The sequence below is a fragment of the Chenopodium quinoa genome, unplaced genomic scaffold (genome assembly GCF_001683475.1).
Source record: "Chenopodium quinoa cultivar QQ74 unplaced genomic scaffold, ASM168347v1, whole genome shotgun sequence".
Classification (NCBI taxonomy): Eukaryota; Viridiplantae; Streptophyta; class Magnoliopsida; order Caryophyllales; family Amaranthaceae; genus Chenopodium; species Chenopodium quinoa.
In genome coordinates, this window is record NW_018742244.1 from 1,247,941 (window position 1) to 1,388,373 (window position 140,433).

At 34.8% G+C, this 140,433-nt stretch overlaps 17 protein-coding genes and 1 pseudogene across 23 annotated transcripts; 11 read left to right on the top strand and 7 right to left on the bottom strand.

Moving 5' to 3' along the window:
* Positions 1 to 291: 291 nt before the first annotated feature.
* LOC110739055 (annexin D5-like) lies at positions 292 to 2,670 on the bottom strand. 2 transcript variants are annotated; one of them, XM_021919517.1, is made up of 5 exons: positions 2,399 to 2,670; positions 1,505 to 1,717; positions 1,172 to 1,387; positions 891 to 980; positions 292 to 730 (listed from the first exon to the last, which is right to left on the bottom strand). In XM_021919517.1, exons 1-5 carry the CDS (start codon positions 2,429 to 2,431, stop codon positions 527 to 529), a joined length of 756 nt encoding a protein of 251 aa, XP_021775209.1. In that variant the 5' UTR covers positions 2,432 to 2,670; the 3' UTR covers positions 292 to 526. The 2 variants fall into 2 exon arrangements, with proteins under 2 accessions (XP_021775209.1, XP_021775204.1); XM_021919512.1 differs by having other exon boundaries at positions 1,993 to 2,670.
* Positions 2,671 to 2,852: 182 nt separating this feature from the next.
* LOC110739047 (annexin D5-like) lies at positions 2,853 to 6,086 on the bottom strand. Its single transcript, XM_021919501.1, has 6 exons — positions 5,899 to 6,086; positions 4,976 to 5,121; positions 4,446 to 4,658; positions 4,147 to 4,362; positions 3,981 to 4,070; positions 2,853 to 3,239 (listed from the first exon to the last, which is right to left on the bottom strand). The coding sequence occupies exons 1-6, from the start codon at positions 5,972 to 5,974 to the stop codon at positions 3,042 to 3,044; spliced, it is 939 nt and encodes a 312-aa protein (XP_021775193.1). The 5' UTR covers positions 5,975 to 6,086; the 3' UTR covers positions 2,853 to 3,041.
* Positions 6,087 to 9,354: 3,268 nt separating this feature from the next.
* Positions 9,355 to 15,249, top strand: LOC110739072 (translation initiation factor IF3-1, mitochondrial-like). Its single transcript, XM_021919527.1, has 8 exons — positions 9,355 to 9,794; positions 9,910 to 10,000; positions 10,580 to 10,647; positions 12,644 to 12,742; positions 12,946 to 13,002; positions 13,324 to 13,392; positions 13,731 to 13,793; positions 13,889 to 15,249. The coding sequence occupies exons 1-8, from the start codon at positions 9,564 to 9,566 to the stop codon at positions 15,071 to 15,073; spliced, it is 1,863 nt and encodes a 620-aa protein (XP_021775219.1). The 5' UTR covers positions 9,355 to 9,563; the 3' UTR covers positions 15,074 to 15,249.
* Positions 15,250 to 18,859: 3,610 nt separating this feature from the next.
* LOC110739080 (RNA-binding protein 39-like) lies at positions 18,860 to 28,841 on the top strand. The gene is made up of 14 exons (XM_021919534.1): positions 18,860 to 19,036; positions 19,631 to 20,306; positions 22,232 to 22,313; positions 22,415 to 22,471; positions 22,584 to 22,639; positions 23,280 to 23,499; positions 24,388 to 24,471; positions 24,896 to 24,970; positions 25,924 to 26,007; positions 27,161 to 27,225; positions 27,409 to 27,646; positions 27,727 to 27,815; positions 28,228 to 28,342; positions 28,438 to 28,841. Exons 2-14 carry the CDS (start codon positions 19,651 to 19,653, stop codon positions 28,477 to 28,479), a joined length of 1,863 nt encoding a protein of 620 aa, XP_021775226.1. The 5' UTR covers positions 18,860 to 19,036; positions 19,631 to 19,650; the 3' UTR covers positions 28,480 to 28,841.
* Positions 28,842 to 29,485: 644 nt separating this feature from the next.
* Positions 29,486 to 31,646, top strand: LOC110737739 (FAD-dependent urate hydroxylase-like). Its single transcript, XM_021918080.1, has 6 exons — positions 29,486 to 29,577; positions 29,692 to 29,838; positions 30,052 to 30,102; positions 30,217 to 30,382; positions 30,480 to 30,708; positions 30,815 to 31,646. The coding sequence occupies exons 1-6, from the start codon at positions 29,504 to 29,506 to the stop codon at positions 31,351 to 31,353; spliced, it is 1,206 nt and encodes a 401-aa protein (XP_021773772.1). The 5' UTR covers positions 29,486 to 29,503; the 3' UTR covers positions 31,354 to 31,646.
* Positions 31,647 to 32,174: 528 nt separating this feature from the next.
* LOC110739090 (FAD-dependent urate hydroxylase-like) lies at positions 32,175 to 34,504 on the top strand. Its single transcript, XM_021919546.1, has 6 exons — positions 32,175 to 32,318; positions 32,523 to 32,669; positions 32,753 to 32,821; positions 32,913 to 33,078; positions 33,395 to 33,623; positions 33,781 to 34,504. Exons 1-6 carry the CDS (start codon positions 32,245 to 32,247, stop codon positions 34,314 to 34,316), a joined length of 1,221 nt encoding a protein of 406 aa, XP_021775238.1. The 5' UTR covers positions 32,175 to 32,244; the 3' UTR covers positions 34,317 to 34,504.
* Positions 34,505 to 34,613: 109 nt separating this feature from the next.
* On the top strand, positions 34,614 to 37,527 carry LOC110739083 (FAD-dependent urate hydroxylase-like). Its single transcript, XM_021919536.1, has 6 exons — positions 34,614 to 35,275; positions 35,368 to 35,514; positions 35,665 to 35,733; positions 35,849 to 36,014; positions 36,265 to 36,493; positions 36,715 to 37,527. Exons 1-6 carry the CDS (start codon positions 35,202 to 35,204, stop codon positions 37,278 to 37,280), a joined length of 1,251 nt encoding a protein of 416 aa, XP_021775228.1. The 5' UTR covers positions 34,614 to 35,201; the 3' UTR covers positions 37,281 to 37,527.
* Positions 37,528 to 38,515: 988 nt separating this feature from the next.
* Positions 38,516 to 41,069, top strand: LOC110739100 (6-hydroxynicotinate 3-monooxygenase-like). Its single transcript, XM_021919555.1, has 6 exons — positions 38,516 to 38,640; positions 38,819 to 38,947; positions 39,269 to 39,337; positions 39,413 to 39,578; positions 39,887 to 40,115; positions 40,359 to 41,069. Exons 1-5 carry the CDS (start codon positions 38,567 to 38,569, stop codon positions 39,989 to 39,991), a joined length of 543 nt encoding a protein of 180 aa, XP_021775247.1. The 5' UTR covers positions 38,516 to 38,566; the 3' UTR covers positions 39,992 to 40,115; positions 40,359 to 41,069.
* LOC110737063 (6-hydroxynicotinate 3-monooxygenase-like) lies at positions 40,038 to 40,915 on the top strand. The gene is made up of 2 exons (XM_021917432.1): positions 40,038 to 40,115; positions 40,343 to 40,915. Exons 1-2 carry the CDS (start codon positions 40,038 to 40,040, stop codon positions 40,913 to 40,915), a joined length of 651 nt encoding a protein of 216 aa, XP_021773124.1.
* Positions 41,070 to 41,247: 178 nt separating the features above from the next.
* LOC110739110 (trafficking protein particle complex subunit 2-like protein) lies at positions 41,248 to 43,720 on the bottom strand. The gene is made up of 5 exons (XM_021919565.1): positions 43,546 to 43,720; positions 43,288 to 43,384; positions 42,556 to 42,634; positions 42,373 to 42,454; positions 41,248 to 41,758 (listed from the first exon to the last, which is right to left on the bottom strand). Exons 1-5 carry the CDS (start codon positions 43,576 to 43,578, stop codon positions 41,618 to 41,620), a joined length of 432 nt encoding a protein of 143 aa, XP_021775257.1. The 5' UTR covers positions 43,579 to 43,720; the 3' UTR covers positions 41,248 to 41,617.
* A 1,632-nt stretch (positions 43,721 to 45,352) lies between these two features.
* Positions 45,353 to 54,144, top strand: LOC110739125 (splicing factor U2af large subunit B-like). 4 transcript variants are annotated; one of them, XM_021919584.1, is made up of 14 exons: positions 45,354 to 45,556; positions 46,029 to 46,154; positions 46,441 to 46,763; positions 47,991 to 48,098; positions 50,611 to 50,672; positions 51,384 to 51,463; positions 51,566 to 51,613; positions 51,706 to 51,765; positions 52,196 to 52,256; positions 52,367 to 52,479; positions 52,684 to 53,130; positions 53,227 to 53,362; positions 53,663 to 53,730; positions 53,815 to 54,144. In XM_021919584.1, exons 2-14 carry the CDS (start codon positions 46,053 to 46,055, stop codon positions 53,950 to 53,952), a joined length of 1,746 nt encoding a protein of 581 aa, XP_021775276.1. In that variant the 5' UTR covers positions 45,354 to 45,556; positions 46,029 to 46,052; the 3' UTR covers positions 53,953 to 54,144. The 4 variants fall into 4 exon arrangements, with proteins under 4 accessions (XP_021775293.1, XP_021775276.1, XP_021775284.1 ...); XM_021919592.1 differs by having other exon boundaries at positions 51,393 to 51,463; XM_021919601.1 differs by lacking the exons at positions 53,663 to 53,730; positions 53,815 to 54,144 and adding an exon at positions 53,460 to 53,656 and having other exon boundaries at positions 45,353 to 45,556.
* A 1,747-nt stretch (positions 54,145 to 55,891) lies between these two features.
* Positions 55,892 to 63,542, top strand: LOC110739116 (probable ubiquitin-conjugating enzyme E2 23). The gene is made up of 9 exons (XM_021919573.1): positions 55,892 to 56,312; positions 56,800 to 58,827; positions 58,958 to 59,095; positions 60,204 to 60,686; positions 61,078 to 61,147; positions 61,235 to 61,374; positions 61,495 to 61,806; positions 62,621 to 62,919; positions 63,047 to 63,542. The coding sequence occupies exons 2-8, from the start codon at positions 56,800 to 56,802 to the stop codon at positions 62,870 to 62,872; spliced, it is 3,423 nt and encodes a 1,140-aa protein (XP_021775265.1). The 5' UTR covers positions 55,892 to 56,312; the 3' UTR covers positions 62,873 to 62,919; positions 63,047 to 63,542.
* Positions 63,543 to 82,307: 18,765 nt separating this feature from the next.
* On the bottom strand, positions 82,308 to 83,222 carry LOC110739151. Its single transcript, XM_021919617.1, has one exon. The coding sequence runs from the start codon at positions 82,908 to 82,910 to the stop codon at positions 82,491 to 82,493; it is 420 nt and encodes a 139-aa protein (XP_021775309.1). The 5' UTR covers positions 82,911 to 83,222; the 3' UTR covers positions 82,308 to 82,490.
* A 927-nt stretch (positions 83,223 to 84,149) lies between these two features.
* Positions 84,150 to 85,941, top strand: LOC110737748 (mavicyanin-like). The gene is made up of 2 exons (XM_021918092.1): positions 84,150 to 85,233; positions 85,452 to 85,941. The coding sequence occupies exons 1-2, from the start codon at positions 85,038 to 85,040 to the stop codon at positions 85,769 to 85,771; spliced, it is 516 nt and encodes a 171-aa protein (XP_021773784.1). The 5' UTR covers positions 84,150 to 85,037; the 3' UTR covers positions 85,772 to 85,941.
* Positions 85,942 to 86,471: 530 nt separating this feature from the next.
* LOC110737756 (transcription factor ABORTED MICROSPORES-like) lies at positions 86,472 to 90,356 on the bottom strand. 2 transcript variants are annotated; one of them, XM_021918112.1, is made up of 9 exons: positions 89,845 to 90,356; positions 89,271 to 89,373; positions 89,013 to 89,186; positions 88,840 to 88,918; positions 88,598 to 88,666; positions 87,840 to 88,475; positions 87,387 to 87,719; positions 87,129 to 87,305; positions 86,472 to 86,860 (listed from the first exon to the last, which is right to left on the bottom strand). In XM_021918112.1, exons 1-9 carry the CDS (start codon positions 89,978 to 89,980, stop codon positions 86,642 to 86,644), a joined length of 1,926 nt encoding a protein of 641 aa, XP_021773804.1. In that variant the 5' UTR covers positions 89,981 to 90,356; the 3' UTR covers positions 86,472 to 86,641. The 2 variants fall into 2 exon arrangements, with proteins under 2 accessions (XP_021773804.1, XP_021773797.1); XM_021918105.1 differs by having other exon boundaries at positions 86,472 to 86,863.
* A 1,779-nt stretch (positions 90,357 to 92,135) lies between these two features.
* Positions 92,136 to 97,574, top strand: LOC110739159 (pre-mRNA-splicing factor syf2-like). Of its 2 annotated transcripts, none has more exons than XM_021919630.1 (7): positions 92,136 to 92,355; positions 92,500 to 92,643; positions 94,388 to 94,578; positions 94,717 to 94,957; positions 95,576 to 95,712; positions 95,817 to 96,045; positions 97,110 to 97,574. In XM_021919630.1, the coding sequence occupies exons 2-6, from the start codon at positions 92,520 to 92,522 to the stop codon at positions 96,042 to 96,044; spliced, it is 921 nt and encodes a 306-aa protein (XP_021775322.1). In that variant the 5' UTR covers positions 92,136 to 92,355; positions 92,500 to 92,519; the 3' UTR covers position 96,045; positions 97,110 to 97,574. The 2 variants fall into 2 exon arrangements, with proteins under 2 accessions (XP_021775322.1, XP_021775318.1); XM_021919626.1 differs by having other exon boundaries at positions 97,113 to 97,574.
* A 3,835-nt stretch (positions 97,575 to 101,409) lies between these two features.
* Positions 101,410 to 121,968, bottom strand: LOC110739172 (annotated as a pseudogene).
* A 16,889-nt stretch (positions 121,969 to 138,857) lies between these two features.
* On the bottom strand, positions 138,858 to 140,222 carry LOC110737072 (zinc finger MYM-type protein 1-like). Its single transcript, XM_021917444.1, has one exon. The coding sequence runs from the start codon at positions 140,220 to 140,222 to the stop codon at positions 138,858 to 138,860; it is 1,365 nt and encodes a 454-aa protein (XP_021773136.1).
* Between the last annotated feature and the right edge of the window lie 211 nt (positions 140,223 to 140,433).

The following is a 140,433-nucleotide window of genomic DNA, read 5'->3' on the forward strand; positions in this document are numbered from 1 at the left end:
GGTCATTAATAAATATATTTATTCTGTAAATTATTAATTTTGGTAAAGGCATTGGACTTTATTATTGACTTGAATCTTAGATCCGAATCATCACCAGTCACCACCTTTAAATACGGGTACTTAGTTCTTATTTTTGCTTGTTTATTTATGTTCTTCCCCCCTAAATAAAAATACTTAACATTATGATTATAAATCTAACTTTATACTTCTTGTATTCTTATGATCTTATCTACTCTGTATATACGAAGTACTTTGTATATAATATGAGACATTACTGGGACAACGCCCGTGTTCAAGAAGGAAATTTGACATTAAATAAGAAACAAAGGATTTAAGAGTGCTACATGTTATCTCGTCGAGCTTGAAATTCAAAAATGGCTCAATTTGCATAAATAATACTCGTATAAGACTGAAAATTTCAATGTTGTGAATAAGCTGAATGGAATTATATATATAGTTTTACTGCATATGCTTTTGTGAATAAGCTTAATGCGCGCTATACAGGCACGCGTGCAAACATGTATCCTCAATGCTTCGGACCCAGGAGAGCAAGAAGAAAACTTCTGTAATCGCCTGATGTTTCTGAGTAGACTGCATCAACCAGTGACTTCTTATACTTCTTCTCATACTCGGCCTTTATGTACTGCAAATCAAGCTCCACCCTTGTTATGATAACCCTGATGAGTGTTGTGTCATCAGTTCCCAAGCCCTTCATTGCTTCTCGTAGTACCTGTATTGCAGCAAGGGTTGCTTAAGACATAATAAATTGGGATAGTAATCATTTGTAATGTTTAACATTTTCCAATCAAAATTTGTATCAAAATTTGTCCAATAGTTTAAAGTTGATACAAGTAGAGACTTCATCTTGGCTAGGGACTAAATTAAGTTACCTTCGCAAAGTATTTTGCTGGGTTTTCTGCACATCTTAGACTTGTCAAAAGAGCGTATGCAAAGAGCCCGGATGTTTCTTTCTTTATAGCCTGCAAGAACAGCGAAAAACTCTCAAGTGAGACTGGTGTATGGTAAGACAAGGATCATTTATGTTAACATAGAGATTAAGGGGGTGAAATGTTACATTTCCATCTGTTTCTTTCTAGAATTTGCCTGAAAAAAACTAGTAGAGCACCTCAAACACTTGTTCAGGAAGATGCATAGAAAAGGAAAAATGTACCTTTCTAATTGAATGTCCATACATACTATTGTAGGCTGAATCTGCAGCAGCTAATTGTGCCCTGCTTCTCTCACTAAAAATTTTAATGAACATGTCCTCATCAGTTCCGAGTTTCTTCTCCCCAGCTTTATAGAGGGTTGTTGCATCGTTATCAGCAAGCATTCTATCAACTTCGAAACCTTCATAACGTTGCACGCTTACATATGCTAGCAAAAGCTGCAGCAGAGGTAATGTTTTGCCTCGTCAGCTTCTTACATATTATATGACTAGGACTCACATCATAAGGTATTGAAAATCACCAGAACGTTAAATACGTAGTAAGAGAAATGTTACCTTCTGGTGATCTCCAGAGGTATAATATTTTAGATCATGCTCTAGGTTGACCCCATACTCAGCATTGTAGGTCTGCTTGAAGATCTGTATTTGGGAAGGTGTACGAGAACAAATAACTTCAGTGGCACCTATGAGATCATCTGCAACCAATGCCTCCCTCACACTAACAGCATCGCGTGTTGCTGGATCTTCCCTCCAGAGCAAAACTGCATCCTGAAAAAAGATATAAATGTTGCAGTTACTCCGTATTAGACTTGTTTTACAACCGATGAAGCTGGGAATAGAAAAAAAGGAGGGTTGGGGAAAGGAAGAGCAAATCGCCACAAGCAGCCATTTAATCACTCAATTCAACTTACTCTTCGTATCAAAAAATGAATATAGGAAAGGAAATGGACTAAACACAGGCATAAAAATTCAGCTATAAGTACTATGAAAAAGTCTTTAATTCAAAAGAGCGAATCATGAGTGACATAATAACTCTAGTTTACCACTGAGCTCCTTTGACAACCGATGGAGAAGCTCTTCAGAGTACAAAGGTTCATATTCCTGCTTAATAGCTGCTCACTGTGAAGCATCACGATGAGCAAGAATATCGATCACTGCTGAAGTATCACAACCAAATCCTGGGGGGAAGGGTACTCAAGATAAGAGTCAGATTTCTTTCAGTTAAAAATGACAGTCATATGATATTTTGAGATCCTGCTGAAGTAAAGTTTAGAGTTAAAGATTCACAGAGTGCAGGCGCTGATATGAAAATTCTAACGCATACAGTTCAGGCACTGATAAGCCATTGTTCTTGAACAATTGAGTACAATCAGCGGGATAAAAACACTGTAAATCAGTGGAAACAGTAAAACGATTGAATAATACTTCGTAAGAGAGATTATTGATTACCTTTGAAAGCCTTGTAAAGTTTAGCAACATCATCACGAGTAGAAACTGGCATTGTAGGAACACTCAGACTTGACATTTTCGTCGCTAACTATTTTCTCAGGGATTGAATTACAAAAGCAAATTTCAATGTTCAAATATTTTTTTCTTTTTGGGTGCAATTTCAATGTTCAAATATGGCTTAATTTTATAATAAGTTCAAATTAGGTTGAGCATACGCTAGATTTTTCAACACACAAATAGATTAAAACTTTAGACTCATGATGGGAGAATTTTCAACTATGAACGCCATAATTCCATAAATATTCTGAAAATCAACTAGGTTTATGAAAGCTATGTTAGTTTTCATTCAATAATGGATAGCATAATTTTCTCCAGAGCACATTTTAATGATTGAAATATACGGAGCACTTCGTATTTATCTAATCACGACAGATACATATTACTCGCAATAAAATGTCCAAGATGCTGACTAAACTCAATAATTCAAAGAAACTCATATAATCTTCACTTATATCACATAGCCAACCTAATTAATGCTGAATAAAGTCTTCAATTCACACAATAATAAGTTCAATGTTGACAATTCTCTAACATAACACACATACATCCAAACACTCGCAACCACACACACACATCCTCAATATTATGGACCGAGGAGAGCAAGAAGAAATTTCCTGTAATTGCCAGAAGTTTCCGAGTGAAGTGCATCAACCAATGACTTCTTATACTTCTTCTGGTACTCGGCTTTGATATACTGCATATCAATCTCCACCCTTGTCACAATAACCCTGATGAGTGTTGTGTCATCAGTTCCCATACCCTTCATTGCTTTTCGTAGTACCTGCAATGCAACAAGGGGGGTCATTAGTTAGAAGCATTATTTATTTGACATATCATGGCAGGAGAAAGTTAAAAACAAAAACTATCATGAACCACCATTAGTAAAAAGTTCAAGCAGAAGGCCTCTATAGTTAACCAAGCAGAACTACATGCATGGGGTGCAGTTATAGAGCAGAGAAAGAATCACTCGATTTAAGTATCCAATTGCTAGAATGCACTTCACTTTGAAAGATGATAACTTGATAAGCTATAATAACAATTAAATAAAAGAGCATATCGCAGAAACAATAATACCACCCCCATGCTTCTCACAAAAGACCACTTAGTACTTCATTTCATTACTAGGATGCACTTAGTTTGAAAGATGAAAAGCTAAAGCGGTAAAGATTTTTTTATTTATTAATTTAAATAAATTTAACACACACAAAGACTGCAGACCCTTGTATCCATTTAATCATTGTAAGAGAATTCAATACAGAATAAGCGTGACTTGACAACTGCAAATACTCCAGAATTTCTATTGTAAAATTTACACAACATACAACAAATCATATGTGTTTCATAATTCATATATGTATAACCATCCAAACAGAATTAATCAACATAAGTCTGTTGGCGCATTTTTGAAACTAGAATCCTAATGTCCTTCCAGTGAACTAGTAAAGCATTGTTCATTGAAGAGCTGATTTCATGATGATTAGTAAAGGAAAAAATAACTAATCATGAAATATTCAAGAGTCACCTTCGCAAAGTACTTTGCTGGGTTTTCCGCACATCTTACGATTGTCAAAAGAGCATATGCAAAGACCCCTGACGTTTCTTTCTTTATAGCCTGCACCAAAAAATGCAAAAAATGATTAGTTGAGCATCTCACAATTTTGCACCAAAAAATCAAACAAAAATAATACCTTCTCAAGATTGTGACCATGCATTCTATTATAGGCTAAATCAGTAGCAGCTAGCTGTGCTCTGCTTCTTTCACTAAAAATTCTTATGAACATGTCCTCATCAGTTCCTAGTCTTTTCTCCCCAGCTCTATAGAGTGTCTTTGCATCGTTCTCAGCCATCATTGCATCTACTTCATAACCTTCATAACGCAGTATGGATATATATGCTAGCAAAAGCTGTGACAACAGTTGGTAATACATCTTGTCAGATCACAAGGTATTGAAATTCGCCATTTTGACAAAGTAAAAAAGAGTGTTACCTTCTTGTGGTCTCCGGAGGTATGCTTTTCTAGATCATGCTCTAGGTAGGTCCCAAATTTTGCATGGTAGATCTGCTTGAAGGTTTGTATCTGGGAAGGTGTACGAGAACATATAACTTCAGTGGCACCCCTGAGGTCATTTGCAGTCAGTGCCTGCCTCAAAACAACAGCATCACGCGATGCTGGATCTTGCATCCAGAGCAATACTGCATCCTGAACACACAGCACGCAGGTTACAATTGTTTGCCATTTACATTCACAAAAGGTGAAGCTTAGATAGAGGGCAAGGAAGACCAAAGAGGGAGGGGGGAGGACAATTCCATGGATCTATTAAAGCTATTCGTCGTATGGAAACATTAGCTATGGTAAGAACGCCAATCAAGTTACATGCATAGAAACTCAGTTAAATATGATTTATATATCAATGCAATCTAGTGGCTGTAACTTTGTAAAAGTAAATAATGGAGTTGAGCATATTAATTTAGAAATGTTAAAGAAAGAAAACCATGCCGAATCTTGGCATCTCATACCTCAAGTTTACCACTGAGCTCCTTAGACAATCGATGCAGAATATCTTCAGAATACAAAGCTCTGTATTCCTGCATGATAAATCCACGCTGTGTAGCATCACGATGAGCAAGAATGTTGATCACCGTTGTAGTGTCACAACCAAAACCTAAAAGAAAAAGTATTCAAGATAAGAAAAGGCTATAAGATCCTGCTACAACAAATCCATAAGTCCATAATTTAGTCTTTTCTCATGACAATTGAATGCAATGAAAATTCCAACATACAGAGTTAAAAGCGTAAACAGGCATAAACGCTGACTCGATATCCTCAGCATATCTTGAGACAAGATTCATAAAAGATCAAAAGCTAATTTTCTACATAATTAGGAAACAAATGATTTTATTTCCAATTTGGGGATTTAAACAAAAGAATTTCCCATTTTTTGCCACTAAACAAAAGAATCCAAGAACCTACTTGGAAAATTTAACCTACCTTTCCATCACCACATCTCATCCTACAACAATTCTTACAACTTTCCATTAATTACTAGGCTAACACACATTAGCGATACGTCGAACAAAGTGTACACGAATGAGGATTACTGTATTTAATCTTTGATCCCAAAATCAAAGCTAAGCTATCAATCAACACTTTGATCACAACACTAAGTTCAACAATTGCATAATTCTGTAAAACATTTCATAAATTCACACGATACCAAATAATATAGCCCTAATTCACATCAAACACTAAAATCCTTCAAATGAAAAACAAAAATTACAAAGAAAATAACGCAAATGTATCATAAAACCCTAACTATCATACATATTACAATTTCAAGAAAATTTAATCAACAATTCAGTCGAAACAGTAAAACGAAATGATTAATCGTCAAACTGGAAAAAAAGGAGTCAAAGGAGAGAGAAAGAAAGAGATAAGTTACCTTTGAAGGCCTTGTGAAGTTGAACGACGTCGTCGCGAGGAGAAAGCGGAACTGGAGGAATATTAACAGTGGACATCTTCGTCTTCTCCGAAGTTTTTTTATTCTCTCTCCTATTTGCGTTTTCTGTTTGTTGAATAATGCAGAGAGATATGATTGCTTGGATGAATTAAAAAATGAATTTATGGATATTCAGTATTTCAACTGTGACATGAATTAACAACACGTATGTAATTTGGTGTCTTTTAGCGAAAATACAGGGGATACATCTCTTTTTTTCAGGTGGTGAACAACACGTATCTCTCTTTTTTTTTATAGACGTTTTTTTTAGGGAACGTTGTAGGCTATCTAACTTGTTAAGTTGTTAAAAGTTTAATGTGTCACGTGGCATGTTATTGATAGCGTATTGAAATAATTATTATAAAAGAAAAAAAAAAAGTTTACTTGTTAACTAAGGTTGTTTTTATTTTTGTTTGAAGAAACTTGTTAACTATGGCTGATAACAGCACTTTGTTTGAGTAATAAAAGCTGTTTGATCGGTTCTCGTCAAAAAATAAAAAAATAAAAAAAATAAGGCTATTCTATAGAGAAAATACAAGTTCATATCAGGTTGTAACGAATTGTGTTTATATCAGGGCATGAAGATCATTTTGCGTGGTTTAATGAGGGGCAAATTCGACCAATCGAAGGTACAAGGCGGATTCCCATTTTTAGTATCCCGTTTGAAAGGGAAGACATGTCAACAGAAATGTTAACATCGTTACCTCTGAGTGATAACCTCGAGAACCGTATTTCGACTCACAAATCAGTCACGAATTTTCTCTCTCAATACCACTTTCAATCAGAACCGTCGGTGGCAGATTTCGCAAAACCCATAGATCTATGTATGTATGGCGGTCCCAGATTAAGTTCATGTCTCTCCAAGCTGCGATGTACACCAAATCACCTCCTCTTTCTTTGATTTCAAACAATTAGGGTTTGATTGTATCATCTAATACTGTTAACAAGGATTTTAAGGACATCATACGCGAGAATGGAAGAGGAGAATTACAGAACAGCAGACGGCGTCCAGGTTTTCGTGAATTAGAGAACCGTTACAAGTTGTCCTACACAATTGACACAAAACGGTTTCCACATCAGCATTCCACCACTAGCTAACACATTACTTCTTAGAAAAGAAAGCCAACTATTTACAACTATGCCATGTTATTAACAAACTTTGTTAATTTTTGTTAAGACTGTTATAAATGGGGACAGACTCTTTTCTATAAGTTCAATAAGATAGGATATAAGAGCAAATAATTAAGTAAGATAAGATAAAATTTAAAATACTAATAATAATAATAATACTATTTATGTTTCATATAATTGACAACGATTTGACATAAAGTATAAAGGAAAAAGGTCTCCTTTTTGCAAATAATACGAGGTAGTAAGTTAGATAAAAATTTAATACACTATCTGAACTATTTTATTCCAAACACACAAAAATAAAAAGAAAGATTATATTAGGCTAATGACAAATTATAAGAAATACAACTAAAAATGATACGAAATACAACCTAGTTAGGGCCTGTTCTCATTGACTGAACTCAACTGAACTGAATTGAGCTGAGCTTAACTGAACTAAATTGAAATGAATATTTTACAAGAGAAGGAAATTAGGAGCTGAACTGAACTGAATTTCAACGTATGAGAACAGACCCTTAGTTCATTGTACTTTCTAAAAAAAAAAAAAAGATTCGTTGCAAATGGTGGAGTGGGGGGAAAGAGATGAATACTTTTTATTAGAAAAAGTAAAGGGACAATGGAAATAATATTATATGAAGAGAATGCTCTTATAGTCTTACTATAAGTGCTTAGATCTACTGGTAAGAGATATTTTCTAAATCAAGGTCTTGAATTTGAGACTTGTGAATACAACAATACTTGTTGGGAAAACTTTCCTCCCAATTAAAACATGATTTGGCTCAAATCCAAATTAGTCAAAATCTGATAAACTTTGGATTATTAGGTTTGCGTGTATTTAAACGGGGACAATACAATTTTTTTTAGAATAAGAGAGAGACAAATTGGAAAAAAAAGTAAAAAAAAAAAAATACTAAGGGTAATTTTGAATTTTCAGGCTAGTAGTTGGGGGTAAAATCGTCTGTATGTGATGTCACATGTAATAGATGGGTTAATGGAGTTTTGTTAACGATGTTAGTAAAGTAACTTTCTTTAAGTCCCAGTTAGTCCCAGTTACTCCAACCTTTGTAGAATCTTTTTTGACGCTCCTCTCCTCTTCGTTCTTCCTCCTATTATCATCCTTTTATTAAACTTATATTTATGGAATCATAGATATAAAAGGTCGTTGGTGTTTGTAACATTAGGTAATTGTTGGTGGTGTTTTCCGAGCACGGCAGTTGAAATTCATGCAACTAAAGGTCTATATTTTTCGTGGATAACACCGTGAATTCGAATAGCATTTTCAGTGGAGTTTCATAAGCTTAAGGGCTACTTTAATGGAGGAACATTACACTTCACCTTTAGGGGTTAATCATATCTATTTTTTTTTCTCTATTTTGTCTTAGGGTTTTTGGAATTGGTGGTGTCGGTGATCGAGGGATGGGTGATGATGAAAGCTCGAGCTCCTTTGATAAGCATTTGATGGGTTTCGAACACTAGATCTCGAGGAATCAATATCTAATTTATTACCATCTTAGTCCATAACAATTCATGCCATCTATGCAAATAAATATAACTATAAATGACACACGCTAATTAAAAGGAAGAACGTGATAAACAGTTTGAAAAATAAATTAAGAGGAATAAAAACAACATTTCTCAAACAACATAGTGTTGAAATTGTCTTTCTATACTCTTTGTTAATTAGTAACATTATGTGTAACATTTATGCATACACATACATAATCGATGACAATATATTTTATAAATAAACAATTTAATCATAGTGGTAGCCCGAACAACCCTATGCAACGCCCAGGCTACACACTAGTTTAGTTCTACAAATGGTGACTGAAGCTAACAACATTAATGACTACTTTTTTGCACTGTTGCACATCGTCAAGTAACAAAATACTTCTCTCACTTGAAATCACAGTAAACAAGTGTAAACAATAAAAACATGTATAAAATATTTTCCCAATACAAATAATAACGAAATTGTCAATTGAAATACGCCATATGTTGATATATTATGAAAAACTAGTGTGTAGCCCAGGCGTTGCACCGGTAGCTACTTTAATTAGACCTTGTGATTATCAATTATATACATTTATTTTCAAGTTTATAACATAGCTTATAATTAGCTTAGATGGTTAAGTAACTATCTTTCTCATAAAAGGGTTGGGTGTTCGAATCCTCTTAGATGTTTTAAGTAACGTCATTTAATAGATTAAGCTCGCCCCTTTAACAAATCAATTACATCAATAAAATTTTTTCAAGTGTTTCCATCATGTTAACAATTTACATGCCAAAATTCACACCCCACACTTCTAAATTAGAGCTTCACTTCTTTCTAGTTTCTTGTCTTTACAACTTTTTTTCACTGCCAATTCTTAAACCTTGCCCCAATAAGCTGCGAACTCAGGAACATATTTTAATGCCGCAAATTATCTTCTAAAATTGCCCCATTTTTCGATCATTTAGCTGAAAATCAATCGAAAATGTCGGCGATTTTCTGTCGAATCAAAGAGACGAAGTTGAACAAATTCATCCACCAATTCAGAAGATATCATTTCCAGATTTCTACACCTCAGTTCGTCAATCAAACAGCAGCTTCGCTAAGATTATCGGATTATTATTTTCTATCAAATTCCTCGAAAATTAGCCCTAATTTTCAACGGCGGGTTGAGTTATTTAATTCTAGGGTTCGATTCTATGCGGCCCCAGTTCAGGTTAATTTCGTGATTCAATTTCGGTTAGTTTTCTGGAAATTTTTTCAGTATTCTCTCTGAGAATTTGGGTTTATTGTGAAATTAATTAATTGTTGTTGAATTTGTATGTTGTTAGATTAAGAAGAAGGAGGAAGTAACTACTCCCAGTCGACCGCGGCTTAATGAAGAGATTAAAGCGGATATTTTAAGAATTGTTACTGATGAAGGTATGATGATTTGGGTACTTAATTATTGTTAAGATTGTAAGACTGAATCAAAATTGTATTGTGCATTGTTTGTTTGATTAGATTTTGAAGATTTTGGTCAATTGAATTATATTGGGCTGCTTTCTACATTGTATAACTGTATAAGTGTGCTGATGTTTAATCTTTGAGGGTTTCGTAAGGATTGTCATGTTTCGTATGTGAGTGATATTGTATTTATGTCTATGGAAGGAAGTTTTTGCTGATGTTGTCCCAAAAAATAATGTTTGATGTTAACTCATGTAGAATGATTGTTGCTTTTCTGATACATAGTAGCATGCTTGTATTCTTTCCAATTACTCTTGTTCGCATATTGCCCTAAGCTCCTAACATCTTTGTATTGCACGTAATTCGTATGTGATAACTGATATTGGACTATTGGTCACCTATTGCCTTCATCTGTCGTGAAAGCACAAAAAGAATTTACCTTAAACATTGTCATGTTATTGGGTGAGGGGAGTGAAATTAGAATTTTTTTGAAGGAAACAAAGAAAGTAATCCAAAGGGGGTTTGGTGGTTGAGATTTCTTGTGTATGCTTGCAGGACATAATATCATCTCAAGACAGGAAGCTCTGAAGCGTGCAAAAAGTCTGAAGCTTGATCTAGTTGAGGTAAATATTCTTAGTATTGCTTCTACAAAATTATGAGGGAGAAGTTATATGAATTTTAAGCTCTAACAAAGTCTATAACATGTTTTGTGGCAAGCATTGTTGACTACCTATATGTTTTCAGTGGGTTCCCCCCCACCCCCCCTTTTTTTTTTAATTATAAATTTTTTAATTTTTATAAATTTGTTTAATTAACTTTTCCTGTTTATGTTTTGACTTGAAAGTTGAAAGAAATTTGCTACCTAAATGCAAATTCATGCTTCAAAATTTACATACTTAGCTTTAGCTTCATCATCATAAGAGCACTAATATATCCGGAGATGAAAGCCATGAACTGTTCAAATTGTTGTAATGATATTAAAGTGGTCGTGGCCTCCAAAAGTTCTTTTGTATCTCCCAAAGTGAAAAAGATAGGGTTTTTCCCCCTTATCATGATCATCACCCAAAGGTCCCACTTACCTTATAGACTCTGCATTATTGTCTCTCTTGGATCCAGTGTTAAACTGTTGATCAGTCTACATCGTTGATCCTTCCTGTCTTTCAGGTATCATTTAGCTAAGAACCATTTTTTTCTCTCTTTATCTCTCATTTCCGTGGCTAAGTTACTGTGTTGACATGTGATGATCCATCCTCGGCACCTTGCAGCCTTGCAGGACTGTAAGTGATAAATAGATTCCCTTGAAGTATCTAGCCCTTGTTGTTCTTGCTTAATACTAAGGTGATTGGACACTAGAATTTTATTGACCAGAATTTAGAACTGCATGGTCTGGCGGCTGTCTCTATGCTTGTTTGGTGGCTGATAAAAGCTTAGTTCACTTCAATTATATGGTTAAACTGTAGTTTAAAGATTGACTTAGAGTTTTTGTATCTTTATACATGTTTAGACCATAGGTAAACCTTATCAATGTCATTCTTCTTTTCTTCGCTCTATTCTCATGTGTTTCTCTTGCTAATGCACACCCAAACACTTTGAAGTCACACTAATGCACACCTTCCATACGAGAAGCACTCTGCCCCCCTGATCCTTGATAATTTATAAGATGTTGGTTTAATGGCCTATTATTTTGCAACTTGTCTCTGGGTGTAAGTTTTCGAATAATCTAGTTGGCGGCAAATTGGTACATTAATTTGTGGATAATGATGTACCCGGCCTTTGATTGTTTGTCTCCAAGCTTCCGTATACCTTGCATTGCCTGCTGATTACTTACCATCTGATTACCTCTGGTTATTGCTTACCATTCAATTACTACCCCCACCTCCACCCTCACTCCCACCTTGCTCAAGCAATTAGAAAAGAGCTTCAGTATCATCCTTGCAAGAGTTACAACCACCAAACATCTTTCGTTTTTAGTTGAACAATCATTGCTTAATGTACAGTGTGCACATCTCTTTGATGAAAAGCTTCCTCGAGTTCCTATCTAAGCCATCCAGCTCCTTATTTGACAATTTCTGTCCAGTTCTGTATGTTTGCATTCTTGGGTCATTGTGCCTTCTAGTATCATGGAAAATCAGCATTAAATGACATTGTTCCCCACGATGATGCTGGAAGAGCATTGAAAGTTCCAATCTTCACTTGTCTGCAAGCTCCCAGTTTTTCACCATCACCTTTTTTTCTGACTTGGTTGGAAGGAGTTAGTAAGGATATGAAATATATGGATTTGCATGAGGATGAGACATTGGATCGTAAGGGATGGTGGCGGAAGATTTTTGTCGATGACTACACGGAATAATCACTTTTGGTTCATTTAGCCGACCCCACTTATGGGATTAAGCTTTGATTGATTGATTGAAGACCTTTATTTAGTCTTACTGAGATTTAATCATTAATTATTAATCATTATAGACCTTGATGGGGTTTTATATATATATTTATTTTTATTTGGGAAGTTTAGTAATATTTTATTTTATTTATTCTATTTTTATCAACTTGGTTGGTTCATGTTTCAATATTCTGATATTGCTGGTGTTATAAAGGTCTGATATGTTTGTGAGTTCACAGGTTGACCGAGTAGCAAAGCCTCCTGTTTGCAAAATCATGGACTATAACCGGGAACGGTACAAGAAACAAGTTAGAGAAAAAGAGCGTGCTAAGATAAAGGTAGGAGATTCTTGTTGAAGGTGGTGTCCCTTAACCCCCCTCCCCCGATTCTTCGTTTTAAATAAATTTATCTTAATTCTTTAATTCCTCTTCTTTATTATAAGAAACTCTGGTGCTGTATATTGTTTTGGACCTTGTTCAATTAATATTTTTTCTAGCAACCAGTGTTATAATATTTGAATGTGCGTGCTTTTCTTCTGCAGTCTGCTGGCAGTCTTAAGAGAGGAGGTTGCAAAGAAATCCGTGTTTCTGCGAAGTCTGTAAGTTTTTGCAATCAAGAAGATTGCTTTATGCTAAAGCACACCACCTACAATTGCTGTGAATGTAACAACTTATCTGAAATCTGTCTATCATAATTTTCACGAATGTAGTATCTAATATTTCTGTATGCGGTAAAAGTGGCTTTGTTTAGATTTAGACTTGTTTGTTGTGTTTAGTAGTTAAACATTTTTTTCCTCTTAAGATTCTTGTCACAATTTATCTGCAATTTTTTTTTTGAGCAATGTGCAATGCTGAAGGTTGACTGTTATGTTCTGATAGATTTGTTATTTGTAATCAGCTTCTTGATTTCCTTGCTCCAGGAATCGAAGGATGTTAAGATGAAAGCAGACACAATTAGGAGATTGATGGAACGTGGATACCGAGTAAAGGTAATTCTTGCAGAAATTTGGAATAAGATACATAAAACCAAACTAGAGTCTAGCTTGCTAAGAAAAAGGCATAGTTGAACCCAGAACTTTGCATAAACAGGAAGCTTTTGATTCCAATGTGATGGCACATCAATATGTTGAAGGTTACCATAGCATGCTGAAACACTCATGATTAGTTGAAACTTGAAATATACTTATAATATTACTGCATGAATGTGAAGTGCTTGGCTTTGCATTATTGATTTTTGATCAATTATTTTCCTGCTATTTTCTATTTGTGCAAACCTTGGCTTTATTTCACTGTCACTAATTGGTTATATTTCTTTGATCCCAATCAGTGCATGGCTACTGGTACTGAAGACCAAGATTTAAGTGGAATTCTTTCTCAAATTTCTGCTTTGGTAGAGACCTTGTACTCTATATTTTACCACTTTTCAGAGCTCTGGTTTACTCCTGTTCTTGTTCTCCCGTTCTTATGCCTTCTGAACTGATGTAGATTGAAGATGATGCGTTTGTTGAAGAAAAAAGACCAGCATATTTAATAGTTAGGCATGTCAAATTTGGTGTGTCAAAGAAAAGGGGCAAGAAGTCTTCCGACAGTTCCAAGGACAAAACTGCTGCCAGTCCAGAGATCCATAATGCTGCTGCTACTTGCAGTGACAGTCCTGCTGATTTGGGAGAAGCATCATCCTGTGAAGAATCTGATATGGACAATGTGGATAATGATGTAGAAGCACCCTTGCAATGTAAAGAACAGCCTGCATGGCCAGCTACTTCAGTTTCTAGTGCAGACCAAAATTTTGCTGAAATGTTTGGTCTCAGCCATAATGTGAAAGGTACTACCAGCATTCAGGAGAAGCAAATCAGGTTTGATGGCAAAGCAGCAGCTGCTACATCCAATAATAATGCTGCAAGATTCGCTCCTTCTGGAGTGCCCAACTTTACTGGTCCAAATGTAAGGCCAGTCGCACAAGAAATTGAAAATAGGTACGCCGGAAGCGCAGCAAAGAGTTCTTCAGCTGTGAGGAATCCTACGACATTCCGTAATAGTGAAACTCAGCGCCAATCTCACCCTCATCCTCACCCTAGTGCTCTTCCACCTAGAGGTCTCAGACAAGGTGGAGTTGAAGGTTCTCCATCTATGAATTTCCGTCTTCCTCCAGATGATATTCCTCAGCCAAGGAGCGAGTTTCAAAGTCAATCAAGTCAGCCTAATAGTAACTCATCGAGCTCCATGGGACACCCACAGCCACCTATTAGTACCGGTAGTTCTAGATCACAATCAACAGGATTTGGTACATTTAGCAGTACAAAGGTAGATGCACCTAAAAGCCCCAGACAAGGTGGACTTGAAGGTTCTCAACCCACAAATTTCCATCTTCCTCCAGATGTGACTCAGCCTAGGGGTGAAATTCATAATCGATCAAGTCAACCTAATAGTAACTCATCGGGCAGCATTGGACACCAGCAGCCACCTAGTAATACTGGCAGCCCTAGATCCCAGTCAATAGGTTTTGGTAAGTTTAACAGTACAACGGGAGATGCTAACCCCAATATTGCTGGCCCTTCAGACGTTACTAGAAATTCTGCTCCTGGTGGTTTGAAGCCACCTATACCAAGATCTGATGGACCTCAGAAATCAGAGTCTACTGATAAGAAATGGGGAATATTTAGTAAATAGAGCTCGGTTCTGTGTCAGGGAGTAATTCACCAGTTGCAAGAAACAACCAATACGGAGTAGAATTATTCATTCCAATTTGGATTAAGTTGGGATCATAAAATTCATATTTTTGTTTTAAATTTTTCCATGTAATAAACCCTTGTTGAGTTGGGTAATTTTTTCGACTAATACTAGTATTTTTTTTTTTTTTTTGAAAGAAAGTTTGGAGATTATATTAAGTCAAGGTCCACCAAAGTGTGTAGGCTTTGGGGAAAGGAGTTCGTACAAATACTCTCCATCTCCGAACTAGTATCCCACCTAGCAACATAATGGGTAACAGTATTCCCATTTCGTTTAATATGATTGCAAGAAAAGGAAGTAAAACTCTCACTTAACCGAATTACATCATCATAAATCAAAAAAATTGGAGCATCTCCACGCTGCTTTGTCTTGATGGCTTGCACAACTACCTGCGAATCACCCTCAAGAATTATCCTGTCAAAGCCCAACTGTCTTGCAACCTCCAACCCATATCTCGCAGCACCAGCTTCAGCAATCACTGGCGTACAGGTTGCTTCTGTTCTCTTTACAGCCGCAGCAAGAAGGCGTCCATTGGAGTCCCTAAAGACAGCACCAAACTGAGCACCACTGCCACTTGGGATATGCGCATCCACATTCACCTTAACCACGCCAGGAGGGGGAGGAGACCACTGTATAGCAGTAGCAGCAATTTGTCGCAAAACAGGCCCCCTCACCTTTGCTTGATAGTTCACATAGTCAGAGCACAATCTGATAAAACCCACAGCCATATCAATTGCATTGACAGACGACCCACCATTAAACATGTGAGAATTGCGACTGTGCCACGCAGCCCAAGCTAGTGCCGCAAAAATTCGCAACTCCTCCTTGCTAACAGTCCTTGCTACCCAACAAAATCTCTCAGCAAAAGATGTGTTCGGACCAGCATCAATCACCTCAGTAAACTCACTGTATCTCCAAATAACAGTCGCATATTTACACTCAAAAATTGAGTGTAAAATCGTTTCCTCAGTTGCTCCACAGATTTGACAGCCTCTATTAGCACTAATGTGGCGTTGGAAGAGCACATCCGAGACTGCCATCTGCCCCTTACACGCCCTCCAAATGAAATGCTTGAGCTTAGGCGGCCCATCCAAATTCCACACCATATTCCAAACTTCATCAGTGTTCAACCCCTGCAGCAGCTCCAACGATCTTATGTACCCAAGTCTTCCCAGCCAATAACCACTTCTAACAGTGTACATACCGCTCGAAGTAGGCCATCAATAGTGACAGTCAGGGGGGAAAGAAATAGACAAAGGAACCTGCATAACAGCTTGTTTATCACTTTCAGAAAAAAGAGAATCCAAAGTCCCTATACACCAGCAACCCTTCTCATAATCAATTAACTCGCAAACTCTAAGATCAAGATTGCTATCAGCCCTAGGAGTTGGAATAAAATGTGACCCATCCCCATGAAGCCAGGCATCATCCCATACACGAATTGAAGTCCCATTTCCAACTCTCCACTTTAATCCATCCAAGAGAAGAGCTTTAGAGCCCCAAATGCTTCTCCAACTATAGCTCGGGTCATGACCTCTTGCTGCATTTAAGAAATCAGAATTCTTAAAATATCGCGCTTTAAGGACACTGTGAAGAAGTGAGTTCGGATTGTTGCATAGGCGCCATCCTTGCTTGGCCAGTAATGCTTGATTAAACACACGAAGATCTCGGAAACCCATCCCTCCCATCGACTTTGGGAGACAAAGATACTCCCATTTTTGCCAGTGCATTTTCCTTGTTGTACCATTAGAACCCCACCAAAACTTTGCCAACAGGGCGTGCATTTCATCAATTAGGCCATCGGGAATCCTAAATATGTTCATCATATACGTAGGAATTGCTTGAGCGACCGCTTTTATTAACACCTCCTTCCCCGGTCTCGAGAGTAATTTCTCTTTCCACCCCTGCAACTTTTTCCACATTCTTTCTTTCAGAATCCCAAAAATAGCTTTCTTTGATTTTCCGATGATAGTAGGCAAACCAAGGTATTTCTCATGCTTATCCACTTCTCGAACTCCAAGAGTATCAATAATTTCCTTCCTCCTCTCCACCGTAACACATTTGCTAAAAGCGACCTCTGTCTTACTAAGATTAATTTTTTGCCCGGAAACCCTTTCATACGTACTGATAATTTCAGCAATTTTAGAGCATTCCTGCAGAGTAGCTTTTGCAAATAAAATACTATCATCCGCGAAGAATAAATGAGAAATTCGCGGAGCACCTCTACAAATTTGAGCCCCATGAATTATTTTATCATTAGCCGCTTTTGATAATAATGTGGAAAAAGCATCGGCACAAATCAAAAATAAATATGGAGATATAGGATCACCTTGTCGAAACCCACGAGTCGGAATCAAAGAACCAGAAATCCCACCATTATACTTGAAAGAGAAAGAAACACTCGACAAGCACTTCATAATACGATCAATCCAAGACTGCGGGAAACCCATTTTTTGCATCACTCTTCCCAAAAAACTCCACTCGACTCTATCATAGGCCTTACTCATATCAAGCTTGAGCGCCACCGACCCCTCTTTTCCCTCTCCTTTTCTCTTCATCGCGTGGAATATTTCAAAGGCAATTAGTGCATTATCTGTAATTAAACGATTAGGGACAAAAGCACTCTGATTTTGGGATATAACCGAACCAAGTATAAATTTCATTTTGTTTGCCATAGTTTTTGATATTATTTTATACAACACATTGCATAAGCTGATAGGTCTAAACTCGGCCATATACTTCGGATCATTGCATTTCGGGATTAACACAATGCAGGTTCGATTCACCTCCTTTAAATCAATATTACCTCGCCACCAATTCTGCACAAACCCAATCACATCATTCCCAACTGTACCCCAAAATTTCTGGAAAAAAAGAGCATGCATCCCATCCGGCCCCGGAGCCTTATTAGGGTGCATTTGAAACAATGCATCCCTAATTTCCTTTATATGTGTTAATATGATCATCTTTATACTAGTATTGTATAAGCACAATACTGCTGTAGGAATTTTTGTATTTTCTCTGCAGAGTTTCGTAATTTGTTCATGTTAATTTACTTTTTTAGAAGTGGTGGTAGTTACTAGTATGAATTATATTTGTTGTTGGTCACCAATTTTTGGTTAGGCTCTAGTGTGAGTTGTGTTGGGTTAACTGTTTCTACCCTAGTATGAATTATACATTTGGGAATATACAGTGAAAATAGGTTTACCATTCCTCATTTTCATATGCTATCATGGTAACACTCAACAAATTGTTGCTATAAGGTTTTGTATCAAATGACGAGATGTCTCAAAAATACCTTTACATATTAACACATTTTGCTTAATTTTTTTATTTTTTAAAAAATTGTGCACACCGAAACCCTAGAACACTCCAATTCAATGATTTCCTTAACATATTAGGGCATATTGCTTAATTTATATATTATACGTACAAACTCTAACCCTCCAACTCTCCAATTCGATTGTTATTTGCGAATTCGTAATGAAGAAGTACCACAAGCTACAAGAGCCACATGCCCACATCAACACATCACCCCCTCCAGCCTTCGTCCATTAAACATTCTTCTAGTTTTAATATCACGTTTTAATAGACTAGATATAACCAATTGTACATAAAAAATTGTGACGGAGAAAGACGTGATACATCGCATACGACTTGCCCTAAAACGATATTATCCGGATACAATTTGTCTTCCAAGTTGTCAAAAACTAGCCAAAGAATAGACATAAAAAATTAGGCGCCCCCGAAAAAAAATCTCTTAAAAATCCCAACAAGTAGAAGTAGCAGTTCTCGTTGTTTCTTTCGTTCGTTCGTTCTTTTTCTCCCTCTTCAAACATAAACAAACACCACTCTCTCTCCTCTGCTTCGTTATCTCCTTGCTCTTCTCCACCATTTTCTCAGGTAATCTTCATTATTATTCCCTCCATTTTCTGGATTCGATTAATTTGTGCATTACATTTCTTCAATTTCCGTTTCAATTGAATTCTTCCGTTGTAATGCTTACCTACTATGTCTCACTTCAATGAATTTTTTTACTTAGGGTTTCCATTTTGTATGTTGAATTTCTACTTTTTGTTCTTGTTATTTGGTTTTAATTTTCTGAAAATCTGTTTTCGTTGGATTCACGGTCTTAAGATGTTAATTTGGGGAAATTTCTGATGTTTTTGATACTTGGTTAGGAATTAGGTTTTCTAGGGTTTACTCAGCTGTGAGTTACCGCTTTATGGTTTTTAAATTTTGACTATAAACTTGGTGTTTAATGTTTGTTTATGGCAACTTATCATTTATGAGAGGAATTACTGTGAATTTTTGGAACTTGTAGTTGTCATTTCCTGATTTTTCGATTTGCACTCAGTTTTACGTCATTTGAGTATTCGTGCTATACCATTAGGAATAATTTGTATTGCTTGGTCGATTTTGTTGTTGTTGAGTTTAATCCTTTTGTGTACTTATAAAGTATATGTTTGTCTCTTGCTGAACAATGTCTTGGTGCAGTGATTTGAAGGGTGAGCATTATGGATTTTGATGAGTATGATTATTTAGAGAAGACGGTAGAAAATCCTGAGCCACCGAAATCGAAAGAAGCTACCAATGGGGGGGATGACCTAGTAAAATCTGGGGAGAAGGAACGTAGCCGGAGTTCTCGGCGTAGGGGTGAGGACAATGAGGATGAAGATCGCAAATCTAAGCGCTCTAGATCTGGGGATGATGCACGTGAGCGTGATCGTGATCAAGACCCAGACCGGAATAGGGAGAAGCGTTCATCCAGGCATCGATCACGATCTAAGGAAAGAGAAAGGAGTGAGAAGGATGGGGATAGGCGTAGAAGTAGCAGGGGAGATAGGGATAAGGATAGAGATAGAGAAGAGAGAAATGGGAGGGACCGTGACCGGGATAGGGATAGGGAAAGAGAACGCGAAAGAGACCGTGATTCTGGTAAAAAGGAACGTGATCGTGAGAAGGAGGGTGAGAGGGACAGAGATGAACGTGATCGACGTAGCAGGAGTCATTCAGTTAGACATCGGGAGGATGGGGAGAGAACTAGGGATAAGGAATACAGAGAGAAAAGCCGGGACAGAGAGAAAAGCCGGGACAGAGAGATTGTTGAGAAGAGCCGGGAAAAAGAAAGAGAAAGAAGTCATGACAGAGATATCCGTGACAAAGAAAGCAGGTAATGTTGTTTTAAAACCTCTCTCTATAAATATCCTGTTATTTTATTTTCTTTCTTTCAGAGGTGGACTTTAATATTTGATTTGATATATGTATGTGCTTTTTCCAGTTTGTAATGGATACTGACTAATTCTGCTTGATTTCCACCAATAATAATTCATCAAACTTATTATTTCTTTAGAATAATGGATCTCTTGCTAACACTTCAATGTGTCATAGCAAGCTGTTAAATCAGTCTCAAATATAGCTTGTTGTTTGTTATGTCAGGCATCAGTGCAATGTTTTTATTTCCTTTTTGTATTGATGTATGCAGCTAATGATGCTGTTTAATATTTTGTTTACCCATCTGTAAAGGTGTAAACTCATCTGTTGGTGAACCAATTTGGAGTTTGTTACATATTTCTAGCAATCACTTATTTTTATTAACTATGTCATTTGGTGAGGATTCTTTTGTTTTTCTTGTAATTGGTTCATAGCTGAATAGCTCTCTCTCTCTCTCTCTGTTTTTGGTTAATTCTGAAAAAGTCAAAAAGTGCCGCATCAATGTTTATGTGAATATACCTATGAATGGACTTTTTGTAATGACTTGTGTTCTTTTTTGTCCTTTTGATGGTAAAAATATTCCAAGTATTGAAAGCTAGATTCTGGGAACTCGCAGATATGCTAGATCAATCTTCAGATGGTCATTCTGGCAAATGAGCCAGGCTCTGGAAATCAAGCTATGGGTTTTAATGTTCTTCCTAAACTCCCCGGGATTTTGAGAGAAGTCTTGCTGTTGGGTTTCAGTATTGGAGGCTAATTAGGATGATGTTTTGTTAAGAATTTTTCTTATCCTCCACCTCTAAGCACAGTGCTTAATTTCATTTATTGTGTTGCAGACATGCTGTTAAGGGAGTGATGGGCTTTGCTTAGGAGAAGCATTTCATCTTCTGATTCCTCTGGGATCAGCTGTGTTCACTTGGCTAACAAGGCTGGCCAAAATAATTTTGCAGGCCAAAATAATTTTGCAGGACTATTATTCTCTATCAAAATGTTTAGCGACTATCCTTAGGGTATTGATTGCATGCTGTTTTCTAATTGTGAGGCTCTCCTAAAATCTTTCTCCCATTAAAGTAGCTCAGAGATACAGTCGGTGCTTTACGAGTCTTTCCACTGTGAGACTTGAAATTCGCATTGCTGTTACTAGCAAGTTATTTCCTGGACGTCTTTCATGATAGGTCTCACCTTATTTTCTGGTTGGATGGCTATATGTGTCTGTTCTACCTCCGGCACCATTTAATCTGCTCAATAAATGTATTGCTTGGAGCTTCTATTTTTCACCCTCTATGTATGATGTTGGCTCAGCTCCTTAGTAAGTGATTTCACTTAGGCTACTTAGCAGATTGAATGGTGCTTGTTTGGATTGTCTGAGGAAATATTTACATTTATATAGTTACACTTAATACAATGCCGATAGCCTCTCAGCCCTCTCATACTCCCTGAATATAATACTTCATGAAAAAAAAAACTGCATGCCTTGTTCTCTAGCAATTTATTTGAAATTTTCCTGCGCTGATGATGTTCCTGTTATTATGTTTCAAAAGGTTTGTCAGATCATCTTCTACTCCTGTGATATTCATAGTTTAATTATTTGTAAAATTTTGTTCTCTTTTAGTAACTTGCTGCAGTTCGCTGCAGGGCTTGGTTCGACTTTAATGCGAGTAGTGGAGCAGATTGCTGCTATTTCAAGATCTCTTAATTGCTATAATAGTTTTAAACATCCATGCTGGTCTGATGAATTACGTTAATATGATGAATTGGATTAGGACTTGACTTTTTCTTCATAGGTTTCTACCCAATGAAGTGGTTGTCTCTGTTTCTGCCTTTTCTCATCTCACTATCCCTGTATTAAGTTATTGGATTTTCTTTTATTTTATTTTACTGCAGACGTCACAAGGAAAAGAAGGACGACACAACAGAACCAGAGGCTGATCCTGAGCGGGATCAGAGAACAGTCTTTGCTTATCAGGTGTGTTTCTGTTCATGTTATCTGTCTGTCTTCACTTTTCATTCTTCAAGTTGCATCTTCCCAAAAATTTATTAGCTGAAACTTCTGTCTGATTATGGCAGCTCCCTCTAAGGGCAGATGAAAGGGACATTTTTGAATTTTTCTCTAGAGCTGGAAAGGTGAGAAATCTATTTAGTGCTATATTTTTCATGAGATTCTTTCTGGATATTTTTAAATAAGTATTTCTTCCCAATATCACACTAATTTGTGAGCTCTGTTGATGATTTGTAGGTTCGAGATGTACGACTCATTATGGACCGTAATTCTAGACGTTCCAAGGGAGTTGGGTAAGCTCTTTAATTATACTTACAGTATAACTTGAAATTATGGATCTTTGTGGAACACTCATTGCCTCATTGGTATTATTTTATTTGATTTTTCATTACTTGGATATTCTAGATTTGTATCCTTCAATCAATCTATCAATTAGTTGTTGAAATTTGGTTTTTACTTAGAATACTCTGAAAGGACAATCTGCAGTTGTGTAAGCTGAATTACTGGAAATCACGTTTGGTTGTGTATGCTTTTTATAATATGAAGGGTGAGAAGGAGTGCTTCATTATTTTTTTGCTGCTAGTGCATCAATTCTCTACTTTAGGAACATCTCTGTGCTATTGGTTCATTTTTTAAAAACTGCTGTGATCTTGAGGTATATAATATTCCTTCTGTTCAAATTTTGTAGAAGTATGTTTTTGCTGTTGAAAAATGATGTACCTGCTAAATTAAAATAGTCTATGAATCTCCCATTTACTAAATAAAAGCACAGCACAATTGTTTGCAGCTTAAAAATGATGTGGCAGTTACTTAGTTGTGCAGGTATATTTAGTTCAAATATGATGTGTTCGTGAGTGTATATTTCTGTATTATTCTGCTTGTTTGGAGTGGGAAGGTGCACAAGGCAATGAACAGTTAATTTCATATGTGCAGCTATATAGAGTTCTACGATGTAATGTCAGTTCCCATGGCTATAGCACTCTCTGGGCAACTTATCCGTGGTCAACCGGTCATGGTTAAACCCTCTGAAGCTGAGAAAAATCTGGTCCAGTCTACATCTACTACAGCAGCAGGTCTTACTGTTTCAGGGGCAGCACGGAGGTTATATGTTGGAAATTTGGTTCCCAACATTACGGAAGAACAACTTCGTGTGGTAATAAATCCCATTTCCTTTTCAGTATTTTGTGGTTCATGTTATTGCAAATTTGCAAGGGTGTGGGTCTGGATCCATGCTTATTTGATTTGTCACTTGTTCTTTGGTGTAATATTTGGTCTCTTCTAATGCTCTGTCTACAAGAAAGATACCACTCATTTAACGATGTAATAAACTGAGTATACACTGTAGTTTGAAAGCTATTCCATGAGTATATATTCACTTTTTTTCTAAATTTCTGAAATTTTTGGAGATAGTTGATTGACAGTAGTTGCTGTAGTAATGAAGAGTAACGAGAAATAAAGATGGTATAACTGTTTGTGATTGAACGGGAAGTTTGGGAGCTTAAGCTGAATCCAGGAAATTTAGCAAGAATGCAGCTATGAAGACACAAAGTTGTACATAGACATAGTATAATGGTTTTATGATTTATTATGCCAATTTTGTAAAACTTGCTCTTTAAGACGACCAGAGAGCTAGGTGATTGGGTTGTGCCAGCTGTATAATAGCTAATTTTACCACCTTATTTGAAACACTGAATACCATCTAGCTAGAAATTACTAGACATTTCAAATAGGTCAGCCAGATCAAGTTGTGGTCAGTGAATTTAAATTTCCTGTTTTGGCATGCTTTTTTACATCATTATCTTACATGTTTTTTTTTTAATGTTTACTTAGGTTTGTCCAGGTTATTCTTGGTTGGGTAGGGTTTGAAATTTAGGTGCAGTTTTGTGCTATGTTTTTTAAATGTACTTGTGAGTTGTCACAAGTTTTTTGTTCGTGTTGTATCTTTTGGTTGCTCTTATAGATTTGAAATTCAGACCTTGTGTTTTCTTGGTTATTGACCATCTATCTATTTTATGATGCGTAACATTTTGGATTTTGCCAGGTTTTTGAATCATTTGGGATTATCGAGTTGGTGCAGTTACCTCGTGATGAAGCAGGTCTTTGTAAGGGTTTTGCTTTTGTCCAGGTGAGCATGTCTTAGTTATTTATAGCAAAGTTGGTCTTTTTTTGATTTATTAAACGATTGACTCAGGCGTGTTACTCGTCATATTGACTGCTTTGAAGGAATGTAAAATGCAGTGGCATGGTAAAGCTTAAAAATGCTAGATAAAAGACAAATGGGGGTGTCATTATTTATGTCCTAGTACTTTTTGTGCGTTTTTACAATTTTATGTTCCTGTTCAAATGATGAAAGTGATCACTATTGCAGTACCTTTTCCCTATCTTCCCTGTTACTTTCTGACAAGATGACATATATTTTCATGCATCAAATTACTCCTCTTGTTGCTTACTACTTGAAGTGATGAATTGCCAAAGGCCTATTTGTTCTTTGTTGATTCTTATTGAGTTTGTTTTCATGTATTAGTTTTGATTTTTGTTATGTTTTGCAGTTTGCACGTCTTGAAGATGCCAAGGCAGCACAAGTTCTGAATGGACAACTGGATATTGGTGGTCGGGTTATGAAGGTAATCTTGACAGCTGTTCTGTAGTTCTGCTGGTTGAAAATGTTATCTTATGTCTTGTTTGTTGAATGGTTTTACTTTATGTTTTCCCAATTTATATGCAGAAACATGCTTATTATCATTAAAAACAAACATTAAATAATGTTTTTGCGGGTCTTTCAAAAGCAGCCTCATGAATAGTGTGGCTGTTTAGCAGTAAGATTGTGTCCATTTGGACTATCCCAAACCTCATCCTAATAAGATTTATACTAAGTTGTTTTTGTTCTTGTTTTAAGCCTTATGTGTTGAGTGACTACAAAGCATTGCAATTGTGGCTGAAGTTGCAAATGGACGACTGTGGTGTTTGGTTTATCTTACTAAAATCCCATTGTTATTCTCATCTTTAAGGGAAGATATATGGAAAGATTCATTCAGTTTAGAGAAACTTGTGCCACATAAATCACATTTTTAGTTTCTTGTTTGGAGCTTTTTCATCTGGCAATGAAGTTTTATGGATTTCCGGCTCATGCTTTGTGAGATATACTTGTATGAAGTTTTGTTATAGAAATTCCTGGATTCTTTGGAGTTCTTTCTGACCTTATTAGATTGATGATAGTATAAGTTTTGAAGTCAAACCAAATTAACCTACATCCTTAATTTGGGTGGTTTGAATTGGGGCATGTATGACTATTGAGTGAAGTTTTGGAAATTGAAGAATGCCCTTTGTGGGAAGTGGAACTAGAAGCAGAAATGTTTTTGAAATTTTCTGATGTTTCTGCATATATGTGTTATTTAACGACCTAGATTTCTGAATCTGTTTTAATTCTGTAAAAATGGGTGGCTGCCAATGCCTCTTGTTCTTTGCATCAGAAAGCAGTGTTAAATGCTAGGCTAAGCAGATACTATGTTTCTTGATGAAGTGACTTATTTGATTACTGCTAGATTTACTTTTTAAATTTTGCTACCTGTTATTTCAGGTTTCAGCTGTCACTGATCAACCTGGAATGCAAGATGCAGGGGCAACTACTGGTGATTTAGATGATGATGAAGGCGGTGGCATGGTGAGTAGTTGTTTTTTTGGTGTTCGGCTCCTGTTTGTTTTTTTGGTTTTTTTGCTAATATAATTTTTTTTTTTTTTTTTTTTTATATGTGAATCTTAGGATGTCTCTTAGAGGTTTTTTTTGCTAATATAATTTTTTTTTTGTTTTTTGTTCGGCTCAATGCTTGTTTAATGTGTTGAACTTGTTCTGTGCGGTTTATGCGTGTAGCTAATACTGGCGAGTAATCTATCTAGCTAGTTCTTGGTTGTGTTTGTTACAGTGAATTTGTTACTGCTGCTGTCTTGACCTCTCTTTTTGCTCTGTCTGCGTTTACAGCATATCCCCTCCCCTCTCTCTCTCTGGTTTTGTTGGTTAGTCTGACTATTATGGTCACCGTTTTAGTGAGTGGATGGTAGGCTGGAGTACTGGAATATATCTGGTTGTGTACTGTTCACTTATCATCGATGTATGAATTTCTTCCCACTGGTGTAATCTACTATCTCCGCTACTTTGTTTGATGTTAGTGGAGCTTGTTTCTGCACTTTAGAGGAATAATGATGAGAGAGCCAAGGGGGTGTTAGAAGTGAGAGGAGCTGATTGTTGCATGCCTAATAGCCTATTGCTAATGAAACAGAGTTGGGCGAACGAAAGTTCTTTTTTGTTAATGAAAGGATACTAGGTAATCTAGGCATATGGTGTACAGTAATATGCAGTAGTTGTTGGACATGTTTTGTGTTAGCTTGAATTGATATGCATTTAGCGTTCAACTTTTTAGTGTTTAGCCGTTGGGATCACTTAACTGCGTATGGTTGTTTAATTTTATACACTTAATCTCACCCCGCCCCTCTCAAAAGACAAAAAAAAAAAAAAAAAAAAAAAAAAACTGCAATTTGACATAATAACTAATAAATCTGAGGCCCTGAAAAAGTGAAATCTTCATACTTGTAAAGCTATAAGCTCCCTCTATAGGGCTAAGTAGTCTTCTGATTTCTTATTCTTTTTTCTCTCCCCCCTAATCTAGTTACTTTATGCCAACCATATTAGCTTACTTATCATTTATGTATTTGTTTGTATGAAATGGGTGTGTATACAGTCAAAATATGTTCTATCTGTTCACCTTATTTTGAAATTAGAACCAAGCATTAATTATTTGGTTTTCCTGCTCTTTTCAAAGGCTTTAAATGCAAGTTCTCGAGCGCTTCTCATGCAAAAGTTGGATCGCAGTGGCAATTCTACCGGGTTAGTATCTTTCAATATAATTGGCTCAAAGTCCAGTTTTTAATAACTGTAGTAATATTTAAGCTTTATTATACACGTGGCAATTTGAGTTGGTGGTATGTTTATTCGTCAATGTTGAGGGAACTAGGTGTCAGAATTCACTGTCCAAATAATAGTCTTCTGAACGATGTTTCTGTGCTGCAGTGTTGGTGGTTCACTTGCCTCTTCAGCTGTTAATACCGGAGCTCTTTCTATGGCTACTGCACCAATGCCCGGGGTTGCTCCTGGAGTTTCTCCTCTCACACAGCCTTCTGTAGCACCTCTTGGAGGATTGCCTGGTGCTGGTCTTTCTGCTCCACTAAGCACTCTTTCAATGGCAGACACTATAGGTGTCCCCAGTGAATGTCTATTGTTGAAAAATATGTTTGATCCAAAGCTAGAGGTTTGTAGCAACTTCATAACAGGTTTCTTGGAATGCTAATATTTTTGTTGCTGATATTTTGCTTTCTTTCTTTCTTTCAGACTGAACCTGATTTTGATCTTGATATAAAGGACGATGTGCAGGATGAATGTGAGAAATTTGGGCCACTGAAACACATCTTTGTAGACAAGTATGAACTTAAAGCTTTTTGAGCATGTCTAATGTCTGGCAGTTTTGGTTCTGTGTCTCTACTGGATAATGTCATTGCCTGTATGCTGTATCAATACTTGGCATGAAATATAGCTGGTGCTGTAAAAGGTCCTAAATTACGGATTGAATGTTTTTAACCTTTGCCAACAATCACAGAATTTATTTATTATGTGAATGTGAGTTCTGACGGTGCTTTCAAAATGCCTTAAAAGTGGCAGTCTTTGCACATTTTTTTTTGTTTTTGCCTTTTGTCTTAGGCATTGTCTGTTTGCAATCCATAATTGGCATCTATATGTTCAGAACAATGGCTTCTTGCAAGTATTTTGAGCGGATTAAGCATTTTGAACTCATCTTTATTCTTTCTCACTTTGTTTAATTTTTCTGGGATTCAGGAATACTGAAGGATTTGTATACTTGAAATTTGACAACACCCAATCAGCAATGAATGCACAACGTGCACTACATGGCAGATGGTTTGCGGGGAAGATGATAAGTGCAACATACATGGTAAGTGTTTTTGTTATCCTTTGATCTTGTTCTAGGTGTAAGGTGTTAATTTATGGAGTCCAATGCTGAAGCGTTGAGTGGTGTTCTTGATGCAGCTACCTCAAGATTATGAGGCTAAATTTCCGGAGAGCAGATGAGAAATTTTGTCGTGGACTTGCAGCTTTGGAAGATTCTTGAAGTTGTATACGGGTACAGAGAGAAGGCCTGGGGGATTTTTAGGATCATTTTCCGTTTTTTTTAGGTAATCTTTGGCTGGTTGGCCTATTGGGTATCATAGCAAGTGCAGGTCCTGCAGGAGTACTTATTTATTCCCAAAATGCAGTGATATTAGATTGATAGGGTTGGATTGTTATAAAAATGTTGTCGATTATTGTTTTCCAAAAAATTTGATTAAGCATTTTTGTAGAATTCTAATACTTGTAACCAAGTCTGTGTTATCCTTAAATTTTGAATTACTGCCTTTTAGGTCTCAAAAACATGCAATGTGTTACTTCGTATATGATACTACCTGTTTACGCTTAATACCTTCCCACAAATCAGCCACATTAGTCATACATATATATATATATAGTTTTGCTCGGTCGTACATACTCCTTGTGAAATGCAGACTATCATAGTACATACGGGTATACAAAAAATTGGATTGGTTTTAACTAGTGAAGTATTTTTCACGAGCTGAATTGTTTGTTGGCTAAGATATTTGGCTTTTTACATCCCCTGATTTACTTTCCTCAAGGCTGTTCTATAAACTGAGTAAACCGACAGTCTGAAAGCATATCAAAGGGTATTACATATTTAAAGTTGCTGATAATAATTAACGGAGGTTGTAGTACATCTAAGAGTACCTAATTTACATGCAATATAATACGTCTCAGAGGTTGTTTTGTTTAATACGAAGTACTTGTATTCAATAATCGATACACCGTACATTTGAATGGATGGGGATGAAACCGATACACCCTAATATCTACACCTTGCCACCCCATCAACTAATCAGACCGTAACTACGCTGTAGACATATAAGGAAATGTGACATCAGCAATGAGATCACCTGTCTCTCAATAATATTATAATAAATGATCAGCTGCTGTCTGAAGGCGTGCTATATAATGAGGTGTTCAGAAAACAAGAAAATACAGGTCTCTGAATTCTGAAACAACAATGGATGTAAATGAAAACATTGTTATTGTTGGAGGTGGCATTGCAGGCCTCTCTTTGGCATTAGCTCTTCACAGGTAAAACATACCCACTTCTCCAATAACAATTTTCAATTCTTTTATTCTTTTTATAATTTAGAAAGACCTTTTTTTTATGATTACATCTTGATTTACATAGTATAACTTTTGAAGGTTGGGATTGAAGAGTTTAGTTCTGGAATCCTCTGATAGTTTGAGATCAAGTGGTGCTGCATTTGTTACATGGACTAATGCTTGGAATGCACTTGATGCACTTGGTATTGCTGACTTGCTTCGTTCACAACACTGCCGGCTCTCCAGGTGAACACTCTGTCTTGCTCTTTTTAAGTGTGTGTACGGAGTCAGATGTACGCAACCTTATACTTTGAAACGGGGCATGGGTTTAATACCATACAAAGATTACATATCCATGTGCATCACTTTTCATAATCAGTAGGTTTTCTTAAGTGAACCATGTATAAGCTTTTCCCAAAAAGAGTTTGAAGTAACTGATTGCTAAATGACATGGTTCAGGATCACTGTAACATCAGCAACATCAGGGATTCCAACAGCACAACTTTCATAGTAAGTACTCAATTTTATTTTTCTGTCTGTATTTAGTCAGTAAAATCATAAATAATTTGCATGCTTCTAATGTAGATTGTATTACATGCTTATAAGAATGATATGTTTTGCCAGCGGAAACCATGAAATAAGGTGTGTGAAAAGAAGAGTCCTGTTAGAAACTCTAGCAAACGAGTTACCAAAGGAAACAATAAGGTACTCGTCTAAGGTGGTTAGCATCCAAACATCAGGCCATTTAAAGCTGCTTCATCTTGCTGATGGCTCAGTCATTACGACGAAGGTATATTTAGAAGCCAGCCTTCTTAAGCTGAACACATAACTTCCTTATTACTTATCAACAATATAAGCATCTTGACAAATGCATCTTTTTCTGGAAGGTGGTGATTGGGTGTGAAGGAGTAAATTCTGTTGTAGCAAGATGGCTTGGGTTCAATGAGCCATCCTTCACCAAGAGGTTCGCTATTAGGGGTTACGTTCATTTACAAGAAAATCATGGCCTAAACCCGGAATTTATGCAGTTCACTGGACATGGTTTTCGATATGGGATCATCCCTTGTGATCCCACTAGCATTTACTGGTTTTTCACTTTCAATTCATCCAACCAAGGTATTCTATTCCACTATAGTAAGCAGTAAGCAAATTGATTTTTCATGTAAGTCTTTTTCCTCGGTAACTATGACACTCACTACTTATTATATGTGCTCTTTAGTAGATGAAGAAATTAAAGAAAATCCCATGAAAATGAAGCAATTTGTGATGAGTAATTTGGGACAAGTACAAGACCAAATAAAGGCTATTATCGAGAAGACTAGAGTGGAGGACATCATATGCTCTCCTCTAAGATTCAGGCTTCCATGGGAGATAATTTGGGGTGATATAAGCAAAGATAATGTTTGTGTTGCAGGGGATGCATTTCACTCGATGACCCCTGACATAGGTCAAGGTGCGTGTGCTACTTTAGAAGACGCGATTATTCTTGCAAGATACCTTGCTGAGGCAATTTCAGTGAGTAAGTCAGTAGAGCAGGAGAATTTGGAAGTAGAAGAATACAAGAAGATTCAGACAAGCTTGATGAAATATGCTAAGGATAGAAAATGGAGAGGTGCTGATCTTGTTACTACAGCATATATAGTAGGTTTCCTACAACAGAGTGATGGGAAATTGGTGAGTTTTTTGAGGGACAAAGTAATGGCATCATTTTTAGCTAATTTGCTGTTGAAGAAGGCTGATTTCAATTGTGGACTGCTCTGAGAATACATAATATAGTTTATCATATGATTTATATGCTCCTTTTGTTTGTTTAGTCTGGTTTTGAAAAATTATATTGAATGGAAGAAGAAATGAGCTTTAATTAACCTCATTTTTTAACAAGTGCACTCTATATTCTGTCTAGCTTCAAGAAATTAGTGGAGGAAAAAAAAAAATTACTGTAAAAGAATGACCATCAAAGTTGAGGCTTTTTGAATGATAATGTTTTGATAGTCTTGTAAACAGTGAATCTGTAAAAACATCAAATGAACTCAAAATTATCTAGTTCTGACCTATGTTACTCGGACTCTTTATTTTATCTAAAGTATTCGTATTGGATTCTCAATAGTCGGACATTAGTATGACACTTGGACACTTCATTTTACTTCAAAATCATAGAATTTTAACAAAATAGCCGAGTCAGACACTTGGACATGTACTCATGTCGGACATGGGTATTTCTGACCATAAATAATTGACACCTATTGATGTTCACTTAACATCACTATCTTAAAGATGCATTGCCTTTTCTTAGTTTAGTGGCTCATCAATCCCATGTTGTTCCCCCCCTGCTTTTTTCTGTATGATGAACCAATTAGATTTCCTTAATACTAAGATTGATATAAACTATAGTATACTAATAAAATGTGATTATTATATGAGATTAAACTATACATAAACATATTAATAAAACGAAAATATGGTCAAAATCAATTCATCTAAGTTGTCATACTTGTCAACAAAAGCATCTTCTCTATATTAAAAAAGTTATTCCTGTATATATAACTGTTCCAGCCATGTGTACGCCGCCCTATACGACGTACCATATCAATATATATATGAATATTGGAATAATGATATGGTCATCTCAAAAATTGCAAAATTTTGTGAAAGATGGAAATAGACGCAAATATTGTGATCGTTGGAGCTGGAATATCTGGTCTTGCTACAGCTTTAGCTCTTCACAGGTATATATTTTGTCTTGTAATAAATCGTGGGAATGGTAATGAATTTTGTGTGACTCGTTGTCACTTTATAGATATATGAGTCGTCTTAAATGTGTAGTTTTTTTATTATTCCTGAAATTTCACCTTTGAGCAAACTGAAGATATGCAGTTATACTAAATTAAGTTGAAAGAGGAGTAACTAAAATACTTGTTCATTTGATGCAGGTTGGGAGTTAAAAGCTTGGTGTTGGAATCATCAGATACACTGCGAGCAGCTGGGATCGCGTTTACAACTTGGACTAATGCTTGGAGGGCTTTGGATGCACTTGGGATCGGCGATCCACTCAGGCAACATCATGGCCCGTTATTTGGGTAACTAAATATACCTGTTTCTATCTGATTTTCTTACATTAACTTCAGACACATATATAATCTCTGCAATAAAATGGTTGCAGGATATATACTTCATCTACTGTTACAGGAGACTTGACTTCTTATGTTTCATACACAAATAAGGGAAAACAGTAAGTTTGAAGTACTTATTTTAGATGTCATCTTTTATTTTCTTTTACAGTTGTTTCACTTTGAATTAAGATGGTCTTACTGAATGTACAGTGGAGATCATGAAGTTCGATGTGTGAGGCGAAAAGCCTTATTAGAAGCACTTGCAAAAGAACTACCTAGTGACACCATAAGATATTCCTCCAAGGTGGATTCTATAGAAGAATCAGGCTTATTAAAACTAGTGCACCTTGCAGATGGATCCACCCTAAATGCCAAGGTATTAAGGCTGCATATTTTACTTCATAGTTAATTCCGTTGCACACTTGCACCTATATGCGTAGTAAAATTATGATGAACCAGAAACCAAACATAGTTCATTCGGTTTTGTGATTGAAAACTCTAGTAAGCTAGGATGCATCAGTACATGCTTTTCGGTTATAGGTTAATGATCCTTATTTTCATCAGTATTAATTTGAAACTGACATTCTTGTCCTCTGTATTTCCTTAATTACAGGTTTTAATCTTAGATATGAGAAAATATAACGAAGTTAATAACATGGCTATCAGGCTTCTAATGTTGTTTACACAAACAGGTACTGTTGGGGTGTGATGGAGTGAATTCAGTGGTGGCAAAATGGCTCGGATTCAAGACACCATCCTTGACCGGAAGGTCGGCTATAAGAGGTTGTGCATACTACAAGGAAGGCCATGGTTTTGAGCCTAAATTTCATCAATTTGTGGGAAATGGTGTTAGATATGGCGTCGTTCCTTGTGATGACACTGCTGTTTATTGGTTTTTGACCTGGTCTCCATCTTCTGAAGGTATACAAATCATGATTAGTAACAAGTTATATAATGAATTCACTGTTAATTATTTAGCCTATATACTCAAAGTGCATTATACCATTATGAAATTTGTAATTACAAACCAAAGATTTAAATAAAAAAACTGAGACTTAAAATATGACTGATTTAACAGAAAGCAAAAATCTGCAAGAAGCTGATCAACTGAAGCTGAAGCAATTTGTGCTAAGCAAACTTGGGAAGGTGCCTGACCAAATAAAGGCTGTGATAGAAGACACCAAAGTTGAAGAAATCGTACGTTCTCCACTAGGATATAGGCCTCCATGGGAGATCCTATATGGAAACATAAGCAAAGACAATGTATGTGTAGCAGGTGATGCATGCCACCCTATGACACCAGACCTAGGCCAGGGAGGGTGTTCTGCTCTAGAAGACGGGGTCATTCTAGGAAGATGCCTCGCTGATGCCTTGGTAAATCATGAAAATGAGGATCAACATCAGAGGATAAAGAACGGGCTACAAAACTACGCGAAGATGAGGAGATGGAGAGTGTTTGACCTCATTAGTACAGGGTATATGCTGGGTTGGATACAGGAGTTTGATTGGTTTGGTATGAGGATTGTAAGAGAGAAATTTCTTTCTGCATATCTTTCAGGGTTGTTTCTTAAGAAGGCTGATGTTGATCCTAGACAACTTGTGCTCGAATATTAAAGCTCATGAAATAATTAAGTACTTTAATTTCTGCATAACTTATGCTTTATGTCTTGCCTTTTTCTTCCTGTAAAATTTTAATTTGTACAATGTTTTTCACAAGAACTGTACATCATTCTGCAAGAAGATGACATGCATACAACAATAATCAATAAGCTCAAAAAAATATGGGACGAAAATTCCTAATTTACAGCAGCTACTTTTATTTTTCTAAGGTTCTTTCTGTTTACTCAGTCTTTGTAGATTTAGTAGTAAATTATTCAATTAGAATTTCGAACAAGTGAAGTTTAAGAAAATGTTATGGACTTCTGTGGAAGCGTAGAATACTACGTAAATAAAATTGATACAGAGTAATGAACTAATAAGTTAGCTGAATATTTAACAATTTCAATCGTGGTAATTAAGCTAGATTATAGGAGCAGATTGATATTCAAACATCCAGTTCTGACCATATTTGTAATATAAGCTTAAATTTTATGATCCATTATTTTCTCACCTAATATCACTAGATTAAGATTATGACTTAACTAGTTTAATGGCTCATCAGTCCCACTTGCCTTAACTGGATTAAGTCTCTCTGAAAAAATTGATAGGAAATGAGACAATTGGCTTTGTTAAATGATGTTTAGTATTTAAGATAATAATGTTCTGTAGACTAATAATACAATACAAATTTGCTAGTGCTGATAGATGGCGACCTGGATTAAACCATCTTGTTTGCCAAAGAACGCGTCCAATGTTTCAGTCAAGTTGTGCTAAACTTCCCGGTTAATGTACTGATATAAGTACATACAGGAAATATTGACATGATCATCTCATATCTGTAGGAATTCTTTGAAAGGCCGTCTTTTTTTTTGCTAATTTGCAAGAAGAGGTACTAGGAAGATGGAAATTGTTTCAGACATCGTGATTGTTGGAGCTGGAATATCTGGTCTTGCTACTGCTTTAGCACTTCAAAGGTATATATTGGTACATTATCACTTCAAAGCTTTGTTAACTTCTTCATTTGATTTTTTTTTTTTTTTTTTTTTTTGCCAATTCTTATTTGCAGGTTGGGAATAAAATGTTTGGTGTTGGAATCAGCAGATGTCCTGAGAGCAGCTGGGATCACTATCACAGTTTGGACTAATGCTTGGAGGGCTTTGGATGCTCTTGGGCTCGGCGATTCACTTAGACAACAGCATGGCCAGCTTGTTGGGTAACTACATATGTGTTTCACTCCACATATTTAATATGGGATATAGCTGCTAGATTTGTTTCAATTTGATCTTTTTTATTTCCTAAACTTTGGTCTTATATATAGCATAAAATTAAAAGTCATGATATCTCTGTAATTGTATGGGTGCAGGATATGTTGTTCATCTTTAGTTACAGGAGATTTGACTTCAAATGTTTCATTAACAAGCAAGGGGAAATAGTAAGTTAAAAGTGATCTATAGTTTAATCTACCTTTCTATTTCCCTATTGATTCACTTGTATTAAGTTTGGTCTTACTTCTTAGCATTGAAATAATGAACTATGAGAAACTGCAGTGGAGATCATGAAGTTCGATGTGTGAAACGAAAGTTCCTACTAGAAGCGCTTGCAAAGGAATTACCAAGTGACACAATAAGGTATTCCTCCAAGGTCGTCTCTATTGAAGAATCAGGCTCCTTGAAGCTTGTGTGCCTTGCTGATGGGTCTACTCTTAAGGCCAAGGTAATAATAATGCCGAACATTTTAATCATCCAAGATTTTCAAAGGACTAAACATAAATTGATAGAATGAATCTTTTAACACCAACATTCCACCAATATATGGCTCCAATTTGATTTCAGAAAACCAACCTTGGATTTTAAGGTGGTCATTGATCTCTAATTTGGTTTCGGAATATTATTGAGGTATTAGAAAATGCAGGGAAGATTGTTAAGATGGCTAATTGGTTCTTGATGTCATTATAAATGAACAGGTATTGGTTGGGTGTGATGGGGTGAATTCAGTGGTGGCAAAATGGTTAGGATTCAAGAAACCAGCATTGTCAGGAAGATCAGCTATAAGGGGTTTTGCATACTATGAGAAAGGCCATGGTTTCGAGCCTAAATTTCAGTTGACGATGGGAAATGGTGTTAGATATGCTATTGTTCCCTGTGATGACAATGCTGTTTATTGGTTTTTGACCTGGTTTCCATCAGCTCAAGGTATTTTTTGGCGGTATTGCCTATTATACAATTATCTTTATCTAGAAGCTGATCAATTGAAGCTAATATGTAGTATATGGTTAAACTATCATTTATATCATAGGTTTAAAATTGACTTTAAAATACAATGTATGCCAAAGGCCCAAAGATGTGGTCAAGCTGAGACACTTAATATAACTGAGTGTCGGGTTAAATACTCTAGCTGATGACTGATGTAACAGAAAACAGGAAACTGCTAGAAGCTGATCAATTGAAGCTGAAGCAATTTGTGTTGAGTAAACTTGGTAAGGTGCCTGAGCAAATAAGTGTGTTGATAGGAGACACCGGAGTAGAAGAAATTGTATGTTCTCCAATTGGATATAGGCCTCCATTGGAGGTCCTATTTGGAAACATAAGCAAAGACAATGTATGTGTAGCAGGGGATGCATGCCATCCAATGACACCAGAGCTTGGCCAGGGAGGGTCCTTAGCTCTAGAAGACGGTATCATTCTAGCAAGATGTCTTGCCAATGCCTTTCTAAATAACTCGATTTCTCAGAGGAGATTAGGCTGTGAAAATGATTATAACCACCGTGACAGGATAAAGAGCGCGTTGAACAATTATGCAAACAAGAGGAGATGGAGAGCATCTGAACTCATTTTCACAGGTTATATGGTGGGTTGGATACAGGAGTCTGATTGGTTTGGTGTAAGGTTTTTACGAGAGAATTTTCTTTCTGCGTATTTGTCAGGGTTGTCTCTTAAGAAGGCTGATTTTGATCCTAGACAACTAGTGCTGGAATTATAACCGGTTCATGGAGACAGTACTCTCTGCAAGCCTTATGCTATATTCACAAGATTAGTTGCTTGAACTTAATGGACCTTAAGTACTTTGTTGACCTCAAGTAGCGCGCTTTTCATTGATTGATCTTCAATTTATACTGCTGTAGTCTAGCTGAATGCTGGCTGAGTCTGTTTGAAGAGTATTTTATTGACTTAAATTGAATCATGGATGACGTTTGTATTATTGGTCATACAATTTACCATATGGCCTCAGACACTGATCAACGTTTATGGCCATGTTTGGTAATTGGCTTTTTGGTTAGCTTTTGGCTTTTTAAGGTGGTCAAACAGCCAAAAAATGTGTTTGGTAATTGGCTTTTTAGTCAGCGAAAAAGCTGGCTTTTAAGCCAAAATGAAAAAGCTGCTTTGAGTAGCTTTTTTGTTGGCTTTTGGCTTGTTGGCCCACAAATTATCTAATAAACAACTAACAACCACCAATTAATTTACCAAACACTTTTGTAAACAGCCAATTCAAAAGCCATTATAAATAGCCAAACATTCCAGCTGGTCAAACAAGCCAAGTGAACCAGCCAACAACCAACCGCCAACAGCCATTTGCCAAACAAGGCATATGTGCTACTTCTTAACAAAATTGAGCAAATTGTTTGTTACTTGATCCGAATTTCTGAATTCCTGATTTGAAATAACCGTAAATCATGAATAAATTGTGAAACTTCTCTGACGGATGTACATTATATGGAGTAATCATTAAGGGAAGAAAACCTTTTACACTCTAAAAAGATGAAGTATCCAAAATCAAAGTTGCATTTGCCAATTAGCAGTGCAATTTACATATTTTCTTACCAGTAAGTTTTTGCGCATGTCAAGTTTTCAACACCCAACTTTTACCATCAATAAGTTTAATCATAAATTTTTCATTTATTAGTAATAATATGTGATGAAGGTTAGAATATAAATATGTGTAAAAATCATAACGAAACAGAGGAAGTAATTAAAAAAAAAAAAAATCCCGGGATGGGTTTTTACTTGTCAAAGGTGTTAACATAAGCCGCCTAATTGCTGATTTTGGCGTGGCTCAAATCAATAATTGGCAAAAATAGCGACATGGGTCAAATTGGTCCAATAAGCAGAAGGTAACAAAGTAACAGTGACTGCTTCATTTTATCAAGTTCAGCCACCTTGGTTGACTAAATTTCATTTATTGATACTATAAATAGATTGCGATTGTCATCATCTCATGTTTGTAGGCAATTTTGTGTAAAATTTTCTATTTTGTTTTTGCTAGACTAGATGGAGGTGAACACAGATATTGTCATTGTTGGAGCTGGAATATCTGGTCATGCTACAGCTTTGGCTCTTCACAGGTACGTACATGGAGTGTTACTCGCCATATACTAACTTCGTCTAAATTTAGTTGTCATGTTAGTAGCTCATATATCATGATATCAACTGGACAATTAATAATAGACGGAAGGAGTAACTCATATTTTGCACGGAGGTATGAATGGTTATAAAATTAATGTGTAATTTGTTCATATGCAGGTTGGGAATAAAATGTTTGGTGTTGGAGTCTGCTGGGATTGCATTCACAACTTGGACCAATGCTTGGAGGGCTTTGGATGCTCTTGGGATCGGCGATTCTCTCAGGCAACAGCATGGCCAGCTATATGGGTGCACCATCTCTTACTATGCAATATTGATTTAGTAGTATTGTTTTGTTCTATGGTACTCGGATTCTTTAATCTATATTTTTGTGTCAAATAGACTCCTCACTATAATATGGGTGTGGAACTATATGCACCCCACCTTGGACCTTTTATTTTGGACCAAAATCATATAAATGTATCATTGCAGGGCTAGTCTAGCTCTTAGACATAGGTACCTGAGTCCGAGTAACATTGGTTTCACCATTTTGTTCTGCTTCCTTAATTTAACCATAAAAGTCATGAAAGATGTTTTTCTTAACTATATCTCTTCATGAATTGGATGCAGGGTATCTTCTATATCTTCAGTTACAGGTGATTTGACTTCATATGTTTCATTTACAGAGAAGGGAAAATAGTAAGTTTGTCTTCACTTCTTTCTTTATTTACCTTGTTGTTTGGCTTACATACTGAAAAGTTAAGAAAAAAACAGTGGAGATCATGAGGCTCGCTGTGTGAGACGCAAGGCCCTGCTAGAAGCGCTTGCAAGGGATTTACCAGATGGTACAATAAGGTACTCGTCCAAAGTTGTTTCTATAGAAGAAGCAGGATTCTCAAAGCTTGTACACCTTGCCGACGGCTCCATCCTTAAGACCAAGGTATTGAAACTGAGCATTAATATGGACATCTACAAGAGATTCATATCCTTTCATTACAATACCATCTTACAGTCGGGAAATTAAGATTGAGTTCAGAAGTCATAAATAGTTTTTATAAGAAAATGCAACATTATGGTTTGCTATTATTGCTATCTAAACTAAATTTAGCAAGGATGTATGTTTTTGGATGGCTTATTGATCCTTGTAAAGTTTCTGACATTTATGTCCTGTGTCTTCATGGTTACAATTATGTAGGGAGGGGCTCTTACGATGACTGACAGACTTCTAATATCATTTTTCACAAACAGGTATTAATCGGGTGTGATGGAGTGAATTCAGTGGTGGCAAAGTGGCTAGGATTCAAACCACCGTCACTGACAGGTAGATCAGCTATAAGGGGCTGTGCATATTAGAAGGATGGCCATGGGTTTGAACCCAAATTTCAGGTCCTAGTCGGAAATGGTGCTAGATATGGTATCATTCCCTGTGATAACACTGCTGTTTATTGGTTTTTCACCTGGTCGCCATCTGCTCAAGGTATGCTTATTGCCTTGTGCACAATCCCAGGATAGCAAGTCTACTATGTATCAAAAGCACTATCCTATTTTACTCTTTCAGTCCAAACTAACAGATACATGACCATCACTTAATAATGTAGATGTAGACTATGTAGTTAGGTTTCACAGTAAAAAGAGTTGCATAATTTTTTTTCAATATTTTTTTTTTTGGGTGATCATTAGGTTAGATGTGCTGTTAACTTGTAGTATGTTATAATAACAGAGAATAGTACACTGCAAGAAGCTGATCAACTGAAACTGAAGCAATTTTTGCTGAGTAAACTTGGGAAGGTACCTGACCAAATAAGGGCTGTGGTAGAAGACACAAAAGTAGAAGAATTTGTACGCTCTCCACTAGAGTATAGACCTCCATGGCAGGTATTATTTGGCAACATAAGCAAAGACAATGTATGCGTAACAGGTGATGCATGTCATCCAATGACACCAGACCTAGGGCAAGGAGGGTGCTCGGCTCTAGAAGATGGGGTCATTCTAGGAAGATGCCTTGCCGATGTGTTGCTAGAGAAGTCCAGCTGCCAGGAGAAGCAGAATGATGAGAATGAGTATGAGCGTATAAAGAGGGGGTTGAACGACTATGCAAAGAAGAGGAGGTGGAGAGCACTTGATCTTATTAGTACAGGTTATATGCTGGGTTGGGCACAGGAGTTTGACAGGTTTGGGATGAGAATTCTTAGAGAAAAGCTGCTTTCTGCGTATCTAACTAGGTTTTTTACTAAGAAGGCTGATATTGATCCTGGGCAACTTGTTCTTGAGCACTAAGCTCTTGGGGAGAGAATTTTCTGCTAAACTTGTTCTGAGCTTTCTTAAATTTCATTTTCCCGGTAATGTTATGTTTTGTGTTGTAATTTCAAATTGATGTTACTTTGTTAAAAACTGATTTTGCTGAACTCAGATATTCATCATGTGCTTGTGATATCAATTAACACCTTAAATTGTCAAATCAACTTACATGGAACCGGCCTCACCATAACATTTTGACAATACTTTGGCCTCGCCATAAAATTGCAACATGACCCCTGGCCTCACCATAACATTTCAATAGGGCCAATTGATTTTGAGGTGACTTGTTATACTAACAAATGATAGACTAATATAGTTGAAAGTGTCTTCAAGTCAATAAGAAACTGACTTTTATGAATTGAAATAAGAATGAAAATGATATTCTACAAAAACACCCCTGCTATTGAATGAATGTAAAAGATCAGGTGACAATATACAAGCTCTGACAGATTTTACCCTTTAGCTTCTTTATGAGATAAAAGCTCAAAAAATCAGGGCATCAACAGGATAGTTCATGATAATATAATTTGTGCCTAACTGCTACAATCCCCATAACAAAATGAAATCACCTTATATTTTGGCTGCAGTCAACTTCCTTCAGCAATGAAAACAGGTCAGATACTTCGAGCATAGAGGCTTCACGAATCCCAAATAAAGAGCAGATGTTAACAGTTTCACACTTCATCCAGATGAACCCAATCCAAAAGACTTGACAATATTACTGACCCTTTCAGCAAATGTCCGAGAGGTTATCTTTTTACCGGGGACGTGGAAAGGATTTGAAACCGCATCAACATAAGCTGCATGGAACTTCCTAAAGAACTGGATACACCCAAAGTACATACAATCAGCTTTACAAAATAACCAGCATTCAGACACACACACACACACACAAATAGTTTGTCATTAGAATGCACCAAAATCCATTTTCAATCTCCTGAACACACCATTCAGAGCTTTACCGAACAGCTATCATCATTTATTATGAAATAATAGAGAGCAGATAATCTGAATATTCAGGCACTACCTAGAGTTATTCCTAAACCAGTCATTTAGCATCATCGTTTCATTATCACCTCATACCTAAATCTTGACAACCAAAAGCAGATCAAGAGTGCAGTTTCTTATAGCAGATAAATGATACAATGACTCCTAGATGCACGTGCACCACATATGATCCACCATTATCTCAGCCACGCATACTAGAAAGATTGGAACCAGAGGTAGTATTCCCCTGGGGTAATAAAGCATCATTCTCATTTTTTAACAAAGCCAGCAATATCACAGCAGCATTGTTTTACCCACAATTGTTCCAATACCAAATCAAGCAAATTTGCAAAAAAACATTAACCACATGAAGGACAAAAAGCACAATCCATAACAAGCACAATTTATTTTATGAAAGATCTCAAAGATTATCTTAGCTATATACTTACATTTCTCATGTCAGCATCTCTTACATCTAAATCGGTGGTTACCAAGATGAATTTCACCTTAGTGTTGGTCAAATAGCCATATCTGCAAGCAACAAAAAACTGATTATTAAAGGCTACTAGTATCACATTTCAAGCAATACAACTGATCCCACCTTACAAAATTTCAAGGGGAAAGATACCTACACTTTGTAGTTTTCTGTTGGATAAAGCAGACCTAAAAATGTTTCATTCAGCATCGGCCCAGATTTCTTGGGATTGTTCACTGAAACATAAAACAGAACACATGAGTTACCCAACATTACACCAAGCATGCATTGCACAATTACAAGGTGAAATATTCATATGTTATATATATGGAGTACGAACTACAAAGTACATATTTAAAATTGTTCCATTGTAAAAACGTTTAACCAAAAAAAAAAAGAGAGCAAAAGATTTTCAAACTCTACTAATTCATGTTTTCTAATTCATAAAGAGATCAAAAGGCTGCTAATATCACATTTCAAGCAATACAACTGATCCGTCAAGCAACAAGAGAAGTCGAGACCTCAAAGTAATCACATTTTTGTTAAGATTTGATAAATATGTTGATCAAATTTTGAAAATGGGTGTAATGTTGCAATTAAACAGAATTCATTTTGAATTGCCTTGTATCAACTCTGGGGTTAGGGTTTCAGCAATTACATTACATTAAAAAACAATTACCACCAAATCAAAATTTCAACTCAAAATTCCCACATTATAGGCAAATTACCCACAAATCAAAGACGACACCTTGAAAATTGATGGTGCTTAATTACAGCACAATATAGGAAAAATTAATAACAAGTAAATGAGATGAAATCTATGCAAATTCACAAATCAAATAAAATAAAATAAAATCAAATGAATGGAGATCGGAAAGAGAGAGAAAACCTCGTTCGTCAATAACATCAAGGGAGCAGTGAACGATGTGATGAAGCTTAAGGGCATCATCACCTTCATTAAAGCTTTGAATGTAGAGTGGATTATTCTGCAAAAAAAACATACATTTTCAATTTTGTTAATTCGTATTTACCCAGAAAAAAAAAAAAAAAAAAAAAAAAAAAAAAAAAAAATTCCAAAGATGGAGATAAAATAAATCAAAAGACAAATGCAGGAAATTGATGAAGAGAGAATTAGAGAAAGATAGACCTGGTGGCCGACGACTGCAACACAGACGATCATCTTTTGGGAAGTTTTGAAAAATGTCTAACTTCAGCTGTGTTAGACCAAAGTCACCTACATCAAACAACTAACTTTTGTAACAGAACTTAGAAGGCTTCACTACTCCGTTTCATATTAACTCTATTTTTTAATTCCAACTAGCCTTTTGGCCCGTGCAATGCACGAATATTCATATAAAATTGTATTGAGAGATAAGTGAGGAAATAATAGTAAGTCATTATAAGGTATAATATGTAATCGGAAACATGATTAAAGAAATTAAAATTTTGGAACTTTAATCGAAAAAGAGGCCTAAATAAAAGGTGGAAGGGCTAAAATTAAAGAGAGAATAGAAAAAGGTTGAATTAAAGGGGAGAGATAAAGTGTATATATAAGATGAAGTATAAGTTTAATGAAAGAATTAAAAAAAAATGGTGTAATAAAAAAATTAAAAGTTTATGACATGTGGCACTATGGTTAGAGAAGTGTAATAGAATGGATGGGGACATGTGCCTTTCTTAGTTTCTTGGTTATAGTTTTTAAGTATAGAAGTATAGATTTAACTAAAATGCAATATACATACCGAGTAGTATTTAAGGCCGGTTCTCGTAAGATAATTTTCAGTTCAATTCAGCTCTAATCAGTTCAGTTCAACTCTTAATTTCCTTCTCTTATAAAATTTTCAGTTCAGTCGTTCAACTCTAATAAGTTTAGTTCAATTCAATTCAGGTGTGTTCAGTCAATGGGAACAGACCCTTAGTCGTTACTCAGTTTATACTCCGTAATATAATACGGCAAGCCAATTGAAAAGTTTATTATGGAGGGATTTTGTCACCACTTACTTCTCCAATCTTCACTAGAGGCTTTTGGGGTAGGGACTAGCAAGGATTGGAACTTGTTAAATTCTTTCATTCTTTTGCTGTGGTAAAACTTATTCAAAATTAAGTGGATGATCAAAATTAAGTGGATGATTATTTAGCTTAGTTACTACATAGTATAATTTAGAGCAAATACCCAAAACCTATCAGCAATTGAGATCAAATGCTAATTTTATTTTATTTTTTATTTTTTTTAATAGTAAAAGCTTGTTCTCTTAAACTTAATTTTAGTTTAGTTCAGTTCAGTTTAGCTCCAATCAGTTCAGTTCAACTCAATTCAGTTCCTAATTTTTTTCTCTCATAAAATATTCATTTCGGTTCAATCAGTTACAGTTCAGTTTATAGGAACAAGCCCTAATTGAGATCAAATAACATCTTACATCTACATCATTTGTTCTTGTGCATCTTGTAGTAATAGGGGGAAAAAATGTATACAAAATTACACCCTTGCCCCCGAAACAGGGATATTCGGAGTCGTCAACTAGTCGTAAAAATAATTGAAGGTTAGTACTCCTTGGGGGTGTTTGTTTAGGGGGATTAAAAGGGAGGGGTAAGGATAAATGATGAGGAAAGAAGAAAAGTAGTGTTTGTTTAGTGGGATGGGGATTAAAAGGGGTTGAGGATAGGGATTAAAACACCCCCTTATCCCTCCATTTCCATAACTAAGGGGGTGGTATAAGGGGAAGGGATAAAAAAATTAGGCTAAAAATATCAAATTACTCTTAATGAAATTGAAAGGATAAGGGAAAACGTAGAAGTTAATAAGGTTATTTTTATAATTTTACTACTTATTCCTAATTTATTTCATATACTTACAAAACATGGGATAAGGATTTTTATCCTTGTCCCATCTATTAATTCCCTATTTTTATCCTTCCTCCCTATCCCTTTTATTCCTATCCCTCCAACCAAACACCCCGCTACTCCGTTAAAAAATCCAGACCGTAAAAGAACAAAACGCAATTTGGTGGAAGACCAAAATAGTGTTTAAGTGTTGCTCCATACCGGGGAAGAAGAACCCTAATTCTTTATTTTCCCCTTTTTCTGTTCGCTCAATTCTAAGCGTTTTCTATTTGCTCAATCTTTCTCTGCAATCAATCCCCTTCGACTTTGCTCAATTAGTTACTATCTCTTTCTCTCTCCTCTCAATTTAGTATTCAATTTGCTCTTGCATGTAATTTTCTAGGGTTCGTGATTATGTCTCCTATTATAAGATGTTCTAATTTAAAATCAATTGAAATTATTTATGTGATTGAATTGCATTAATCAATTGATTGTGGAGTTCTCTTTGTTTTAGAATTTACAATTACTGAAACAAGTTCGGAATTGTTAGTTTTCTAGGGTTCGTGATTCTGTCTCTTATTATTCGATGTTCTACTTTGGAATCAATTGAAATTATTTATGTGATTAAATTGCATTAATTAATTGATTGAGGTGTTGCACTATCTCTTTGTTTTAGAATTTACAATTACTGAAACAAGATCTGAATATTTTTTTTCTTACTTTGGTTTTTTTGAAAGGTATTATATGAAATTCGAATTCTCCTATGTCATATGAAATTGTAATTGAAGTATTTTTAATTGTTGTTTTCAGTTTGCCACAGATTAGCCTTGAAAGATGTCGGAATACCAGGATGATCCTGATAAAAATGGTTCATCTCCGCAACCTCAAGAAAATGATCACAGGGGTGTAGATGAGAACAGTGATGCTAAATCTCAGGTATATAGGTTATGTTTTTGCTAAATTATGTAATTTACACGATATTAATAAAGCTGTAAAGATTGAACAGATAAAATAAGTTTGGAATTTGTTAGAGTTGTTGGTTTAAGGCTGTACTTTGCTTGATGCACCCTTTTAGCAGTACTCCCTCTAATGTGGCCGTGATAATGTGATTTGGATATCAATGTGATAATTAAACCTTGATTGTGGTATTGTAGTATATGCTTTGTCATGTAGTCTAGGAGTTAAATTGTTTATTTCTGTGCTAACATGATGTTTTGGGCAGCATGGCTCGCGTGATCATGAGAGGAGTTCTTCAAGAAGTAGAGAGAGGGACAGGGAGAAGGGACGGGAGAGAGATCGGGATCGAGACAGGGATAGAGAGAAGGACAGGGACAAGGAGAGAAGTAGAGATAGGGATAGGGACAAGGATAGGGATAGAGATAGGGAGAGAGACAAAGGCAGGTCTCGTGAAAGGGATAGGGATAGGGATCGGGATCGGGATCGTGATCGTCACAGAGATAGGCATAGGGATAGGAGTGATAAAAGTGATCGCCACAGAGATAAAGACATTGACGATGATTACTACAAAAGCCGAGATCGCGATAGGTAATAAATTCAGCTTTCTTTGTTTTTTGTTGTTCATCTTTTTACTGTTTTTGTTGTACTCAGTAATATCTTTTGGTAGTTTTTGGTACTTGGTAGGTTATTTATTCAAGTTTTATGTAACAATTTAATCATTCTATTAAATTCTTTAGTTTTTTGTCAAGGTTATGGTGATGGTACCTTTTCCCTTCGATAATCTCACATAAGAATGGACAAGGAATTTTGTATGTTTAATTCTTTTGTTTGATTTAAAATTGATGTTGGGAAGCTGTCCTGGTCTCCTCCGTTAGGTAATAGACTAATAGGTTGGGAATTTTCTGACTTGAGTTGATGCCTGAAATATCTTAGGATACTTATTCAGTCTCTATTAATCGTAGGAAGTAGGAATTGTAGGGACAACATTGTAAGTTGGTTAACGTTGTTGTGTTGACTTTTGTTTGTACATAGTGGCTACAAAATTGTGATATAGAAGGTTGGGCACATGGTATTAATTTTAAACACTTTGCTACTCCCTCCGTGTTTTAATAAGTGTTACACTTTGACCGGCACATAGGTAAGTGGAGTAGTTGGAGTATTAAAAATTGTAAAAGAAAGATAGTGGAATTAATTATATATTGAAAAATAATGAATGTGAGTAAAGAAATAATAAAAATAGTAATAGTAGGTTTGGGTGGGGACCATGAAAGGAGAAAGATTTTATATAAAATGTAGCTTTTTGCCGAAAAAAAGGAAGTGTAACACTTATTAAAAACACGGAGGGAGTATATGATATATGGCAGTGTTGCATGGAGGATTATTGATATTCAGAGGCATGTTCCATTGTAGGTCACTGTAACTAAAAAGACCCTTTGCCTTTTTTGCTCGTTGTCGTGGTAGCTTAGTTATATTGATTCCTGCTCCAAGTTGTTTTGGTTATTATCTGAATTATATAAGCTTAATAAGTCCTGCTTCCACGAGTTACATTGCTTTGTTTGTTAGGTATAAATTTTTTTTGTGTTGATTTTTTTGTGGCAAGATTTATTGAACTTTAATGGGTCGTACTATGTGAGGGCTAAATTTATTGGAAAGGTAATATATTGCGAATTTATTCCTGCCTTTGTTGAGCATAGAAAGTTAAAAGTATTCTGCCACCTCCTTGAATCTCCTTGTATAAGCTAGTTTTTGGCCCACTTCCGTTCAAGCTTGCTTGTTTCCGCTTGATGCCACATTGATTGATATTTGTATGTTTAGGCAGAGAGATTATGATCGTGATAGAGATGATAGACACAAACACAGATCTCGTTCAAGGGGAAGATCCGAGCATAGGTCCAGGTCTCGATCTCGTTCTCGCTCCAAAAGGTTGGTAAAGCTATAATCTCTAGCATATCGTTTCTTGTATGCAACATATTTTTGCTTGCTAATGTGAATTATATTCATTCTAGTGCAAAATGTTTGACATCAATGGTTATTTGAACATTTAGAATCGTTAGTGATCTGATATCAACTTATCAAATGACAATTAATACATTTTATGGTTATACCTTAAGTCTTTTGTTATGTTCATGCCTCAAAGCATTTTATCTTGAAAGTGAATGCAGTCACAACAATATGCTCTACATTATTATGTACAACTTTCTGTTATTAGAAGAATAATGCAAATATGCTCCCCCTTCTCTCTTGTTATCTTTCCTATTTTCTAATTCTCTTGATGATTTTAAGAAAACTAGTTGTAATTAGGTGTTATTATGGAATATCAAATTTTAAGAGACCAGATTATATGAGGTAACTATGAGTCTATGACATTCACTTTTAGATTTCTTTTAATTTTTAATTTTAATTTTTTAAAAATTTGTTTTCTTTATTTTGTTGGAAAAATTGTCAAAAATAATACAAACTTTAAGTCGTCTGCTAAAAACAAGTCGAACTTTTGATTATTTCTGTATAATACAAACTTTGGGGAGTATCTACTTTAAACAAGTTATGACTTGTTAGTAACCTAATTAACTGGTTATGTAGACACATGTCGTTATCTTATTGGTTTGACCATTGAAATTGTTTTTTTTTTTAAGATTATTATTATTATTATTTACAAAATAAAAATTAAAAAACTCCACACAGCTCCTCCACCAACCACCAGCACCACCATCGCCAGCCTCCCTATCTCACAACCCGTCAGCGCCGGCCGCACCCAAATCCCCCTGACGCCAGGCGCCGCCCCCTCCCCCGCGTATCGTCCTTTCCCTCTTCCCTACACTTGCTAGAACAAACAACCACCCTTCCCGAAACCCTCCCTCTCTCGCAAAAACCACTTAAAACCATCCCCCACCCTAAAAAACCCTAATCGAACCTCCCCAGCCATCGATAAGGGTTTGATTAGGGTTTTTCGAGGGTGGGGGATAGATTTTTGGTGGTTTTGCGGTGGAGGGAGGGTTTTGGGGAATGGGATTCGGTACATACGGTGGTTCAGGCAAACGTCGAGGAAAGAGGGTGACGCGTAGGGGAGGGGGGTCGACGCCGAGGGAGAGGGAATCTGGGCATGGCCGGCACCGGGGGGAGGTTGATGCCGCTGGTGGCTGGTGGAGGAAATGGTTTTTCTTTTTTTTAATATTTTTCCCCCAATTTTTTTTTTTGAAAAACTTTTCCCCCAAAATTTTTATTTCTAATTAATCATAATTAAAGTTATTAAGAGCTAATTACATTGTTAAACAAATTTATTAAAAAGAATAAAAAAAATATATAACCGGTCATTCAGGTTGCAAGTAAAATGACTTGTTTAAAGCGGATACTCCCCAAAGTTTGTATTATTCAGAAATAATCAAAAGTTCGACTTGTTTTTGGCAGATGGCTTAAAGTTTGTATTATTTTTGACAATTTTTCCTATTTTGTTTGATACTTTCCTTTTTTCTTTTGTTTTACTACTACCCTTATATGGTCATTGCCTGTCTAAGCTGTTGAGGAAAAAACAGTGCTCTCTTGTGCCTAAGACATTTTGAGGAATATTGAACATCGATTTGTATATGGTGTCTCATACGGGACATGCACTTGCCACCTGCGTGGTGTGTCCTTAAAAACCTTTGAGTTTAGTCTCTCCTTAGTACTTATTGCAAGCATACAGATGAATACTTCCCACATCCCCTATTATGTTATGGATTGGAGTCTTGTTGTACGAGTTGAGATGATGTTGAAGTTGATGTAATTATTCAATCAGTGGAAAAATCTTTACCAAGACATCTTCGTTGTCTATTATTGTTTATGGTTTTTTTATGGTCAACTATAATTAGGATGGAATGTGATACTTTCTAGTTTCTAGTATAAATATTTATTTTTTTTGAAGTTTCCTGATGCCTGTCTCCTTTTTCCTTTAGGTGCCTTTAGTTCTTTATAATTTCCGAAGGTAGCAGCAGCTGCACTTGATTGTTCCAGTTGTTTAAACCATGTCAATGTTTGAATAGTTTGTTCTCCATAGCATTATAAGATCTAACTAAATCTCTGCCTGAATGTTTGCTGTCATTTGTGTTTAAATTGCATCTCATGGGTTTCCTTTAAAAAAATTGCTGATTTTTTCATTGTTGAGGTTGCTTACATGTGCACCCCTTTTCCCCAACCCTTACCTTTATACATTATTACTTTTTACTTGTTGAATAATTACCCTACCTCTTGTTACCACATTGGTCAGTTGGTATGGTTTTTGCATATCAGATTATCAGAGTATTTGACTGAATGGCTAATTAAAAGTCTTCTCCTTCCAATCTGTCAACTTATATCTCTTCAGTTGGCCATTATTGTGAATTTGTGGTCCATAATTTTATGCTTCTATAACTGTTCATGACATTTTTTCTTATCTGGTGGACTCTAACATATGTTGTTACAGCAAAAGGATAAGCGGGTTTGACATGGCACCTCCTTCTTCTGCAATGCTAACCACAGCTGCAGGTACATTTTGTGGTTCAATTGATGATTTATTGTAGCTATTACTTTTTTATTATGTGCCCCATCTCTCTTTCATTTCCCTTCTTTCCCACACCTCACTGCTGTCTTCTTGTCCCTAAAAGGTTGGTCATTCTGTATTGCGATTTTTTATTATTAAGTTAGCACCTGGTCTCAATTTGGCAATGCATGGTGTTACTTATACTGTAGTTTTCTCAGTGTTGAATTTCTTGTTTTTTATGTTATTTACTTGGTGATTTTTTTCTGGAACTGAGAGATGTTTTTGGTTTGTTCTTGTGTTTGGTGTTTTTGTTTTCTGTGTCTTATTTTTTTTGCATAAGAAGGCAATGTTGGGTCTTTTGCCCCACTCTGCTGACATTGGGCGTGAGCCGACTTCTGTAGCTTATATATACAAGGAGGAATCAATGCACCAGTTCGTCTTCAACCGGCAACTATTGCCTGTTTTTTGGTAGTCTTGCAATTTCCTCCAGCGCTTGCATCTAAATTATTTTTCCTCTTTATCTCTTATAATTAATGCGAATGCAAGAGCCAAGGAAACAATAGTAATTAGTGAGAGTTACTTTTCAATTTCCATGTACTAGTGTACCCAATAAATTATATATGGAGAGATATAAAAATAACTTCTTCTTTTTCTGCATTCTTTTCTTAACGGTTAACTAGATTTTGCACTTGCTAATAGTTTATTTATGTTATTAGCCTTCACAGGTCAGATTCCTGGAACAGCTCCAACAATCCCTGGAATGTTCCCAAACATGTTACAATTGACTCAAGGGCAGGTATAAATTTTTTCCTTTTTCCTTTGCATCCTCAATTGTGTTCTGGTATAGATCTAATTTATTTATGCAGCCTTTGATATTGTTATTTATTTTTGCTTGCAGTCATTAGGAGCTCTTCCCATTATGCCTATGCAAGCTATGACTCAGCAGGTTGGCTGAGTAGATCCTTCTCTACCAGCACATCTTCTTTATATGTCTTTTGATTCCTTGTTTAAAATAGTTTATTTTTTAATTTTTCACAGGCTACTCGGCATGCTCGGCGAGTATATGTTGGCGGACTTCCTCCTTCAGCCAATGAACAGGTATTTCTAGAGACCTATTGTTGATTTACTTTTATCTGTTTATAGTAGTTTTTTAGAGTGATGTTCACTCTACTCCTTTTGAAAATCTTCACTTCACATTTTATTAATGTGGGAATTGATAGCTGCTAGATTGCAATTTATGTGGGAATTAGGGGTTTATTAGAGACAATTTTGCATTTTTGCATGTTGGTTCTATTCCTGTGAAATTAAACTTGACCTTTTTTTCCCCCAAAAGAGAGCTGTTAATATTTTTTTTGGTTAATTCATCATCTTATTTAGGGTTTTCTATTGGTCCTCCTTTCGCCTTTCTCTATCTGCATAATGATTTGCTTATTTCAGTGCTTTATTGTGTGTTCTGGATAATTTTACTATTCCTTTATTGTTGCTTCTATCACTGCAATGACTTTAATATAAAATTTTTTTCTTGCAGTCAGTGGCAACCTTTTTTAGTCATGTTATGGCTGCAATTGGAGGAAATACTGCCGGACCAGGTCTGTGTAGAAATTGTAACTTCATTGAGAAGAAAACAATCTTTTGTTAACTGATTCCCTTTTTTTTTTTTTTTTTTTTTTTTTTTTTTTTTTTTTTTTGCCGTGCTTAGGTGATGCTGTTGTCAACGTTTATATTAATCATGAAAAGAAGTTTGCTTTTGTTGAGATGAGGTCTGTGGAGGAAGCTAGTAATGCTATGGCATTAGATGGTATCATATTTGAGGTATTTTGCATTTCTCTTGTGTAGATGACATTTTAGTTACCTTGCTTTTACTAGGGATTGCTGAGCAATTTATGTATATCATCTGCTTCCATGTAATAAATCTGAATTGTTAAATTGTTATAAGCTAGTACTCCCTCATTCTTAAATTGATAGTCCCAGTCCCATAAGCTGAGACTAAATATGATTTGCTGTGTACTTGTTTAGGGTACACCAGTTAAGGTGAGAAGACCTAGTGACTACAACCCAAGTCTTGCTGCAACCCTTGGTCCTAGTCAACCCAATCCAAATCTGAACTTGGCTGCTGTTGGACTGACACCTGGGTCAGCTGGTGGACTCGAGGGCCCAGATCGCATTTTTGTTGGTGGGCTACCTTACTACTTAACTGAATCGCAGATTCGGGAGCTATTAGAATCTTTTGGACCCCTTCGTGGTTTTGACCTTGTGAAGGACAGAGAAACTGGGAACTCAAAGGGTTATGCCTTTTGTGTTTACAATGATCCCTCAGTCACTGATGTAGCCTGTGCAGCTCTGAATGGAATTAAAATGGGTGATAAAACACTCACAGTTAGACGTGCTAATCAGGGAGCAGTCCAACCAAAGCCTGAGCAAGAGATTGTATTGCAGCATGCTCAACAGCAGATTCTGTTGCAGGTGATTTTTTTATTTTATTTTATTAATTTTATATGTTCATTTCTTCCACTTGCTTTAACTAGTGTGTATCATTGATCGCTTTATCTTGAATTGCAGAAGCTCATGTTTCAACCTGGACCACTTCCCACCAAAGTTGTGTGCTTGACCGAAGTAGTTACTGCTGATGATCTTAAAGATGATGATGAGTATCAAGATATAATGGTAGACATGAAAGAGGAAGGTGAAAAGTTTGGTATGTATCTGCTGTCCATTTTTTTTCGGGCTGGACCCTTTAGTCTTTTAGTATTTCTTTTTTTATCCTTTGTTTTAGGTTTTTTCACTGCTGTCAGTCTGTCACTCCCATGTAGTCGTGCTGTAAAAAAGCAGCCATAAGTTGAGACAAAACTTCCAAAAGCAGCCATAAGTTGAGACAAAACTTCCCTCTAAACTTTTACTTGTTATCTGTTTCCCTTTTCCTTCAGGCTTCATAACATTTGATTTGTTGGCCTTTCTACTATTTTATTTTATTGATGCAATTCCTTGCTGTCTGTAGGTTCTTTAGTGAGGGTTGACATCCCACGACCAGGACCAAATGGAGAACTTGCACCTGGGGTTGGAAAGGTTCTTAACAAACCCGCTTCCTTTCAAATAAAAGTCTCGAGTCGGTTGATAATTCTAATCGTCTTTTCTCAATGTATGTATTAGGTGTTTCTGGAATATGCTGACACAGAAAGTTCCTCTAGAGCACGAGCAGGAATGAACGGAAGGAAATTTGGCGGAAGCCAAGTGGTTGCAGTGTTTTATCCTGAAAATAAATTTGCAGAGGGTGTCTATGATGGGTAGAACTTAATTGCATTTCCTACCTCATGTACTATTATTAGCGCCATTTACTGATTTTAGTTACAATTGTAGGCTACGTATATCCTTGGATTTCGTTGCATTTGTCCTATGTAAAATTTTACCAGAATGTCGATATCTGTATGTTTAATATTTCTGTTGCTAATAATACAATTAACTATGCTTGATTTTTGGAAACCTTGTCAAGTTGTTATAATGATATAGGCCAAGGGGTAATTTGTTGGCTTGAACTGCTTAGTAGAAACGACCTGTGCATGTTTTTGAGAAGACAGGTTGCTGAAGATGTGGACTCCGAAGCCTTTGCGCCACAAAACCATGAATCTCCTCGATATCATCTGCTTAAAGATACTAATGCTTGACATGCCTAAGTTCTAATGTACAAGTAATATTCTCGAGTCCCAAATATTCCCCTTTGTTTTCAATTATTTTTGACCAAAAAATTACCAAGTTGAATCATACGAAGTATAAATCTTTGGGCTTTGTTTATTCTTGGTGTTAACTTATATGACGTTTTGAATATGATATTGACTACTGCGCCATTAAATGGTCAGGGACTCGAGGTTGATATGGAATTGTCTATTCGAGAGAATGCTACCTTCGTTACATGTTATTTGCAACAATTTGACATAAAGTTTAGAGGAAAAATGTCTAACCGTTGCAAATAATTTATAACAGAGGTAGTACATTGACTATAAATGTCAAATTTTGCTCATTAAAAATCATGATAAGCTCATCATCAAATCATTAATCAATTTACTTAAAATCTTTGACTATTTTTTTGTATAATATTTTGACTTTGGATTTGGATATAAAATTGGAATTAGTTGCTATAACATTATTTTAATAGAAATTGGTTTTTCTCTCACAATTTTTGTGGCTAGAATCGTGATAGAATTACATTACTTGCCCTAGCAAACAAGAGTTCCTTTCCCCATCCATGAAAATGTTCTTTTTCCCCTCGTATTCTCAAGTAGGAACAACCCATTTCTTTGCTTGAACAACCGAATAAATCATTTTATATGCTTACACATCAAGCCATACCTAGACATTATTATACACAAAATAATATTACAAGCCATGTAATTATGAAGTTTGACCTACCTGTTTGGGAAGGTCACAATTTTTTTATGATTCCTTTCAATGAATTGCACATAACATCCCACCCATATGTTCCCAATTATAATTTCATTCCTATATTATATGATGTAAACAATCTAACCAACAAATTAACGGTTTTTTTTTTTTTTTTTTTTGAGGAAAACAAATTAACGTTTGTGATATGCTTGAAACACAACATAATATGTCCTTTTTTAAAACAAAATAAAATCAACTTGAGAATTTAGGCATAATGCGACATTATTACTTCATTCCTTTGAACATTCTAACAACTATTACTACATTATTATTATTATTATTATTATTATTATTATTATTATTTTGGTTTTTTTTTAATTATATTTTTTTCATCATGCCTCTTTCTAAATAGTAGAAACCTTCACATTCTATATGTTATTGTTTGGATATAATAGTAATGAATCAGCTTCCCAAATATCAAACCTAAACTCTTGATCTATCGGAAGACGAAGCTAGCATTTGATTCAAAAAAACTTACGTGTTGTACGTTCTTTACCAAAAGTCCTCGTTTTAGCTCATGAAGTAAGTCAAATTAAAGGGAATCGCAGTTGCTCAAAGTTAGCCATATGTTAGCTTATCTAATGAAAAAATGAATACAAAAACCTGGACTAAAAGAAATGAACCTTATTTTTTTTTTTTGACACACAAACCTTATTGACCAATCAAAGACTTTTCATAAACCGTACTTAACTATTCGAGTAAACGAAGTAACTATTGTACTATTTGAGATAAACTCAATCAGCTTTGATAAAGTACAACGAATATCAAATCTGACTACAAATAAAAGAAAATATTAAACATAATTATACACTCGTAAGCAAATACTAAATCATAACTCGAACCCGACCCGACCAATCAGTTTAAGGTTTCTTTCCAAAGCACCCTAGTCCCTAGATTATATTCTACTCCATATATTCACAAATATTCCCCTTTGGTAAATGGCGGTGAAAGTACAATTAGAACCCTAACAAGGAAGAACATTTCAGCTCCCTTCAAGTCATTCCATTTTCTGGACTTCCATATAAAAACATTTCTCTCTCTATCTTTCTCTCTCTCTCTCTCTCACAATTTGTACCTGCGATCAAAAATTTGAACAATTAAAGAGCCATTCATTTCAACGTTTAATTTCTTTTGATTGAACCCTTTTTATTTATTTATTTTTTTGTCTTTTTATTTTTTGTATTTCTGTCCAAAATCCTCCGATTTTTCAGGTATGTTTAATTCATATTATTGTCAATTCAAGATTTAATTGGTTTGTTAATATCATCTTTGTTAGTTTACGCTCTTCAATTTTTCTTGCATCAATACAATGAATTTGATGGGTTTTGAAGATCTTTAGCATTGTATCTCTAATGGCGGCTTAAGAATGTTCGATGTTTGAGCATTTATGATTATTTTTTGTTGTTTTAGGGTTTTAATATTGATGAATTTTGTATTTTACAAAGATTAATGATTGGGTTTATCTTTCTGATGTTGGGTATAATTGGTATGCCTTAGGAAAGTCTATATTAATTTTGCTGGACCTAGATAAATAGTTGTAGTTGATTTTGTATATAGTTTTGGAGCCATTGACTCAGCTTAATGCTTCTTATATAGTTTTTATGTCGGGTTTTCGAAGTAGGAGTGCTATTCTTAATTTCTGTTTTTTCTTCTAGGTTTATCATTGTAGTCTTATTGTGTTCTTTGGTTATTTCTTAGATGGCAACTGATCAACATGATGCCCCAATTGCTGTTGAGGGCACCACAAGTGTGAGTGGTGATTCTTTATCGAGTGAGGGTGTTAGTGCAGAAGTTAGCTCTAATCGTGATGCAAAAAATGATAGTAATCTGGTTATAGATAAAATACCAAACGAGAAACATATTTATAGACAAGATGTTGTGAGGCGTAGGGACGGGAATATGGTTGGGGTTGTGACTGAAGTTGCTGGTGATTCGGACTCAGATTCAGATAGTGATATTACTGATGATTCAGATGAGTCAGATGAAGATGATAAGGGAGAAGAGGAAGGTGAGGAGGAAGAGGATGAGGCTTGCGAGGAGGTGAAGGAGGAGGAAGGGGATGGGGTACGGGAGGAGGTGAAGGAGGAGGATAATGTTGAGAATGATGGAGATGATGGGGATGGTAATGAGAGCAGTGATGATAACAGAAGTTCTGGCCATCACAAAAGAGAGCAACTTACTGGAGACCAGGTCCGTGTGTTGTGGATGGATGACTCAGAGAACACAAATCGTCGGAATGAATTGACAGTTGTAGATAGGGGTTTCTTACCGGGTGATTATGTAGCCTCTGCCTTGGACCCCACTGGGCAAGTAGGCCTTGTGGTGGATGTAAATATAACTGTTGATTTACTATCCCATGATGGGACTGTTTTCAATGATGTATCTTCCAGGGATTTGATGCGTGTGAGGGATATTGTTGTTAATGACTATGTAGTTTCTGGTCCATGGCTGGGTAGAGTTGATGATGTTCTTGATAACGTGACTGTTTTATTTAATGATGGTTCTATTTGTAAAGTCACGGGGGCTGAGCCTCTGCGGCTAAGACCAATTGCAAAGAACTTGCTTGAGGATGGGCACTGTCCATATCATCCTGGTCAGCATGTTAGGGCAAGCTCCTCCTCGGTTTTCAAGAATGCTCGATGGTTATCCGGTTCATGGAAAGCTAACCGGCTTGAGGGTACTGTCATTAAGGTCACTGTTGGATCGGTATATGTTCATTGGATAGCTTCAGCTGGCTATGGTCCTAATTCTTCCACTTCTCCAGCAGAAGAGCAGAATCCTAAAAACCTAAAAGTGTTATCTTGTTTTACTCATGCTAGTTGGCAGCTGGGTGACTGGTGTTTTCTTCCAGCCCTTACATCTTCTTCCTCTATTCCTTTGGATAAAGATTTGTCTAAGTTGCGACTTCATGAATCTGAATCTGGTCATCCAGAGTCTGATGCAGATGAAGTCATACCAGAGGATTTGAATGTACATGTTGAATTGATGGATCATGATGAGGCAGGCACATCAGAGAGTATTGGTGGAAATACTCAAAACAACTTGTCTCCAAAATCAAGTTCTAAGGACGCAGCCCATGAAAGTTGGCAAATTCATCGAAAGAAACTTCGTAAAGTTGTGGTTAAGAGGGATAAGAAGGTACGGAAAAAGGAAGAGACTTATGAAAGAGCTCTTTTGATTGTTAATACTATGACAAGAGTAGATGTTGCGTGGCAAGATGGAACTGTACAGCGGGGCTTAGACTCCACATTGTTGATTCCAATTGAAAGCCCAGGTGATCATGACTTTATTGCTGAACAATATGTAGTGGAGAAAGCCGCTGATGATGGTGAAGAGACCTCTGAAATAAGACGTGTGGGAGTTGTCAAAAGTGTTGATGCTAAGGAGAAGACAGCTTGTGTGAAATGGTTAAAACAGGTTACTCGACCAGAAGAACCCCGGGAATTTAAAAATGAGGAAGTTGTTAGTGTATATGAACTAGAAGGCCACCCTGATTATGATTATTGTTATGGGGATGTAGTTGTTCGCTTGTCCCCAGCTTTCATGGCAACGGAGGCTGAATGTCCTGACCCTAGAGAGTCCGCTACACTTGCTAACATCAAAGAAGGGGATGCATCTGATGAGGCAGCTTGTAATGAACTCTCAAATCTATCATGGGTTGGGAATATTACTAGCCTAAAAAATGGTGATATTGAAGTAACATGGGCTGATGGAATGATTTCTACGGTACTTTACCACCACACTGAACACTGATAATATGTTTATTTTTAATGTTAGAAAGTAATTTTATGTGCAGATATTCTATCAAATTGCTTCCCCGATCCTTGATTGATATTTTCTTTTAGCTTGGTTTCAGGTTGGCCCTCAAGCAGTGTATGTTGTTGGCCGAGATGATGATGAATCTATTGGTGCTGGGAGTGAGATTAGTGATGATGCTGCTAGCTGGGAAACAGTTGAGGATGATGAAAAGGATGCTCTAGATGATTCAGAAAAGGTTTCTACTTTCCTTTTCAGTTGCAATGTTTAGTTCATACCATATGTGCCAATTCTGTGTATTTGATTAATTCCCTTTGTTTCTTATTTTATGGGAGAAAATGATATTGAATGGGATACTGGTAGATTCTAGATGCGTATTATGATGCAATATCACCGTGTGAATTTTCTTGCACTACAATATAGGATAGCAATTATTTATTTAGATATAATAAAAAGAAAAAAAAGAATACGTAACAGCATGTCATTATGTAAGTTAATAGTCCTATGATAGTTTAAGTAGGTTCATGTGCTCAAATAAGCAAATGTGAGTATTTGACTTACATGGTCTGTATCATGGGCTTTTGTTCAATTTCCATATCTATTCCACTGCTCTATTTATGGTTGCTCCATCCGGTATATGGTTGTTACTGCCGTTATCCTGATTTTTAGAAATATATGAAGTAAAAAGAACTGTTACTACATATGCCAAAAGATTAGGAGTGAATGATGGAGATGGAAAGTTGGGAGGGGAAGAGATGAGTAGGAAGGTAGATCAGAGACAAGTTAGGTTAGTGGGGAAATATACTATACACTTTTCTTTTAGAAAGGAAATCTGAAGGGAGATAATTAAAGGACTCTGCACATAGCTTAATGTCACATGTATATTAATTGGATTAGAGTACTTGTACAGTGGCATACCCCTCCAGTGGAAAATGACAGTTGTGTAAACTACTTGGAATGTTTGGATAAGTTGTCTGCTTTTCTAAGAATATTTGTTGTCAATTGTAATTAAATTCCCAACCTATCCTCACCTAAATTTAATGTTGGAGAGAACATGGAAATGCAATTGTTACAATGGGTGTTTTGCTTAGATCATGTTAAACTTCCTAAAAGGGCAATTGCTGCAATATTAGGGGAACAGAGAAGTATATGTTTTATGAAATAATTAGCTTGTTCTTAATCTATTATCTTATGTGAATTGGCTGTATCCTATATGTCGGTTTTGTGCTATATTACTTCGGTTGTTCTCAATTTAAGATAGTCATTAGTCAATGTAGTGCCGTAGTGGTTTGCAACTTTGTTGCTTCCGTAATATAGTTAATTAATCTCAACATATGTTATTTTAGGAACCAACACCAGAAGGCAATCCTGATGCAGGACATGACATTGTAGTTGCTGAGCAAAGTTCAGGCAACGGACCATTGACTTTTCCTCGTGCAGCTATTGAATATGTTACCAGATTTGCAACTGGTATATTCTCTAGAGGGCGCAGCGATGGGGATTCATCTGGCCCAGACGATCCTGTGGAAACCAGCATTCAACCAGAGGAAAAAATATGTATATCTGGTGAAAGAGCATCTAGCAACATGTCTAACACTCAAGATCCTTGTGTTATTGACAGTGGTAGTGGACAAACTAGCTCGAATATAGGTGATGAATCTGCTGAAGTTGAGTCTGCAAAATTAACAGATATGGATGAAGCCTTGGGAAATCTGACGCCCAATGAACCATATGCTGAGCTATGTACTGGTGGCAATGCCTGTAGCTTTAAGCGCTTTGATACTGCCAAAGATCCATTGGATCATTTTTTCCTTGGTTCCAATATACAGGTAAACCTATGCTTCACTTGTCCTATAAACATATGAAAGTACTGAAGTATATATTAGAGTTCAGTAGTCTTACAGATTTACTTTTCAGCTTCTGAAGAACTTGTCTGGCGTGGATGTAATATTTTCTTAGGTTTTAAAGAAATGTATTCTCATTTTAAAATGCCCTGGGTTGAGGGGGAAGGAAAAGAGAAGGAGGGGGGGGGGGGGCTAGGGTAGGGATAAAAAGTAATTAAAATGATTTAATTTTGCTAAAAATTATTTAAACCATTCATTTGTCATATTTCTGGCATATTTACCTTCCTCACATTAAAAAAAATAAAATAAATTATTTTATTATATTACATCATTTTGCAACTAAAGTATCTTCATTGACATTTAACAAAAATTACAGGGCAACAGTGGAAGAAAGTGGCTCAAGATGGTGCAGCGAGATTGGAACATTCTTCAGAACAACCTCCCAGGTATTTGGCCTGCACGTCTACCATCAATAAGCTCTCTCAGTTTTATGCATTAACTGATTTATTAATGGCTTACCGTTCCCTTTGTAGAGGGTATTTATGTACGAGTATACGAGGATAGAATGGATCTACTGAGAGCAGTAATTGTGGGGGCTTATGGAACACCCTATCAAGATGGTCTCTTCTTCTTTGATTTTCACCTTCCTCCAGAGTATCCTGATGTTCCACCGGTGGGTATATTGCATTTCTATGGTCCATTTTAAAACTCATGGAACTTTTCAAGTTGCTTTCTTACTGTAGTGGGGAATGCCAATACTGTGGTGTAAAAAATATCAATATTTCTTTTGCAGTCAGCTCATTATCATTCTGGTGGCTGGCGCTTAAACCCCAATTTATACGAAGAAGGCAAGGTATGCCTTAGTCTTCTGAATACCTGGACAGGAAGAGGAAACGAAGTCTGGGATCCCCAATCCTCAAGCATTCTTCAAGTTTTGGTTTCACTTCAAGGATTAGTTTTGAACTCCAAGCCATATTTTAATGAAGCTGGATACGATAAGCAAGTCGGCACAGCTGAAGGGGAGAAAAACTCATTGTCCTACAATGAAAATACCTTTTTGCTTAATTGCAAGACAATAATGTATCTTATACGGAAGCCTCCAAAGGTAACATAATAACAACTTTATTTTTTAAGTACTAGTATTTAACGTCTGTTATCAATCACCATTTGTAATACTTTAATATTCATGAGGATCAAGCATTTTTGCTGGTAATATGTTTTTGTTTCATCTTTAGTTATCATCTTGCTTATACGATATAGATTTGCGTTGAACCATTGAGGCATATTCTGAATTAGGAGTGAAGCCTTGATCACTTTACTTTGTAAATTAACATTCGTTAAAAAGTTAGCATTAATTATTTAAGTTTAGTTTGAAGTTAAAATCAGTTTAGCTCCTTTGATGTGTGTGTGTGTGTGTGTGTGTGTGTGTGTCTATTTCTCAATCAATGAAGTGATTTGCAAGAGCCTATTCTGTGTAAGTTATAGACAGAAGTGAGGTGGATTCCTCAAGACTTGAAGATTATGTATTTATAAAAAAATAAATAGATAAACAAAAAAAATGTACTTTAAGTATTTGCTTTTGTACCTTTCAAAAAAGAAAGTATTTGCTTTTGTAAGCAAGAATTTTATAGGATGATGAAAACCTAGATTAAAGTTATGAGGAGGAATATCGAAACTAAAGCTCAATATAGCATTTGCAGAGTTTGTTGTCAATAATTCTGCTAAAAGGTTAGGGTCCTTTTTTCCAAAGATAGCATTGGTGCCCAACTCCAAGCTATATTAATAAAGTGTTGCGTTAAGCTTTCATCTGAATTTCTAAGTGTATGCTATAGTTCTTTGCTGTGGTTGTTTTTATTTAGAACAATGCTTGCTATATGGATTATCTAATATTTACTGTTTACCTTCTTTTAAATATCTAGGATTTTGAAGATCTTGTTAAAGAACATTTTGGCCAGCGTGGGTACTATATCTTGAAAGCCTGTGATGCATACATGAAAGGTTACTTGATCGGTTCTCTAGCAAAGGATGCTACGTTGACTGAAAAAAGTGAAGCTAATGCCACATCTGTTGGCTTCAAGCTGATGCTGGCTAAGATTGTTCCCAAACTTATCTCAACTTTTAACGACTTAGGAGCTGATTGTCACGAGTTCGAACACCTGATTCAGTCTTAGTTGCATGTGCAAAGTCCATACTGCCAATTGTTCAATCCTGCTAACAGGTTAGTCTCCTTTTTCTCCATAGATAGCATTGTTGCAGTGGTGCTGCTTGTATATTACCTTGAGGTGTGCACTATTTGATGCTGTTCTAACCAAATTATCTTTCATGCTGCTTCTTTTGGGTATCAGCTCGAGTTTTTGGGAGCAATTCTATGGGTCAACTTGTGTGAGTCAAGCGATAATCAGTGCTAACTCACCAAAATGTGCAGGATCGAATTTTCAAGGGCTCTGGTTAACTTTTGCTTAATGACATTCCTTGATTCTTTTGTATTGGAGAGACAAGGAGATAAGTAGTCTCTTTGCTCTTTGGTTAGAATTCAGAAATACACTTCTCATTAAATGCAGAAAGCATTTTAAACCCCTTTTCTTTCATTGATTTTTTTTCCTTTTGTTTTTTAGAGGGGAGAAGGGGTATCATACCATTTTTTTACATTCATGAACTCGGGTAAGCAGTATACCAAAGAAGTGTTCTTTCTGTGTTGAATTATGATGGTTTATTGGTGTTCATATTCAGAGAGGCAGGGGGGAAAAAAAAAAAAAGCCTACCCGTGCAGATTTTATGCGGGTTCATTTACAGATTTATTTTTATCATAATTGAAGAAATAAACTACAAGTAGTACTTTAATTTTGTGCCTTTTGTTAGTTCTTTTTACTTCAAATTTGTAGGATGATTCTTGAAACAGACTAAGCTTGTTAACAGTATACAATAGTTCTGTGCTTCTTGCTAATTTCCGAGGCAACGTTGCTAGTAAGAAACCAAGGAAGATAATAATCAAACCATTTTTGCTTTAAAAGTGAGCGAGAAGCCAAACACTTGTCATTAAAAAGTATGAAATAGAAGACAGAAATTGAAACAATGGATCTTCTTTTCTCGAGGCTAATGTGAGACTATAATTTTTTGATTTGGAGATGTTCTGTAGTATATATGACTCCTTCATTCCATAATAATTGACATAATCTAATCCTAAATAATTACAATTGTAAAAAAATTAAAAAGTTGATATTATGAAATTTTTACATCAAAATCTATTTAACAAAATTTTATAGGATAAAATATTTATATGAAGTACAATAAATTTATAAGAAACCAAAGTCAGAGTTAACGAGTAAATAAAAATCAATGTCAATTACTACCTCTGTTTCATATTATTTGCAACGATTTGACATAAAATAGAAAGGAAAAATGTCTAATTGTTGCAAATAATATGAAACAGAGTTAGTATTATGGAACAAAGGAAGTATAATAAATTATTATAAATAGATTATATCCGCGCTTACGTACGGTATATAAGATGTAGAAGTTATTAGAAAAATAAAAATGAAGTGGAAGTTATTTAATTTGGAGGTTATAGCAACACCCCAAAAAAAAAAAAAAAAAAAAAAGACTCAAATGCATGAGATTTGAGAATTGGCCTTTGAAGGGTTGTGGTTAAATCACTCTATAATTACATAAAAGATTTTCATAATTGAAGGTTGATTAACCCATCTTAAATGGTTAATAAGAAGTCTACTTTAAAAGTTGAACTAGTGTTTAGCCTGAGAGATGTCCCGGATCTATACGTTAAATATTTTTTTACTTCGAATTATAGTTTTCTTGTATAATACTCTGTAATAATCTTCAATACTTTTATTATAGATTTAGATTAAGAAAATAATCTGTATAAAACAAAAATCTCATGCCATACATTAACTATATTTAAGAAGAATAAATAAACAAAAGTATTAGATAGCAAAGATGGTATGACTTCTTATTCATTTTCTAATGAACTCGAGTTCAATTCTTGACACAAACATTTTTTAAGTTGATATGTTCCAATTCTCTTTGGTGATGTGGCATGTTCTTAGTATAAGTAAGAGAGGTGTGCCACGTGGCGTGTATCCATGATTAAGAACGCCTTTTAATATATAGTATTTGCGGCAGCCATTTTATTTTTTATTTAATTTTTTAAAAAAAAAAATTTCTTTTTTTTGGTTTTTTTGACAATGTACTGCAGCGATTTGGTAGCAACTAATTCAATGCATTCATCAGATACTCTCGTATGATCACTAATGAGGCTAGAGCTGTCAATTTGGGTAAACGGGTCAGATTTGGGTTGGGTAAGAGTGGGTTGGGTCAACTCGGGTTGAGTCAATTCAGATTAATTCCATTACCTATGCGGGTCGGGTTTGGGTTGGGTCATGCTTGAATCGGGTCATACTTCTTATCAGGTTTGGGTCGGGTTAATAACAGGTCGGGTTACATTCAGGTCAGGTGAACAATAGTCGGGTTTTCACGGGTTAAAACAGGTTAGGGTAATTATCGGGTTTGAGTCGGGTTTGGTTCAAGTCAATAATTTGCGGGTTAGAATCAGATCGGGTCATTCTCGGGTTTGAGTCGGGTTCAATTCAAGTCAATAATTTGCAGATTATAATCAGGTCGGGTCATTTTCAAGTCGGGTTCGGTTCAAGTCAATAATTTACAGGTTATAATCAAGTTGGGTCATTTCCAAGTCGGGTCATTCTCGGATTCAAATCGGGTTATGTTCAAGTCAATAATTTGAAGGTTACAATCAGGTCAGGTCATTTCCAAGTCACGTCATACTCGGGTTCAACTAACTATAAATTGATAATTATCATTTTTATCAAGCTAATTATTTCCTTTGACTATAATATATATGGCAATATACTAGGGAACTATAGTCTATAATTTAGGAAGATAATTATCTCATTTGACCATACAACAAATATATATTATATTTAACTCTTAAATTTGAGGATGATGCTCATTTGTTTTGCTGGACCGACTTGGTCTCCCAAGACAAAATGCTTTGATCAACAATAATAAAGTGGTCTAAATTGCATTTAAGGTGATTTGAAATCGGGTCAGGGTCAATTTAGGTCAGGTTAATAACAAGTCCTGTTAATTTCGAGTCGAATTAGTAACACATCAGGTTGAATTTTTGGGTTGGGTAAGTAATAAGTAAGGTAAAATTCGGGTCGTGTCAATATCAAGTCGGGTTGAATTTGGATTAGGTCAATAACAAGTCAGGTAAATTTCAGGTCGGGTTTGTAACAGCTTGGATTAAATTCGGGTCGGGTTAGGAACGGGCCGAGTTGAAATAAGGTCAGGTTATTAACAAGTCGGGTTAAATTTTTTTAGGTTTTGGCTGGTTAAAACGGATATGGATCAATTTCGATTCAAGTCGGGTTCGGTGCAAGTTAATTAAATTGGCCATTGTAAACCGGTAAATCGGTGAAAGTTGTAAAACGGTAAAATGGACGTTTAAAAGAAAACTGAACAGTTCCACACACCCAATTGGACTCTCGGAGGGTATAAGGGAACATGGTAAACATTTCGGCAAATTTTTTTTCCCGAACGAAAAAAAGTCAAAAAATTCCAAAATTGAAGGTTAATATCCACGAATTTGGAGAAATTTGGAGGTTTCAGGAACCAGTGTCAAAAAGTCTTAAAATTCTATGATATACATCTCGGGGTCATATAATACCGTTTAGAACCATACATGATCATTATTTGCTATCATAAATGTTCGTGATAGGGTTGAATTAATGAAATCGGTGCAAGTTGTAAACTGGTAAATTGGTCGTTTAAAGGAAAATTAAATTGGATGGTTACACCCACCCAATTAGACTCCCGGAGGGTATTAGAGACCATGGTAAACATTTCGGCAATTTTTACTTCGAGGCGAAAAAAAATAAAAAATTATCAAAATTGAAGACTAATATCCACGCTTTTTGAGAAATTTCGGAGGTTTCGGGGACGGTGTAGAAAAGTATTAATATTTTAGGGGATACATCTCTGGACCATATAATGTCGTTTGGGACCATATATGATCATTATACGTTGTCATAAATGTTCGTAGCAGGCATGAGTTAATGAAATCCGTGCAACTTATAACTGGTAATTAAATTGGTCGTTTAAAGGCAAATAAAATGGTTCCACCAACACAATTGGACTCTCGGAGGGTATTAGGGACCATGGTAAACATTTCGGCAATTTTTTTTCCAGGCTGAAAAAGTTAAAAAATTCCAAAAGTGAATACTAATATCTACGCTTTTTGAGAAATTTTGAAGGTTTCGGGGCCCGGTGTCGAACACTCTTGTAATTTAAGGGGATACATCTCGAGGTTATATAATGCCGCTTGGGACCATATATGATCATTATATATTGTCATAAATGTTCGTAGTAGGCTTGAGTTAATGAAATCCGTGCAAGTTGTAAACCGGTAATTAAATTGGCCGTTTATAGGCGAATTGGATGGTTCCACCAACCCAATTGGACTTCCAGTGGGTATTAGGGACTATGGTAAAAATTTCGGCAATTTTTATTTTCGGGCGGAAAAAGTCAAAAAATTCCAAAATTGAAGACATCTCAGGGTCCAAAATTCCAAAATATCCACGCTTTTTGAGAAAATTTTGGAGGTTTCGTGGCTCGGTGTCGAAAAGTCTTGAAATTTTAGGGGATACATCTCAGGGTCATATAAAGCTGTTTGGAACCATATATGATCATTATTTGTTGTCATAAATGTTCTTGGTAGGCTTGAATTGATGAAATCGGTGTAAGTCGTAAACCGGTATATTGGTCGTTTAAAGGCAAATTGGATGGTTCCACCCACACAATAGGACTCCTGAAGTGTATTAGAGACCATGGTAAACATTTCGGAAATTTTTATTTCTGGGCGAAAGAAAGTCAAAAAATTCCAAAATTGAAGACTAATATCCACGCTTTTTGAGAAATTTTGGAGGTTTCAGGGCCCGGTGTCGAAAACTCTTGAAATTTTAGGGGATACATCTCTGGGTCATTTAATTCCATTTGGGAACATATATGACCATTATTTGTTGTCATAAATGTTCGTACTAGGCTTGAGTTAATGAAATCCGTGCAAGTTGTAAACTGGTAATTAAATTGGCCGTTTAAAGGCAAATTGGATGGTTCCAGCAACCCAATTGGACTCTCGGAGGGTGTTAGAGACCATGGTAAACATTTCGGCAAATTTTTTTTTCCAGGCTGTAAAAGTTAAAAAATTCCAAAATTGAATACTAATATCTACAATTTTTGAGAAATTTTGGAGGTTTCGGGGCCTGGTGTCGAACACTCTAGTAATTTAAGGGGATACATCTCGAGGTTATATAATGCCTCTTGGGACCATATATGATCATTATATGTTGTCATAAATGTTCGTAATAGGCTTGAGTTAATGAAATCTGTGCAAGTTGTAAACCGGTAATTAAATTGGGCGTTTATAGGCGAATTGGATGGTTCCACCTACCCAATTGGACTTCCAGTGGGTAATAGGGACTATGGTAAAAATTTCGGCAATTTTTATTTTCGGGCGGAAAAAGTCAAAAAATTCTAAAATTGAAGACTAATATATCCACGCTTTTTGAGAAATTTTGGAGGTTTCGTGGCCCGGTGTCGAAAATTCTTGAAATTTTAGGGGATACATCTCAGGGTCATATAAAGCTGTTTGGAACCATATATGATCATTATTTGCTGTCATAAATGTTCTTGGTAGGCTTGAATTGATGAAATCGGTGCAAGTCGTAAACCGGTATATTGGTCGTTTAAAGGCAATTTAGATGGTTCTACCCACCCAATGGAACTCCTAAAGTGTATTAGAGACCATGGTAAATATTTCGGCAATATTTCTTTCCGGGCGAAAGAAAAACAAAAAATTCCAAAATTGAAGACTAATATCCACGCTTTTTGAGAAATTTTGGAGGTTTCGGGGCCCGGTGTCGAAAAGGCTTGAGATTTTAGGGGATACATCTCTGGCTCATACAATGCCATTTGAGAACATATATGATCATTATATGTTGTCATAAATGTTCGTACTAGGCTTGAGTTAATGAAATCCGTGCAAGTTGTAAACTGGTAATTAAATTGGCCGTTTAAAGGAAAATTGGATGGTTCCAGCAACCCAATAGGACTCTCGGAGGGTGTTAGGGACCATGGTAAACATTTTGGCAAAAAATTTTTCCAGGCACAAAAGGTTAAAAAATTCCAAAATTGAATACATTATCTACGCTTTTTGAGAAATTTTGTAGGTTTCGGGGTCCGGTGTCGAACACTCTTGTAATTTAAGGGGATACATCTCGAGGGTATGTAATGTCGTTTAGGACCATATATGATCATTATATGTTTCATAAATGTTCGTAGTAGGCTTGAGTAAATGAGATCCGTGCAAGTTCTAAACCGGTAATTAAATTGGCCGTTTAAAGGCGAATTGGATGGTTCCACCAACCCAATTGGACTTCCGGAGGGTATAAGGGACTATGGTAAAAATTTCGGCAATTTTTTAAAAAATCAGGGCTAATACCCTTGAGATCATTAATACTGTACCCTATAGCCTTCTTATGGGTTTTGAGGACCCCTAGAAGTTGGGAATATTGTAGGTCAGTGAGTGCAGTACTGATGATCACGGGGTGTAGTTCCTGTTCATCGAGAAAAACATATTTTAAATGAGAAGGGAGAGGTTTTAGCTCAGGTTTATTGACCTCTGCAGGTTTTGATTCCTGAACTAAATTTACTACCTTCATTGTCTCCTTGGGGCTTAACTCTTCTAAGGAAAGAGCCTTTTCAATATCCTGTACCTCATTACCCCAAACGCTTGCATTGTCTCTAGATAAATTCCCGCAGAGAACTTCCTCTAAGGGATCCTTCGCAAGAACTTGTGGCAAGCTATCATCACAAATATCGTCCATTATATCAATTGTATCAATGTAGCAACAATTTTCCTCTAACATAGGCCCTTTCAAAACCTTCCCTAAATTAAAGGTAACATTATCGTCACCTACAGAAAGGGTTAGTTTACCATTTTTCACATCAATAATCGCTCCTGCGGTATGGAGGAAAGGCCTACCTAATATAATGGGTATTTGTGTGTCCTCTGCCATATCTAAAACAACAAAATCAACAGGTATGAAAAATTTACCAACTCTGACAGGTACGTCCTCTAAAATACCTAAGGGGTATTTTACCGAACGATCTGCCATTTGCAAAGTTATATTAGTAATTTTTAATTCTCCTATATTTAATTTAGCGCAGATAGATGATGGCATGACACTGACACTAGCACCCAAATCACACAAAGCTTTATCAATAAAAACATTCCCAATGTGACAAGGGATAGAAAAACTACCGGGATCCTTTAATTTAGGAGGGGATTTATTTTGCAAATAAGCGCTACACTCCTCTGTAAAAGCTATAGTTTCTACTTAATTAAAGGCCCTTTTCCTAGTCAGAATGTCTTTCATAAATTTAGCATAAGCAGGCACTTGAGTGATTAAATCAGTGAAAGGAACTGTTACCTGCAGGTTTTTCACAACCTCTAAAAACTTACCGAATTGTTTATCAAGCTTACTCTTCAGTTGTCTATTAGGGAATGGAAGCTTGATAACTGGGCTCTGCACATCTCCTCCCTTATCCGGCGATTTACCCTGCACAGAAACATTAGTAGGGTTAGTATCTATTTGTAGCCCTGCAGGGCTAGCAGGATTCTCGTTTGGTTTAGAGGAATCTAGATCAGGAACTGGTCTATCTTTCTTTGGCATAGGAGGTCCATCATAATGTGAACCACTCCTTAGAGTGATTGCATTAGCATGATCTGTAGGATGGATAGGTTGTGATGGTAGAGCTCCCTGCTGACGGGATTGTAGGGTAGATGAAAGTTGTGCAATTTGATTGTCCATGATTTTATTATAAGCTAGGATAGAATCAATTTGCGTATCCCTACTCTCCATATGCTTTTGCATGTTGGCAAGCATTGCTCTAATTTCTGTCATGGCAGGGTCGGAAGATGATGAGGGTGATGCTTGGCTTTTCTGGCCGGAATTAGGATGATAATATTTTTGCTGTGGTGGTGTTTGCTGTTGTGGTTGTTGTGGAGGTGGAGGATTTTGTACATTGGTACTCCGGTATGAAAGATAAGGATGATTTTTATAACCGGCATTGTAGGAATTGGAATAGGGGTTATTTTGCCTATAGGTTTGAAAGGCATTAACTTGTTCCATAGAGCTCCTACGATCTTGCTCCCAATGACCTACAATTCCACAATTTTCACAAAAAGCTTCATGGTTAGCAACAGCAGAAACATTAGCTACAGAGTTAGGACCAACAGTAAGATTATCTAATTTTTGACAAATAGATGTTAATTGAGCTTGCAAAAAGGATACGGAATCGACATTATGTTTTCCTTTATTTGCAAACCCTCTCGGATTCCCATATTGGGAATTGTGTATTGCCATGTCTTCGATAACCTGTCCTGCATCATCCACATTTAAATTCATAAACCTCCCACTAGCTGCCGAATCTAGTACTGATCTAGAAGAATTTCCATGTCCATTATAAAATGCTTGGATCAATTGCCATTGTGCTAGATTGTGGTGGGGGCACTCTCTCTGTAGATCCTTGAACCTCTCCCAAGCCTCATATAGTGTTTCGTCGGCCTCTTGAGCGAAGTTCTGAATAGCACTCCTTAGCACCGCTGTTCTCTCTACAGGATAATATTTATTATAGAAATTCAAAGCAAGAGTTTCCCAGTCAGTAATACCAAGTGCAGTTCTATTCAAACCATTAAACCATAATTTTTCTTTTCCACATAATGAAAAGGGAAAAAGAATCTCCCTGATTTGGTCTTGCGTGACCCCGACTTGTCTAATGGTGTTACAATATTGGCAGAAATCTGCGATGTGAAGATTGGGATCTTCACCCTTAGCTCCGCTGAACTGCTTCCTCTCTATCATAGTGATAAATTGGGGCTTGATCTCAAATTGAACTCCATCTAGAGCCGGAGTGGGAGTAAGGTGCGGGAAATCTGTGAGCTTCGGTTGCGAATAGTCACTGAGTTTCTTCTGGGCCGTCATCTCTGATTCTGAATCTGAAGGATTATCTGTGTCACTAGAATTAGGGGGAGGATCTCTTCGATCGTTGTCCTCCTCAGAACCTGCCAGAATTTGTCTATAGAGTCTCCTCTGCCTATGAAAAGAACGCTCAATCTCAGGATCAAAAGGGATGTCACCTGATCTGGAACACCTGGGCATAAACAAAGAACTAAAGACAAATATGAGATTTGCCTCAAAGAACTAATGTTCTCTGAGGCAAAAAGGGGGATAATCTAGACTACAAAAATATAATCAGAAAACAAAAATAAAACCGTCTCCCCGGCAACGGCGCCAAATTTTGACAGGGTAAAGTCATATCCCCTAATAAAAAATAATTACCTAAATCACTAACTAAAGTAGATAGGGAAGTAGGGTCGAATTCCACAGGGAAACAGGTCTTTTTAATTCTAATTAATTATTATAATCTAAATTATCTAAGTAACCAATATTTTTAGGTATGAATTCTATACTACGAAGAATAAGTTTAGGGAGAAAAGAATCAATAATAAGGAAACCTAGGGTCACAGGTTCACCAATAACTAATATTCCGGGATAGAACGAAGTAATTAATAATTAACAATGCACAGATAACATGATTAACAGGCTCTCGCAATTTATTAATCAACATAGATCTAACAGGCTCTCGCAATTTACTAGACCTAAGTTCCTATTAAAATTAGCCTTTAATATTAAATCAACATCTGCTCGATTCATCAATTCAATATTGCTAAACATTCACAATCAAATTACATCTGCTCGATTCATAATCTAATTGCAAAGAATTAAAACAATTCAATAGGAAATTATCATGCAATATCAATAATCAATAATAACAAACTATCCCTTCATATTAATTATGGATCCCCATGAACTCTAGAATGGAACTGCTCACTAATCATCATAACTAAGCCAATCAAGTAAATAATTAAAAGCATAATCAAGAAAACAATTAAAATAGCTGAAATTAAAAAGGGAAGAAATTGTACCAAAAATAAATATGGAATTAAAGGAAGTATTAAGAACAAAAGTTTAGAGAGAATTTAAGAGAGAGAAAAATACTAAGTAGAGAGAGAAAGTCTAAGAAAGAAAGTAAGCTAATAATTCCGTACATAATCGTATTTAAACCTTTCCTAAAACAAGAATTAAAACTAAACTTAACCAGGTCCTAAGAAAACACGCGCCCGATCGGGCGGCTTTTGTCTTGCCCGCTACTGATGTGTCGCGCCCGATAGAGCTTACGCTTACCCGATCGGGCCCGGTCTTCTTCTTCGAGGCTTGGATTTCGATTCGGCTCAATTCCTCGGCCCAATCTAAGTTTCCTCATCGGGTCTTGATTAATCGATCCAATAACCCCGGAAAAAATGCTCCAAGAGTGCAATTTCCTGTAAAATACAACTAAAACTACGAAAACACTAGAACACACAAATTAGTAATAAAAGTGGCCCGAAAGAGCCAAAAACACTACTAATAACGACCAAGGGACGGGGGTAAAACATTATATAAAATGGACATATCATCTACCCACACAATGGAACTCCTCAAGTGTATTAGAGACCATGATAAACATTTCGGCAATTTTTTTTTTGCGGGCGAAAGAAAAACAAAAAATTCAAAATTAAAGGCTAATATCCACGCTTTTTGAGAAATTTTGGAGGTTTCGGGTCCAGTATCGAAAACTCTTAAAATTTTAGGGGATACATCTCTGGGTCATATAATGCCATTTAGGAACATATATGATCATTTTATGTTGTCATAAATGTTCGTATTAGGATTGAGTTAATGAAATCCGTGCAAGTTGTAAACTGGTAATTAAATTTGTCGTTTAAAGGCAAATTGGATGGTTCCACCAACCCAATTGGACTCTTGGAGGGTGTTAGGGAACATGGTAAACATTTCGAAAAAAAAAATTCCAGGCGGAAAAAGTTAAAAAATTCCAAAATTGAATACTAATATCTACGCTTTTTGAGAAATTTTATAGGTTTCGTGGCTCGGTGTCGAACACTCTTGTAATTTAAGGGGATACATCTCGAGGGTGTGTAATGTGGTTTGGGACCATATATGATCATTATATGTTTCATAAATGTTCGTAGAAGGCTTGAGTTAATGACATCCGTGCAAGTTGTAAATCGGTAATTAAATTGGCCGTTTAAAGGCGAATTGGATGGTTCCACCAACCTAATTGGACTTTCGGAGGGTATTAGGGAATATGGTAAAAATTTCGGCAATTTTTATTTTCGGGAGAAAAAGTCAAAAAATTCCAAAATTGAAGACTAATATACACGTTTTTTGAGAAAATTTTGGAGGTTTCGTGGCCCGGTGTCGAAAGTCTTGAAATTTTAGGGGATACATATCAGGGTCATATAGAGATGTTTGGAACCATATATGATCATTATTTGCTGTCATAAATGTTCGTGGTAGGCTTGAATTGATGAAATCGGTGCAAGTTGTAAACCGGTAAATTGGTCGTTTAAAGGCAAATTGGATGGTTCCACCCACACAATGGGACTCCTGAAGTGTATTAGAGACCATGGTAAACATTTCGGCAATTTTTATTTCCGGGCGAAATAAAGTCAAAAAATTCCAAAATTGAAGACTAATATCCACGCTTTTTGAGAAATTTTGGAGGTTTCGGGGAAAGGTGTCGAAAAGGCTTTAGATTTTAGGGGATACATCTCTGGGTCATATAATGCCATTTGGGAACATATATGATCATTATATGTTGTCATAAATGTTCGTATTAGGCTTGAGTTAATGAAATCTGTGCAAGTTGTAAAATGGTAATTAAATTGGCCGTTTAAAGGCAAATTGGACTCTCGGAGAGTGTTAGGGAACATGGTAAACATTTCGGAAATTTATTTTTCCAGGCAGAAAAAATTAATAAATTCCAAAATTGAATACAAATATCTACGTTTTTTTGAGAAATTTTGTAGGTTTCGGGGCCTGGTGTCGAACACTCTTGTAATTTAAGGGGACACATCTTGAGGGTATGTAATGTCGTTTGGGACCATATATGATCATTATATGTTTCATAAATGTTCGTAGTATGCTTGAGTTAATGAAATCCGTGCAAGTTGTAAACCGGTAATTAAATTGGCCGTTTAAAGGCGAATTGGATGGTTCCACTTACCCAATTGGACTTCCGGAGGGTATTAGGGAATATGGTAAAAATTTCGGCAATTTTTATTTTCGGGCGGAAAAAAGTCAAAAAATTCCAAAATTGAAGACTAATATCCACGCTTTTTGAGAAAATTTTGGAGGTTTCGTGGCCCGGTGTCGAAAAATCTTGAAATTTTAGGGGATACATCTAAGGGTCATATAAAGCTGTTTGGAATGATATATGATCATTATTTGTTGTCATAAATGTTCGTGGTAGGCTTGAATTGATGAAATCGGTGCAAGTTGTAAACCGGTAAATTGGTCGTTTAAAGGCAAATTAGATGGTTCCACCCACACAATGGGACTCCTGAAGAGTATTAGAGACCATGGTAAACATTTCGGCAATTTTTATTTCAGGACGAAAAAAAGTCAAAAAATTCCAAAATTGAAGATTAATATCCACGCTTTTTGAGAAATTTTTGGAGGTTTCGGGGAAAGGTGTCGAAAAGGCTTGAGATTTTAGGGGTTACATCTCTGGGTCATATAATGTCATTTGGGAACATATATGATCATTGTATGTTGTCATAAATGTTCGTATTAGGCTTGAGTTAATGAAATCCGGACAAGTTGTATACTGGTAATTTAATTGGCCGTTTAAAGGCAAATTGGATGGTGCCACCAACTCAATTAGACTCTCGGAGGGTGTTCGGGACCATGGTAAACATTTCTGCAAAAACAATTTTCCAGGCGGAAAAAGTTAAAAAATTTCAAAATTGAATACTAATATATCTATGCTATTTGAGAAATTTTGGAGGTTTCGGGGCCCGGTGTCAAACACTCTTGTAATATAAGAGGATACATAACGAGGGTATGTAATGCCGTTTGGGACCTATATGATCATTATTTGTTTCATAAATGTTCGTAGTAGGCTTGATTTAATGAAATCCGTGCAAGTTATAAAACCGGTAACTAAATTGGCCGTTTAAAGGCGAATTGGATGGTTCCACCAACCCAATTGGACTTCCGAAGGGTATTAGGGACTATGTTAAAAATTTCGGCAATTTTTATTTTCGGGTGGAAAAAGTCAAAAAAATCCAAAATTGAAGACTAATATCCACGTTTTTAATTTGAGAAATTTTGGGGGTTTCGTGTCCCGGTGTCGAAAAGTCTTGAAATTTTAGGGGATACATCTCAGGGTTATATAAAGCTGTTTGGAACCATATATGATCATTATTTGCTGTCATAAATGTTCGTTGTAGGCTTGAATTAATGAAATCGGTGCAAGTTGTAAACCGGTAAATTGGTCGTTTAAAGGCAAATTGGATGGTTCCTCCCACACAATGGGACTCCTGAATTGTATTAGAGAACATGGTAAACATTTCGACAATTTTTATTTCCAGGCTTAAGAAAGTCAAAAAATTCCAAAATTGAAGACTAATATCCACGCTTTTTGAGAAATTTTGGAGGTTTCAGGGCCCGGTGTCGAAAAGCCTTAAAATTTTAGGGGATACATCTCAGGGTCATATAGTGCCGTTTAGAACCAAATATGATCTTTATATGTTGTCATAAATATTTGTGGTAAGCTTGAGTTAATGAAATCGTTACAAGTTGTAAACCGGTAAATTGACCGTTTAAAGGCAAATTGGATGATTCCACCCACCCAATTGGAATTCCTGAGGTTATTAGGGACCATGGTAAATATTTCGGCAATTTTTATTTCCGGGTGAAAAAAAAGTCAAAAATTTTCAAAATTGAAGGCATATCAACCCTTGTGAGAAATTTTTGATGTTTCGGGACACGGTGTCGAAAAGGCTTAAGATTTTAAGGAATACATCTCGGAGTCATATAATGTTGTTTGGAACCATATATGATCATTCATATGTTGCCATAAATGTTCTTGGTAGACTTGAATTAATGAAATCGGTGCAAGTTGTAAATCAGTAAATTGGCCATTTAAAGGCAAATTGGATGGTTCCACCCATCCAATTGGACTTCGAGAGGGTATTTGGGGCCATGGTAAACATTTTGGAAATTTTTATTTCCGGGCAAAGTAAAGTAAGAAAATTCCAAAATTGAAGACTAATATCCACGTTTTTTGAGAAATTTTGGAGGTTTCATGGCCCGTCTTCGAAAAGCCTTAAACTTTAAGGGGATACATCTCAGGGTCATATAGTGCCGTTTGGAACCAAATATGATCTTTATATGTTGTCATAAATATTTGTGGTAAGCTTGAGTTAATGAAATCATTACAAGTTGTAAACCGGTAAATTGACCGTTTAAAAGCAAATTGGATGGTTCCACCCACCCAATCGGACTCCCGGAGGGTATTAGAGACTATGGTAAAAATTTCGGCAATTTTTATTTCCGGGCGAAAAAAAGTCAAAAAATTCCAAAATTAAAGACTATATCCACGCTTTTTGAGAAATTTTGGGGATTTCGAGGCCCGGTGTCGAAAACTCTTGAAATTTTAGGGGATACATCTCGGGGTCATATAATTCCGTTTGGAACCATATATGATCATTAAATGTTGTTATAAATGTTCGTAGTAGGCTTGAGTTAATGAAATCCGTGCAAGTTGTAAACCGGTTATTAAATTGGCTGTTTAAAGGCAAATTGGATGGTTCCACCCAGCCAATTGGACTCCCAGAGGGTATTAGGGACCATGGTAAACATTTCGGAAATTTTTATTTCCGAGTGAAAAAAAGTCAAAAAATTCCAATATTGAAGACTAATATCCACGCCTTTTGAGAAATTTTGACCTTTTGGGTATAGCTGTCAATTCGAGTAAACGGATCGGGTTTGGGTTTGTAAGAGTGGGTCGGGTCAATTCGGATTATTCCATAACTTTTTCGGGTCGGTTTTGGGTTGGGTCATGCTTGAGTCGGGTCATATCCGGTCATACTTCTTATCAGGTTTGGGTCAGGTTTATAACAAGTCGGGTTACATTCGTGTAGGGAATTATAGGTACTACGCAGCGGAAAAACATGAATCATATTCATACAGTACCTAATCCCAAGAACTAATGCATAACACATAAAGAACATATAATCGTACCTTTGAAGCGTGATTCCACGTGCGATCGAGCAAGAACAATGGGAGATAAAGAACCTCAAGCGTGATTCCTTTACTTGGTCCACGGGCATAGATTAAGACCTCCACTAATTCTAGTTAGTTGCAATTGAACCCTTTAATTGACCTTCTATGGAGAAGAGCGAGTAACGAACCACCATGAACCACCACGAACCACCACACGCGCCACCAAGGGTGGCCGGCCGTACGGACAACGGGAGGAGAGAGATAGCCGTGAGATAGAGAGAGAATTAGGGTTTTGGGATTGGTTGCCTTGATGTCAAAATACACTGTGTGTGAATTATGACTGCTTGCAAGCAACCCTAGGCATGGATCTTATTTATAGATCTCATCTCTAAATAAGAGCCCATGTCAAAAGCCCAAAACCTAATTCTCATCTAACTATGCTAGCCCGATCCATTTCATGATTAGTTAGTTGCTCATGAGGCCCATTAATGGGCCTCTTACTTGCTTAACCCAATACCCTTGTTGTGTGACCTCATAGGATCCATTCTAGTAGGCTTTGGACTATTTGACTAGCCCAAAGATCATTGATCATAATCTAGCAACAGATAATGACGACCCAAAAGAACGAACTTATTATCTCCATAATAGTGATCCTTGATATATTTAGTAATTGCACTTATCGAAGACACAATTCCTTCAATTCGAGTCTGGTGAACAATAGGTCGAGTTTAATTCGGTTTAAAACTGGTTAGGGTAATTCTCGTGTTCGAGTCAGGTTCGGTTCAAGTCAATAATTTGCGGGTTAGAATCAGGTCGGGTCATTCTCGAGTTTGAGTCGAGTTCGGTTCAAATCAATAATTTGCGGGTTATAATCAGGTCAAGTCATTTTCAAGTTGGGTCATTCTCGGGTTCACGTCGGGTTCGGTTCAAGTCAATTATTTGCGGATTATAATCAGGTTGGCTCATTTTCAAGTCGGGTCATTCTCGGAGCCAAGTCAAGTTATGTTCAAGTCAATAATTTGCAGGTTACAATCAGGTCGGGTCATTTCTAAGTCAGGTTATATTCGGGTTCAACTAACTATAAATAGATAATTATCATTTTTATCAAGTTAATTATTTCCTTTGACTATAATATATATGAAAATATACTAGAAATCTATAGTTGATAATTTAGGAAAATAATTATATCCTTTGACCATACAACAAATATATAGTACTATATTTAACTCTTAAATTTGAGGATGATGCTCCTTTCTTTTGCTGGCCTGGACCGACTTGGTTTACCTAGACAAAATGTTTTGATCAACAATAATAAGGTGGTCTAAATTGCATTTAAGGTGATTAGAAATTGGGTCAGTGTTGCTTTATAAGAATACTACAAGAGGGGGGGTGAATTGTAGTTTGGAGGAATTTAGCTAACTTTTTAAAAAATTGATAAAATAAAGTTAAAGGAACTTTAAGATAACACAGAGAGATTTTACGTGGAAAACCTATTGGCAAGAAGAAAAACCACGACCACTTGGGATTTTAGGAAAGATTCTTCACTATAACAGGGCAACTGGGCAAACAACCTATTACAAACTAAAGAATCAATCTTCAAGTTCCTCTATGAACTTGAAGTTCCCAGCAGCAAGTCCCTCTACTTGCCACTCTTCTCTTCTCTCTCTTTCTCAACTAATTTCTCTTAGAGTTCACTCAAACTCCCAATTCCCAAATTACAACTCAAGTAAATAAAACTCTAGTGAAAGTAATTAAGAAAAACACTTAAGTGGAATGCGACACTTGACTCTTTAAGAAAACAAAAAGAAAGATAGATATGATTGAGCAAGGTGAAGTTATCCCAAGAATAACTTTAATATTTATAGGAAAACATTGCTTGGGAAAAACGCCATAACTCCTACCACTTGAGCCATCACTGCTGCATATCAACGCCACTACTTTACACCACTTCTAGATTTTCAATCATGTCCTAAAAACCAGGGCACGTTGATCCTCTTAGAAGCAGCTTGTACGCAAGTGGTGAAGACTGAATCAACAGTTAGTTGCGCAAGTTTAGGGAGTTAGTTTTTCAAGGATATTTTTCTGAAATCAAAAGATATTATCTAAAGAATAAAACAGAAGAGATATTTTCCAAAACCGTTTTTCCTATTTTCTAGCAATCTAACAAACTCTATCTTTTTTTGACAAATTCAAAAACGCACTCCACTAAGCATCAATTCCTGCAACTTGTAATAAACAAACTACAAAACTCATCAAGGCATTAGTCCATTTATTTGCCTTGTGTTATCATCAAAACATCAAGGGCAACAGTCGGTAACAATTTGGGTTGAATTTAGGTCGGGACAATAACAAGTTGTGTTGATTTCGAGTCGGGTTAGTAAAAGATCGGATTGAATTTTTAGGTCGGGTTAGTAATAGGTCTGGTAAAATTCGGGTCGGGTTAATAACAAGTCGGGTTGAATTTGGGTCAGGTTAATAACAAGTCGGGTTGATTTCGACTTTTCGAGTCGGTTTGTAACAGGTTGGGTTAAATTTGGGTCGGGTTAGGAAAGAGTCGGGTTGAATTCAAGCCAGGTTAGTAACAATTTGGGTTTTGACGGGTTAAATTCGGGTTTTGACGGGTTAAAACGAATTTGGGTCAATTTCGATTCAAGTCGGGTTCGGATCAGGTCAATAATTTACGGGTCAGGTCGGGTCATCTTCAGGTCAGTTCATGTTCGGGTTCGGGTCTCACATACTCGGGTCAACTCGAGTCTAGGGTTGGTTTTAGGTCGGGTCAGGTCGGGTTTAGGTCTCCATTTTTTTCGGGTTCAGATGGGTCGGTTAATAATCGGGTGCGAGTCGATATTTCGGGTTGGGTTAACTTTTGACAGCTCTAAATGAGGCCACTAACAGATAATAGTAACTTGCACCAGTCATGAGTTTAAGTCCCGTGAAATATTAAGGAGAGGTCTTGCTCTAGAGAATATCACACAATTCACATTGGAATGCAGTAACTTCCATAGTTCCATGAACCCTGTGATATAACGTGAAGCATCTACTGGCGCGTACATATCAGAATTGAAGGTATAACTAAGTTAAATGGATCCATCAAGGCACTTTCATCAGCACACGAATTCAGTAGTATTCTGGTATACCCATTTCCTCATCATCAAAATGGCTTATAAAGAAGATGAAAAGTAGGTTTCAACAATGAAATGAACTCTGTTGGGCCAAAAAATTTACAAGAAAGATATCAGAGCCCTTATTACATATCAATGAAAATAGTCTTAGGCTCAATTCGAAAACAACACTATAAGTCAATAACTTTAGTTATAAAGACCACGTGTCTATGCTTTGTATGTCGTCAGCCATTCGTGGTAGTCGGTAATCCACCAAAGCCAAAGAAATCAAAAGGCAGGAAGAAACAATCTTAGGATAATTAAAAAAAGCACCATTCACGAAATGATCTCAGACACAGTTGCAAAGACCAATCGAGCATAGCTTAGATGAGCATGCCATCTGCCCTTTTGAAGCAAGATTTATTAGGCTAAAAGACCAAAGTACCAAGTCATTCTGAAAAGATCATCACACATTCAACACTACATACTATTTTCTCTCCAAACCCAATGTTCTACTCCACCAAGGTACGCTAAAAGAACAAATATAGCAGTAGTAGCCCAGGAATAAATAATGACTCCCCTTCCTCCCATTCAGCCAGATTTTCGAGCACTTACCCTTCCCAATAGTCTACAACAAGACCAAAAATCAAACTTGGACACCAATACTAACAAGTATGGAGCATAAAGAAACTCTAGAAAAAGAAATTATTTTCTACACCCCCTCCCCCAACATACCAATATAATTTAACTTCAATGAATTTTCCTCAACGATCTTCTTCAACAACATTTCCCTGGTGCCTCCCACCCTATCCGTAATAAGGGAGATCAAATATATGTGACCTTACCTCCACAGCAGGACTAATTCCATTCCAATCCAAACAAATTCTTGATAACGACAATCTACTACTATACATTAGATAAATTTTTAAGAAAACTTCATGTTCCAAAAATCGTTAATAATACTACACTTAGACCGTCTTTCTAAATCCCCTCGATTCAACTACGATCAATTTCTCCTCAAGGATCTTCTTCACATGAAATTAATGCCCCGGATTCATGTTACACGGTTAATAAACATCAACATTGGAACATTGTTCCAATGTCTCCCACCCTAATTGTAATAACGGAGATCAAATGTAGGCAACCTTGCCTCCACAACAAGACTAATTCCAATCCAATCAAACCCTTGATTTGATCACAATGACCCTCTACTACTACACAATAAAAATTGAAGACAAATTCCATGTTCCACAATGTAATTCATCAATGCACAGACATAAAAAAAAAAATCATTTTTTTATTGATCAAATTAACTTGGAGGGCATGTAGCAGAAGAAACAAATAAGCAACCGCAATCCACAGCAATCCAAAATCAAAAGAAGAGATCATGATCAAATTCCTCCCAAAAACTAAAATCTGTGTAATCAGCAAAAAAAAAAAAAAAAAAAAGAGATATAAGATCATACACTTCTAATAAGATTCCGACGAGCCAAAAACCTAGCAATAGGAGGAGTAAGAGCAATTGTAATCGGAACCCTAATTGGAAACAAAGCTTTGTTACAGAGCAAAGCAAGAGCAAAAGCGCCGCCACTAGACGCCGCGAGCTCAGCCGTACGATTCCTCGTCTTCTCCGGCGGAGGAGACGGCAATGCAGAGGGAATGTCGGCGATCAATTCGGGGTCGTTTTCCGGGATTTGCGGTTGTTCGTTGGTGTTGACGCCGCCCATGCCGACTTTATGGAGGAGAGCTTCGACGTCAACGTTGTTTTTGATGGCGACGTAAAGGCCGGAAATGGAGGCAGCTGAGACGGAGAAGTGGACTCCTAAGCCGACTTTGCCGTACTTCTTCAGGATTTGGCGGAATCTACCAGTGGACGCCATTGTTGAAGCTTGAAGGAGGAGAGAGAATGAGAAGGGTTTTTCTAGGGTTTTTGATTTGGGGGAAAAGTTGAAGAAGATTCTACGGTGATTTGTTGCGCAAGATTGACTGTAAATAAAAGTGGGTTGAGACTTGAGAAAGGGGATTTGGGCATGTGTGTGCTGTGTCTAGAAGGATTTGGACATTTTAAGTGTAATTACATGAATTAACTCTTGAAACAATGTTAACATTTTGTTTTTTTAATTACTTAACTTTTAGGCAAATTTTTAGCATTTTTTTTACGATGTTGCTAACGAGCGCCCCGGGCTTGAGATAAGGATAAATTATATTGGTTGAAATGGTATTAGGTTAAAAATTCATGACAAAATCACGCGTCGTTCGGTGTAATTAATGTTAATTTTAATCTAATATTTGCACTTTAATTCTCTTATCTAACACCCCGATGGCGCTCATTAGCTTTTGCCTTTTTTTTAAGATGAAAATATTAGTGTTTTATTAATTCGTAATTAAAATATACGAGAGTACATATTGGGTAATCTCTTGAGGACAATGAATAACCCAAACCTGCTTTACTCCAAAAGGCACTAATTTGGTGACGAACAATATAATTGCCTTCCCTCTTTAAAGCAAGAACACACAGCTAGTGCATCATCAAGAATATTATCTAGATCCGTTAGGAAGGTTGTTGCTTTGTCAAGCCGATCCATCACAACTTGGGAATCGGATTCGATGATTACTTGTTTGAGGCCAAATCGGTTGTCAAGTTTGATCCTAAAACGCATAGTCATACACTAGCAATATTAGGGGTTAGATGTCTATGAATCCTCAGCAATATCAAGCAAGTTTAGCATCAATGCGCACAAACTATAAAGAGGGTATGCTCTAATATTATTAACCAATATAACACAAACTATGGCAAAAGGTGTAATGCGTGTCATGAATGACATTAGGGGCTCTAAATTCCTTAAGTTAATGAAAGGAAAAGTGTTTTTTTTTTGGCTAAATTGAAAATTTAATGAATACATAGTGGATGGTTCTAACATTCCAATTTAGGGGTTTCATGGAATCAATCAAAAGAACTCTAACAGTTTTCTTGGCTCAAAAAAGTCTATATTTGTCCAAAACTAAAGGTTAAATCCATGCTTTAGACCAAAACTAAAAAAACTCTTTAACAATTTTCTAAAAATGAAGTGAATGTACAAGGTGTCTTCTATGGTTATATATAAGTTGGTGAATAATATGAACTATATGGTGAATGATGATGCAACATAAACTAAATATGGTGAATAAAGGAGCAACGAGCAATATAAATGACATTGATGATCCCTTCTCTTGTTGAATCTAGAGTTGCTAATCTTTAAATTAAGTTCAGCTTATTCATGTTGTTCTATAAGAAAAACTTTTTTTTCCCCCATCTTGTTTATTGAATGACTAATTCCCCCTCCCTTATTTGATGACTTGACTTGATCACATAGTTTTTTTTTTTTTTTTTTTTTTTTTTTTGATGGGTAGGTAGTACCGTAGTATTTATATACTTCATATGTATCTTGTTTAACACTGGTGCATGATTGAGCAAGTCTAATTAATATGTCTAAAGCATGATTACTGTTGTTTTTAATAAAATACCTTCAATATTAAGAATTCATTGGAGAACAAAAAAACTACAGCCAACTTATATTCTTTTAAAAATTCAACTAACTTCAAGGGTTGTGAATATGAGAATTGTTGGGGGAAATCTTCAATGAACAATGATCTAGCTTGTTTGATAGGCTGTAATAAAATAAATATATTAATAAAAATAAAAGCCATTATAACAAATTTATGTACAGAAGATTATTTTGTAAATAAAGTTCATAATTTGACAAAAAAAAAAAAAAAAAGGTTTTTCATTTTTAATGCTTATATACAAATTTTTTATTCATAAACTAATACAAAGGACTAAAAAAATACAGAGTTTATGCTTACATCATTACTTTTTATAACAAATTAACAACTATCAAACAGACAGTTAATTGTCTTGCCATATTATATTATACAAGTAGATATCATATTTTTCCTTCCAACTACCCATTCATTATTCTTCATTTAAAGCATCCGATCCATCAATAAAAACCCAAATAAAACAAGATATGGGTATAACTAAAAAACCCAAATCTTTCAACTACTTTTTGAATCTAATGAAACTTTTATTATTCATTTCTTGTTTGTTCTTCACTATTTCCAAATCTGAAGTTATCACAGTAGGTGGTGAGAACCGTTGGACTGATGGTTTTGGCTATGCTTCATGGGCAGACAAACTCAATTTCACTGTTGGTGATGTTCTTGGTATGATTTAAATTTCCTTTTTTCATTTTATAATTTGATCATTTTAATCATTAGTTTTCTAATAATTCTTGTTTTTGCTAATCCAATTCATCTATAATCAATAAAGTCAACCGCTAAAGATGGTTTTCTGGCTGTGCTGAATTCTTATTAAACTGAACTGTTTTTCGGACATCCAAAAATAGTAATATTAATGTGCGACTATTGGCTGTGTTGTGCAGTGTTTAGTTACACAAAGGGATCACATAATGTACTAGATGTAACAAGGGCAGCATATCAATCCTGTGATAATAGCAGTGGAGTGAATGCTAAATATGAGACCGGTGATGATCATATCGAGCTCAATGAGGCCAAGTCGTATTGGTTTATATGCACGGTGGACTCGCATTGTCGACTTGGGATGAGATTTGGGATAAATGTATCAGCACCTGTCACAACTTCTGTTAACCAAACAGGGGACTCTTCTTCTAGGAGTAACATTAATGCAGGGTTTTACCTTCTTCTTGTTGGAATTATGTCCATGTTAATCTTTATTGTATGATAAAATTTTGATTTAATTTGTATGATTTTTTTTTTTTTTTTGTAATAGATAAAGGATGAAGAACAACAATGTGTAGATTGAATTTGGTGGATTTTTTCTTGAAGAAAATCTTGTAATGATGCTTGACTTTTTGCTTAAATTTTAAGAGATTGACTTAGTTATTTTTTATTTATTTTGGCTAATGCTGAACTGTTCTTTCAACTTGATTTACTTTATTCAGCTGCTATTTGACCATGAGAATTACACCTAGCTAATGACTTAGTCTTCTGCTTGTTTTCACTAAAGAGATTAATTCCAAATTATGACTATTTTATGGGATTATAATAAGTAAAATTTTCAATAACTAGTATAGATTATAAGGCAATGATTTATCTGAGGCAATGTTGTATTATCCTACAAGCCAAATATGTCTATATAATATTGGCCTTGGTAAGTTTAGCTTAATCATGTAATCAGATTATGTCTTCAACTTGTTATGAAAGTAGCAGGAAATTTTCTAATGATGTGTTTTTGCTTTATGCCTCTTGATCTATGAAGCTAAGGTCAGTTATTTTCAGCCATTCTGGTGTCATATACTCATCCCCTAGTCGATTTTGCTACGAAAACCCGACGAAAAAAACGTACACATAGCTTATATAAACTTCCTGATTACACCAAATAATAAAGAGAATCAACAAATAAAGGCAGGGCAAGTACTGATGATGTTAAGCCCTAGATGTTGTTTTACATCTTTATTCACGAGTTAAAAAACAGAAGAGACGCTACAATTAGGACTTTATGTTTGGAGTATTACATAAAAAGAAGGAAAAAAGAGAATATAAAACTACTTAAGCTTTATTAATTTTGCCTCTGAAAAAGCACCCTTGTATCTTAGTTACTGAGGTGATGGAAGTGGTTGTGGAAAGGTCCTATATGGTGGTTGTGAATGTGGTGTTGTAGCCCGTACATCTGATTCTGATGTCGATGATCGATGCCACTTCCATTCTCTGATGATGCCTTAGCCATCTCAGACCAAAATCCAGCTTGGTTACGCGTTGCCTCCAGCAGAGAATCCCTCAGGTACTCTGCTTGTACACTTTCACTGTCCCTCTTCTATCATGAATTTGCCAAAAGATATGCAGGGAACAAAAAAGAGTATTAGAAACTTTAATTAAGTGCCTGGCTAGTTAGGTAATTTGACAAGGGTCATAATGTCCTAAATACCCTTAATGAGGAACATATGGGTAGGCTTAAGTCAAGTAAAGTCACTATCAACATTTTGCCCTCTATTAGTTGCCTAACTGTTAGACAATTAGCCGAACTCTTAAAAGAAAAATATGTATGAATAATACAAATGCGAAGATGTAAATGTAATTACCTTAACAATGAATACATAAGAGACAAGACTGATGCAACTGGTCATATTCACATTGATTATCTCCAACCCAAGACAGTGTAAAGCCTCCATTAGTCTCACAAACCCACCTCTCTTTTGCTCACCAAACACCTTCACAAAGAAATCATTCCCTTCAAGCTGAGCAACTTCCACTTGCACCTGCGATTTTCAACAGAATTATATTCAAGGTATATACATTAACTCCAAGATATTAGCGCCAAAGTTTTATGTTATGACTACCTCCATTTGTTGTGCTTTGTCACTAGCAGTTTCAAAATCATGGCTGCTTCTATTGACACTTTCAGATGCTCCTCCCATGTGAAACCCATTTCTAGGCTTTTCGTGATCAAAATCTGGCCCGAATCTTGTCCCTTGTGCATTTTGAACTTCTGGTGAGAAGTTCATTGGATGAAGTTGGTGATGATGTTGTTGTGCATGATCAATGTTCATGTCATTGTTGTTGTGATCTTCATCATCTGAATTCCTCGCAAGCTCGTTTTGAAGGTCTTTTTCTTCCTTCTGCAGCTCTTGTACATACTTGATTGCATCCCCAAGTATCGAAGCTCTATCCAACTACAAGGATCAAGTTAAAAGGCAAGAAAACAGATCATCCACTAACCACATTACTCTCCTACTAACATCTCCAACATTATATTATATGTAAACATAGTACAATTGAACATAGACTTTTACCTTGGAAATATTAGGGACTAGAGAGCGAAGATGGTAAAGCCTCTCATTAAGCTTCTTCCTTCGCTTTCTCTCAGCCATGAGGTTCTTAGATTGAGGGCCTTTTGTGGGCTTTCGTCGATGATACTTTGGATCATCATCATCGTCCTCAAGTGGATCACTATCCGATACAGAGTTAGCACGGCCTATCTCATGCTTAGGTAGACTTCCCTTCTCATCTAAATGCTGATGATCATTTGCTGAATGGTCCAAAACATGCATATTATGCATACTGTTAGCATTGTTCATAAGGTCTTCAAATCCATTCTCTGACAAGGACTTGAAGGAGTTTAATTGGTGATGATTCTCAGCTTGAAATGAGTCATTTGCTTCGTCGAAAAAATTATTCCTAGACATCTTGTTAGTCTCGGAAACATAGTTAAATTGCTGCAAGAAATTCATTGAAGACTGTGATTCATTGTTCATGCTGATAGCATTGTTTTGATCAGATAACGTTGGATTCGATTGGAGCTCGTTGATCATGTTGATGTTCATCGTGAAGCTGGGACCGGCATTGCTCGAGCTGCTTATTGCTGCTTGGTCCATCAAGGTGGTGCATTGAGTCATAACATAGTCTATGACATTCTGATCTTCATTGATCTATAAATCCCATAAAAATTGATTTAGAGATCGGACCTTATACTAAATGCTAAAATTGAAACAAAACATAACATTGTTGTTCAATGAAGTAAAAAAAGAAGGGGATACTTAGTTACTAGTACTTGTTTAGCAGCAAATAGTTCAGCCAGTCCACCAGGAATTGGGATTAGAAGTTTTGTACCAATCGATACCTGTTTAAATCAAGTAAAGCACAGTACAATTTTAGTCTTGGTGGTGCTTCTGCATCGACGAATGCAATAGGCATATGTGGAGAGGGGCACCAGATTGGGGTGCCGTTCTTAGTATTCCTAGGTGCATAAAGGCTCATACAAGTGGATGTATAACAAAATAAAGCACGACTTACTTCATTTACGTTTATATCAGAGACATTTGAGAAGTTTAGCCACTTGGGCTGATTTGATATAAGGATTTCCATATTCATCCTGTATTACAAGTCAAGTTATTAGATGATGAATTAGTACAATCACATAAACACACAAAAATAGTTTGCATTTGAAGGATAGCTTAAAGAGGTACCCGTCCAAGGGATGAGAAGAGGGCAATTGAGCAAGTAATTCGCAACTTCTTGTTCTCATGTGCTGAAATGTCATATCTCTGCAAGGAAACAGAAGCTCTTCACCAACAGTATTGCCATTATTTTCCATGATGCCCTCGCTTCCAGCACAACAGCTGTCCATAAACTCTAGGAACCTGAAAAAATATAAGATACACTGATCAAAGTTGTAACAACCATATACAAGAAGTATTTAATTATGTTTCGAAATAAATAAGTACCTTTGATCTTCACTTAATTTCCAGAGGACGCAGTAGTCCCAAGTCTTCGAGTTCACCAGTTGCCTTAAACTATCCATAGGGCTTGACACAATGCTCATTTTCTCTTCATCATTTTAAACAGATTATTAGCTTTCTAAACAGTTGCAACGAATTATATTAGCTGTTAATGAATTATAATCTGCATAAAAAGAGAAAACTGAAATTTGACTCAAGCCGATAATTCAATCAGAAACTGCCTGAAATTTCTAAGGTTTTGTACACAATTTTTTGACGTGTAACACAATATACCAATGCTCTTAGAGTATCTGATCAGATTAGTAGCTAACGCAATTTTATTAAAATTCTGAATACAAATTAATCTAAGTAATTAAGGGTCTTTTGATTGCTTGTGTCCTGCATAATATGTTTATGTCATTAATACCAAACTATTGCTAGGAATAATATAACATGATGACTTTTGATTCCTAGCTTAGCATGATGACTTCATAATATAACTAGCTAGATCACCTTCACAAAATAAAATTGATGCAAATTTGTAAGGAAATAATTAGAGAAAATAGTTTTAGAAATATACCTGGCAAAAAAGAGTATTTCCCTCTTTTTCTCCTTAGATAACTACGTTCTTCGACGACAAAACCAAGTATGACATATAGAAGCAGAGCAAACCAAGAACAAAGTAGAAAGCAAATTATATGGAAGCAAAAATCCATGCAATAAGCTTACTACTCTTAAGTTGATAACAATGTTTGTAAGAGTTTTCGACATACGACTCGAGTAATCTCACCTTAGATCATCCAGCATCATCCATCTCTAGGAAATTAATTATATGATGGGAAGATAACATAAGAAATGAAGAAATTTCATCATTATAATTACAAGAGAGTATATATAGGTAGGGATTAGCAATGAAAGTTGTTTCTGTTAACTTGGTAGGTGAAGTGTAGTACAGGCGTGAAACTAGGAAGCAACATGTATTTATAAGTTGAAAGGAGGTTGGAGGGAATTGTAGGACTTAAATTTGTTGTAAATAAATTGGGATGAAATTTTATTATATGTGATTTAATAATAATTTAAAGAAGGATTTATAAATAATGCTGTAATGATGGGAGTACAATTTGCATGAGCTAATATGGCGTAACTACCTAAGTTTATCATTCATTTGTTGTTAATTTTTTTCCAAAATAACTCAACTACTTAATTGCATCATATTAAGCAAAGAGGGATGCATATAAAAGGTTTGTTGTTATATTCTTTTTGAATGTAAGTACATTTTCGAGACAGTTTCATATTATGTTATCTTGACATTTTTATAAATTAAGTGACCATTCTTAAGCAAAAGTTAGTGTGTCGTACATGGTTATACTAGGTGGTGTTTAAGGGGTGCTTAATGACCTAAGTAACTAAATCCATGATTGATTAAGTTAATGAAGTATCCGTATTAAATTTAGTACGAGTTGTACATTTGATCATCTACACTAAGAATTTAAATCTTAATGAGCACTTAGACTTGTTTATTTAAAGAAGGTAATGGTAATTGATATATATACATAGTATATATGTAAAACTATAAATATGGCATTCCCTTGTATTCAAACATAGTCTCTTCTTGGATCGTAATATCATTATGAAACAAAAAAAATACAATTTATAAAAATATTCTTATTTTTTTGCTTAAAGTCTTATACTCTTATATATGTTTATGCTTAGTTGTTCTCTATATCTATATGCACGCGATGCATGCTTTAAATTTCAATAAACATATACAACAACCATTTATAGATTATAGATGGTCATGTTCTACTGAATTGTCTAGGCAATAGATATGTGGTCCTAGTCACCTATGAACTAAAGTGGCCTGGCTAAAAGGCTTGTTGTTGAGTTTGGGTACGAAACATCTTAAACCAGTAAAATAATTTTTTGACTTAGCTGTACACATAGCAAAGAATACCATGTTTTATAGTTCTAGACTTCTAAACTTACCATAAGATAGAATTGTATAGAATTAGTATTGGTTGAAACCAGAACATTAATAAGCTCTTTGTCAAACACAAACACGAGTACAACAAGACACAACCCGACTTCAAACGGGACCAGTTAAAAATAAGTGAATTGATATTTGCCACAATGAAATTACTCAAGCTATAGTATTAAAAGACTTTTATGCCCCCTATTATTTTGAAAATAACATTACAATCCAACCATTACTAACTACTAACTTTGTCCTACCTTGACCAATATACTCAAGCCTTAGCTCCACATTGACTATCAGCTCTACCACCCATACCACCACCCACCTTGACTGTCCACCACCACGACTCCACTTAACAACAAACTTGACCGATCCCACAACGGTTGACCACTAACATTGTACTTTCCGTCCAATAAAATGATTCGACGATTGTCTGCGTTCATATCGGAGACACTTGGTGGGGACGACAAACCTTCGACGCCGTCGAGTCTAGTATATGTCGGACTTTTTTTTTTAATTGCCGTTGTACCCGGTCGCATGCTCGCGGTGTAGTCGCATGTAGCATGCGACTACACCGTGGTGTAGTCGCATGTAGCATGCGACTACACCGTGGTGTAGTCGCATGTAGCATGCGACCGGGTACCATTTAATTTTTTTTAAACAAATCGTTTAATTTATACTAATTAACTTTTAATAATTATTAAAAATAACAAAATACACTTAATTTAATTAGTAAAATTTATTGATTAAAAAAATTAGTAAATTTTTTTTTTACAACGAAAATTAGTAAATTTATGGGCTTAAACAAATAACAAATTTGCCAAAAAAACAAGTAAGGCAAATGCGTCGTTTAATACCGCTATATAAAGTAATTCTATTGTGGCATTTAGTAACCCCAAAAATAATCCGAAAGAAATTCATCTTACTCGACCACGCTTCCGTTAGCCACTATTCGACCTCGACTCGGCAGTAATCAAAATTCTAGGGCTCGTTTTCTTCCCTTTTCCTCTGTTTGCTCAGCTCCAATTTCCAGAACGATTGATTAGGGTTCCTTTGATTCTCTTGATTTGCCGATCACAAAAAACTTAGCTCTTCTGCAATTCAATAATAAATCTGGTAAAATTCGTTATTCCCTTTGTCCTATTAATATGCAAATTCTCACTTCAATTTTATTTTTCTGTGATCAATTATTAAATTTGGTTGCTTTTTACTACCATTCAAGTGAATAAACCCTAAATTATTGGGATTTTTGCATTTTAGGTTGCAAAAAATAAAAAATAATGGATCGGGAAAGAGGTGTTCATCCAGATTGCAGAAATGCGTCAAACCCTTACCATGAATGCGTTGAGTATTGCTTCATAAAGATTGCCGAATCCAAAGCTCGTTTCGCCGAAACCAACAAAGGTATTGTTTCTTTTATTTGCTTATTAATTTGTGCTTTTCATCTAATTTATGCTATAGGTTATTGCTTGGTTTGAATTAATGGAATGATTATTGTATATAGAAGCATCTTATTGCCGAATTGATATGAATTTATTGCCAATTTTTTAATATAAGCATCATATATTATGTTGTTTTGTTATCGTAAGAAGGTGGAGAGTGGAGTGAACATAGATCACATAGATGCTTATGGTGGTGCATCACCTTGAACTTATGAGAGCATTTGTTTGAAATTAGATGTATGTGATTCGTAGCTTCGCAGTGTCATTTAACTATGTGTTAGGGTACCAAACAAGCGTTGGATTACTTGAAGAATCTTGGTTCTATTAACTTAATTAAAGCTTTTATCTTGTAAATAATACACCTTTGAAAAGAATACCAGGGTGAACAATTGAAGAAATTTGAAAAAGTTGCTTGTGGGGATGCAATGCCTTGAGAAAATGTTTCCTTTCTTCGTGTGAGATATCTTAATTTAACGTTCAACTATTGTGATTTTTCCCTTGATATAGAGGAGGATAGGTACAGATGAGAGATCATTTTATTTTAATAAAAAAGTTAAAATAAAGCTACTATCTTGTGAAAAGCACATTGAATTAATCTTGGAAACGAACATTAAAGCTGAATAACTAAAGCATTAGAATGCGGGGATCCTCATTTAGAGGATTTGGGGTGAGAAACGTATACCAAATGAAAAGAGTTTTCTTGGAGTTAGTCTATTGTCTTCCTTAATTCACATTTCACTCATGTTAAGCATTTTTAGATGTGTTTGATTATCAATGGTTGTCACAAAATCACGAGAGAGTTTTCTTGGAGTTTCTTCTTGAATAGTGTATTGCAATCTAATGGCAGATTGCACAGGTACTATAGAAGCTTTGGAAACTATTTCCTGTGTTTTACTGTGTGGATGTAATGATTTCCCAGCTTTACGTAAATATAAGATTATAAACTGGAGTGGGAAGTTGCTTTAGTGTGCTGGTGGGCACTTGGAAGATTTCTGTTCTGGTCTACCCATGCGGACATATCAAGGGTGCAAAATCCACAATCTATAGCTCTCTATAAGCACTTCAATGAGCATACCACTAAAACATTGAAACTTTAGCACTCCCTAGAGCTCTTCTCGGTTAATTATCAGATTTCTGGGCAGGAACTTTTACAAGAATCCCAAACACTTGGAACTATTTATAAACGAAACTGCAAATAACAGTTAAGGGCGATGGTTATCCAGTAACTTTATCAATTGCGTCATTTTGTGAGCCAATATGTTACTAACTGCTAGTGATCAACCACACAGATCCCAGTTTAAGCCTTATGTTCAATCATATTAATATGGTGCCTGACATTTAGATATAGTGGCTGAAAGTTATTAAAATATTTGTATCCTCAATCCAAGGTAAACAGACTTTTGAATTGGTTTCTTTTTACATCTGAACTTACTGGGTATTTTGCCACATACTGAATGCTGACATAGTTATATTGCTTTTAAAATTATTCATGCGCCTCTTTTATGTTGCATGGCTTGCACCCTAAATTAATTACCATCCTGTATGGTCTACCTCTTGTGGCAACCATAGTATTAGTTATAGGTACTTTGGAAATCATATTATTATTGTGGCAATCAATCCTTTTGAAGAAAGTGGGTGGTGATTGCATCTTTTCATTCTGCGATGATAGCTGATGTTTCTGGCTCTATGCCACTGTGTGTTCTTAGAGGCTACAGGAGCTAGTGGGAGCCAAGCCAAGCTTGATGCAGCTGCTCCTGATGAAATTGAATTATCATACAATGAAGTAGAAACACATAAAGATGCTGATGACCATCCTGAAGAAGCTACTATGGAAGAAGTTGACTTGTCTAAACTTACAGGGAGACAGAAGAAGTTATTTGAATTAAGGCTTAAGATGGTGAGTATTTTGGAACCTTAAATGCCTAAAATTTCTTCATATGATGATCATATTTATATGATTATCGAAATTATGAGTACTACATTTTATGTGGCCTGTTGCACTTTTCATTTCCTGCAACTTTATTTTTTCTTGCAGAATGAAGCCAAAAAAGCCAATCAAACAGCTATGGTGGCAGAGAAGAAAAGAATGGAAGCTCCTACTGAGTCTAGGGGAGTGTCCAAAGAGAAATGGCTTGAAGAAAGGAAGAAAAAAGTTGGCAGACTTCTGGAAGCTAATGGTTTGGATATGACAAAGGCATACATGTTGGATACTCAGGATGCAGCAGAGTTGAAATATAAGAAATGGGAGAAAGATCCAGCTCCAACTGGTTGGGATGGTAAGTTTTGTGCCAATCACAGAGTATTAAATTCCTTAAAATGTGATGGCTATTGGAGCATTTTACTTTTCTATAAAGGAATAGTGTTTATTGTGTGATCTTTGTTTGTTTCACCTTGTCTTTTCTTATCTCTACGGCTGTTGTACATTTCCTGCTTAATCTCAATTATTAAGCTGAAGTACTTGTATTGCTAGAGATTTTGAAAGGATGAAAATTCATTACCTAGTGATAGGTAGATACAGTACTTCGTAAATAACTGCCTTCGTGGGTTTGTTTAAACAAAATTGATGCTTGAGTATGCTTTTCAGTGTGGTATGCTTCTTGTGCATGTTGCTTATGTCAACTTGTGCAATTGAGGGTTAATATATACCTTAAATGAGTGAAGTTCGGTTAACATTTAGACCATAACTTGCTCCATTCAAATTTACTTGTTCAAATAAGTGAAGAACATCAAAGTTTGCTTTATTAATTATATTATTTTAATTTTTAACTTAAGATTTTGAGGATAGTCCAGGTGCACTGACTCCTTTATAGAGTGCTTGGATAATAAAATGTTGGTGATAGGAACCTATTTGACATTTACATGTAAGTGCTCTTACACATGACTTGCTGATGCAGTTTTTAATCAAAAGTCATTGTACAATGCATACAAGAAGCGCACCAAAAATATAGCAGTTGACCTTGAAGAATACAACAAGTTGAAAGAACAGGACCCTGAGTTTTATCGTGAGGCATCCAGCCTTCAATATGGGAAGGTATTTATAGGCTTATAGCAGTGTTGCAATTATGGTGTTCATCAATGATTAAAGAAAGTATTGGTTCTTTATTATAATATATTCTTCTCATATTGGTTATACAGGATCCAAAGACATCTGAAGCTAAAATTGATAGAATGGTCAAGGAGCTTAAGGATAGAGATGAGAAACGTCAATCATTTAGCAGGAGGAGGAAGTTCCGTGAAGAGAAGGATATTGACTCTATCAATGACCGTAATGAGCATTTCAACAAGAAAATTGAACGGGCATTTGGGAAATATACACTGGAGATCAAGAACAATCTGGAAAGGGGAACTGCATTGCCCGACTGAGGTTAAGTACCAATTAATGCTTGAACAATATTCTTTTCTGCGCTGTTTATTCATCTCAACTTTACGTTTTATTAGTTCTGTGCATTTTTGAACAATCATCCTTTCTTCCTATTGTATTTTCCATCATTTGAATGTTAAATTATCTTCCTTTCCCTGAGAATTGTCCAGATGAATGCAAAATTATCCATGAGCCCACACTCCACAGGCTCACACATCTCTAACATCATTATAAGGGGTAAAGAGAGAGGGCGAGAGAATTTAAAGAAAGCCAGTTCTAAATTATTATCTGAAATCAACTGTCGATACTGTACACTGTTACTGCTGAAATGTCATGACACAGATTTTGTCCAAAAAAATACCGTTCTCTTGGAGTACAAATTTTATTTAACAGTTTTGATCTTCAAAGGTATTGAAAACATATGGCTGGGGAGAATAGAGGATAAGGTAGGGGGAATTGAGATTGGTTGGGCAATAAGGATTAAGGTTACAGAGTAGTGATTTCATACAACTATTTCCATGTTTTCTGCTGCGATGTAATGTGAATAACTTTCTGCCTTTTTCCTCTGAACTGAATTATAAACGTGACATTATTTTGGAAGGACAGTAATAGCAAATAATCTTTCTAGCTCTTAAAGACCTTAGTAAATCAGAGCATATTGTATGATCTAAAACTGGCTTTCTCTACGGAAAACTTGTCCAACGGACATCAGTTGGCCACAAATCTTTTTTTTTTTTTCTAATGCCATGTACTCATGCAAATAGCTTGTGGTTCATTTAAATATTGAACAGCCTTTTGAATTTAGAAACAAAATTGTAAAGTTGACTTGATCATCTAGGTATCACTCTTCTCGAGTAAAGTAATATACTGTATTATTGTGATTTGAGTTTTGTGATATCATTGTATGATTTACTTTCTTGATTGTTGTTTGAAGGATGTAATGACCCAATTTTCCAATACTTCCCTTATTACACATTAGCTTATGTTGTCAATTTTTCAAAAACTTGTGGCCATGGGAAAAAATCTCTTTTGTCTGATGCTTCTGGTGACATACTATGGCTTGTCAGCAGGTTTTTACTTCCAGTAGCCCCGTATATTTGACAAGTTGATTGTGGACAAGGTAACGGCCTTCTCTGTGGAAGAGCCTCATCAAGAAGAATCTTCATGATGGACCAGCTTGTTCTGTAATTTTGGATTTTTTTGTTGTACAAATAGTGTTTGTATGCAAGAATGGGAATGCATGTCTAAGTATTATTCAGTTCTGTTATATCCTGATCGAGTATACCCTGTTTTCCCTCAAGGTTGTCATCACCACAATTCTGAGGTACATAATTAACATTTCACAGGAACCTCAATGCACAATGATGTATTGTATTATAACTTGAGTTGGCTAAGAGTCTAAGACTACCAATTTGGCTATGCATATGCTGTATGCCTTCTGTAACAATAGCGAGGGCATTCTACTATACACAAGAAATGAGCCCTGCAAATTTTAGTTAGCTGGTTATAAATTCATTTGCCATTGTCTTTCATCAAGATCCTTTTTATGATCCTCATCCTTTTACAAGATTAGATTATGCAAATATGGTGTTTATTGTAGACTACAAGTATTAATTATTTTTGTTCTTGGATGATTTTTTTTCTTAAAAAATGGTAAGGAAGACCCTAATTAAACCTTAACCCTCACGATTTTTTTGACGACGATTGAGAGTAAAGGGGAGTGTAAGAGATCTACTTGGATGATTTTAGTGGCTAATTAAACCTTAACCCTCACGATTTTTTTGATGGCGATTGAGAGTAAAGGGGAGTCTTGACGAGTTTGTAGACTACTCCGTATAATGTTAGTTTCTTGGATGATTTGAGTGACCATTAGATGTCCTATGGCCATTAAATACTAATCCTAGGGGGAGTCCGAGTGTTGTGTCATGACTCATGACATTTGTACCACACTTGGCCCATGCTTGGAACAATGGTAATTATTAAAGGAGTGTTGCATTATTAGGTCTTAAATTTTGAGGTGATTGATGAGTTGCGGTGATGCTTGAGGGATAAGGCTACCCTATGAAATTTCCTTAAAAATCCTATCATGATTTGTTAGCAGTCTAACTATAGGTCTATAGCCTTTGTTGGGACAATTTGTGTCTTCATTGAGCAAGTGCCGTTGTGAAGATTATTCCATTTAATAATAATGATAATTTATTTATTTATTAAATATAAGAGAATCTAGAAAGTATCTAAATTTAAACATGTCTCTAATTACATACTCTTAACACTTGTACATCCTCCTACTATATTAGGCACAGGATCAAATGATAGATTATATATCTCTCGATGTTAATAGAGTTAAAATATATCACATTTTGTTTAATATACATTTCAAAATTTCTTTGTACAATAGGTTTATCTCCCCTTTTCAATGTAAATAAATTCATTTTTAAGTTCTTAGTTCATGTAAAAAGAAAAAAATTTAGATGAAAAGTTCATGTAAAATATGAGTACTCAAAGTTAAGCTTACTAATTATAATAAATGACATCTAAATTTCTGATGATTTGAAGTAAACAACAATGTGGATATTAATGTAAAATACATGGATAAAGATACATCACATCCATAATTTTCAAACTATCCAATATAGACACAAATTACCTCTTTAATCAATCGTGTCAATACTTCAATTACAAAAACAAAGATACTCCGTATAATCTAACACATAATTAATTAGCATGACTTCAATCACTTTTCACCATAATCTAGTATGTTCTCCGTCCCTTAATACGATGTCTCTTTATCTTTATTACTCCGTATATGAGGAATAAATGCTCAAAAGAGATATTGTATGGAGGTAACTTTATTGAGTCACTCCCTATACAATTTGGTTCTTCTCGAGGCCTTATTATGTACCCTACGAAAATTTCACAATTGGGCTATGCTAATTGCTTATGCTATTCACTTTCAGTATTCACTATTTAGCCTATTGACCTTGCTCTTTGTGCTGCTGACCACTGCACCAGCTGTAAAAATTACAGGAAAATGGGGTAAAAATTTTAAACAGCACCCTATGTATATGGGTCCCACCTATATGACTCATGCTTTGCACGTGATCTACGTCATTATCTAACTGTAAAATTTTCTATTAGGGCAAGAAAATTAAAAAAGGTAAAATAAAAAAAAGGGGTAAGGTAAAGGACACTCTAGCTCTGTTATAATTGTCAGAACTCTCTAGAGATAAGACCTAACTGATTTTGAACCACTCAACTCTATTTTTGATTTTTATCAAAAAATAAAAAGGAAAATTTTTTTAAAAAAAATTAAAAAGAAAGAAATGGAGCATGAAAAGAAGGCCCAAGTTTTTATTTTGTGGTCCATAATATAAATTGTCCCTGCTTCTTTCAAGTTTCAATCTTGACATTGGTCCTTTCTTTTCTTGTTATGAACAAAAGTTGGTGTTTTGCAAGTTGGAATTTGCAATTTTCCACCTTTTATTTATTCTTAAAGCATGATACATTGATATGGTATCTTATGATATTGATGACAAGGATTAATAAGGGGAAGTCACTAGATTGATCCTTTTGTTGACATGAGTTGTATACTTTTAGGGTTGGTGAACAATTTTTTTCTTTGTTTAGCTTTTAGGGTTGTTATCTTGATATTAACCTTAGTATAAGTGTTGGTAAATTTACCTAGTATTGTTGATATTGAGTGGAGTAACAAGAATGAATTCCACTTGAAAAGTAATTGATTCGAAATTTACTATAGAAAGGTACAAGTTAAGTAGGTTTGAGATTTTCTAATTTGAGCTACTTTGATGTTTTCATCTTACCTTAAGAGTATATCCTTTCTATTGTCTACAATCTACGTACGGTTAAGGAAAATATACTTGAATGGTGAATACCATGCACACTTCAATAGTTTAGGTTAGTTGTAAGCTTATCACTTGTAAATCAAACATTAGTATTGGATAATCATACTACACGTCTTATCATTAATAACTCAAATCAATAATTAACTCGACATATAAGTAATTATATCATACTTCGTATTAATAACCAAAATATATAGTACTTTGTTGGATTAGTATTAGTCTAAACAAACATACAAATCATGTACTAAAATTTGTTCTTGTGACAGAAAATCATCAGAAAATTTGTACTTGTAAAATCCCAAGATTCATATGAACATTTTCCTTCCAATTTTCATTACATTTTCTCTCTCCTCTAAAAATGAATCATTGAATTTGGCCCCTACACCCCCACCCCATGTGATCTCTCATTCTCTCTCACCTGTAAAATCATACACCAAAGCAAAGCCCATAATTTCACAGCACTTTCATATAAAATTTGGGCTAACATTTATGCATCCTTTTTTCATCTTTTTGGCTTATATCCTCCTTTTTTCTAAACAATGTTTTTGGTTTGGATTTTAGTCAAAAAGTGACCATATTTCATCACACTTTTTCCTGCCTTCAAACCACCACTGATTGTTTGGTTTAAACAGTTGTGTATTACCCCTATGCAATACCGACACGTGTCCTTACTTTATAATGGGTAAATTCTGGCATGCCCAATAATTGTCTGACAGGTGTCCAGAATTTGCGTGGATACCTATCTAAATGAGTAAATTCTACAACAGGTAATGGGTTAAATTAATGGGGTGTGTTTTTCCATGTGATTTGACAACACACCTCATTTTGGAATCATCTCTATTTGTTGCATCTAGTGTTATCTTCTTTCTTCACTACCAAAATATTGTACGAGTAGTCCATTTTATGTTCAATTCATGCCATGTTACAACTTACAAGTACACTTACCTCAGCTGACTCATAATACTCATAACCCATAACAAAGATCCTAATTTCTCTACCTAAAATCCCATTTGCTATCGATGTTAGTATGTTACATGATCTGATTGTAACCCGAATTGAAATAATATTTTGAGTGACTAATATATTAATATCAACCATACAAGAATCATTAATAAAAGGAAAAAAATCTAACAACGTACCAGGTATGAAGTATCCCAAAATAGTGTCTCATTTTTCTATTATTGGATTTGAACTATTACGGAGTACAATAACCCGAATTGAAATAATATTTTGAGTGACTAATATATTAATATCAACCATACAAGAATCATTAATAAAAGGAAAAAAATCTAACAACGTACCAGGTATGAAGTATCCCAAAATAGTGTCTCATTTTTCTATTATTGGATTTGAACTATTACGGAGTACAATAATTCCTCAACAAATGAATTACTGCTATTGCTTAACTTTTTAAGTAAGGGTATGTTCCGTTATTTCAAAGGTAGTTTGATTAAAAGATGTTAAAGTCGAGCACGAGAAAAAAAAAAAAAAACACTGCTAAGAATATTTAAAGAAGAGCAATAATTCACCACATTGATGCTAACTCAATAATTTACTTCACATTACAAGAGAAGAAGAAAAAAAAAAGTAAAAAAGAAAAAACGAGGGGAGAAAGAAAGACTAAATAATCTCTTCATACTTGATAATAATACTGCACACAAAAAACAAATCAATTTTTTTCCCTTGCTTTTTTCCCTTTTTAACCATTAATTTCTGATTTAGTTAATACATTGTTTCCTTAATCCTTAGTTTGTAGGGTTGCTTCTGAATGATCCCAATGCCTTAATTGCTGCTGCCCTCAACACGTATTGGTGGTATGCTGCTGCTGCCAATGCTCCCACAAATGGTCCGACCCAGAATATCCACTGCACATACATTAACCATTTCATCATAATATTAGCATTTATTCCATCATACCCCATTTTAATAAATCCCAATTTAGTAAATGCACATACATAAACACGTAACCTAAGATGACCCATTTAATTAAACGCGAGCATATAATATAAAATTACTACTACCTCCGAATCATATACAACTTTGGAATTTATTATATGTCACAAATATTACCCCAGAGTTGCAAATATAATACATCGGGGGTAGTATATAAAAAGATGAGGTTTTAAAAGAGGGGGGCTTACATGGTCATCCCAGACTTTCTTGTTGTTGTAGATAACAGCAGCACCAAAACTCCTAGCAGGGTTAATTCCAGTACCAGTGATTGGGATAGTAGCCAAATGAACCATAAAGACAGCAAAACCAATAGGAAGAGGAGCAAGGATAGGCACGTGAGAGTCACGTGCACTTCTCTTAGGGTCAGTAGCAGAGAAAACGGTGTAAACAAGAACAAAAGTACCAATAAGTTCAGCACCAAAAGCAGTGCCCTTATTGTAGCCAGTAGCAACAGAGTTGGCCCCACCACCAAATTGGTTGTATGGACCTTTCATGAATGCCTTGACTAACCCAACTCCACAAATGGCTCCTGCACATTGGGCTATCATGTAGACTAGTGCCCTTAGTAGAGACACCTTCCTTGCTAGGAATAGTCCGAAGGTCACTGCTGGGTTGATGTGTCCTCCTGTTTTTGTTCAATTCAAACACATAACCGTGAGTAAGTACCCGTGTTAGACTCTCCACCACCCTAATATAATTAGGTACTCCGTACATAGTTGTACGCTTAATTTTCAAAATGATATTATGAGTATCTTTCATAAAGTAGTTCAACGGTGTATAACTACTTACCGTGTTAGATTCTCAACACTCAAACATATGTATATTCTTTTATACTTGTATATGGTTCATTTTTAAGCTAAAATCATGAAAATGTTTCATAACATAGACATATTACTAAGGAATACTTATCTTCCGTGTTAGATTCTGGACACTCAAAACATCAGTATATACTTAACTACTTCATTTTCAAACCAAAATCATGAAAAATATTCACTAATTGTCCTAATTAGATTATGACTTTCAAACAAGAGTATAACATATATACTTAATTTTCAAACTACTTCTATCAAGGAAAAATTTCAAACATTTAGTTGTTGAACACTTGAACACGTACCCGTGTCGGACACTTCTAGCTAGACTAAATCTAACATAAGCACATATGAAATCAACAAAAGAAAAAACAGGGGAATGAGAAAGAAAACTAACCAGAGATACCGGCAGTGCAGTAAACAAGGACAAAGATCATGCCACCAAAAGACCAAGCAATACCAAGAAGGCCAACAGAAGCACAAGGGTCAGTTTCCTTCTTGTAACCAATAACAGTTGCAACAGTTATGTAAAGAAACAAAAGCGTTGCAATAAACTCAGCAATTGCAGCTCTCCAGAAAGACCACAATTTGAGCTCACCCATGTCAAAGAATGGAGCTGGTGGTGGATCAACGTAGTCTTTTCCATGTTGATGAACTTGTCCTTCTTCACTTACTTCCTTTGACATTTTTTTTTTTCAGGATTTAAAACTCAGAAAAAAGAAAATTTTGTTAAATACTCTTTTTGTTTAGGTGGGATTTTCTCTCTCTAGGTTTCTCTCTCTAGGGTTTGAGATGGTGGAAGAAGAGGTAGTGGAGGAAGTGAGTGGTGGGGAGGGTTTATAAAGAAGATGGGGTTAGAAGAAAAGATGTTACTACTCCGTAGAATGTGTGGGAGTAGGAGAGGTGTGTGTATGGTTTTTGGATAAGTTCTTAGGGTTTTTTTTTAAAAAAATTATTAAGGGAATTTTAATATTTGTATTGTATTATGGTATGTGGGGTTGTATAGAATGATTAAGCTTAAGAGATTTAATTGTTCACAAACTTTTAAAAAAATCGGGTGTAATTATTGTACATCCAGTATAAAGATAACCTAAAGTGATTAAAAGTTATCCCTGAAATGAATAAAAGTTACCCCAATATGAGTTAAAGTAACCCAATTCAAATAAAAATTATCTACACTTTATTAGTAAATAATCAAATTTTAAATGACTAAAAATCAATTATTAGTGATTGAATGTAATTAAATTACCTTTATAAAACTTTTCTTGTTGTTGATTTATATAAAAATTGTATTATGCTTAAAGTTACCCAAAAAAAGACAAAAAGTTACCCTAAAATTAGCTAAAAATTACCCTTATATTGCTCGATGTACACTAATATTAGTGTAAACCGGATGTATACAAAAGTTTTTGTTAATTATTACTATGACTTTTCTATGTTGTATGAAAATGATACTAGTAAATGATGTAACAACAAATTTAACAATACGGAGTACAATAAACGTTTTAAGGCGTTTGAAAACATTATAAGTTATAACCATCTTGTTGTCTAACTTTTTATAATTTTAAAAATGTTTTTTTTTTACACTAAATTTTAAGCAAGTACTAAATTAAGTTAAACTATTTTTTAGAGTTTTTGAGACTAGAATTGAAAAACCTAAGTGATATAATCATATATTCGTATGGGGTGCTTCTTTTTGTCAAGTAATGATGCTTGGAAACATATACTCATTCCCATGATTTTAAGACAATACAAGTGTACTTAGACGACTAAATTGTCAATTATATTAAGAGTTAGTGAAATCAAACTCTATTCCATAATTAAGAGTTGTAAGAAATGATTTAATGTTAAAACAACCGTCTTAGGGCATGTTTTCATTTACTGAATTGAGTTGAGCTGAATTAAACTAAACTAAAATGGGCTCAACTGAAATGTTTATGAGATAAGGAATTTAGAAATTGAACTGAAATGAGCTGAATTGAACTGAAATTAAGCTGAAGATAACAGACTCTTAGCATCCCAGAATCCTATTAAGGCGTCAAAAATATTTCATCAAGTTAATTGTTTTTGTCCAAAATGCTAATAAAGCTCTAATTAATTTATCAAAGCATTATAACAATATCCAGCATTTAAACATAAGTAAAACAGACCCAATTTGAAGTGTTTGAAACAATTTCAAAATGGACCTAAATTTTGGATAAAATTCTTTAATCTCTTCAATAATAAATAATAAATTAATTTGAAAGTCTTCTTGTCCAAATTGTTCAATGTAATTAACAATAATAATGATGATTAATTAATGATATCTCTAACAATACTAATTTGAGAAATTATCGAGACACCTACCACTAACAGCTACTCTTAATCAACAAAATACACTTAACTATGGAGTTAATCAATAAGATAACTAAGATTAATACAAAGCTTACAACCGTATGTATACAAGTAAGACTGTAAGACACCGATTTGGCCGGTTGTTCTCACCCAAAAAAAAAAAGGGTGGGACCAAGAAGACAACTAGGCCATGTGATGGCTAATCATCGTGGGTCGGTTTTAAGGGTTGGATTGGAGTTGGTGGGGTTCAACTATTAGCCTGTCATACAGCCAATACCACCCCTTCAAACGGCTATTCGCTATGTCCCTCTATCTTGTCACTTTCTTCGTTTTCCTATTTTCTACTCTCTTCATTTCTATCTTTGCATTTTTATTGTTTCTTGCTCTACTTTGGAACAAACGATGGTGCGTGTACTCTATGTGTTTTAACATGTCATTTTTTTAATACCAATTTAGCAAATAATATAAAATCAAGCCATTAATTCATTCTAATTTAAAAACACAATTAATTGCGATAATTATAAAATTGACCTGATTTGAACCATCGCTAATTAACAAGAATCAAATTTTATTATAGTGATGATTTCAATTACGATTACTGACTAAGGGTCTGTTCTCTTACGTTGAAATTCAGTTCAATTCAGCTCAGTTCAGCTCAATTCACTTCAGTTCAGTTCAGTTCAGTTCAGCTCCTAATTTCCTTCTCTTATAAAATATTCATTTCAGTTCAGTTCAGCTCCTAATTTCCTTCTCTTATAAAATATTCATTTCAGTTCAACTGAGTTCAATCAATAAGAACAGACCCTAATTCTACTTCTTCATAATTAACTCAACAAGCAACTTTCATACTCCGTATTATTACGATAATTGTAGTCAACTAAACAAGCACGTATAAGTTTCTTGCAACATTTTCTTTTTAAGGGGTAAAATTGCTTTCAGGTGCATACCAAGTACGAAGTTCATAACTACATACTGGTTGTACGTAAAGTGGATAGAAATGAGAGGATGAGGTTGTCGACATGATCAAGTCACAGGACAACAAATTTATTGAATCACAGTATTTTGATGTACGAACTTACCCAAAAAGCCTACAATGGTTGCTACGTTTGCTCCCACCGTCCATGCATGCATGTCCAATTTATTGATTGATTATTTTTACAAAAGTTTACGTGGCTGCATCACTAATTGTATTTAAAGTAAGAGTACAATTTATGCACATGCCATTATAAATGATTTTTAATCAACTTTATAGTTAATACGTATACGATTTGATTTTTGTATTTTATTCATCATAAATTATAAAGTTTTATACTTCGTATTAGAGTTTATAAATCTTACGCGACTACACTTAACTCACCGGGTAAAACTACTTTATATTTAAGAAATTTGAGTTAGGTATTTTTTTTTTTTTCTTCAAGTTATATTTGTTGAAACTGTTTACCAATGTCATTTGTCAATCTATGATTAGGGGTGTACAAAAACTGGACCGGACCTGAAACCGGACCTGAACCGACCTGATCCGGACCGGACCTGACCCGGACCTGTTGATTCAGGTCCGGTCCCGGTCCTTAAAAATCAAGGTTCCCGGTTCCGGTCCGGACCCGGTCTAAACCCGGGGTTTTCAGGTCCGGACCTGAAACCCGGAAAAATTGTATTTTTTAAAAAAAAAAAAAAAAAAAAAAAATTCAAAAATCAAAATTACGCTGCAACCCTAACAAACAGCTATCTGACTATCTCCATTCTCCATTTCTCCAAGACTCCATTTCTCCAAGACTCCAATCTCCAATCTCCGCCGACACCTCCTGCCTTCCTCACTCTCTCAGGCGAAGCCCCTTGCCCTCCCCCTCGAAACCCCTAACATTCACTCCTCCCTTGAAAACCCCTAACATTCACGCAATCACGCCGGTAAGTTATTTTTGGGGTTTTTGGTGGTGAGATTCTAGAGCTTATCTTGAGATCTTGCTGGGCAACAAAAAAAGGAGAACTTTTTGAGCAGCAGAATAGCGAAGAACACCGAAGGAGGCTTGGTTGGGTTGTTCTCTGGGCTAGCGAAGCTGCTGCAAAGTAGCAGAGCAGCGGCGGTAAAGCAGTGCAGCAGCGGTGAAGCGAAGCAGCGGACGGAGAAGTCGAGGTGACTTAGATGTGTTCTGTAATCCTTCATTTTCTACGGGAATTCAGAGGCTCTGCTTTGATTTTTCTGGGCTGGCAGAACAACGGATCTGTGAAGAAAACCACCTAAGTGAAACAGCAGCAGCGGTGAAGCCGTTTAGTTGGAGTGTCGTTCGTGGTTGCTCTTTCATTGATTTGGTATTCTGAATTTAATTGATTATTTACAACTTTTGCATGTAGAATTTCAATTAATGAGTACTTTGCTAAATTATCTAATTATGTTTGGGTATTTTGTATTCGAAATAATGAATTAAGGTTTTTTATTAAAAAAAAAAAACGAAAAAATCACAAAACAGGTCCATTCAGGTCCAAACCTGGACCGGACCTGATTTTTCAGGTCTAGCCCGGAACCGGACCTGTTAATTCAGGTCCGGTCCCCGGTCCTCATAATTACCCAATTCAGGTCCCCGGTCCAAACAGGTCCGGTCCAGGTCCGGTCCGGTTTTGGACCGGTGTACACCCCTATCTATGATAATGAGGTGGTGATGCCTAGATCTTATTGTACCTCGTCTTAGGGCCTGTTATAATTTACAGAACTTTGAACTGATTGGAGTTATACGTACTAAACCGAAAATTTTATAAAAAAAAAAGGAAATTAGAAACTGAATTGAAAATAAGTCGAAGAGAACATGTCCTTAATTACAACAATTGGTAGACAAACTTAGCAATGTTAAATGAGATTAGTTGCTTGTTTTTGAGAAAAAAAAAATGTACTCTCAAATTAAAGTAGAATATTGGAGAGAATTTAAGCTTCGAAGAATTATGGAGATGTGTCTAGTTAAACCAATTAAGAGAAGACAAATTAATACCTAAGAAAGAATCTTGAAACTTTATTTTATGTTGAAATTTTTGCTCAGAGAATAATAATCACAGCTTAAAGTCTTCAAATTAATGCATACTTACTAATAGTGTGACTGACTAGTGTCTAGTGATTTCTTTTCTCTTCTTAATTACATTTTAATATTCATACACTTTTTGTCATTTCATAATTTTTCTTCTTTTAGGCTACCTTTTATTTGGCTTTTGTAACTTTGTCGCATGTCAAATTATTTTATGTAACGTAAAAACAAACATATAAAAAATAAAATAAAAATAATAATAGTAATAATTTTATAGATCTCTTTATTTATTTTAAAAGGGAAGAAAATTAGGGAGGAAACGAAGAATCTCTTCCCAAGATGAAGTGGCTCAAAAACAATTCACAAATTGTTACAAACGACAAATTATAGCATGCATGATGCACCAGCAAGAAACTGGCTAAACTGTCAAGTTAATGACAAAAGAGAACGTTAAAATTATAAAATTAGCCACTAATTAGGTAATTTATCTGTAATTGTCCTTGTTGACCATGGTCGTGCCAAAGGAGACTCACCACATTCTATATAGAACTGCAGTCCTCAAAAGCATAATTAATAACTAATCCATCTTGTTAAGTTTATACCGTACTCTATGTAAAAAAGCAAGTTTAATAGATGTTAATCAAAACAATATAGTATACGGACACATAATATAGAAGTTCAAATAGTAAATTTTTATTTGAACTTTCAAACCACCTTATTTACATAGTGTTGAAGTTCTGCAAACGAAGAAAAATCATGTCATACAACTCGTAATTTAATTAGGCAATCCGATTTTCGTCCCTAGTTAATAGCACAAGATATAAATAATTTGATCCTTTATACTTCGTATTACAAGTATAATAACATGGCATTATCAATATAAAATACTCCTCATTCATCATGCTTTAATTGGCTTACGTTATTAAAGTTGAAGCATCATTTTCAGTTAGCATGCGGTTGGCATCCATGTGCAGCTTCACTAACCAAAATACTCCTACTATGCATGATCAATTTTATTATACAGTACTCTATTTGTAAGTTTATTTGTAGCACGTACGTATCTATTATCTACCTGTGAATATCTTCTTGATTATAAAACTAATGAGAGTAACAGGACAATGCAGTTCAAATAACATACATGTCAACTCTAAAAACTATTATTAGCTAATAATTTTTTTTATTGGTTCTTAAAATATGGTATCGTATATATCTCATATACGTATACATACATTACTATATTTGTGATCTCAAATCAAACTACACTCAAAAGATATATTTTATCCAAACAAAATTGATAGCTGCTTATATATAGTCACTTGTTATATATATAGAGTAATATATATTATGGCTTGAATTTTAACGTTATCTATTTTAAGTGAAAGGAAGAAAATGAAAATAATCAATGTTTTCAATATGAAGGAAGTACACATATCTTCTTTGTGTGAATCTTTATTTTTAGAAGAAAATAAGTTTATATATATATATATATATATATGAAAAAGAAGAAAATAAGTTTTTATATAGTCTAAGTAATCCATTTACAACCTTTTTTTGGTTTTTCATAACGGCACAAACCTTTTAAAAACCATTATTCATTTAAAACCAAAAATAGCTAAACTTTTTACGGGGTATTTGCATTGTGCAAACCATAAACGGCTAGCTAGACTTTTTAAGACAATTTCTTTTCAAGCCGTTGTAATCATGTAAATCCAACACAATTTGGTCTTTACAAGCTTGTAATTGTAACGGTCAAATAAATGTGATGAAAGAAATGTGTTGGAATAAAATTGACCTTTAAACCATCAAAGTTCAAATTGTTAAGGGCTAAATGGTAGGGCTAACTTGCCCTACCTTACCCATATTTTGGCCCACCAATTTTTCATCCAAAAAGGGTTCCTTCACTTTCTTTCCTTGGGCTAAGAAGCAATTTGTTTGAATATGCCGCCAAATCTTTCGATATCTTTTTTCATATGATATGATTTCTATTTAATTCTACAACTATGATAGTATGAATTTTGTTTTGATTAATTTTATTTTGTAATATATTTGCATGTGATTAGATTTGCTTATCTTGTATTCATGCATTTAAATAGTTTTATCATATTTGGGAATATTATTTTGGCATTTGGTGAGGATTCAAATGTGATTGTTATTAAACTTGTGTTTGATTCTTGGTTTCTATTTTTAAGAAAGAGGAACTAACTAAAAAAAGAGAATAAATGAAATTTTACCAACCTTTGAGACTTTAATGAAAATGTGTTTAAGAATGTTTTAGTACAAAGTCTAGCAAAAGATCATTATATAAGCATACGTTCTATTTATCTTACTTGTAAAATTATTTAAATATGTTTAGATTAACTTAAATTAATTCAACTCGAAAAAAATAGATTAGCTAATGTTGAATGTAGAAAGTTAAAATACCCCGTTAGGCGTTAGCTATAAGTCCTATAACGGGCTATAACAAGTTTATATAAGTTCATACTCCATATAAATTCTTCTCTTTCTATAATTGCTTAATAATAATGCGTCTTGTTAACGAAATAGAGGCCAACTGACCAGATTGGTAAATAAAAAAGATCCTAGAGACAATTTGGTACAAAAACTTACTCCGGCGACAAATTGGTAAAAAAACTAACCTTAAGCGACAATTTGGTAAATAAAATAATCTCAGGCGACACTTAACCCAAAAAATACAAAAAATTTCGATAAATTACTCGCGAATGCTTAATATAGTTCGTTTTTCTTGTTATTTTACCAACCCTTTTTTACGGAAATAACAATTTGAAGAAAAAAAACGTTAAGTATCAATTTTCACTTAAGTTTCATACCCCTTGTTAACGAAATTTTTTAAAAAAGGGGTTGGAAATAAAAAGGAATGACATGTAAATTCAATATTGTAAATGAAAAAAATAAATTTAAGAACACAAAAACAAATTAAAATAGGATTTTTAAAGAGTTTGTCGGGAAAAAAATAGATTTTTTGGTCAAAATGTCGCCGGAGTTTATTATTTTTACCAAATTGTCGCATATTGTTATTTTTTTTACCAAACTGTCGCCGGAGTAAGTTTTTTTACCAAATTACAACTAGAGGTCTTTTTTATTTACCAATGTGGTCAATTGGCCACGAAATAGAGGGAGATATAATTCATGAATGATGATGCGTATAGACTAAAATTACGAGTACAAGTTTAATTTTGCTTTGCATGTCTGGCCTAGAAAGCTCCAACTCTTTGCATTTACACAGCTTAATTATGAAAATCACCCAAAACTTGGCCCACAAAAAATATGTATCAACAATCATAAATCGGTCCAAGACTACTATGAAAAGTACGCAAGAAAATTAATTTGGTAATTGGTAAATTAGAGGATCATAGTAAATAAAGCAGTAAACATCTAGGTATATTTTCAATTAATAATAATTATACGAATCTAACATAAGCTATAGTATATTGTATAATTGAGTTATAAGTTGACTAGTGAAAACCGACATGGTTGGAAGGAAAGGCAGTAATTAGTTGAAGTATGATTTTTTATGAGGATTTCCAGAGCATAGCGGCTGTACTATTGTCTTTTTTTTTTTCTTTTTTTTTTTTTTTTTTTTTTTTTTTTTTTTTTTTTGTTTAGATACTATGCATCAAATACAAATGACAATATTGACAAATAGGTAAAAGACACCATCTTTTTCTTTATAGTGAAGGTGAAGTCGACAACTTTCTTTTTTTTTTTTTTTTGGGTAAAGAAGTCGACAACATAGTTTCGTACGTGATTTTTTTTTTCTTTTTTCTTTTTTCTTTTTTCTTTTTTCTTTTTTTTTTGTTGGGGGGTGGGGGGGGGGGGGGGGTGGTGCTAATTCTCTATTTACAAGTATGATATTGGGATCACAATTCTATTGGACATTATTGGACTCATGTAGTCATATGGCTAGGTGTAGAGGCTTAGAGCTACTAATATTTTTGGTGCAAATTTTCCAATTGAAAGATATGTGTATTAAAATCGGTATAACGATTGATAGAAGTAGCATATGCTGATTTCACGATAAAACAATTGAAAAGAGTAACATGTTACTATTCATTGTATTCTATTCATCTTTGTCAAAATGAATTCTTTAGGTCCTACAAATTTTAATAAGGGACATTTAATAGATAATCACGTTATTTAGGAGATTGAAAACATCAAATAATATACAGATCACATACACGTGTTATTAAGGAACATACAAAAAAAAAAAAAAAAAAAAAGAAAATGCAAAACTAATCATGAAATATTATTAACCCGGTATTTAACCCAATACACAATAAACAATCAAAAGGCCAATTTTGGTTACATTTCTCTCATCTTCATCAAAATTTAGTGTTTTTTTGAAACGCATGATGATGAACTACACAAGCCCATCAACCCATCTTGTTGACCGCTAATTGAAATTAGAGTCCAACCTTAATTATTGTTGGGCCATTTATTCATCAAGACGGCCCAAAAATTAATTTTCCCGGCCCAAAAGTTGGGCCAAAGCGAGCAAAGTATCAAAGGAACAATGTTAGAGGGATTTTTTTTTTTTTTTTTTGATGAAATTTGTTAGGGGTATTTTGGGGATGGAGTTTGACATGAAACTAGTTTTTGAGCTTGAGATCGTTACAGTTTTTGCAATTATATATAAAAATAGAAAGTAGAGTGATTAAATAAGAAATCCAATCATTCTTACATTTATTTATTTATTTTTTTGGAAGGGTCATTTATACAAGTTTTACAATGAATGAAACCCATATTAATGTCAATGTCACGTAATTCTTAGCAAATAAATATACGAAGTATATGGTATAGTGAACATACTATAATCTTAATACCAACTCTTATCCATATTCTCTTTATATACTTGTACAAAAATAAAAAATTGCACATTATATGAACCCAAAATTTCCTCACATAATCGTCGAAGCAACCAAATACATCAAATACTGAAATATGTAGCAGGAGGAAATTCTAGAGGGCAATAAATCTACAAAAACCTCGGCAATGACCTGGGTAGAATAGTGTATGCTGTGGTTTACTCATGGTAATAATAATTATATATACATCCATCGTCACTAATTTTAAAAATAAGTGTACTTTATCCTAAGAAGCAGCTCTTAGATATTAGACTTTAAACCTCATTCTTTCTGTACAACTGAAAACTGTGACCATATCTGCCTGTGATAAAGCATTGTAATTCATTCCTTCCCCTGAAAATCAAAACCAGAGGAGTCTTCCGGCTTAGATGCAAATGCCCTGGTAAAAATACACAACGATTTGGATCAACAGGGCTATAATTAGCATGCCTTTTGTGTTTCTACTGTGGCAATGTGTCTCACAAGTAAAAACAGCAAAAGCAGCTTCAGTATATTATCGTGGAACCTCTATTGAGCAGTTGAATAGATCAATGGTTTGTAACACCAAGCTTCCCCCAGTCTCTGCGGAGGAAATGTAGTCGCACTGCATAAAATTAAAGACATTTAGCTTAAAATGCCAAAGTTTTCATGGAGGTAAAAACAAACAAGTAAAGCAATAAAATAATACCAATTAACATGAAAATATGGAAGATAACAAAGAAATAAAACTTCGAACAAAATTTTGTATACATTCAACTCATTATTATACAGAGAAATCAAATGTAAATGTCTTACTTTAGACAAGTAGAATTCACTATGAATCAAACTATAAGGGCAGAGGAAAAAAATTTGGACAAGGGCTTACCGTAAAGAATGAGGAAGTATAGTTAATAAGTAATGTCATTGCGAGATGAAGCAGCTTATCACCCAATGAATCTGTCGAATATTAAAGTACACAGTAAGATGACATGTACATTATTGAAATGCAAATTTAAGCTTATCATAATTCCAAAAAAGTTATTGAGACATTGTAACTTACAAGATTATTTTCAGGTGTTCTCCAGTAAAAACCTTGTAACACAACAATAGCTATATTTGAAGTCAATAGGACAAAAATGCTCAAGGCATGAACTCCCATCCACTCCAATGCAATTGTCATCCACCGGTATCTCCAAACATCAACCTGCAAAGAACCAATCAATGATTGTACGCGCTTGTCAGCGTTTTATATAGTTAATTCAGAATCTCAAAGCGTTCTCAGCACTTAATCTATAAACTGGTAAAAATTCTCACAATTGCGCAACCTACCAATAAATAAAACGCACAAAATATGAATCCTGCACAAGCTGACGTAACAAGGACATAACTGACTGTAAACAGCGATTTATTCAAGGGAATACCTGAAAGTTAAACAGATATAATGTTAGGAAGAAGAACAATTAGTCTAAAGCATATACTTGTAAATTTTTTCCTTCAAGAATCCTAAATTCCTAATATATTGATCTAGAATATGTGTGGTCTATATGGCTTTATAACATGTAAAGGCACAAGAATTCTACAGTCCAGGAATTAGAATTGGACTTTATCTAATGAGGTCAGATCATTTAACCCTTCAACAATTCTGGTGGCCATGTAGCTAAAAAATATAAAGGCCATTAGCAATTCAAGCGTACCCATGAAAGAAAGGTATAGCCCAAGGACAAAAGTGGACATTGAAAGTATGGACCATCTGTGCAGCCGCTCCTTGTGATCCTGAAAATCATCAGTGTCAGTTCCACATAGTTTATGCGACTCATAATTTCAAATGCAATATTAACAAACTGGACAACTCAAAATATACTTTATTTAACAGTCTACAATCAAACATACTGTAGTATATATGTTACACTTACCCCCACCCCCAATAACTTAATATCCACGCTGAAGCAAACAAAAAAATGAGAGAGACCGGAAAAAATTATTTGTCTATGTATGAATTCAACTGTCCATCATCCCAACTCATCATTATAAACCCTACGTCCCTCAACCAAGACCCTATAGTGTTTTTAAACGAACGCTCAAACAAGTGTACCAGTGGTCCTAAATTTTAGGGGATTGGCTTACGGGTTAGTGGGCTATTTCTCTTTCTAGTTATGGTCCTAATTTTTAGTGATGTAGTGTATTATTTTGAGTATACAAACGATTTGAATGTATAATGTGATTCTTTGAGGTTAGATAGTAACAAGCCTATAGCAAATGTTCATAATTTCCTAATATAATTTGTTTATTCTCCTAATTTAATAATTGTCATACCAGGCAGTAGCCTACTGACCTGTGTTTGTACAAGAATGTGACCAAACTGAAGTCCAATAATGCAGGTCAAAGCAGCAGTGAGAGATCTGTGATAACAATGTTATAATGTCAGACATGTACTCAAAAAATCAAGCACTAGATAGCACTTGCAGTATTCATCATGTTAAGAAAATATCAACCAGTCAGCGAAATATCAGCAACATTATCTTGTACAAGTTTTCTTTAATAGCCAAAAGCCGTAGATATGCAGAGATCATCTATGTAATTCGATATTAATATAACATTGGTCCTGGATATACATTTCTTATCGGAAGATCATTAAAATAAAAGGCCTTTCTTTCTGGTCGATTTTATTTGATAATTAACTGGCCGAAGTTACACACGTAGTAATTGCATAACAATATCTCTAGATCCTATTTGAATATACTGAAGAAATGTACAGCTCTTCTTCACAAAAACTATATCAAGAAACATGGAAATGATGGAAGATGGGATAACCCAGTATCAGTCAGTTACTTTCCGAAAGAAATATGTATTGCTACTTTGAAATAATGTGTTAGATTTCCTAATAATTATAATGCAGGTTCGTAATTTGCTTCATTGCTCCACCAGATGGAAGTTTAATCCTTTAAAATCAGAAGTAAACTAGAAACACTCTCCACGAGTGTGAGGAAATAAAAGGTCTGTGGTCACCAAGGTCATTCTTCTATAATGATATCCAGCACTACAGTAAAATAAGGAAGGTCTGGTAAATTTAATGTAAATGAGAGGCAAGATTTGCATTTACCCCAAAATCCCTTCTGGATCAAAAGGAGCATGGCACCATGAAGGTGAATCTTCAGGTACTAGGCCATTAATGGATTTATTACATACCTGTGATGAAAAACAACAATGCTCATAAAAAAAGGACAAATTGTGAAACTGCTTCCATATGTTTCACAAGTGACAGTGAGTTACGATAGCTTAATTAAGGTACCTTCAAGTTTTGATATGCAGGCTTCGTATAAAGATGATTAACTCCAAGAATATAGCGATCAATCATTCCAGCTGAATTGCATGCAGGACTAAGGTTACCTCTCATTCCACATTTCACCTGCCAGAATTTAAAATGAAAGAAATAAGAGGCTGCCGGTACTATTCACATACAGAACAGGTGTTCCACCTCCCATAATTTGAGGACACAATATCATTACTAAAATCTTCCATTTCCAAAAATAAAAAATTAGGCTAATAATCTTTTTTTTTTTTCCTAATAAAACCCTAAATATTTCGGATGATCGTTGGAGAAGATCCCGCCATTCGCAACAGCTAACTAGCGATGGATACTCGAAGCTTCTAACAAACAATCGGGATCGTAGAATTAAACAAATTAGATGGAAGAGAAACACGAGGATGGGGTTAAACAAAGATAAGGAGTTGCACTAGAGCAAGAGGAGCAATCTTACCGAAGTGTACGGATGATAGAATAGAAGAAAGAAATAATATAATGAAGGAAGAAGATATGATAAGAAGGTGTGTTGATTAGTTTACACAAAAAAGAATAGTTATGGCTTTGTTTTCTGGAGTTTGGAGAGAAGGGGAGATTGATAATTGATAAAAAAAAATAATAATAATAAATAAATAAAAGATGATTCTTTTTGTTTTTTTAACCAAAAAAAAAAATTATGGTTGATTATTAGTCAGGTAGATGAGGTCCCATTGGTTATTAAAAGAGGTAATGACACATTAAATATTGATTAATTTTGTAGAATTTGGTTAATGTTTTTGTGGGGTATTCACCATTATGAACTGTTAGACAGTGTTAGTACCAGTTGTATGGTAGAAGGGATTAGCCTCACAAACTGATTTGACCTCTAAAATATTAATTTTTAAAACATTGTTACACAACTTTTTATACTTCGTACAAAATATCAATATTCAAGGTAATGCAGGACAATAAATTTTTAATACATAATAGAGTCTTGGTTTTTTTAATTGCACCATTTTTTAAATTACTAGAGCTACTCCTCTAAAATTCTCAATAAAGATTCTTCTTTACCTAGCCTTGTTCAAAACTTTACTTGATCAAAACTAGAACAGCTCAAAAATTAGTACTCAGTACTACACATAAAAACTTTCTTCTTAAATTATAATGGATTCAAATATGACTCAATAATACAAATCGAACCAAATGGACTCAGTTAAAATGTTTTATATTCTACTTACTAGTATTGGGAAGAAGAAAAAAAGAAAAAAAAAAAAACTGAAAAAAAAAACTCAGAACAGGTGTTCCACCTCCCATAATTTGAGGACACAATATCATTACTTTGCATACTATAAGAGTCATCAAGGATGAAACATCACTATGACTATTTTGTTAGTTAAAGTATTATCACAGTTAGGGAAATTTCATCAGTCTAAATTTTAGTTAACATTAACAATTTTCACATTACATCAATAGAGTTAAGCTACCATTATGTATACTCACCATTCTGATTTTGAAAAACACTTTAAGTGCCATTTGAGAGCTTTATACTTGCATATACATAGTAAATGACTCATTAATTCCTTCATTTTCATACCAATAATAAGAAAAAAATTATGTCACCGGCACTCACCGTGTAAACATGGGTACCATTTGCAGCAGGCAAAGCTAAACCCGAGTTTGATGGATTTATTTCCCAATCAGGAACATATAAGCCGTACATAAGTCCAACATATACAGATGACAAAAGCAAGGCCACACACCTGTAAGACAAAATTGCATCAGCAAAACAGTAAAGTGTAATGAATATATATACAACTAAACAATATATATATATATATACACACACACACACACATATGTTCAGTCTTCTAACTGCCCGGCATACTCCCAATTAAAAAAATTATCCACACAGTACCATACCATTGAAACCTTTAAGATTTAACCTACTCAATAAAATATTAGTCTCAGTAATATTAGCCACAATGAATTTTTTTCAACACCATTAATAAATAAAAACATACGGCATGCCGAGAGGCATGATCATCATGTTGACTTACACTGATATTTACTTTAAAATAATGATTTTTCAATCTAAATAATGCCAACATATATTTAAAGTTAACCAGTCATAACACTCCACAGTCTTTCTTTGCTATGCTGGTTGCATTCATGCAAACCTTAAAAAATACTTTACATAACAATGGTCCGAGGAACACTAACAGCTGACAATCAACTAGGTCAATCCATAATAAAACCATATCACCAGCTTAGTTTTTAAGGGTGCAAGGCGCAAAAGTCTTTGGAGCCTAGTCACAAGGCAAAGGCGAGCGCCTTTTGTAGGTGAGGCGCGCTTTACTCATATAGAAACAAAATAATCATTTCTATTAAATAAAGTGTAAACTTGGAATTATGTGAAAAAGGTGATCAATAGCTAGGGATCTTCAAATTGAATTTGAGGATATGGGATTTCTCTGTCCTCTAGAAATGAGTTAACCTGCCCGTTTCAAAGTCCCATAGTGTTTAATAGAAAAAAAAACTTCCACAATAACTATTGACGCTTAACAGCATAAGGCGCAATATAAGGCGCAAGAAGCAACCTAGAAAAAAAGCGCAATGTAGGTCTTTGAGCCTCACAGAGCTAAGGCGCCAACTCTTGAGCCTCACTGTGCCTTGCGCCTAGGCACGCTTTTTAAAACAAAGATCACCAGATGATCTCCATGCATAGTTTTGTACACAAGAACACCTAACTATATCTACTAGACTCAAATTAATCCGGTATTTGGCTCCCCATACTATCTCACAACTCTTTGAATGTCCCAAAACTCCTAAGTGACGCAAACTAGTATTCTCTCCAACAAAACATTTGTTCGTAGAGATCAACAGTAGTTATTCACATGTTAGGGTTTGGCTCCTAGTTAAGAATTAAAAGCTACTATGCCTACCCGTGATAAACAAATTGTCTATAAGACCCAAAGTATATTAGGTAACCATGCGTACACATTCTATACAGCTTTCATTAGTGAAGTCCATCGGACGAAGGCAAAGCACCAGTGAAGGCATATCTTATTGTGAATAAAACTGTAAGAGATAACAATGCGAGTTTCTCTAGTTTCAGTTTAGACTTCATTCCACACTCAAGTTATATAATTAGTCCTAGGTTTCAGCTTCTGTGTTAAAACAGAGTTCTCATCAATAAGCTCTATCTATTTATATAATTTAATGAGGCAATTGCATTTACATTCTAAGATCACATGAACAATCACTTAGATTTCAGTTGCTGGTCCAAGTTACTTGATCAAGGACAGCAATTCTGAAACACTAACTATACATCTTAAGATTAAGAAAATTGACAACAATGTGGTGTAGATATGTGGTTTCCAATACCCAAATACTTGTATATATCAGTGTTCAACATTGAGAAATCAACAATACACATTTAATCTTACCACTGCCAGAAGTAGTTTTTTACAATACCAAACTTTCTCCACTTTTGACACGGAAGCCAAATCTCACATAAAGCAGCAACTAAGTACGCAATTGATATCCGCTGAACAAATGACAAAAAGCACAATCAATACAACATTTATTTGTCAAGGTAGATAGAAAATTTAATTTTCCAACAGACTAAACAGCAACAAGATGAGTAAATAACATACTCCGTAGATACTACAACTTCTAGCCCTCATAGTTTAAATGTTTTAATAGCTTCCTTAGGCATTTACTTCTGTAGAAGTCTAGTCATAGATAGCAGTAGAGCAAAATAAATGCCTTCTAATTTACGGGGCCCTTTTATTCATAAGAGCACATAGTTGGCTGTGGTTGCCTCTTATGCTCTTTACTTTTTTAAATTTCAACATTTTAGCACTTGGCAGGCCTAATATAATATAAGCGCCACATAACTAAACATGGTTTATTCTCATAAATTCAACAAACCTGCAAGATGCCCATTGAGCGTATCCTCATAATATCAACACCGTAAGTTAATGATTTGGCTCCATGAAGATAACCACCTGAAGATACATACAACAATAATTATGTTCAGTACGTCTTTGTTGCTTGTTAACACATGGGTCTCAATTAATGAGATGTAGTAACTCTTAGTTTCAAAGAAACATTGAACAAGAGAGAAGTACAACATGATGGTCAATATAATTTTTCAAAATTATAATTGCGTAACCAATACAGGTTGGAGTAGTATAACTTGAAGAGACAAAAAAAACAGTTGATCCAGACCCATAATGCTTCATCAGTACTACAATATACATAAATTCCATATTGTATCCAGGTACATCTAACTTCTTCCAAAAGGATGTCTTTGTCAACTTTTATTTTTTCTTTTCATCAATATGTACTCATGTACAAGATAGAGGTTATGGCGTTAATACAATTCTATAGATACAGCTATACAAGTCAAGCAAAGGACAGTTTAACAAAGATTGAAGCAAGAAAACAAGTCAACTACTTAAAACGGAGAAGCATGAAAGACCATCTTTTGACCTCAAAGGCTATATAAATAATAAAAGTCATAATCTTAAGGGATGAAGTCACTTTTACAAAGATACAACAACATAATTCCAAACGTTATTGTATCCTAATTATGTAAAAACAACAACAAACTTGTCTTCTTCTTCTTGAAATTGTTCTTTATAATAGAGTTAGTTTTTAACTAATTCCAAAAATTTAATGAGCGATTAAATGAATCAAACATGGTAATCCAACTGCAATACTATTGTATTTTCAAATTTACCTTGCAGAAAAACCCCTAACACAAATAATTTCACTGCCCTCATTATTGCCTTCTTTGTTGCGTCCATCTGGTCCCCGACTTTCTGAAATTCACCCCAAGATAAATTACAGTACGTCAAAACCAATTGTTCTAATTCTTAAATTAAATAATAGTACTAAAAAGATGTACAAACAAATCACCATTAAGTTAAATCAAACATTAATTACACCAATCGATCGACTCGTGATTTTGACATTGATTTTTAACTTAACACCGATATAAGGCTAAATAAATCATTATAAATCAAAGAACACTTAATTTACCTTGTAAGCAATAGCAAGAGAAAGTCCAGCGATGAAGAGAAAGAAAGGCATAACGAAATCAGCTAAATGCAATCCATGCCATGGCGCATGCGCTATTACAGGAAATATTGATCCTCCATAATCAACCACCATCATCAGCTGCAAAATTTTAATTAAAAAAAGAAAAACTAAAAAGGTAAGTTTTTATCGATATTAATATGAATATTTGCATCCAAATAAATCAAAAAACAGTAATCATTGAATCAAAAATAACAACAACGATCGTCAAATTGTACAGAAGAAAGTAACAAATCGACAAATTTTGTTTTCATTCTAAACTACATAATTCCAGAAATAACAACAGAAAACACCAAATCCAGAAATCAACATGCAAAATTTCTTCTATTTTTCCGATTAATTCGACAATATTCAAATCTAAAACAAACAAAATCAATACTCATTGTTCCAAAACAACACAAAAAATCATCTAAAATCGACAAAATTACACAAACAAAACAAAAAGATTATAAATCAAGAAAGAAAAACAAAAAAACCAGAAAATCCACAACAATGTCGAATGAATGAAGAAGCATACGAAGACGCAAAGACCGCGGAAAACGTCGAGAGAAGCGACGCGCGCGGTTTTGGATTTTCCGGCAATGTTCATCGGAGGAGGAGCCGGCGGTGGAGTTAACGACTGAGGTTGTTCGATGTCGTTGTGAAGTGGCGTATACTCCGCCATTAAAATCGAAGGTTGAAGGAGGAGAGAGAAAGTGAAAGGAAAACCAGGGGAGGAGAGAGAAAGTAGGAGAAGAGTAGAGTGAAGAGAGAGAAAGTTGGAAGAGATTTTTTTTTTATTATTAAAAAAAAAGAACGCCAGATGCGTGTAACTGGCGATTGGAATATTTACGTGATGCTACTATTTATACAATTTCTTGATTCATTCATTAAATATCGAGGAAATTGTCATTTTATCTAAAAATAAAATGGATTTAGGAAAATTAAGATTTTTTAAATTTTTTTTAAATAAAAAATAAATGTTTTATTAAAATTGAATTTTTATGGATAATTCAATGTCTAGTTTAATTTTGGAAATAGTTTGTGGAGGAAGTTAATAAGTTATTTTTTGTGAGTTTTGTGGATTTTTTCTTTTAATAATTTAGTGGTGGTGGAGTCCATGTTCAACTTTTATTTTCCATTATCCTTTAAGAAGATGAAGATGTAAAGGTGGGAATTTTTTTTCTTTTTTTTTTTAAAAAAAATTTATTCGAATATTAAGTAATTTTTCATGGAATATGCCCAATATGTTTAAGAATCAAAGAAAAGGTAAGATGGAGTGTATACACATATTATCGCACATAACCATTTTTTACATTGTAGAGATTCAATCATCTTTCAAGATGTTCATAAAAGATTTTATTTTTTATTGGAAGATATATACTCCGTAGTTGATATTTGTCTTTTTGGTTAGATATCTTAATTAATCGGCAATGATATATAAATAGTTATTGGTTATATACAATAATGAATATATATCATACAAATCATGAACATATAAAGAAAACTAATAAAAGTGTATCCAATAGTGACGAGTTGATTCGATCTTCTTTGCAAGATGGTTGTCTACATAATTTTGTTATTTTCTTATACAATCAATGCAAGATTATGCATATTTTCATGAAAATCAATTATGTGAATGAATCATACATGATATGATAACTCTCCTCTTGATTAGGAACCCAACACTCATATTTATTTTTAATAACAACGCGATTACATTATCCCATATTGTTCCATTAATACACCCTCGTATGCAATTTGCATTGTGTGGGGATGGATATAACATGCATGTTAATTAAATAGGACAACAAGGTCATCACGACCAACACACTCTAAAGCAAATGGTAGTTTATTAATCTATCATAAACCACTTGCTTCGATCAAGTTGAATGGGTACATAACCAAGGCCAAGTAGGAAGCTTCAACATGAAATAAATGAATGTTGTTAACTTGTTATAGATTCACAAACTAGTCAAGTAGTCGTCATAAGATAAGAGAGGGGGAGGTGGGGGGGGGGGAAGCTAAGGTAAGTAACTTCAAGGAAAAAGATATGGGATAATAAGGCATAAAAAACAAAATATAATGATCTTTGTAAATCCAACATTTTTTCCAAGAAGCATGGAAAAAATTAGTACAAACACAAAGTACTTTTGAGGTTTTTTTAAAAAAAATTTAATATCTATAACTTTTAAAGAAGATTCGTACTTACTTACAATTTTGCTTAATTTTTAACGCGTGTATTTGACCATAAATATATATATCTTCAAATTAAACATTTTGTATGATATAATATTTAGTTGAAGTATTTATACTTGTATTAAACATTTGTACTACCATAGATAATTATTTGGTAATTATTTGGGTCGTAATAAATATCGGTTTTTTTTTTTGGTGTTTCGAGAGCCACAAGGGCGGGTGATGAGTTTCGATCCCAGTATCACCTGGAATCGGGAGGGGAGCTCTAACCACTTGAGCTATCCCTCACACTCATAAATATCGGTTTATAAATAAATTAAATAATCTTAGTTATTACTTGTACTTTCTGCTCCCTAGCTATCCTCTACAAATCTACAAGTATTCTTCATGATTTACTAATTTTAATTTGCACCTCCTTACATTATGTTATAAACAAAATACTCCTACATTGGCAAGCTGGCTTTATATTTGTAAAGGCCTTTTTGTGTTGACTCATGAAAGTAATCAAGAGTCACTAGATATGTATGTACGGACTCATTTTTATTTTATGAAAATTTGGTTAGAAAAGTGTTTGCATACATGTTACAATTATGACTTCACAAAATATAATTAATGTTTGTTGTAAAATGTCAATAAGAATTAGAAGTACAATATAAATTAGGTACATCGATCTCATACGGGTAGCTATAACATGCAATAGTTGAATTTTTAATTATGCGATAATTTTTTAATCTCAACAAAGTTAAATCAAGAAAACGGCATTCTGTTCATTTGCTAATCTATAACAAAATATCCAACTACCAAGCAACACATACTTAAAAGCTTGTCATTAACTTTTAAAAAATCTTTAAAATATCACTATCTTAAAAAAAACAAAATTGAAAAAAAAATAATAATAATAATAACAGCTAACGAAATGGTCAAATATTGTCATACCCAAAAGAAAATTTAGTTCAAGAACCGTGTATTTTTGCTCAGTTGTAAAAAAGATATAAAATAAAATAATAATTTTCTATTAAAAGGAAAAAGGCCTAGAAAACATACTAAAGGTAATAACATAAAATTAAAAAAATAAAGTAAAGATGCTTAGATGATTGAGTTTGGTCAAATTAAATATGATATGTTATCAAGTTAAACCGACCAAACACATTAAATCAAGTAATTGCCCTTTTAATCTAAAAAAGGATTATTTTAAAATTAGGTGGTGAAATATGATTTAGTTAGCAAAATAGGGTGGTTAGTTACGTGTATTTCCAGTAATGGCGGGTACGGATGCCTGCAATATTGGTAACTAAATAATCCGTTTATATGATTAAGCATTTACACTTACACACACGCTTTTGTTTTGGTTGGCCTTTCGTGTTTATGACTTTGTGTGGTATTTGTAGTTTCAAGTTTGGAAAAGTTTGTTGTACTCACGGCACTTCTTTGCCATTAACCATGCCATGCAAGTTGATTCTTTTCGTTTTCCTACATATAGTAGTTGACTTGTTGTATCTATATCTAATACGATGCATTAGGTCGATGCATGCATTTAGGATCTGTTCTCTTACGTTGAAATTCAATTTAGTTCAGTTCAGCTTCTAATTTCCTTCTCTTATAAAATATTCATTTCAGTTCAGTTCAGTTCAGCTCAGTTCAGTTCAATTCAGTTCGGTTCAGTCAATGAGAACATACCCTTATTTTGAAATGAATGAAATATACATAAATAATGACTTTAGTAGATTAATGTATTTGAAAGGAAAATTTGGTAGAATAAAGTGTTTTTAATCTAACTTCCACGATTCATATTAGTATATCTTTTTGGAGAATAATTAAACGATTCACCGTTCACCTAAACTGAGTGTTGGTTCTTGAATATAAACCTCAATTTATTAAAATAATAATATAATAATCGATTGCATGCAATACTTAATCTGTTGAAATTAAGCACAAACTATAACAAGCAAAATATCGTTTGAATTAATTTGATGTATTGTTTTGTATTTTAATTTAACATTAAATATATTTGTGATTGAATATGTGCATTGGCGGACAAGCATAATATTTTTTTAAAAAAATTATTTTTAGACAAGAATTCTCAATTTGTTTTTTAAATGCATCAATTTGACTTTAAATATATGGATCAGTTTCATTACTCGATACTATTAAAATTAAGTATAGCTAAAAAAAAAAGAAAAAGAATAAAAATGAAAGTAATGTTACGTCGATACCACTAGTGCTACTTTGTCGTAATTTTGATACGAGTAGATTTAAGGAGGGTGCAAATTGTTGTGGATTGTGGCGTCAGTAGGCATTTTACCCATTAGATCGACTAGCCACTACACATACAGTACGATCGCGTAGTGATCTTGGTGTAGTTTGACCCTATTTTATGGACAGATTCTTTTAGGTCACCCTACAATATACTATTCCTGTATGTAATAGTAGGTCACTAGCTCTTTCGTAGAAAAATATGAAGTAGGTAAAATGTTGATGTGGGTGGTGCAAAACAATAAAATTGATTTAAACGGATGGAGTGGTAAATTAGCAATAAACCTAGCTAGTACTGGGTTAGAGGGTACAGTAACTCGTACATGGTATTCTATAATTTTGATGTGTCGTATAAATATAAATGGTAAAATTTGAAGTCTGCTGTTCTGGCAAGTAATGATCAAGAAACACATAATCGCATGAAATTATCTTACTTGAATCAATCCAACCCTAGTATATAAAACAAGATTATTGTTTAAGGGTTTAGGTGACGGAAAAAGAGTGATGAGTGACTTATTACTTATTGCTTGCTTTGAAAGTTCTATAATAAGATTTACTGCTGTGAGTTTAAGGTTACTCTCTCCGTCCCACTAAAATTATTTCATGATTTTTTTTTCACTCTTTCAAGATTTATTTCACTTGCAAGCCGCATGGAGTTAAATAGAAAGAAATCAAAGAATTAATTATCACAATAGGAATTAGCAAACTCAGTAGTTCAAATGTTCAATAGATATGTAAATCAATATTAATGATACCTCAAGGTCCTTAATTAATTAATATATTATCAACCCAAGTCAAAAGACCAAAAAAAAGAATTGTACAAGTAGTGGTTTTATGGAAAAGGTCGGCAATGAAGAGTATAGTACGAGACTACGAGTAGATTCGTACGTATAAATGTATATTTGTACAAGTGGACCATTATTGCACTACTACTGCACTAGTCAGATTATGATATTTTGTCAACTCTGATCTATGAATAATCTCAAGAATTAATACATCCACCAGATACTTAGTACTCTGTACTTGTAAAGTTACAGAGAGTATTAGCTAGGACGTAGCTATTGAAAACTGAGTATATGATTAGGGATTTTATTTTTATTTTATTTTTTTTGTTGAAAAGAGTCTTCTTATAATTTTATTTACTCTAAGAAAAGAATTTTAAATATCTAATTTCGTGTCATAAACATTTTTATATATGATTTTGCTATATATGGAGACTTTGTATCATCGTATGTATTTCTAAAAGCTTTATCGAGCTAATTGAGACTTTACATATGTCAGACCATTTACATACGAATTTAAGTATACATTAAGAAAACTATATAGATTGAATAAAAATAATTACAAAAGTATTTAACATAATAACAATTGCTTTTAATTTAAGGAAAATGATAAATATAGCCCTAAAAAAGGAAAGATTAAGGATGAATTGAATTTACATTAATTACACCGATTTGCGTGTAATTTTGTCATAAATTTCCAACTTAATTCCATTTTAGGAAGTATATTTAATGTTTATACGTAGCGCTAGAGCTGTCAATTCGGGTAAACGGGTCGGGTACGAGTGGGTCGGGTCAACTCGGGTCGGGTCAATCCGGGTTAATTCCATAACCTATGTGGATCAGGTTTGTTTTGGGTCATGCTTGAGTCAGGTCACGTCGGGTCATACTTCTTATCGGGTTTAGGTCGGGTTACATTCGCGTCGGATGAACAATAGGTGGGGTTTTCACGGGTTAGGGTAATTCTCGGGTTCGAGTCGGGTTCGGTTCAAGTCAATAAATTGCGGGTTAGAATCAGGTCGAATCATTCTCGGGTTTGAGTCGGGTTCGGTTCAAGTCAATAATTTATGAATTATAATCAGGTCGGGTCATTTATTTTCAATCCGGATCATTCTCGGGTTCAAGTCGGGTTCGGTTCAAGTCAATAATTTGCGGGTTATAATCAGGTTGGGTCATTTTCAAGTCGGGTCATTCTCAGATTCAAGTCGGGTTATGTTTAAGTCAATAATTTGCAAGTTACAATCAGGTCGGGTCATTTCCAAGTCGGGTCATATTTGGGTTCAACTAACTATAAATAGATAATTATCATTTTTATCAAGCTAATTATTTTGTTTGACTATAATATATATGGCAATATATTAGGGAACTATAGTCGATAATTTAGGAAGATAATTATCTCCTTTGACCATACAACAAATTTATACTATATTTAACTCTTAAATTTGAGGATGATGCTCCTTTCTTTTGCTGGCCTGGACCAACATGGTCTCCCAAGACAAAATGCTTTGATCATCAATAATAACGTGGTCTAAATTGCATTTAAGCTGATTTAAAATTGGGTCAGGAACAATTTGGGTTAAATTTAGGTCAGGTCAATAACAAGTCGTGTTAATTTCGAGTCGAGTTAGTAACAGATCGGGTTGAATTTTTGGGTTGGGTAAATAGGTAAGGTAAAATTCGGATCGGGTCAAAAACAAGTTGGGTTGAATTTGGGTCAGACCAATAACAAGTCGGGTTGTTTCGGGTCGGGATTGTAACAGGTTGGGTTAAATTAAGGTCGGGTTAGGAAAGGGTCGGGTTGAATTCAGGTCAGGTTCGTAACAAAGTCGGGTTAAATTCGGGTTTTGACGTGTTAAAACAGGTTAAGGTCAATTTCAGTTCAAGTCAGGTTCCGTGCAAGTTAATTAAATTGGTCGTTGTAAACCGGTAAATCGGTGCAAGTTGTAAACCGTTAAATTGGTTGTTTAAAAGCAAATTGAATGGTTCCACACACCCAATTGGACTCCCGGAGGATATTAGAGACCATGGTAAACATTTCGACAATTTTTATTTCCAGCCGAAAAAAAGTCAAAAAATTCCAAAATTGAAGGCTAATATCCACGTTTCTTGAGAAATTTTGGAGGTTTCAGGGCCCAATGTCGAAAAGTCTTGAAATTATATGGGATACATCTCGGGGTCATATAATGCCGTTTGGAACCATATATGATCATTATTCGTTGTCATAAATATTCGTGGTAGCTTGAATTAATGAAATCAATGCAAGTTGTAAACCAGTAATTTGGTCGTTTAAAGGCAAATTGGATGGTTCCACCTACTCAATTGGACTCCCGGAGGGTATTAGGCACCATGGTAAAAATTTCGGCATTTTTTATTTCCAAGCGAAAAAAAATCAAAAATTTTCAAAATTGAATGCTTAATATCCACATTTTTTGAGAAATTTTGGAGGTTTCGGGGCCCGGTGTAAGAAAGTATTAATATTTTAGGGGATACATCTCGGGGTAATATAATGTCGTTTGGGACAATATATATTATCATTATATGATGTCATAAATGTTCGTAGTAGGCTTGAATTAATGAAATCCGTGCAAGTTGTAACCCGGTAATTAAATTGGCCATTTAAAGGCAAATTATATGGTTCCAACAACCCAATTGGACTCCCAGAGGTTATTGGGAACAATGGTAAACATTTCGGCAATTTTTATTTCCGGGCGAAAAAAAGTCAAAAAATTCCAAAATTGAAGATATATCCACGCTTTTTGAGAAATTTTGGAGGTTTCGGGCCCGTTATCGAAAAGTCTTAAAATTTTAGGGGATACATCTCGGGGTCATATAATGTCGTTTGGAACCATATAGGATCATTATTTGTTGTCATAAATATTCGTGGTAGGCTTGAGTTAATGAAATCAGTGCAAATTGTAAACCGGTAAATTGGTCGTTTAAATGCAAATTGGATGGTTCCACCCACCCAATGGGACTCCCGGACAGTATTAGGGACCATAGTAAACATTTCAAAAAAAATTTATTTCCGGGCGAAAAAAAGTCTAAAAATTCCAAAATTGAAGGCTTAATATCCACGCCTTTTGAGAAATTTTTGAGGTTTCGGTGCCTGGTGTCGAAAAGTTTTGAAATTCTATGGGATACATCTCGGGGTCATATAATGCCTTTTGGAACCATATATGATCATTATTTGTTGTCATAAATGTTCGTGGTAGGCTTGAGTTAATTAATGAAATCGGTGCAAGTTGTAAACCGGTAAATTGGCCGTTTAATGGAAAATTGGATGGTTCCACCCACACAATCGGACTACCGGAGGATATTAGGGACCATGATAAAAATTTCAGCAATTTTTACTTTCAGGTGGAAAAAAGTCAAAAAATTCCAAATTGAAGGCTAATGTCCACGCCTTTTGAGTTATTTTAGAGGTTGCGGGGCCCGATGTCGCAAAATCTTGAGAATTTCGGGAATAGATCTGGGGGTCATATAATGTTGTTTTGAACCATATATGATCATTATATGTTGTCATAGATGTTAGTGGTAGGCTTGATTTAATGAAATCGGTGCAAGTTGTAAACCGGTAAATTGGTCGTTTAAAGGCAAATTGGATGGTTCCACCCAGCCAATTGGACTCTTGGAGGGTAGTAGAGACCATGGTAATTATTTCGACAATTTTTATTTTCGAACGAAAAAAATTCAAAAATTCCAAAATTGAAGGATAAGATCCATGCTTTTTGAGAAATTTTGGAGGTTTTGAAGCCCGGTGTTGAAAAGCTTTGAAATTTATACATCTCGGGGGCATATAATGCCATTTGGAACCATTTATGATCATTATAATTTGTCATAGATGTTCTTGATAGGCTTGATTTTATGAAATCGGTGCAAGTAAACCGGTAAATTGGCCGTTTAAAGGAAAATTGGATGGATACATCCACCCAATTTGAATCCCGGAGGATATAAGGGACCATGGTAAAAATTTTGGCAATTTTTATTTTCGGGCGATAAAAAGTCAAAAAATTCCAAAATAAAAGCTTATATCAATGCTTTTTGAGAAATTTTTGAGGTTGGGTACGGTGTTGAAAAACCTTGAGATTTTAGGGAATACATCTCGGGGTCATATAATGCCGTTTGGAACCTTATATGATCATTATATGTTGTCATAAATGTTTGTGGTAGGCTTGAGTTAATGAAATCGGCGCAAGGTGTAAACCGATAACTTGGCCGTTTAAAGGCAAATTGGATGGTTCCACCCACCCAATTGGACTCCCGAAGGATATTAGAGACCACGGTAAACATTTCGGAAATTTTTATTTTCGTATGAAAAAAAGTCAAAAAATTTCAAAAATTGAAGGCTATATCCACGTTTTTTAGAATTTTTGGAGTTTTCAGGGCCCGGTGTCGGAAAGTTTTGAAATTTTAGGGAATACATCTCGGGGTCATATAATGTCGTTTGGAACCATATATGATCATTATTTGTTGTCATAAATGTTCGTGGTAGGCTTGAATTAATGAAATTGGTGTAAGTTGTAAACCGCTAAATTGGTCGTTTAAAGGCAAATTGGATGGTTTCACCCACCTAATTGGACTCGCGGAGGATATTTGGGACCATAGTAAACAATTTGGCAATTTTTATATACTGGGCGAAAAAGTCAAAAAATTCAAAAATTGAAGGCATTATATTCATGTTTTTTGAGAAATTTCGAATGTTTCGGAACTTGGTGTCGAAAAGCATTGAGATTTTAGGGGATACATTTCTGGGTCATCTAATGCTGTTTGGATCCATATATGATCATTATATTCTGTCATGAATGTTCGTGGTAAGTTTGAGTTAATGAAATTAGTGCAAGTTGTAAACCGGTAAATTGGTCGTTTAAAGGCAAATTGGATGATTCTACCCAGCCAATTGGACTCCCGGAGGGTATTAGGGACCATGTTAAACATTTCGACAATTTTTATTTCCGGGTGAAAAAAAGTAAAAAAATTCCAAAATTAAAGGCTTATATCCACGCTTTTTTAAAATTTTTGGAGGTTTCGACGGTGTCGCTAAGGGTTATATATATCATTAGTCATTACCCTAAATTTAAACTACTAATAAGGAACATATATAGAGCATTAAAAAATACGTGTACGTAAGTTAAAAAACTTGGTAGGAAATTTCCTGATAGCTATTGAAATAGCCAATAATAGTTAATTAGTTTTTATGAAACAAGATTGCATTCTTTGGACCGGAAATAATTCATCAGGTATGGGCAGCGCAGGAAAACAAAGCTGCAAGGAGTGAGGATGGCAGGAACTTCAATTTGGCACTTCACTGTAACACTCGATTATAGGCCGCCATTGATAAATTTTGTCATAATTTATTTTGTTTACCTAGTTTTTTCAGACTAATAATAATAAAATTATGTACTCCGCTATTACTTCTTTTTTTTTTTGAATAAAGTACTCCGATATTACTTACTAATCATGTTATACAATAAAGTAGTATTTGTCGATAGTTATTTATCAAATTCTTTTACACAAATTAAATAACTAATGCAAATTAAATATTGATAAGAGTATAAAACGTATTCATGGGACTCGGATACCATGTTAGTGGACCAATTCAACCAAAAGAGATCCAGGATTATGTTTTATACTCTATCAAATATCTAATTAAATAGTCAAGTCAGTTAATATAAAAAGTTATTCCGTACCAAGTAACCACTCATGGTCAAATATAGACAATATATTCATCGGGGATTTATTATGTTAGCCAAACAATTACTTGTATGCGTTGTATATATCTACTAACACATGCCAAATAAGTCCAAAAAGAATATTTACCTTGATACAGACCAAATTTCTACATGGAGTTGATTTCCATAGATATCATCATTAACCTAAAGAACAATTATTGCGAGTCCATTGATTTCAAAATAAGCAGGAGTCTAATACTGTAATTTTTAAGCATGTACGTGCAAAAAAAATGAAATAAAAAATGCCATTAAGCAAGCATGACCTCTTTCGGTGGAAACAAGCATGAAGCATGTTAGTTGTCACTCTTGTTTGTTTTTAATTTAAGTAATTGTAACTTATTTAGCCGAGAAACTAATTATTTTTGCTTAACTTAGGATCCAATTTTGTTTACCTTGATCTCATTCATTAAATTAAATTTCTAATAAGGTTATTTAGGTTTATTTTACAATTACAATAAGTTCACATCAGTCAAGTTTATAATCATTTTAGATAAATGTAAATCAAATGAAATAAACGCCTAAATTAAATTAATGTTCATGAATATTCATGAGCTTTAGGGCCTGTTTATATTTACTGAATTGAGCTGAATTGAACTGAACTGATTGAAGCTGAACTGAACTGAACTGATTGGAGCTGAACTGAACTGAACTGAAAAATTAAAATGCATTAAACTGAACTGAACTGATTAGAGCTGAACTGAACTGAACTGAACTGATTGGAGCTGAACTGAACTGAACTGAACTGAAAATAAGTAAATATGAACAGGCCCTTAGCTCCTTTTGTGTTTAGAGAGCCACAAGGATGAGGGTGAGAATTGATCACAACGAACTCTTGGAATCGAGAGAAACTCTAACCACTTGAACTATTCCTCGTTCTCACCTTTAGCTCGTTTTCTTCGTTCATGTTCATAACCTCTTTTTGTTTTCTTTTCATTTTGAGCATATCATGTGGTCTCTCTGTTGCATTAGCTGCATACACAAGTATTTGGACATGTGGAAATAGGAATCTATATACTTTGCGGAAAGCAAAAGACTTTTAGCAACTTATCATATCATGGTTTACCTTTTATTTCCTGCCTTTTAATATGAAACTACTCATATTCTTTTTGACCTGGTTTTCCATTTATGCTAATCACATACTCTTTTTTAATCTCTTTTTGTATTTTGTACATAAGGTTGGATTAATAGTCCTTACCCATAATAAAGAAAACATATCAAGTTAAAAAAATTTAAAGGAAGTACGGATTATTATATTGTATTCACTGGTATAATATGATTGTAAAATCTAACGGTACATGTTAGAAAAGCATCCTATGATACATCATAGATTCCTGCAAAAGCATGGTAAAGACCATTAGTAAGATTAAAGATTGCACATGACAAATGGGATTTTGTGTTGACAGAGGTATTGATGCAATAAAAATAGTACACAAGATTTTTAGAAATAAGGAATTTATTTATTATAGACGAGTGTTCCTTTTTCCTAAGTAATTATATTATAAAAGGTACTGTATCTCCTTAATCACCTTTGGAATGTCCAATTTTTACCTTAATTTGCTTTATTTAATCACTATAATACGTTTTGTATTTTTGTCTTCATGTGTCAAAAGGTTAGTGGATGTTGCATACAGGGTATATACCTGCTTTTGGGAATTTAGATTATATATATAATCAGTTTACAATGTTATTTTAATCTATGTTTAGTCATAATACTAGGTTTTTCTTTTTAATTGTTCTTGCTCCACACCCCTTGTGCGTCTAAATTTATGGTAAGAACTGCATAAAATAAATATACAACACGTACTTTTATTCACCATTGGTAAAGATTTAAGATCTCAAAATGTTGTGACGTATAGAATGGATTACAAGTACTAGATATCTCATGTGCTATTGATGTCCAAAATAAAGATATACGAGTATTAACCATCTTTGTATATGACTGAGTTGGACATAAGGTGATGAAATTTATTTTGATAGTGTAGTACGTCCATATTTTTTAGGGGCAAATCTAATTAGGTACTTAATTGAACATTTAGTTATCACAAACTAATTTAAGTTTTTGCTCAAAGTACTCCATTGCTTAAACTTATAGTCTTATAACTTTTTACCTGGCAACTATTTAAACAATTAAAGATTATAAAAGGTTAATATTGTAATGTCATAATAACTAATACTCGTACAATATTAAAATATTATTGTAATGTCTTCTATTACATTTGGTTTTTCTCTTAATACTAAATACAAAAGTTTGGAAATAAGATAACGAATAATCAACGAGAGATAAGAAGTTTGACCGTAACTAAACACCTTGAAAAGATCTCCAAAATACTTTCAAATAACACAAAGTTGACAGGTTTACAACCTAGAGTATATCATAAAATCAACTGTGGGCCCTGTGGCCCACACGAGCAAGGGCGAAGCTACATGGGGGACGGGTGGAGGCCCGGCCCCATGGACTAATTTTGTGGCCTTTAATCTTAACTGCTGGCCCCTATAAATTTTTCGAACAAATATTATATCTGTTTCATATTATTTGCAACGATTAGACATAAAGTAGAGAGAAAAAAAATGTATAATCGTTGCAAATAATATAAAACAGACGTACTCCCTCCGTGTATTTAATAAGCGTTACAATTTGACCAAACACGCCGAGGCACAAGTTTGACCATTAATTTATGTAATTATATATTAGTAAAATTATAGAAAAGTTGATATTATGAAAGTATATATTATAGCGAATCTAACGATGTATTATACAATGACATTTATTTTTTATATATTGGTAAAATAATCAAGTCAAAATCATTATGTGAATAATGAAAACAGCGAAAACACTTATTAAAACACGGAGGGATTAGTAATATTATTGTTATAACTTAAGTTGTATTTAATGATTGCCGCAGCGGTTTGAATACCATTGTTTGGGGTTTAATTAGATCATAGGATCAAGCCTATTTTCACATTAATTTTTTATTAAAGTTTTAGTCGGCCCCTATAGCTTTAAAATCCTGGCTTCGCCCCTGCACACGAGAGTACCAAAATTTGGGCCAATATGGGCTTGATTTGGACCATTGCATCTTGCATATACGGAGGCTAATAAAACAACAGCCTTCAGTAGTTTAAATGTTTAATGCTTGAGCTTAAATATGGGCAAAATACAATGTCAAGAAACAAAACTTAATGTCAAAAAGTATATAAATAAATATTGAAGATAATCCCATACCTTAGATTTGAAATTTGTTTTCATTCACCTTCATTTAGATGAGAAAAGTAGCTAATGATAATGACAATCAAGAATCAACATAACATCTACAATCTTCCTCACCTCAATGTTAATTATTGCGAGATTATTGCTAATTATTTACTATGACTTCCTTAATTTCAAAATAATTTTGCATATTTGATTGTATAAATAAAATCTTGCAAACAATGAATATAATCTCATTTTACTAACTACTCCGTAAATTATTATAATTTAGTCAATTTCATGGGACAAGTAAAATGAGATAGAAACATTATTTTATCATTCATATTTTCAAATGATATTGCATATGTTATACTTGGTATCTTTTTAATGTTCAAACTTAGCATATTTTAAATAAAAATATATAAAAATATATAAAAACATGTTATTGCAATTCTATCAAGGAATAAGACAAGGATGAGAGGGAAAAGAAAGGATAAGGGTAGAGGAGAAATGAAAGCCAGGGAAGAGGCAGTGCAAAGGTAGAGCCAACAACATAAATGATCAACTTGTTAAGTAGCTCTATCTTTGCGCAACCTCTTTCCCGTCTTTCATTTGATATCTCTTCTGTAGTCCCTCTTTCCTCCCTACATGTCTCACCTTATTTAATACTCTCGACACATCAAATGGAAATACAAAAATACCCAAGCAAACTCGTGAATACAATCAGCTATATTGATATAATGATTAAAGAATGTGTAGAAAAATTGAGAAGAAAAAAATTATATGCATTTACAAGCCTATTTTTGTGGTTTGTATATATTGAATGAATCAAAGCTTGGGACATGATAATTAGGTCGTTAGTTGATTGACTAACAAACTGCAGTACCATTAGCTAGTACAACTGTACAACTATGAACAATATTAGTCGTTGCAGTACAACTTATACAAATATAGGGTGTTAATCAACCATATTTAAAGTGTACTACTATTACTAAATTTAAGCAAATTGAAAACCCAATAACTATATTTGCATTGGTCAAACCAGCCCAACTTATTTTGGACCTTTGATCCAACGTTTTAATGCTGTGTTGGCCCATGTGCAGTACATTTCTATTTAATAAAAAACAAGTGCTTTTAATTAATTCTGGTTTTAGTTGAGATCATATTTTCTAGTTTTAGCATATATAAAAAAAAACACCAAAACACTATTACTATCAAATTATTTCTGGTTTTAGTTGAGATCATATTTGATAGTGAAGGACAATCAAGTGCTTAGAAGTTAGAGCTTCATATTTTTTATTTATTATTAAAAAAAAAAAAGTACTTAGAGCTTACGGAGTACCTCTTAAAAAAAATCTTAGGACCAATTCTCATCTAACTGCCATTGTCAATTTGTTGCTCTCTAAACACCGAAATCGAATATTTGTGTTTTTGTCCATCCTTTTCTTTATTATATTCATGAGCGATATGGGCCTAAGATAAGCCAGCCTCATTAATAATTGAAACTGACTTACCTAATAATTGGGCTGAAAGGCCCACCTTGCAAGCCATTAAAAACGTGGGGCAAGGCACAACATGGTTCACAACTTCATACGCCATTGAATCTGGGTTTATTGCTAATAAGGTGGGACTTGTCTAAATTTGATAGTAAAATAGTGTTTTAGTGTTATTGATTACGGAAAAGGGACTAGTATTTTAACTTTTCAAAAAAAAAAAAAAAAAAGCAAGTAAAAATGGAACAAGCACAAAATTTGTAGTCCCTCTTTCCTCCCTACATGTCTACATGTCTTACCTTATATTCACGAAGTGATTGGCACTCTCGACGCATTGAATGAAATTACAAAAATACCCAACAATAAATTAAACAAACTACTATGACAAATTAGAGATATAAGAATTACAAAGTATAGAATAAGATTTGTGAGGAAGATATTATACGCATTTATAAGCTGCAGTACCATTTAGAGGTTTATTTGTAATATTGTATATATATGGAATGAATTGAATCAAAGCTCGAGACATGATAAATTGATGAGTAGGTCGTTAGTTGATTGACTAACAAGCTGCAGTACCATTAGCTAGTACAACATGGCACACACGCCATTTAATCTGGTTTATTGCTAAAAAGTTGGGTCTGGTCTAGATTTAATCGGACATAAAGTATTGAAGATGTTAAAATACACGTAGTAAGTAAAATTATACAAGTAAATAACAACCATGTTGATAATAATAGTTTTAGTTTTAGTGTTAGTTATTTATTTATTTTATTTGTTTACTGACATATAACAGTTTCTTGACATTATACTATGAATACCAAATCTGAATTCAGAGACAAAAGGAGTAGACTATGACTTACTATCAAATTACATTGCATTGCTAGCAAAGAAACAATTTGTAACAAGGAAAAAAAAATGGAACAAGCCACATCAAATTTGTATAATTTTGCAGATCACACCCGTACATTATTATTATGGCATGTTCTTAGAGTTGCTGATGATGTAATGTCATTTGATAAGGGTACCTTTGACCAGATTATTTCAAGGTTGCAGAAAATTTTTGATGGGAAAAAATATTTGCTTGTGTTAGATGATTTGTCTGGCGAGGATCCTGATAATTGGAGATATATAGAGCCTTTGTTGTCTTATTCTAGTCAATACGGGAGTAAGATATTAGTCACATCGCGGTCCAGCCTAGAGATGGCAATGGATCGGATTTGGATCGGGTGGAGCTTTACCCGCATCCATCCATTATCCTAATTGCTTCATCCACATCCATCCGTCATCCACTTCACCCATCATCCATATCCGTCCGTCCATCATCCACGGATGAAGCGGGTGGAGCGGATGACAAATGGATGAGTACTAAAATGAAAAAAAAAACTCAGATAAACTTTAATTTTTGGTTATTTATATAATAATTTTTTTAATTTATTAATAAAAAAAAAACAATAACAACATATTGTTTGAAAAATTAATTTACAACAAAAAAAAGACAAGTAATTTTCTTGCACATTCTATATTTTATTAGTAAAATTCTTTGATTAAAAATTTAATATATGTTAAACGGATGGGTGGATGGTTAGCGGGTGAAAAAAATATCATCCACATCCGATCCGATCCGATCCATCATCCGCTTCATCCGTCACCCGCTTCTCATCAATTTAATTCGGATTTTCGTCCATTTATTTTAAGCGGGTGGGGCGGGTTAGCGGATATCCACTTAATATTGCCATCTCTAGTCCAGCCCCATGGAGTGTCGTAACCTTCAACTGACAATGGCTGAAGGCGCACCTTATGACAGTGGCGGAGCCAGGATTTTCAACTTGGGGGGACAAAATGCTTAACTTACGAAAAGCTTAACAAAAAAAAAAAAAACAAAAAAAAAAACTCACACACAAATTGGTTAATACTTAATATTAAAATTTCAAAATACAAATATATACTTAGTCATACAATTCAAAATGATGAAAAAAATTACATAAACATTACATTAAAATTACAAGTTCATTCTTCGAGTCTTCATACTTTGAAATCGATCAATAATCTTTTCGTCGGAAACTCGTAAGAAGACATCCTTCTCAATAAAAGTGACCAAACAATCATTCATAAGTTGATCACCCATGCTATTTCGCAACTTGTTTTTGACACATGTCATTGCAGAAAACACTCTTTCAACACTTGCCGTGGCAACGGGAAGAATCAACATCAACTTGATAAGCAAATGAATAAGAGGAAAAGTCTTATGCTTATTGGTTTTAACAAGCATCATAGAAAGAGAATTAAGGTCATTTAAACCTTGAAATCTTTCATCATTTAGCATATTCTCCATGAATACATCAAGTTGATATTCAAGAGCCATCAAATCAAAGCTTGAAAATTCTTCGGGATAAAAAGAGGCAAGTTTAAGTACCTTATCTTTATCAAAGGATGAGAAGTTATCTTTAGGACTTAAACAAGCCATACATAATAGTAACTCCATATTCCTCTCATTAAATCGTTCATCAAGTTCTTGAAGATGCAAATCAATTAGTCTTAAGAAAATTCCAACCCGAAAATGATGTTCATTTGTTGCTTCTTCAACAAAACGTCTTGATCTTCCATGAGGAACATAAAGAGAATCCATAGTGGGAATAACAACACCATGTTTAGTGCAAAATGAAGTTACCTTGTTTAAGAGAGTATCCCATCCTCGCTCCCTCATTTTTTGCAACACCGTTTTTGTATAAGTGACAAGTTCCATGGCATTTACAATATCTTGCTCCTTTCTTTGCAAAGCAACACACAAATCATTAGTGTATCCAAAAATAGTCAACATCAAGTGAGCAACAAAAATAAAGTCAAATGACTCTAATTGTCCTAAAACAATTTGAGCTTTGAACTTATCTTCCGATGCACCATGCTTCCCAATTTGTACAAGCACCTTAATAATTGTAGGAAATAAGAGGATGGCATTTAAAAGTGACTTGTAATGAGAACTCCAACGAGTATCCCCGGGCCTACTCAAACCAAGTTCTTGATTTAAACCCGATCCACTCACAATATCCCCAACATCCAAGGCTCGAGCAACTTCTTGAGCTTGATCTTGACGAATCATTTCTCTTCTCTTGCAAGAAACTCCAACCACATTCAACAAATTTCCAAGTATCTCGAAAAGCCAACCACAACTATCATTCTTTTTAGCAACGGCAACTAATGTTAGTTGAAGTTGATGAGCAAAACAATGTATATAGTAGGCACTTGGAGTATCATTCATAATCAAAGTCTTAAGGCCATTTATTTCACCCTTCATGTTGCTAGCTCCATCATACCCTTGCCCTCTTATCATAGATGGGCTCAATGAATGTTCAACAAGTAAAGACATGATTGCATCTTTAAGAGTTAAAGCGGTTTTTGGTTGGCAAGGTTTTTTAAGAATATAACCCCGGTTTAATACCAACTTCATTCTTGAACAAGTAACATACAAAACAAAATGCAGCATCTTTTTCAATACTATATTCAAGCCAATCCCATTTGTTGAACCAATGAACACTAAAGCGACGCAAACCAGACACTTGTCTTGTAGGGAAGTCATG

Coding starts and splice junctions, on each gene's coding strand:
- LOC110739055 (XM_021919512.1), bottom strand. CDS start 2,079: ATGCTTCACAGTGAGCAGCTATTAAGCAGGAATATGAACCTTTGTACT. Junction 981..1,171: donor ATGGACATTCAATTAGAAAG/GTACATTTTTCC, acceptor CTGTTCTTGCAG/GCTATAAAGAAAGAAACATC. Junction 731..890: donor CAGCAAAATACTTTGCGAAG/GTAACTTAATTT, acceptor GCTGCAATACAG/GTACTACGAGAAGCAATGAA.
- LOC110739047 (XM_021919501.1), bottom strand. CDS start 5,974: ATGTCCACTGTTAATATTCCTCCAGTTCCGCTTTCTCCTCGCGACGAC. Junction 5,122..5,898: donor ACTTCACAAGGCCTTCAAAG/GTAACTTATCTC, acceptor TTTTTCTTTTAG/GTTTTGGTTGTGACACTACA. Junction 3,240..3,980: donor CAGCAAAGTACTTTGCGAAG/GTGACTCTTGAA, acceptor GTTGCATTGCAG/GTACTACGAAAAGCAATGAA.
- LOC110739072 (XM_021919527.1), top strand. CDS start 9,564: ATGTCGGCGATTTTCTGTCGAATCAAAGAGACGAAGTTGAACAAATTC. Junction 9,795..9,909: donor TCTATGCGGCCCCAGTTCAG/GTTAATTTCGTG, acceptor GTATGTTGTTAG/ATTAAGAAGAAGGAGGAAGT. Junction 12,743..12,945: donor AAGAGCGTGCTAAGATAAAG/GTAGGAGATTCT, acceptor TTTCTTCTGCAG/TCTGCTGGCAGTCTTAAGAG.
- LOC110739080 (XM_021919534.1), top strand. CDS start 19,651: ATGGATTTTGATGAGTATGATTATTTAGAGAAGACGGTAGAAAATCCT. Junction 20,307..22,231: donor ATCCGTGACAAAGAAAGCAG/GTAATGTTGTTT, acceptor ATTTTACTGCAG/ACGTCACAAGGAAAAGAAGG. Junction 22,472..22,583: donor TTTTCTCTAGAGCTGGAAAG/GTGAGAAATCTA, acceptor GATGATTTGTAG/GTTCGAGATGTACGACTCAT.
- LOC110737739 (XM_021918080.1), top strand. CDS start 29,504: ATGGATGTAAATGAAAACATTGTTATTGTTGGAGGTGGCATTGCAGGC. Junction 30,103..30,216: donor CCAACAGCACAACTTTCATA/GTAAGTACTCAA, acceptor ATGTTTTGCCAG/CGGAAACCATGAAATAAGGT. Junction 30,383..30,479: donor GCTCAGTCATTACGACGAAG/GTATATTTAGAA, acceptor TTTTTCTGGAAG/GTGGTGATTGGGTGTGAAGG.
- LOC110739090 (XM_021919546.1), top strand. CDS start 32,245: ATGGAAATAGACGCAAATATTGTGATCGTTGGAGCTGGAATATCTGGT. Junction 32,822..32,912: donor TACACAAATAAGGGAAAACA/GTAAGTTTGAAG, acceptor CTGAATGTACAG/TGGAGATCATGAAGTTCGAT. Junction 33,624..33,780: donor CTGGTCTCCATCTTCTGAAG/GTATACAAATCA, acceptor CTGATTTAACAG/AAAGCAAAAATCTGCAAGAA.
- LOC110739083 (XM_021919536.1), top strand. CDS start 35,202: ATGGAAATTGTTTCAGACATCGTGATTGTTGGAGCTGGAATATCTGGT. Junction 35,515..35,664: donor CAGCATGGCCAGCTTGTTGG/GTAACTACATAT, acceptor GTATGGGTGCAG/GATATGTTGTTCATCTTTAG. Junction 35,734..35,848: donor TTAACAAGCAAGGGGAAATA/GTAAGTTAAAAG, acceptor GAGAAACTGCAG/TGGAGATCATGAAGTTCGAT.
- LOC110739100 (XM_021919555.1), top strand. CDS start 38,567: ATGGAGGTGAACACAGATATTGTCATTGTTGGAGCTGGAATATCTGGT. Junction 38,641..38,818: donor ACAGCTTTGGCTCTTCACAG/GTACGTACATGG, acceptor GTTCATATGCAG/GTTGGGAATAAAATGTTTGG. Junction 38,948..39,268: donor CAGCATGGCCAGCTATATGG/GTGCACCATCTC, acceptor AATTGGATGCAG/GGTATCTTCTATATCTTCAG.
- LOC110737063 (XM_021917432.1), top strand. CDS start 40,038: ATGGTGCTAGATATGGTATCATTCCCTGTGATAACACTGCTGTTTATT. Junction 40,116..40,342: donor CTGGTCGCCATCTGCTCAAG/GTATGCTTATTG, acceptor GTTAACTTGTAG/TATGTTATAATAACAGAGAA.
- LOC110739110 (XM_021919565.1), bottom strand. CDS start 43,578: ATGATCGTCTGTGTTGCAGTCGTCGGCCACCAG. Junction 43,385..43,545: donor TTGCAGTCGTCGGCCACCAG/GTCTATCTTTCT, acceptor TTTTTTTTGCAG/AATAATCCACTCTACATTCA. Junction 42,635..43,287: donor TGATGTTATTGACGAACGAG/GTTTTCTCTCTC, acceptor TTTATGTTTCAG/TGAACAATCCCAAGAAATCT.
- LOC110739125 (XM_021919584.1), top strand. CDS start 46,053: ATGTCGGAATACCAGGATGATCCTGATAAAAATGGTTCATCTCCGCAA. Junction 48,099..50,610: donor TCTCGTTCTCGCTCCAAAAG/GTTGGTAAAGCT, acceptor ATGTTGTTACAG/CAAAAGGATAAGCGGGTTTG. Junction 51,766..52,195: donor CTCCTTCAGCCAATGAACAG/GTATTTCTAGAG, acceptor TTTTTCTTGCAG/TCAGTGGCAACCTTTTTTAG.
- LOC110739116 (XM_021919573.1), top strand. CDS start 56,800: ATGGCAACTGATCAACATGATGCCCCAATTGCTGTTGAGGGCACCACA. Junction 59,096..60,203: donor CTCTAGATGATTCAGAAAAG/GTTTCTACTTTC, acceptor ATGTTATTTTAG/GAACCAACACCAGAAGGCAA. Junction 61,807..62,620: donor TTATACGGAAGCCTCCAAAG/GTAACATAATAA, acceptor TTAAATATCTAG/GATTTTGAAGATCTTGTTAA.
- LOC110739151 (XM_021919617.1), bottom strand. CDS start 82,910: ATGGCGTCCACTGGTAGATTCCGCCAAATCCTGAAGAAGTACGGCAAA.
- LOC110737748 (XM_021918092.1), top strand. CDS start 85,038: ATGGGTATAACTAAAAAACCCAAATCTTTCAACTACTTTTTGAATCTA. Junction 85,234..85,451: donor CACTGTTGGTGATGTTCTTG/GTATGATTTAAA, acceptor TGTGTTGTGCAG/TGTTTAGTTACACAAAGGGA.
- LOC110737756 (XM_021918105.1), bottom strand. CDS start 89,980: ATGGATTTTTGCTTCCATATAATTTGCTTTCTACTTTGTTCTTGGTTT. Junction 89,187..89,270: donor AAATTAAGTGAAGATCAAAG/GTACTTATTTAT, acceptor ATATTTTTTCAG/GTTCCTAGAGTTTATGGACA. Junction 88,919..89,012: donor TCTTCTCATCCCTTGGACGG/GTACCTCTTTAA, acceptor CTTGTAATACAG/GATGAATATGGAAATCCTTA.
- LOC110739159 (XM_021919630.1), top strand. CDS start 92,520: ATGGATCGGGAAAGAGGTGTTCATCCAGATTGCAGAAATGCGTCAAAC. Junction 92,644..94,387: donor TTTCGCCGAAACCAACAAAG/GTATTGTTTCTT, acceptor GTGTGTTCTTAG/AGGCTACAGGAGCTAGTGGG. Junction 94,579..94,716: donor TTGAATTAAGGCTTAAGATG/GTGAGTATTTTG, acceptor TTTTTCTTGCAG/AATGAAGCCAAAAAAGCCAA.
- LOC110737072 (XM_021917444.1), bottom strand. CDS start 140,222: ATGTCTTTACTTGTTGAACATTCATTGAGCCCATCTATGATAAGAGGG.